This window comes from Ambystoma mexicanum, chromosome 2q, assembly GCF_040938575.1.
Source record: "Ambystoma mexicanum isolate Mex_15411 chromosome 2q, UKY_AmexF1_1, whole genome shotgun sequence".
NCBI lineage: Eukaryota > Metazoa > Chordata > Amphibia > Caudata > Ambystomatidae > Ambystoma > Ambystoma mexicanum.
In genome coordinates, this window is record NC_090924.1 from 1,041,983,704 (window position 1) to 1,042,127,882 (window position 144,179).

Here is a 144,179-nt window from a genome sequence, read left to right on the forward strand (position 1 = left end):
TATTGACAGGATCACACTGGATCAATGACTCGTCCCATTAAAGGGTTTGAAGAGGTTCTCTCCAGGTTCACCTCCATTCTTTCTTCCTCTGCAAGTGGCTCAGAGTTCAGTCTCCTGAGTTCCACAAGTTTCTTCTGGTTATTTTTCTTTTTGTTTTTCTCACAAAACTCCAGTGTTGTAATTGGTTCCAATACATTTCTCAAAGGTTTTTGTGAATCGTTTGATCTTAATTTATAATGGGGTTTCAGTTTTTTTGACTTCGCTGTGTGCTGAGTGCCGCCTGTTCTTTTTCTTCATTTTCTTTCACTGAAAATTGGTTCAGATTTTGATGTTTGAGCCAGGTTCTGATCTGGGAAGGTTCCAATTTCACTCGCAGTCACTGCCCTCACCTCCAGGATGTGAGCCCCCATGACTGAGTGTATCTACCAATGCAGGTGTGTTTGGTTCCACTATTGACATTTCAGAAGAATCTGCAAAGGGAGGTTCTCTCTCGGCTTGGATCTTAGTTACCGTCTTCCATTGGCATGAGACGTCAAAACCAGATGTCCTTGGTTCGTCAAATACCAGAAATGTTGGTCTCCCTGCACCCTTGTCATGGGTTACCAAATTTAAATAAGAGCATTCTCTTATGGTGCCCACCTTTGTTTGGTCTCCCAGCTACATCCTCCTTTGCAGCTCTAATGTGACCCTCAATAAATAGTATTTTAGAATGTAACATCGCCATTAAAGTGGCTTGATCCTTCATGTTATCATTCATGGTTTCATAAAGTTTGCTAAAAAGGGACAAGAGCGATGGACAGGGTGGACATAATACTAAACAAGTCTGTCATAGATGAGGCTCTGGGTGAACATACACCCTCTCTAGCCTTTCTTCCTCTTGTACGTTTCTCTATTGAAAACGAGAAACCTGATGATGTTGAGGAGTTAAAAAATGGTGATTCCCCCGCTCCCTCACCGTTCCTAACAGTGTGGTTTGGAATCGGTATGTCCTTCTCAAGATCTCCCAAATCTTTTTCAAATGCCTTGCAAGAATTTGGCTTTTGCACCCCTCCACCCTTGGTTTTAGCTTTTATGGCCATTCTGGGAAAGTCAAGTCTGTCTGAAGCATCCTGAGTCCTCCAGCTGAATAATGTTTTCTATTCTAGTTATGTCCATCTTTAGCGATGTTTCCACTGCTCTCCCCTCCTCCTTTGTCGATAGGAAATCTAGGTTACCCTGTGGGCTGATATGCACCGGTTTGGGGGCTTCAATACCCCCTCAGGGGAGTGGCTCCTTCCTGATGTCTTTGTAGGTCTTGTGATTCCCTACCACCCTACCAACCTCTATCACACCCTGAAGGTGAGCAGATTTTCCGAGTCCAGGTCAAACTCCAGGGTGCCACAAACGGCCCTCACGTCCAACCCATCCAACCAGGGCACCATCTGTGCCTCCAACACACAGTCTCCCGGGTTGAGCAACTCCTCGACCAGTATTGGAGTATTTATTAATTTCGAAATTGGGAGGCCAGTCCTCTCCCCATGGATTTGGGCCTTTACCATCAGCTGACCCCCATGGGCTTGCTCAGGCTCTGACGCTACCACCTGTGCTTTGTTTGTTGGAACTTCCTGATTGTCTTCCCGACAGTCTTTTGATCACCGGCCCTCCTCCTTGTCAGGTCTTTTACATTTTACATGATTCTCGGGTGATTCAGGAATCCTCAGGGCTATGTTATTAAAACGTTCTTCGAAGGGCAGAACATTTTTATCACTGGTTTGCAAAGTCATGAGGAGGGGTTGAGGTGCAACAAATGGTGCGGTCAAACTTTGGATAATCTTGCCTCCTGTCGCTTTACTGGTAGTCACCAGCAACAGATTTTGTTCCGGGCAGGCACCCACTCCACACTTCATTTGGTTGCTTCTGAGGCTCCAACTTTTCTCCATAGTACCGACACCACCAACAACCTTCAACAACTTCCTACCGGTCTTCTGATGGTTGACTCACGAGTGACTCCTGCAACCATGAAATAGATATATGAGCTACTTAAAGAGAAAGCAGCGCCTCCAACACCCCCATCACTGTTACACCCACCGTTGAAAGGCTGTTAGGGCTGTTGAATTGTTTGTTGTAGTGCTGTATTGCGTTCATACTTCAAATGGGCAGGTGTGCAACCTCACTGCATACTCACAGCCACCAAGAGTCAATAGTCTACCACCAACCTGCCAGTGCTCTCAATACAAAGGAGGAAAAGGAGAGAAAATATGAGGGAACTCTACTCTCCAAACACTGCACCAACCTCCAGAGTTTTGCAGGATTTAGCAAAAAGGCTGGCAAAAAAGATGAAAAAGGCTGGTAGGGAAAGCTCTCTGTGACCTCTCCATGGCAGGGTGCTGAATGTGCTCGCTGCTGCTGTCCTGGGGTCAGGACCGCATGAGGAGCTTACCTTCAGCACAAGGCAGCAGCTCAGCAGAACTGTAGGTTTATCCAATTCACTCAATCCCCCTGCTTTACTGCTTACCGCTACCGCTTGCCTTTTTTGTTTTCTCTGCTGCACCATCTCTAGACCTCGAGCAGGAGCAGGAGAACTTTTTTGCAGCTCCTGCACTTCGTCCGAGCTGTTAGAGGAAAGGACCGAAAGGCGTGTCAAACCGCACCTACAATTATTACAATTGTAACACGGGAAAGTACGCATTTTTTGTACCTGCTCCTTCTTTACTGCATTCATCTTGTGCGTACTAGCATGGCCCGTAAATTACAGCTATGTAGGTAGGCAAAGGGGGGGGGTTTCATTAAAGAGTTCGCCTATTTTCCTGTCATTTCTAAGTATGTCCCAATGTCTTAAAATGTATTTCTTAATCCTGTTGCTTTGAATGTTAAACTTAGAAACATAGATTAAGGATGGTGCTAATTTTGCAGGAGCTGATTCTAGAAATTGTTCCCTCTCTCGTTCAGTGGTATGTGTCAGTGTTTCTTCCAATTCCTCTTGTCCATAACCTCTTTCTGAAAATCCATATAGCATTTGTGACATCTGGATACGACTTTTCTCGGGATAACTTCCTTTTCGTTTCACTCTCAGTAATTGATTAAAACGTAGATGGAGGGTGAAAACTCAATCTTTGTACCAGACTGTTCCTGTCTGTATCTTTCCTAAATTAATTTGTGATAAACTTGTTTCTATTGTATGTAGTGTGAACATTTAAGAAATGTATGGGCCTCATTACGAGTCCGGCGGCAACCAGCCGGTTTTTCCGGCTCGGTAACCACCGGACTTGTATTACCATTCCGCCTCCGTGACTCCCGGAATTACCAGGGCATTACGACCCTGGTGTCCCGGGAATTCCGGAGGCGGAATTCGTTAAATCCCCATTCCCATTGAGTCGCATAGGACTCAATGGGAATGGGGAAGTGGAAACACCGACACCATCTCGTGATGGTGCTGGTGTTTCCACGTCTGCCTGCAGGCAGTCGGTGTTAAACCGAACGCCACCTCCCGCCTGCAGGACTCGAGATCGGGCGGTCCGGAAATAACAGTGGCAGTGGGTTTACCGCCACTGTTATTTCCGGACCGCCCGACCCGTAATGAGGCCCTATGTCATGTTTGTTGATCTCCATTGTTAATTGTATACATTCATCAATCGTTTTATGATATTCAAAGAAACTATTCAGTCACTTTTGTCCCATTGCAAACTCCAAAAATATCATCTATGTACCTACCCCAGAAACTAATATACATATGCCATATCATGTGATGTAAATATTCTCTGTTTCAAGTTTGTACCATTAGCATACGCGAGGGATATTATGGCTCCCATTGAACTTCCTGAAATTGTAAATAGAACTTGTCCTTGTATGTGAAATAGGAGTTTTCAGAGATAAACATTAGAAGTAACATATTGAACTCCTTGGAGGCCCCTATTTCCTCTTGTTGTAGTAGTAACCTCTATATGGCCTTAAGCCCTATTGTGTGCAGTATAGATTATCAAGAGGTTTACATCAATAGTGAAAAGAATATCACTTTCTGTCATTTTGACTTCATTTAATCTTTTTTAAAAATGAGTTGTGTCTTTGATTTATGTGGATGTATTTGGTATGATTGGCTGGAGAAACAGGTCTGTACACTTCCGTAGTGGTTGTAAAACACTGTCTATAGCTGGCACGAAAGGTCTTTCTGAAGGTTTCTAAGGATCCTTGTGAATCTTTGCTAATAGGTAGAAGTGAGGTGTTTTGGGATACCTATTATAAAGAAAACTCATAGTTGTATCAATAATCCATTATTGCCTCTTGTCTAAATCTTCTTTTAATCTCAGAGTGGGGGCTGCAGGTATTTCTAAATACGTATATCAATCACTTAGTTGTCTGTTACATTCAGTCTCATAATCACGTTTATATTGTAGAACCAATGCTTCCCCTTTGTCCACAGGTCGTATAGTGATGGTCTGATCTGCATGAAGGGATTTGATCAAAGACAACTTACCCCTGTTCAAATTCCTATGCTTCTATTTTCTCAATGTAAGAACTGTAAGGTGGGAATCCCCTTCTTCGTGGACATCTGGGGATAATCCTGTCAGAAACAAACCAGAAGTATTGCCTCACGGAACAGCATTATTTTAATTCCATTTTACACAAAAAAGGAAGAGGACCATTGTCCAGGAGGGAGACTGAAAGCAAGGGATCAGTGTTGGCTAATCATATATTGACATTGATTTTTTTTTATCAAATTCTTTATTAAGTTAATGCATACATTCATTAAAATCAGACACACATACATATTACAAAGTTTAAACATTTGATGCTTCTAAATTCAACCTCTTGTTGTCGCTCAATTTCCATTAAAATAAATAGTATATATATCAAGAAACCATCAAATAATCTAGCGCACATAAAGTGGACTCTTAACTAGTGCAAAATGTGCATGTGCAAAAAGCTCAACTGGTGAGAAAGACACAATGAATGTAATCACCTATTGATGATATCAAAAGGTCAAAAGTTTTTTACCACACTTGAGAAAGTTACTCCACTAAAATAGTAATTCAAGTAATAGCCAACTATAGGTGTTTGAGGAGGGCTGTACGTATATTCCTCCTCTTACGATTTACAAACTTCCCTTATCTATAGTTTTGATGATGTATTGTCTAGATGCCCATTGCTGGGCACTGATGCTCGTCTTCTTCAGGACTTGCAAATGGGTAGAAAATATTCTTCCCAGGGTATTGCTTTAAAGTTACCATTTTCAGTTCAACACAATGGCTACATGGATCCTTATTTCTTTAGTCCATTGCCAATGTAGCAGAAACTTCCTAGCGTTTGGTATGATATTTCGGATACTCTTGTAAATTCACATCACTACCGATGCTGTTCCTCAAGGTGAATGTTCAAAACAGTCACTCTTAACACTCAACACTCGATACATTATTTTAGATACTCCTCTAGATTCACTTTGCTCCCATCGCTGTTCCTCAACGGGAATATTTAAACTGTCACTCTGTCCAAAATCCTTAATTCTCTGCTACCTCACCATAGCCGTCACCCTCCAAGCTTGGGGAGCCCTACTATCGCCATGAGGTGCAAAACATACACTCTGCGATCCTGATTGACATCATCCAAAACCCTTTCAGAAAAATCTCTCTGGTGCTATTAGGAACTGGTGGAATAAAGTCACTCTTGGATCTAAACTTCCTGTATGGAGACTCTTCTTCAGAGCCCTCTGATTCATTTATATCTAGTTCTGAAAAAAGGCCTTTAAGCGCAATTTATGAATGACCTTAAACATTTCTACTTTTTGTGTCAAAATTAGTAGCGCCATATGTGGGCACAAAACTTAAACTCTTTTTGCATTGTGTGCAGTTCTTTCATACTTAGAACTCTGTTGGATGTATTCATTACTAACCTCTATGTTGCTGAATCTCATTTGCATTCAGGCGTTTCTGGGATTTCCCCTGCCCCTTCTCATTTTTTTGGTCTTGCACCTTTCTTTATAAAAGCAGTATCTAATGTGCCTGCTTTGGAAATTGACATATATGGTCTTTTGCTTGAACAAATAATCGTGCTAACAGTTCCTGCTGGGTGTGATTCTTGGTGTAGTTCACTATTCTCGAGTTCAGTCGTGGATAAATTCAGATGAACTACTGTCTGTTATGGGTCTATTATTCATGGGCGGCCTATATCTATCTGCCCAAGTATAGATCTCATCATTCAGGTAATCGTATGTGTCCATTGCATCATAACCATCTTGTTCACCCTCCATCACAGCTCTCCAATCCCACTTGACTGGTCAGACCATCTGGCAATCTCCTTTGATACTAGTCACACCAACAAGCAAGTCAAGCAAACCCATCGGAAACCCAGCAAACAAGACTTCAGATGATTCAAGAACTTCCAGTGGAGTCTCTCAAAGAAGACCCCTTCCAAACTCCACTTCACATTGGCTGATCTGCCTTTGATGAACCAGGACTGTGACACACTTCTCTATGAGCTAAACACTACTCTCACAACCAATAACACCCACCATGCCCCATTGAAACAATGCACCCTCAAGCCTAAATTGTCTGCACCCTAGTACACTCAGGAACTCAACTTCAAAAAACAAACTATCAGAAGACAAGAAAAGCCTTGCTGAAAATACTGCAGCGCATCCAGCTTTGCCATTCTCAAGAAACATCGTGCTACATGCAGACACCTGATCACCACTGTCAAGGCCAACTGCTACCAAAACACCATAGCCAAGGCCATTCAAGGAAGCAGAGCCCTCTTCAAAGCCTTCAAGCACTGCATCAACCATCTGCCCATCCTAACCGTACCACACTGCATTGAAAAATGAACCACCAGCATCTCTTTCTACATCAACAAGATCAGCAGAATCTGACAGCACATAATAATTGTTCTTTTATAACACGCCTAATACCACAGATTGGTTTCTAAGTGCAGGATCACGATTCAGACCTGTGTTGCTATGCGTTGTCGTACTCCCAAGACAAACGCATTTCCCCTGAGCTATCCCCATCACATATACACCAACACTACCACTACCAGCACACTACACATGCCATCTCGCAAAAAAAAACTAACTTGATAACTTTCAAGACAATGGGCCTCATTATGAGTTTGGCGGTAGCCGTGCCTGTTTTACAGGCACGGATACCGCCAAACTCGCTACCGGCACCGCTACCCGCGATTGGGCAATAACCGGCCTATTACAAGTCGAATGGGCCGGTAATTGCCCATTCATGGGTGGCGGTATTGCCGGGCTGATAATGTTGATAACGGTGCCGGTACAATTACGAGTTATGCTCGCTGGTGCCGCCCAGCCCGCCAGGTCAGACCTGGTAGGCTGTCAGGCACCCGCGAGCAGAACTTGAAATTCGGCGGCACGGTATGAACTGTGCCAGTGCCTTACCGGCACCGTTCATGCCGTGGCCGCCAACATTATAATGAGGCCCAATGACTATGAAAGACCTCACTGCCACCTCAGCACCCCTAATGGCCACATCGTATGTGGATAACATCCTCCCTCCCTCTATACTCAAGACCCTTCCTACTGAAGCACTCCTACCTTACCTGGAATTCACCAGCTTCCTAACGCAAGGCACCTTTGTCACAACCTTAAAGACTGGTGGTTAAATCCTCTCGCGTCTCAAGAAACCAACACTGAACCCTGAAAACCGCAGCAAGTACTTCCCCATCACCCAACTTCCCTTCCTAGGTAGGATCCTTGAGAAAGCAGTAGCCACACAACTCCTCCAAAACATCAAAGTCAACAACCACCTTCAGTCCTTCCAATCTGGCTTCAGACACAGATGCAGCACCATGCTACCATCAAGGTGATCAATGATGCCCTTGAAGTCCTCGATGATGGCTATCGTTGCCTCTTGGTTCTATTTGACCTTGCAGCTGCATTTGACATATTAGACCACAAGGCACTCACCAACAGTCTTCATCGCAATATGGAGGATCAGCAAGATGGTCCTCAGCTGGTTCAAATTGTACCTTGCTAATCGCCAATAGTTAGTTCAGATGTATTCCTCCAGATCACCAACTTTACCCATCACCTGTGGAGTCCCACAAGGATTAACCCTCTCCCCCGTGATCTTCATTCTGTTCATGGTACCTCTTGTTTCCCTTCTCACTCCACACAAAATCCACATCCCCAATACACAGAAGACCTCCTCAGGCTCAAGGCCTGCCTTTCATTGATCCAGTTGTGAATGTCCAGTGCTTAACTGAAGCTCAGCCCCTCAAAGACTGAATCCCTACTCCTGACCAACAACACAGAACCCCCTTCCATCCAGACCTGCTTCTCTGCTACACAGCTCAAGGGCTTTGCACCACAGCTGGCCACCTATGCCAAATCCCTGGGGTTCGACATCGATATACACCTCTCCTTCAAACAGCACATAGCAATGAAGACACACAAAGCCTGGAACCAACTTTCTCTCCTATAGAAAATCAAGACCTTCATCCCAGGGAAAAACCTCAGATCTGCTGTCCAAGCCTTTGTCCTCTTGTTACACTCACCTGGTATCCACAGGGACGCCACCCAGCTGCGTTACTCGCTGGTATGCGTCTCAGCTTTGCCCTGATGTGGTCTGCGGGGAAGGTTCTGCCTGAAAATACAGGAGGACTGTGTTCAAGACTGACCGACTGGGGTAAGTATCCTCCCTCCACCCCCGTATGCTTTCAGTCCCTCTGGCGCCCTCTCCTCACCTTGTGGTAGAATAAGGCGTGCTCTCTGTCCTGCCTTCTTTGCAGGGGCGCGTTGTCTTTCATGGACGAATGCGGTCCAGTTACTTCACTGACGCCGGCCCGTTTGATATTGTTCAGGTAGGTTTTATTGCTGTTCTTTAGTTTTGTTGCTATCCTGCATGCCTTTCTTTGTTTAAAATGTCTCTTTTTTCTCCCTTAGGTATGCGGAGCTCCAGCACGGCGAACTGGCTTGGTGGAGCCCCGCTGGTAAATGATGGCGCATTAAGAGCGCTATGATGCGGTAAGTACGCGCTATGCGCAGCGCTGCAAAGTCTTGCCTTTGCTAACCTGTGTTTTCCTTCCTTGTAGGTCACGGTGTTCTTCAGCGCGAGTGGAATGTCCCGAGTGGTGCCAGACGAGAGGCGACCAGCCAGGTAAGCCTTTTGAGCAGTTCATAATTTGTAAATGTCTCTACAGCTTTCTTTAATGTTGCCTCTAGCTTCCTCTTTCAGGTCGTTCTGTCAGGGAGGCGTGCAGATTCGAGGAAGCTGTTCTCAGTAGCTGCGAGTGTTTAAAGATGAAGACTGCAGGTAAGATGCTGCTGCTAATGATGTTTCTTTTGTCTCCTTGCAGGTTCTGCTTCTCCGAGGTTCGAGGGAATAGCTGGACATGGTGAGCGTCACGTTGCAAGCTGCAAAGTAACACGAAGCATGTTCTGCAGTCAGGGTGTGGTTTATATAGCCCAGGTAAAGTAGTACCAGGGAAAGTAGTTCCAGGCCTGCCAAACCAAAACACTAGACCAAGCTATGTGGAGGCCTCCGTATTGGCTGACAATACAATAAAGTAGTTCCCAAGCACATTGTTGTTCATGGTGTATGAGCCTGGCGCCATAGGCGCCAGGACTGGCCCCATGAGGGCTTTTGAAGAGGATGCCAGGCTCTAGAGGCCCGAGTCCTGACTCCACCTGGCCAATGGGTTTGCGAGAGGGGCTTTTGGGCGAGGGTCGTGACACCTCTCCCACTTGGATGGTGGCAATGTCCTTTTGTAAGGCCTTCAGGCAACTGTCCTAGTATCCCTGTGATATGTCCTCCATGCTAGAGTATTACTCATCAAAAGGCTCTACAAGTTTGGCCACATCTCATTGACCCTCATCAAACTGCACTCGCTCCAGCTGCAAGCCTGTATCATCTTTAAATCCTGCTGCATCATCTACAAGCCTGTCACCCTAAAGCCCCCAAGCTACCTCACTGCTGAGAAACTTAGCATCTCTGGAGGCCTATGAGCCACCAGAAGTAAGGACATGTGCAGACTTGGTTAACAGTTCACTCAGTTTCTCTCCTTTTGAGTAACCGGCATGTGCCCAACCATGAATGAGATACGTGGCATAGGAGTAACATTATTTGTTTATTTAGGCGCATGTGTGCGAACACACCTTTTGGAGGTATGAATATAAAGGGTGTCCTGGCATTAGAGGGTTGCTCTGGCTTAGGTCTGTAGGTGAAAGGTGCATTCATTTGTTACATACACTGTGAAGGGATGCATGAAAGTTGATCCATTTCCCCGTTCTTCCCTTCCGCAGCCGAGGCGACATGAATAAAAGTAGTACTGCATTGCATAGAGCATTTCGGTGTGAGAAGTGACATTTGATCACACTTAATGGTGCACAAAGCCACGGATTGAGAATGCCAGGCTTTTATGGATATTTACATCCAATTTTTGAAGAAAGTAAGTGCAGACTATTTTTTATACAAGGCCGAACAAGTGTTCTAGATAGAATATTTAGATTTGGTTGTAAACGTAAATGAAATTACTATCATCTAGTGTGTTAGGCTGCACGGGGATAAACACTAGAGAGAGATTTGAGATGCAACATAGTTGATGGAGTGCCCACTGAGTGACACATTCTTTGTATACTGTCAGACTATCTTTATATGCAATTACTGCTAGTGGTGAATGGCGCTGCGTGTTAGAAAAGTGGTGGCTACGGGGACTATAGACTATCCGTGTTGGAAGTGTATAAGTACAGACTGCGTTACTGCTACGTAAGGGCAGTTAACCTTATGTGTTTATGAGAATTGGTTTTCAAGTACGAACAGGAGAGGCAGTTATGTTCATCCTCTGCCTTTGTTTAATAACAGGCTCTTCTGAGGACTGGTCTAATCACTGGAGCACTGAAGATTTATTCCATGGTTTCGTATTTGGAGGTAAGCAAAAACCTGTATATGTACGGAAGAAATATATATGCATAATTAAGATGTTCTGTGATGTATTAATAATGAGGTTGGAGAGACTTGTTCTAATGAGGTTATATTTTTTGTTTTATAGTGCTGTAGATGACATCATCCACTTGATTGAGTTACGGGTGAGGCAGCAGTTGAGCCCCACCTATCATCCCGAAGAAGGTCGGACCAATCGAGGGCAACAACAGAAGCCCATTAAACCGACCGAAACACGTGTAGACAAGTGGACAAGCTTTGTGTGCTGTCCAACATAGAGGCACACTTGTAATCAGGATGGGTGTTTAGAACAGATGAATTAGGTGTACATGATATAGGGTTTTTATAGAGCTAATAACCTTAGTAATTAGGCAACACATGGGTGCTATGTGAGAGTGTAAGTATGAGATTGAATGCTGGATGTAATTAGAGGATGTCAGAATGGGTTTTTTCATCTGGAAATAGATTTTGTTTCAAGTTATTATAGTTTGTTTTGTTTTAATATGCTATTTTTGTAATAAATTCAATTTATTTGTGTAAAATCTGTATTATTAGCTTTTTTCCAACCTCTCTGATACGGTGCATTTTCGTTTTTGGTTCTGATTCTTACCTGGAGGACCGGTAGCGTTACAGGTACCCTTATATTTTGAATATTTACTGTCAGACCTACAAGTTACATAACATAAGACTAGGATGTATAAAAACAATCAGCCCAAATCCAGTAAAGTGTTATCAAAAAGTGAAATTATTATAAATAAAATAAAAAAAGACATATTTGTTTGCAGGCCCGGCTTGTGCGTGCCTCAGGGTGGCCCCACTTCTGCAGTACCCATCTGCACTCTGTAGTGGCTCCGATGGTGTGTTACATTGGGTTGGCATAGGCAGGGAATGCTGATTTTTATTAGTGGTTTACTGTTTTCGCTTGTCCATCTGACTACGGCTGCCATGGGCCCATCTTTGGCTGCAGCAGTTTGATTAGTGGCTGTTATGTTCTCTGCATCTTGTCATATATTGAGCTGTATTTGTCTTTGAGCAATGCGGCGGAGGCCATTGCAAATGTTGTTTGAGTTCAGGCCTCGTCTTCCTTGACTCTTGTATCTTTGTCTACCTGGTAGTTGCTGCCTCTTCTACCAGGGACAGCCTGCTAGCAGTGAGATATTTTGACAACCCAAGGAAACCCTCCCCAACAGAGGAGAGTGTATGGATGTCAGCAGGGTGCAGAAGTTCTGCTGGTGCTGCCTTTTTTCCTCCTATCCTCCTTGGCTTGGGAGGATAGCTCAGGGACAACATGCTCGCCTTGGAAGCAAGATGAAACAGAGCAACACAGGTTCGATCCCCAGGTCCGCGCTTAGAAACCTCTGGGTATTATGCGCATTATAAATACCCAATCATGTCATATCTCTCAGAAGGTGCAAGGGTGTCTGCAGAGCTTATTTTTGTCATCATACCGTGCCACATGTCTGGGTGTCTCAGGATTTGCCTACTATCCTGAACTGTGTGTGCCACAGGGGTCAAGGTATTCAGCATGGGCCAGCTTTGGTAGGGGGCAGGCCCAGTGGCAATCGTGCAGCGCTCCCCTTCTTAACTGGTGGGTGCCCCAAATAGAGGCAGCCCAGGTGGTGATGAGGCTTGGGGGCGCTCCCCCTCCACAGAGGGAGCACCCAAGAAGGAAGTCCGTGCCAGAGGCGGTGAAAGAGGTGCATGGTGATGAGCCAGTCTATGGCATTCATTTAAATATGCAGTCCCGCTCTTGGCAGGATCAATCAGTTAAGGGTTTTATATGGTGCTGAGCGGAGCGCTGGCTCAGCCCCGAGGGTCGAACTAATTTCAAACTGTCCAAAGGGGCCTCACTCGCGCCATTCTTTTAATCAATGTATGTACTGTTTTGAAGGGTCCCTCACATGGCAAATGTGCATGGGGATCCTTCAATCAAAGGTGCAGACTAGAGGAAACACCAGCTCCGCTACTCACTAGATTTGTATTATTATATTATTCAAAGAAGTATGTGACATGCAATGCCCCTTCAATAGACAGGGGGATCCATTGGACCAGCTAAAGTGCCTATGTAAGGTTCAGCTCATGTTGAGGGTTTATCCATGACCAGCTACTGTTCCTGGTTGTCCCTCTGCAGAAGTGGCTCATCTGAATAGCCTTCATGAATGGAGGTTTCCTGGTGAGCGCATCTTTGTGGAAGAGGGAATGATTATTGATATGTGACTGTATAAGTATCCAAAAGACATGATCAGCTACAATACAAAAATCCATACTTGCCAATTCTACAGATTTAGGCAGTAGGCTACTGCTTTTGAAGCAGCCCTACTTCCTACAGATTTCAGTGACAGATCCTACTGCTTTTTACAGTGGCAAGTCATGTATGTGGTTCTAAGGCCAGCTCCAGGACAGAGCATGCAACACATTAATTAGTCTGTCTATACAGTGGACTGGTAGGTGATTACTTTGATTGCACTCAGACCAATCCACTGACCTGACAGCTGCATGCGTCTGTCCTGCACTCTTGCTGGTACAACCCTTAGATGAACCAGAAGTGAAAGCAAGTGGCAGAGTGTAACACCATCACACAGCATCTGCCGACAATTTGGTGTTAGCATTCAGAATTATACCTTTTTTACATTTCAACATCTTTACATGTTGTGTTGTTTGGATGTTTTGTATTTTCCTGTGATGTCATTCTTATGGGAATTATTATTTTTCAAACTTGAAAATCCTACATCTTTTTGGTCACAGAATGTTGGCAAGTATGAAAATCCCCTTCACCTAACATCTAGACATCTCATCACACCCACTAGATTATACCACACATACATCATGAAATCCCCAGACATCAGGATTAACAGCCCTAATGAAATTGATATTCATGTTGTTGGGATGGAAATGAGCCTATCCCACCCCCCTAGGCACTTCCAAATAATGCGAATCCCATAGGAGGCAATGTAACCTACAAGGGGGAACAGCCTGCATCACCTGGTGCCATATAGAGACCTCATAGCGCATAGAAATGGATGTTTAACACTAGAAATGCTCGCACCTTGCAACACCATTTTGTGATAGGCCCCAAACGGGACAGGCAAAAGACCCACGCTGTTCGTGTTCCCTGTTCACAGAGCCCAAATCCTACACAGCATGCTGGCTGCACTTAAGACTTGTTCCCACGGAAGTCCACTTTCCTCTTCTCCCTCCAGTGTTGCGAATACTCAGTATCGCCTTTAGGAATGTGCCCGGCACAGAGCGTGAGACAGTACCAGGTCCCTGGGATGTGTCTATTCATCTCCACTAAACTGCCATCGAGCCTCTGACCCCAACCCAGCCAGTCCAGCGATGGCCTCACCTCACTTACCTGGCCCCCACTCCCTCGGCTCTATGATAAGCCCCTGACCCCCAGGTCCTAACCTCCATAAAGTGCCCACCATAAATCTAATGCCCACATGACTGTATTTCTCCCTAGCAGCAACATACGCCTCTAGTAACACGAGATACTGAAAAGGGTAAATCAAAGATCAATCTCCAGAGGGGAGACATTAGGTGCGGGACTGCAGTATCAAAGGAGCCCTGAAAGTGCGGGTCAGCATGACTGTATTTTATTCTCCCCTCTCCCTGGCACCCCTTTCCTGTGCCTCCCAGGTGCCTTCCATAATGAATGAATAATCTGTCTTAGTTTTTTTAATTTAGCTAAGTAACATTGTGGTTAATGTTCACCCTGACTTTCACCGCTGGGATGAGCCCAGCTGATCCACGTGGAGCCAGATCGACGGAGGAGAACCAGCCAATTACAGCCTGGCATCCCCTGTGGAGCAGGTCCATGTGTAGGGTGCCTCCAATCAGATGCATCAAAATGTCCTATATGTGAATGACGCTTGCTGTGTTTATAACCCGATGTTTGCAAATGTAAGACCAGAGCGTTCTTTGCTGGCATTTGTATTTTGGGATCTATGTGATTATTGCGACGGCCGAAAATGTGACTTTTTTTTAACCCTTTACACCACATATATATGCGAGGGGAGACGCCCCGCAGCCTCCCGATATTATTATTATATTCTATACCCCCCACATATATATATTGGTGTAAAAAAAAAGTCGGCTTTTTCGGCCGTCGCAATTGTCAGGTTCACATTTTGCTAGAATTCCGTATTTTGTACAACTAAAGCTTGTTATCCTTGCAAAGATATTGCTTGACCTATTTCCCTAGTGTGTTGAATTTACTCTGGTGTGTGCGTATCGAGATCAGTGCCTTCATTTGGTGACCCCCAGACGTGATTCCTCATTCCCCGTACTTACAGCGATTTCCAGGTGGCCTCTCCGGAAGGGCCGAGCCCACCAACAGTGACCGGTCCCCCAAAATCCGTACACAGCAGGAGTGGTCCTTGTGGGTGCCATCTTTACAGAAATCCCACCTGCTCGTTGGAGCCGGGTGTGGCCCCAGGGAGAGGGCCAAACCTGTTGTGGATTCCCCAAGAACGGAAGCTGTCCGAAGAAAGTGGACAAGTGAGTATAGATTGCAAGGAATAACAATGTCTGGGGAAGGGTATGGAGCGGTATAGTAGAGAGGAACACGAAATGAGTGAAAGTGGATTGATAGATTGATTTTCTTATTGTTGGAGTTTTTATGGCCATTTTTGTTCTTTTTTTCCTTTTAAAGTTTTAAGTTATGTGGGGAATATGAAAGAGGAAGGAAAGGGAGCCTCTCCGTCTCAGGAGAGAAGGTGGCAGCCACAGTGCACTGCCCCGACCAGTGTAGGAGAAATAAAATAAGGAGAACTTTAGGACCCCTGTTTAAGTAGAGGGCTCGGAAAAAAGTAGTGGTTGTTGTTTTAGCTTGTCATTTTAGTATGTTATTTTCAGTGTACTTATTTCATACTATGGAGGAGGCCCAGGAGGGGCGGGTATGGTGTGAATGCCTGGGACCAATCAACGTCTTTGTTTTACTTTATTGTGAAGCAGGGGCTCTTAAAGGAACTACAGAAGGCTCTGGATAAGATAGCGGGGGTGGAAGCAAAAGGTTGGCCTTAGATTCAAAGCATCATAGTGCACCATTGTAGGAGAATCAAAGAGCGTGACAAAGACGCCAGGCAGAAGAAGTGAAACTAGTTCAAAATAAACTGCTGAAAGTAGCCACAGTGTCAGTAGCACCACACACAGAACAGACGGGAGAAGAGGGGTGTGCCACCATCACCACACAGGTGAGGATGGCAGCAGTATGAGCAGACAAGGGGCGAGGACAGTGGGGAGGAAATCAACAATATGTGGGACCCCAATGTCAAGGAGGGCAATCAAGAGGACAAGGTGGGTTCTGAGGGCAAAGAGGCAGGTGATTCGAGGGCAGCGAAGTGGTGGGCAGGGACAATGCTGGTCATGTGGAAGGTGGGGTCACTTTGCCAGGGAATGCTGCAGTAGGTCGGGAGGGAACTACAGCTATAATCAACTGCCCTATGGAGGCCCGCACCCCAGGAGCCCACAAGGTCCTGTCCACAGGTCAACCATGATTCTATACTAAATACACCAGACATACACTCAGTTACCTCCCCAGATCCCTGACCCATATGGCCTGCCACTGCAACAACAGGCCATGCAACAACATCAGTGCTGTCCCAACGCACAGGCCGAGGGAAGCCGACACCCTTTCACTACTGCACCCAACGGTGCCACGGCACCCTACCAAGGAGCCACTGTTGTAAGAGGGAACCCCTTCTCGTTTCCAGGTACAGACACCTATCTTGACTAGGGCAGCCCACAGGGAGCACATGCGTGTCCAGTACTATCAATGACCTTGCATCCAGAAGAGGAACCACTGGTGGGGGCAGAGATAGGAAATAAGCAATTCATCTTCATGGTGGATTCGGGGGCGGAAAAGTCATGCATAAACTAAGGTGACTTCCCATTATCAAGAAAGACTCTCGACACACAGGGATTCTCTGGGGCTATAGTAACGGTTCCTTATACAAAAGATTTAGATGTTACAATTGGAGTAAAAGTTGTTCATCCTCTACTACGACAGTCAACGCAGAAACAGAACAAAGGCTACCAGATGAGATTTGAGGCGGTCTACGGCCTCCTTAATCAAGGGGCTACCTCCTCACCTTTTCCCATTGAAGGGTTCCAATAATTTGGACTCAACTCTGCTTAACTCTACCTCGAACCATCAGTTGTATTCCAGGCTTGGAAACACTTCGATATCAGAGATGGAAATTGGTTTTCATCTTTTTTCTGGTTGGGCTGCGTTTACAATACAATGGTTTCCTGCGCCACGTGTGGATTAATCTAGAAATGAGACCTACAATCAAGTTTGGAACAATTCAGCGCTTCATCTATGAGATCTACTGGGCTATTTACAAATTATGTATAAATTGTTGTACCAGTATGTCTCCAATGTGATTTGTACTCTACAGTGTGCCCTGATGAAGGCGACCATCAGTTCAATTTAACGAACTAGACAAAATCTTGTCACCAAAACTGTAACGTTTATGATACTTTAACATTCTGTATCTACAGTTGACACTTAGCACTTTGGCACTTAGCACTTTTCTTGCCTTTAGTACTTGTTGCAAAAGCATCTCCATCATTCAATGAAATATATTAACACAGAGATGGGCATGCACAATTCCAATTAGTAATAGATATTTTCTCAACAATTTGGATACAACTATTTTGCATTGCTATTGAATTCAATGATTTTTAAGGTTGTTATTAAATGAGTGTATTATACAATTTTATAATGTTTTTGATGAATATTAAAATATGATGTTGTAACTGGTTACCTGACTGACCCTCACCTTTCTCCACATCTTTCTTAGTTCATGAGTACTTAAACAATCCAAGTGCTTTCCCATGTGACCTCCCCCTTTGGTTCTTTAACTTACTGGGTCAAGACTTGCTCAGCAAATTAAACATGACAATATCATTCACAGATAGAGGAATTGTATGCGCAACTCTGGGCATGTGCTCCCTCCTGGTCAAGCTGGTGATACACACAGTGGCTAATGAGATGGTAGTGAGAGGGTTACCTGTAAAACCAGATGTGTTCATTTACAGCATTTAGTGCTTGCCAGCGCAGTACCCCAGATTACCAGGAAAGAGTGGAGAGTACCTGCTGATCTTGTTTTTTTACCGGTAGCACTCCCTGAGGTGGTTGCTTGTACTATCTTGTCCTTAGACTTGGAGGGATTACCGCTGTCCGCTTAAAGAATTGTGGTACTGGAAACAGATATCCATGGATGCCAATGGTGCACAGTGTTATGTATTGACCCCAATATATCATTGGGAGAACTCACAGATGAGGATCACTTTGAGGACGGGAACAACGATGTCGAGATAATACCGGAGATTTGTATACCATGTGAAATTATGATGCAATATCGGAAGGTACAGAGCCCCCTCATGGCAATTGTTAGTGGTCCTCCCCCTTTCTGTGAAGTTGATCTACAACAGGTTCCACCACACTTATGGACCACCAACCCACATGATGTAGGGATGCTAAAAGAAGTGACCCCAGTAAAAATCGCACTCAAACCAGGCGCAATGTTACCAAGGGTAAAACAGTATCCCCTGTCCAGAGAAGCAGAAAAAGAGATTCAGGAGATGCTACATGCCTTGCTACAGCAAGAGATGATTGGGCCCTCCACGTCCCCATGCAACACCGCTATCTAGCGATCAAGAAAGCCACAGGGAGTAGTTGGAGAATACGCCCCATTAATGATATTGTACAAAAGGATGTTCCTCTTGTTCCTAACCCGGCATCCATCCTGTGTAGCATCCCCAGACAGGCCACCCATTTTACTGTAGTGCAGCTGAAAAATGCATTTTTCTCAGTACCACTTGCCCTAGAAACGCAGTATCCTACAGCATTTGCCCTGGGAGGAAAGGGATAAGAACATCATTGCTTGTCTCAGGTGTACTGTGAAAGCCCAGTATCTTTAATAGAATTCTTCTCAAAGGACCTGGCAACTTTCAAGTGCCCAGCACAGTCATTCAATATGTAGACAACCTACTGGTCTGCAGTGACAGCAATCATAGTTGTTGCAGGGACTCCATTGCCCTACTCAAGTTGCTGGCGTAGAAAGGATACAAGGCAGCACATCTCCAAAGATGGCAAAAGAATAATACCTGATAGAGCTACCACAGTGCGTTCAACCCCTAAACCAACCACGGTAAAAGAAATGCAGAAATACATTCTTAGGGCTCTGCAATTATTGCATGGGTTTTAGACTATGTGGCATGCACCAGGCCACTCCTTCAAGGCATCAAGAAGGCACAAAAAGGAGGAACGATTATCCAATCGACAGCAGAAATGGTGACTGCCTTTAATGACATGAAAGAGGTAATTTCAACAACTTCAGTTCTAGGGACTCCAGATTATACCCAAGAGTTCTACCTGTTTTCGCACTCCAATGGCACCCTCATGACCGCAGTACTGACAAAAATGAGCTCCATGGGACACAAGCCTTTGGCATACTACAGTGGCACACTCGATTCTGTCATACAGGGACAGTTTGCTTGCAAACAGGCACTTGCTGCTGCGGCCTCCGCAATTGAAAAAGTTCCACTATCGCGATGGGATGCTCAATAACATTGTACATTGAGCACTCACTGTTTGCAATACTGGAACACTTCAAATCCACCTTAACTACACAAAGAGCGTCTGCATATGAAATAAACTTGTCTAGCCCAAATATCCATGTGGTGTGATGTAGAACAGTAAACCCAGCCACATTCCTGACAGAACCTTGCACGGCTGAGGACATGCAACAGGATGATTGTGCAACCTCTGAAGAGGAGGGGACGACATTCCCAAAGCAAAAGACAGTGGGCCTCATTACGAGTTGGCCGGTAAAAATTGAAATTACCAGCATGCCAGTGCAACCGTGTCCGTGTAGCACTGCTGCCGGAATCAACGGGTGATTCTGAGTCAGCGTGCACACGCATGCCAGTAAGGTCCTCCAATCCCCCGATAGCGGCATCATCAATGCCGCAGACACGGGCACTGGCATCGTAGATGCCGTAATGAACGGTACCACTGATACCGGAATCGTAAATACCGGTACCGGAAGTGCCGGTACCAGAAGTGCCGGTACCGGAAGCAGCGTCATTGCACCGGAACGGTAAATGCAAAGGCGGCCCTATTTAAAAACACAATCCATTGCAATCCTCTGCCTACAGCACCTGAATTGGCAAACTGTGTACTGTGACAGTAGGGAGATGGCCAAGGCAACCCCGAAAAGGCACATTGCGGCTGCGGAAGCCACGTTTTAGTGACGAGGAACTCAACATGCTCGCTGACACACTGGTCGAGCATGCAGATATCGTGTTCTACGCAGACCTGCGCTGTGCGACACAAATATGAAAAAAACACATCTAGGAGGAGGTGGTGCAGAAGGTCTCTGCGGTGACATAGAGGCCATCGAGGGTGTTGGCCATTTCGAGATGGGAGTCCCATCATCGGACGATGACGGTGAGTGACTCTTAGCGTAATACAAAAGTCACCACGCACCCTCAATACCCCAAGTACAATGGTGGAGTCCAAATGGCAAGTAGATGAGAGCAAGCAAATACATGGCCCTTCACGACCGACCTAAAGTCAGACCCTACAAAAACCCAAAATCCCTACCATGACAACACATAACAAACCCCACTGCCACAAACCAACAGCAGACATATGCACCATCTCCATGCACACACACACACATATACATCACTGTACAGATGCAGGCCTGACCAATGTGCCATCACATAGCATGATGCACACATCACCACTACCGATTGCACACTTGACACACCCACCATGACCATTCACAAAGTGTAAACACCAATAGAACAACGCGCATTGTGCAAGCACGTCTGACCCACATCTAGACACCACATGGCACACAGCCCCTGATGCATGGCCACACCCCGCAAGCCACGATACACCTATTGGACACCCAACAGACACCATGCCCATCATGGCTCCACCAGAAGGATGCTCAAACACTGTACCCTTCCATCCCCAACTCCTGTAAGGCCCATGGCCACCCCTCCAACATGTACACGAGCATGCACAGGACTCAAAATGAAGTAGCATCGATGTATGTAGGATGTACGTTGACCCATGACTGATGCCCTGGCTCTCTCCCCCGCACAGGCACGGGATCAGACAGCGAGGACGAACACACCACAACACCAACAAAGACACCTGCACGCCTGAGCCGGGGCCACGACAACGCCTCCAGGCCCTCCACATCAAGGGCTGGCCATAAGCAAACCGGTGCTCCCAAGCCACAGCCCCGCCCCCCAGCCAACAGGGATAACAGGCTGGAGAACCTTGCGAGCAGCTACCACCAACACCCCGGAAGGAGCACCAGCAAGGACACACTGCTGCCATGAAGGCATCCATGTCAAAAGGCCCACCTGCCACAAATCCCCCCACTGAAAAAACATCAGCCCCACAGGAAACATCTCAGGTGGAAGAGGAGGGATCACCTGCGGCCAGCGACGTGGAGGGGTCACAGTCGACTGCCACCAGTGACCTTGGAGAGGCAGCACAATCTGTGCAACATAGCTCAGAGGAGGTGGAGGAAGAAGACACTGCAGTCTATAGCTTGCCTGAGAACATGCCAGACACCCCAACCATGCTGGACAACCCACAGTTCTCACCCGAGCCTGGCTCCGGTGGACACAACTCTGTGGATGACATGCCCGTACTAGCACGCAGCCCCGCAACCACACACACACCACCACCTCCCATGCAACCACCGGCTGCGCAATCCATCCGGGACTTGGAGGGGCAGCTGACCCGCATGGAGGAGCACCAGCAGGCCATGCATGATATGGTGAAGCAATACGTAGCAGAAGGGGAAGCCACACGCCTGGCCATGCAAGAGAACACCCGGAAAATAAGCTGTGCTGTCTACCGTGTGGCCGAGCGCGTGCGTGAGGGCATGGCAACAATGACACAGGCTGTCACCCAGTTGGTTGCCACTATGGCCCAACATAGTGCTGCAGAGGCCGACCCACAACCCCCACCATTGACCAGTTCAACACCGGCGAGTTCTATCCAGACAAGACCGGTGCGTAGGTCACTGCGCAGTCTGCGCTACCCAGATGAACAACCCCCTCCACCTAAAAGGGGGCGTCAGTAGCCTGACACACATTGGGCCTCATTCCGAGTATGGCGGTAAGGGATAGCGGCCACCGGTAACGAGACCGGTGGCGGTGATCCCTTACCGCCATACTCCGAGTTCCCTTTGCGCCCTGGCCCTTAACGCCTGCTTTGAGCAGGTGTTAAAGTCGAGGGCGCAAAGGAGCCTCCAAGCCAATAACGGTGACCGTAATGAACGGTCACCGTTATTTGCATCTTCCCCATTCCCATTGAGCCCTATGGGGGCTCATTTGGGAATGGGGAAGAGCCTTGGTGAATGGGGAATTACCGCCCCGCCAACCTTGGAATGGGGCGGTAATTCCGCCATCCACCAAGGCGCTGCCGGTCCGGGTACGGCGTCAACCAAGGCGTTAATAGCGCCATTGGTTAGCGCCGTACTCGGAATGAGGCCCATTGACATGTCAGGAGGGGGTTGAGTTGAAATTGAAGTGGGTGCAGGGGGTGTGTGTGGGAGCATTCGGGGCCAGGGGGTACGGGGCATAGGTGTGTGGGGATGTTGGGGGATGGGGGTGTGGGTGTGGGGGGGTAATGGGGGTGGCGTGTGTGGGGGGTGTTGGGGGTTGGGGATGGGGTTACGTGGGTGTGTGGAGAGGTTGGGGTGGTGGTTTGTTGCATATTGAGGGGTAGAGGTCCACGTTGGTTCCAGTTCACTGTACATAGTTCTGAAACATTTAATACACCTGTGTGCATAAGATAAACACATGACTGGACATTTCTTTTTGAGTATTTCTTAACAGTGCCCAGTGCTCAGTGTCCCCCATTCCAAGTGCCTTGTGTTACCCAGTCCATTAAAAGTAATGTGCAATCAACATTTGGCATACTACACGTCCTTCATTCACATTGTGCCGTCGTCGATATGCATCTTCTCCACCATCATCTCGATATGCATCTTCTCCACCATCATCCTCCTCATCTCCTGGTGAAATCTGGTCTGTGTCAGGGGCAGGGGTATGTTGCGCCAGATGCACATGTTGTGCAGCATGGCACATGCCAACACTATCTTGCCCACCTTCTCAGGCCTGTATATGAGTGGCCAACCCAACCTGCTGAGGCAGTGAAAACAGGCCTTCAACAGGCCAAAAGTCTGCTCAATCGTGACACGAGTACGTGTATGTGCACGGTTGTAGTCCTCTTCGTGCCTGTTGACTGGTTGTCTGATAGGGGTCAGGAGCCACGGCTGCAGGGGATACCTGGCATCACCTGCATGGGAGCAATGGAAAGTGTATTTGTGAACATTGTTGTCATTCCTTGTGTGCAATGCCTGTACAGTGTTCATAGTCACATGCCACAGATTTATCATGACTGCACTTGACATTTCCTTATAGTAAGACCCAGGTGACTGTATCTAGGGATGGTCTATGCTTGGAGGGTATGTGTGCCATTCACGTCTTAGGGACCTTTCCATCAGGTACAGCACTCACACAAATGAGTTGATAATGACCATGATCTGCTGACATCTGATGGGTGTGTTTCATTTGAAATTTGTACTATACATGTGGAGTGCATCATGACATATATGCCTGATGTGCTTCATGATACACAGTGGTTTGCTAATCATGTTTACGACTACTTAATGTCACCATGTACTTGTCCATCACTGCCTTCCCCCATGTGACCAAGGCCCAATGGCAATGGTGTTATAGTCTGCCAGTGACAGCAAACATTTCTGTGACGGGGCTGGGTGTGTACTGGCATGATGGAGCAGAGGTACTGTGAATGGGTCCTGCGCCACTCGCTCATATGTTAGTGGTGGTAACTGATCGGTGATTACATTAGTTTCCTTGCTTCCACCATTGCAATTGTAAGTGTGCCTTGAGGTGCCTGGGCTGGTATACTGGTCTGCAGTGTACCTGTGGGGTGGGTGCAGTGACAGGGATTTCCATGTGTGGCAGTTGGATTTGCCCCAGGCATGGCTGCATGTCTCGTGATGGACTTTTCTCCGCTTATGTCTTACAGGCATTGTGCCTGCAGGGTGGTGCATTGTGGTACCCGCGGTTCATGTCCAATGGTGTTCAAGGCGCATGTGCTGGGGTGGGTGCTATGTATGTTGCTTACATTAACGCACAGCTGTGTAGGCATGCCGCATCGGCATCCATTGGCTGTGTCGAACATTCTGTCGAGGTGATTGGGGTCACAGTTTTGCCACCCAGGTCGCTGTGTCCCCTCTCACCCTGAACAACACCCCTCATACCCCAGCCAGCAGACAGGTTGCCTATGCTTGTCTTCCCCCCAGGTAACACCCCTCATATCCCAGCTAGCAGACAGGTTGCCTATGCTTGTGTTCCCCCCACCAGGCAACACCCCTCATTGCCCTTTTGTTGGACTTACCCAGTAACCAGGTACGTTGTGCAGCGCATCGTGCCATGTAGCGGGGAAGCGTGGAGTTGCACAGCACCATGGCATCATGTGTGGATCCCGGGAATCTTGCACAGCAATGCGTAATTATTTGGCTTGCATCGCACACCATCTGGACATTCAGGGAATGGTAGAGCTTCCTGAGATGCTATGTGGCTGCCCCCCTGTGTGCTGGCAGGTGCCTGTGGCAAGGAAGTGCAGCACAGACACTACCTTCAGCAAGGGGGGGATGCCTCTCCGGATGTTGATGAAGCTTACCAAGTCATCGTGGATGAGGTCCACTATTGTGCATATGGTGTCCCTGTCCAGGCGGTAAAGGGTGTGGATCTGTGCAGGGGTTAGGTCAAATGGACTTGCCCTTAGGTGAGGGATTGGTGGCTGTCTATGGGGGTACAACTGCCTGTCATGGTGGTATGTTCCTCCTGTGCCTCCGCTGCATTCCCTGGTTCAATGCCTGCTGGAGTAGTAGCAGTGCAGGCATGTCCTCCAGCCCCAGTATTGCAACTGCTAATGGTAGCATTTTGGTATTGGAAGGGGTGTGATATGTGGGTGTGCTCCTTTCTTTTGTGTTATGCCAGACTCCATTGCCTCCACCTGTGCTGATTGTGTGCACCTGTGGCAGATTTGGACACATCAGATTGCTATTTATGGCTGCCCGGCGATGCCAGTGTTAACGGCATCGTGGTACCAGTTCTTACCGGCATCTGGATGCAGGTAAGTGCATGTCCGTGAACCTCGTAATGTGCACTTCCTTACGGCATGCTGGTCTTACTGGCATGGCTGCCGCGTGCCTGCGCCCATTCCTGGGAAAGTGCTACCCAGTCACAACGGGTCCCTGCAGATGCCGCTAGCACCAGCATCGCAGGTTGTAATGCGCCGGTCCGGTAAATGATGCTGGTATTCCCTTACTGTTATCGTTATTACCGGACTGGCAACCTTGTAATGAGGTCCAGTGACCTAGAAGAAGGAGAAATATTTTTTGTTGACGAGTCTGCGTCAAGTGATCAGGAGACAGGTGAAAAACATGTTCAGGTGGCTGTAGTAAGATTGGAGGAGGAAGAAAACGAAACGCTCATCATGAAAAGATTACCAAGACATTTTTCTGCACAGGCCGCAGAGCTTGTAGCACTGATCGAGGCCCTAAGATCATCAAACGGATGATGCATTACAATTTATTCGGACTCTGCGTACGTCACCACCACGGTGCACACAATCTGTCCCAGTGGAGGAGAGGGTTCATAAGGGCAGATGGGTCCCCAGTGCAACATGCAGAATTGCTGAACACATTGATCACCGCCCTCGCAGAACCCTCAGTAGTAGCAGTGGTTAAATGTTTAGCTCACACTCAAAATACAGACAAAATATCTTTGGGGAACGCTGCAGCAGAAGCGGCAGTGAAAAAAGCATTATAACTTCCAGTACACATGAGTGCAGAATACGTCCTAACAAGTACGGCAACTTCCCCACCACAGATGCATGCACAGCGCTACCCATAGCACAGATCATCGGGTTGCAGCATCGAGCCCCCAAAGAAGAGCAGGAACTCTGGCTCAAACATGGGTGTATTCAATCGCCCATCTTTCTCCTCTGGTGACAACAGGTAACAGGAAAAGTTGTGAGGCCTGTCGAACTACTATACACAGCATTTGAGCAGCTGCACTTCCCATCCCACAGTTCCAAACAACACATTGCTGCCAATCTCCAGGAAGATTGGTTAATTTCAAATTTACAGGAGCACCTGACACAAATGGTGCCCCGTGAGGCCTGTGGACAATTTTGTGCGTTATCAAGAATTAAAATAAACAAAATAAATAAAAAATGTTCCACGTACCAAGTGTTCTGCACAGGGCTGACATTGAGATGTTGTGGGGCACATTGCCCCACCCTGTGGGACCTTTCCGAGAACTACATATTGACTATGCAGGCATGAGAGAAAGGTGCAATGGCGCACGATATTTGACCATGGTGGTTTGCCCTTTTTCTCGATGGGTGGAAGCAGGACCATGTGCCCACCCTGACGCAAAGTGGGCTGCAAAATTCCTTGGTAGGGAAGTTTTCCCCCAACGGGGTGTCTGCGATCTCCTGCGATCAGACAATGGTACTCACTGTTCCAATGAACTGTTCAAAGAGGTGACAACCTTATTGTGAATCAAACACAAAATGTGCTCAATTTACCGCCCACAGGCGAATGGGATGGTGGAGAAAATAAACAGCATCCTCAAAAGTAGACTGTCCAAATTATGCAACACACTCAAGAAAAATTGGGTGTACTGCTTACCCCTGGCGCTATTCCAATTGGGCACACAGCCCAGCAAGGACCAGCACCTGTCTCCTCATGAAATAGTAACTAGTTGAAGCATGCAAACACCACAGTCACCAGTGCAAAGAGCATCAGATGCCCACAGAGCTGCCACTATTTTAGGAGAAGAATTAAAACAATATCTCATACAACTTACACATGCAATAAGATGCAATTCAAAACAAATCACACCCACCTACACAGTAAACAGAGAAACCACAACTACCACTGTGACTGACACTGCCCCGACCCAATCCTTGTTACCGGGAGAGTGGAGAGTGAATCTATGTAAGGAGCTTTGTTCCGAAGTGGAACACACTGAGGTTCCATGGACCCTATGAGGTGGTGTTTTCCACCCCGCTTGCAGTAAAAGTAAAGGGGCTAAGATGTTGGATACACCCCTCAGATGTTCGCAAAGCACCAGGCTGTACCACGCAAAACATAACAACTGAGAACAACCAAGCTACCTCGACATAAGTAGCCCTATGCCAACCTTATATATGCATGTGAAATGTGCTGAAAAACATGCATTGTTGCTAGAGCATGAGCTACAAGAAATTATAATCTCTCTCTCTCTCTCTCTCTCTCTCTCCCCTCTCCCTCTGAAACCCCCCCTGTTCTTTCCCTCTCCGCAGGTGCGACGGTCATGGAGCTGATACCACTGCAGAACACGTTAAATGTAGATAGTAGTAGGAATAGAATGAGTTTTTGAGAACATATAGTTATGACTGTGGGTTGAATTTTGTAGCTATTTTATTTACTGTATTCATTTTGGCACTGGGCATTTACTAGTGGAACGTCTTTTATCTTGGGTGACCATATAAAAGAAGGGTGACGGGGGGGAAAATGGACATGGGATGGACACAAGTGAACCTGGAGTGGAAATGTGTCTATAAACCTCACAAGTCTACATCAAACTATGACAAGAAAGGTCCCAAGTGTTATTATGTCAACCGGAAATGTAACTGATAGGGCATCAGATGCCCCAAAAGCCACATCTATACCCTCTGTAGTATTTAACTCCCAATCATCTACCTCAGTGTTTAACATGTTGTCCACCCCAGCCCCTAATATGGTTACAGATTATTTCCACTTCTCGATCCTGAGTGTCATGATGCCTACCCCCGGAGCACCAGGACAGGCCCAGCACCCCCGGGAGCAGGCATCATGCCCTCGGGTAAAAGCCCAGCGGCCCCTAATAGGGGCTCTTTGGACTTTGTCCTGGCGCCTTTGGCGCCAGGCTCATGTTGGACATCAGTCCTGGCGCCATAGGCACCAGGCTCATAAAATAGGGTGTTTGGTGTACTTACCTGACGCAGACCATGCTGCATGAAGCCTCAAACCAAATGAGGCTTAGGAGGGACTATTTTCTCAAAGGAACTATTTTACTTGGGTGGGGACCGTGGAAGAATACTTACCTGGAACTTCTTCCAAGGCTATTTAAACCACGCCCAGACTGCCACACGTGCTTCGCGTTGCTCTGCATCTAGCAGCTGAACGCTCACCGTGCCTGCTCCTGCATCTTGCCTCCAGCCACGCCTGTCTCGATCTTGGGATACCTGAAAGGAAGGAAGGGAAGAGAAAAGGTGAAAACCAAGAACTTAATCTAATTTCTTACCTGTCTCCGGAATCATCACGCCAGCGATCCTGAAGATAGACATTCTTTAAAAGCATTGCGCTACTTGTAGCATCGCCGCGCATCACTCACCTGCCTCGTGGGCTCTTCACTATCCACCGCGACCTTCTGGGCATTCTGCCACATCTCTGCACCTGCAGGGGTGAAGAAGAGACAAAAGGTGAGCAGGAGGAACAAATGAGGAAAGCCTGATTTTCCGTCACAAGACTTACCTGGCCATATTTGACGGAACCACTCCTCATTTCGGGTCTGCGCCACTTCTTGGCCTGGTACCGCACCCCGGCCCCTAAGGGGAAAGAAGAAAGACATTACTAGAGGGATTCAAAGACATTTAAAGGGATCATTTTATCACAAACTCACCTGAGTTTATCTCCGGCAATATCCCTCGAAGTATCACTTCCACTCTGCACCTGAAAATAAGGACAGATCGCAGGTTAAGAAAAGCAAACAAAGAGAAGACTCTACTCTGGAAGTTTTTAAACTGCTTACTTACGGCATTTCGCCTTCCGAAACCAGTGAAGTAACTGGTCAAATACGCGCCCCTGAACCAGAAGCAGGATGGAGAGCTCATCCAGTCAAACATTAAGGTGAGCCTTGATTGGGGATTTCGGAGGTGGTCAGAGAAGAGCAAAGGGGAGGTGGGAAGCAATCACAATACTCTGCAGTCAGTTAATCCCCTTTCTCCACCTACAGAAAGATTTTTCTACAGGCCAGACAAGCCAGATTTGGGGGTCCAGTTCAGTCGGTGTTTCGAATCCTGCGCATCACGCTTGAAGAGGTCACAGCAATCCAGACCAGGTCAGCGCCTCCGTGGGAGCCAGGTGAGCATTACAGAACGCGAAGCCTTCCTACAAATTCCCACCCAGGCGCTATGGAAACTTCTGAGATTGATATGTTGGCCCAATTACTGGGGGAATTACGGGCCGAAGTACATGCCGCTTGTCAAGAGACTAATGCCCTCAGGAGGGAACTAATCGTATCTAAGGAACAAACTGATGACCTGGCTAGGCAGGTATTGCAAGGTCAAGCTGGGCAAACCCCTCTACCTGGTTCCGGGGGGAATTCTATTTCTGTGGCTTCAAGTAACCCTGTGCAAATCAATCTACCTGGAAATATGCCGGTGGCCCCACCTGAACGCTTTGCTTGGGACCCCAAACGGTTCGCCGTATTCATGAATCAATGTCGTTTGCATTTCCTATGCAGACCTGGGGCCTTCCCTAATGACCAGACCAAGGTAGCTTTTGTGTTGTCATACCTTAGCGGCTGTGCTGCCGATTGGTCAGTACCACTGGTTACTCAAGATGACCCAATCCTCCGGGATTTCCAAGGATTTCAAGCAAGCATGGAGAGATTATTTGCTCGACATTCTCAGGGACAAGCTCTGGATGATGAACTTCTATCCCTGCGACAGGGCAACCAAGACCTCCTCTCCTACATAGCAACATTTAACAGACTAATCGTGGAAACTGGGTGGCCAGAGGATAAAAGAATCACATTATTCTATCGGGGTCTATGCGGAGAACTTAAAGATGTCTTGGCCCAAGTCGTAAATCCGCCCCAAGAATGCACAGAATATATAGACTTAGTGGTCCAATTGGATCACAGGCTGCAAAACCGAAAAGCGGATCGGTCCAAGTTTGAAACCCGGGTGTTGGTCAAGACCCACGTCACTCCCAAGGGTGCCCATGTCTCTGAGTCTATGCAAATTGGAGGGGTTAGAGGACCTTTAACACAAAAGGAACGTGAAAGGAGGCGGCAGTTAAAATTATGTCTTTATTGTGGGAACTCTGGACACTTTCTACGAGATGGCCTGGCAAAACCGCCCAAGAAGGTGGTAGGAGCCGCTGATAAAAACCATGAAGACTCTGTTTCGGGAAATGACTCCGCCCGACAAGCGTAGGTGTCAGCTTGCCGAGCTTGAAAACTAACTCTCAGACCTCGCATTTCATTGTGCCAATGGTTCTCGTAGATCCGGAACAGCCTAAGCGGTTGCATGCAATAAAGGCATACATCGATAGTGGGGCTATAGGAAACTATGTGGATCGTGAATTGGTCTCTAGGATTAACCTCCCTCTGCATCCAAAAACCAGCAAAGATGTCATCACCACAGTCGATGGAACTGAAATTGCCTCAGGACCGGTAACACATTCCACTACTGAGGTGACTCTTATTGGTCCGGACGGCCATCGGGAGGCAGTTGTGTTTGACGTAATCAAGGCCCCACAGTTTCAGGTCATTCTTGGAATTCCTTGGTTAGAGACACATAATCCTAGAATGGATTGGCGAGCAAAGAGAATAACCTTCCCGGATTGTGCACAAACCTGCTACCCAGAAAATCTGAAGATTAGTCTACCATCTGTAACCTCTGTCTCCATGCAACTACCTCTGGAATACCAAGACTTTCAGGACGTCTTCCAAAAGGAACAGGCCAACACGTTACCCCTCCACAGATCGTACGATTGCCAAATCGATCTGGTGCCCGGTGCACAACCCCCTTGTAGCAGGATTTATGCCCTTACTGAACCTGAGAACCGGCATTTGAGACAATATTTAGATCAATACCTAGCCAATGGTTTCATTCGCCCGTCAAAGTCCCCGGCATCCTCGGCTTTGTTCTTCGTGCCCAAAATAGAAGGCGACCTTAGAACTTGTATCGACTACCGCGCATTGAACCAGATAACGGTTAAAAACCGTTACCCTCTGCCTTTGATCCCTGAACTCCTTGACCAGGTGAAGGACGCTTGCGTATACACCAAGTTAGATCTCCGGGGGGCTTATCATCTGGTGCGAGTAAAAGAAGGCGACGAATGGAAAACGGCCTTCCGTACAAAATATGGTTTATTCGAATACCAGGTGATGCCTTTTGGGTTGTGCAACGCGCCTGCTGCCTTCCAATTCTTCATGAACGATGTCCTTCGGGAACTTATCGATGTGTGTGTTGTCGTATATATCGATGACATTCTTGTGTACTCCTCTTCGGAATCTGATCACAGAAAGCATGTCCGGGCCGTCCTTGAGAAATTGCGCCAGCACAAACTGTTTGCTAAGCTGGAAAAGTGTGTTTTCCATACCACCGAGGTGGAGTTTCTTGGATTCATCCTGACACCTAATGGGGTCCGAATGGACTCACGGAAAGTGGAGGCCATCCTCAAATGGCCATCTCCTAGCTCGGTAAAAGGGGTCCAAAACATGCTTGGTTTTGCCAATTTTTATCGCAGATTTATTCCGGAATTTTCACGTGTAGTACAACTCATCACTGCACTTTTGCGGAAAAATAAACGTTTCGAATGGACCAAGGAAGCCGAACAGGCCTTTCAGGAATTGAAAGCTAAATTCACGTCTGCACCTATTTTGAAGCACCCGCGTCCCGATCTCCCATACATAGTCGAAACTGACGCGTCCAGTTTAGCTATGGGAGCTGTCCTGTCTCAGAGAGACCCTGAAACCAACCAACTGCATCCTGTAGCATTTTGGTCCAGAAAGTTCTCACCCCCTGAGGTAAATTATGCAATTACCGATAAGGAATTATTAGCCATTAAGTCCGCCTTTAAGGCTTGGTGGCATTATCTTCTTGGCGCCAGGCACACCATCACCGTGATCACTGATCACCGAAATTTACAATATTTAAAGACTGCCAAGGCTCAATCATCACGTCAGCTCCGATGGGCTTTGTTCTTTGCTGAGTTTGATTTCGTAATCACTTACCGTCCCGGCTGTAAGAATGGCAAAGCAGACGCACTATCTAGAATAGGAATGGGAGAAATAGACACTAATTCAGAACCTGTGCCGATCATTCCCGAACAAAGAATTGTGGGATTAACCTCCTTACAAACCTTTGAAGACATTCAAGCACGAGTAAAACAACTCCTGGACTCTACCGCCTTGCAGGATTGGATACAAAGGGGGTCTTACTTTTCGGTCAACGATGGCCTACCTTACTTCCAAGGACGCTTATTTCTGCCAGAAAAGGAATTACAAGAACTGGTTATTTCCCGTCATCATGATACCCTGATGGAAGGACATCCTGGCATTTCCCAAATTGAGGAAAAAATTAAACGACAATTCTGGTGGCCTTCCTGGCGAAAGGATATTAAATCTTTTGTGATGTCCTGTGGAGATTGCGCCCAAAACAAAGGCCAAAAGACAAAACCCGCCGGTCTTCTTCAGCCTTTAGACATTCCACCAGCGCCTTGGCACACCTTGTCACTAGATTTTATCACGGACCTGCCCCCTTGTAATGGATTCAATACTATTCTGGTTGTGGTGGATCTATTTTCTAAAATGGCTCATTTTATTCCGTTGAAAGGATTACCTTCAGCTTCTGTCCTTGCTAAGGAATTCCTCGAAAATATCATCCGCTTGCATGGATTCCCGTCCATATTAGTCTCCGACCGGGGAAGCCAGTTTATTTCACATTTTTGGAAAAGGTGTTGTCAACTGGCACAAATCGACGTAAGACTGTCAACCAGCCATCACCCACAGACCGATGGTCAGACGGAGAGAACGAACCAGACCCTTGAACAATACCTACGGTGTATGTTGCACCAATCGGAGGGTAATTGGAAAGATTTGTTATGGGTGGCCGAATATGCATACAATAACTCGGTGCACTCTGGAACTGGACAAAGCCCCTTTTACACCCTATATGGACATCACCCTTGTACTTCAGACCTGGACTCTCCTCTGAGCCTTGAAATGCCCGCAGTAGACCATTTGCATTCCACTATAACTCAAGCATTCAAGAATGCAACTGCCCATTTGCAACAAGCGAAAGAAAAATACAAGAAAAATGCAGGTCTGCATCGGAAGGAGGCACCTTCATACCAAATAGGAGACCAAGTATGGTTGGCTACCAAACATTTATTACTCAAGGGACCTCGAACTTTTAATCCAAGGTATTTGGGCCCTTATTCGATCAAAGCTATCATTAATCCAATGGCAGTTAAGCTTGATCTGCCAGCTAACATGCAGATTCATCCCGTTTTTCATGTGTCACTTTTGAAACCAGTGCAACCAGGAACCAGATTAATAAAGCCACCAGAACCAATTCAGATAGATGGGGAGCTTGAATTCGAGGTGAAGAACATTTTGGATTCTAAAATTTCAAAATCAAAACTTTTCTATCTAATTGATTGGAAAGGGTACGGACCTCAGGAAAGGTCTTGGGAACCCAGCGACCACGTACATGCACCTCGGCTGGTAAAAAAGTTCCATCGGGATTTCCCAAACAAACCGAAACCTCCAGAGGGAAGGACCTTGGGAGGGGCCTTGGGGTGGAGTGCTGTCATGATGCCTACCCCCGGAGCACCAGGACAGGCCCAGCACCCCCGGGAGCAGGCATCATGCCCTTGGGTAAAAGCCCAGCGGCCCCTAATAGGGGCTCTTTGGACTTTGTCCTGGCGCCTTTGGCGCCAGGCTCATGTTGGACATCAGTTCTGGCGCCATAGGCGCCAGGCTCATAAAAGAGGGTGTTTGGTGCACTTACCTGACGCAGACCACTCTGCATGAAGCCTCAAGCCAAATGAGGCTTAGGAGGGACTATTTTCTCAAAGGAACTATTTTACTTGGGTGGGGACCGTGGAAGAATACTTACCTGGAACTTCTTCCAAGGCTATTTAAACCACGCCCGGACTGCCACACGTGCTTCGCGTTGCTCTGCATCTAGCAGCTGAACGCTCACCGTGCCTGCTCCTGCATCTTGCCTCCAGCCACGCCCGCCTCGATCTTGGGATACCTGAAAGGAAGGAAGGGAAGAGAAAAGGTGAAAACCAAGAACTTAATCTAATTTCTTACCTTTCTCCGGAATCATCACGCCATCGATCCTGAAGATAGACATTCTTTAAAAGCATTGCGCTACTTGTAGCAGCGCTGCGCATCACTCACCTGCCTTGTGGGCTCTTCACTATCCACCGCGACCGTCTGGGCATTCCGCCACATCTCTGCACCTGCAGGGGAGAAGAAGAGACAAAAGGTGAGCAGGAGGAACAAATGAGGAAAGCCTGATTTTCCGTCACAAGACTTACCTGGCCATATTTGACGGAACCACTCCTCATTTCGGGTCGGCGCCACTTCTTGGCCTGGTACCGCACCCCGGCCCCTAAGGGGAAAAAAGAAAGACATTACTAGAGGGATTCAAAGACATTTAAAGGGATCATTTTATCACAAACTCACCTGAGTTTATCTCCGGCAATATCCCTCGAAGTATCACTTCCACTCTGCACCTGAAAATAAGGACAGATCGCAGGTTAAGAAAAGCAAACAAAGAGAAGACTCTACTCTGGAACTTTTTAAACTGCATACTTACGGCATTTCGCCTTCCGAAACCAGTGAAGTAACTGGTCAAATACGCGCCCCTGCACCAGAAGCAGGATGGAGAGCTCATCCATTCAAACATTAAGGTGAGCCTTGATTGGGGATTTCGGAGGTGGTCAGAGAAGAGCAAAGGGGAGGTGGGAAGCAATCACAATACTCTGCAGTCAGTTTATCCCCTTTCTCCACCTACAGAAAGATTTTTCTACGGGCCAGACAAGCCAGATTTGGGGGTCCAGTTCAGTCGGTGTTTCGAATCCTGTGCATCATGCTTGAAGAGGTCACAGCAATCCAGACCAGGTCAGCGCCTCCGTGGGAGCCAGGTGAGCGTTACAGAACGCGAAGCCTTCCTACAAATTCCCACCCAGGCGCTATGGAAACTTCTGAGATTGATATGTTGGCCCAATTACTGGGGGAATTACGGGCCGAAGTACATGCCGCTTGTCAAGAGACTAATGCCCTCAGGAGGGAACTAATCGTATCTAAGGAATGAACTGATGACCTGGCTAGGCAGGTATTGCAAGGTCAAGTTGGGCAAACCCCTCTACCTGGTTCCGGGGGGAATTCTGTTCCTGTGGCTTCAAGTAACCCTGTGCAAATCAATCTACCTGGAAATATGCCGCTGGCCCCACCTGAACGCTTTGCTGGGGACCCCAAACGGTTCGCCGTATTCATGAATCAATGTTGTTTGCATTTCCTATGCAGACCTGGGGCCTTCCCTAATGACCAGACCAAGGTAGCTTTTGTGTTGTCATACCTTAGCGGCTGTGCTACCGATTGGTCAGTACCACTGGTTACTCAAGATGACCCAATCCTCCGGGATTTCCAAGGATTTCAAGCAACCATGGAGTGATTATTTGCTCGACATTCTCAGGGACAAGCTCTGGATGATGAACTTCTATCCCTGCGACAGGGCAACCAAGACCTCCTCTCCTACATAGCAACCTTTAACAGACTAATCATGGAAACTGGGTGGCCAGAGGATAAAAGAATCACATTATTCTATCAGGGTCTATGCGGAGAACTTAAAGATGTCTTGGCCCAAGTCGTAAATCCGCCCCAAGAATGCACAGAATATATAGACTTAGTGGTCCAATTGGATCACAGGCTCCAAAACCGAAAAGCGGATCGGTCCAGGTTTGAAACCCGGGTGTTGGTCAAGACCCATGTCACTCCCAAGGGTGCCGATGTCTCCGAGCCTATGCAAATTGGAGGGGTTAGAGGACCTTTAACCCAAAAGGAACGTGAAAGGAGGCGGCAGTTAAAATTATGTCTTTATTGTGGGAACTCTGGACACTTTCTACGAGATTGCCTGGCAAAACCGCCCAAGAAGGTGGTAGGAGCCGTTGATAAAAACCATGAAGACTCTGTTTCGGGAAACGACTCCGCCCGACAAGCGTAGGGGTCCGCTTGCCGAGCTTGAAAACTAACCCTCAGACCTCGCATTTCATTGTGCCAATGGTTCTCGTAGATCCGGAACAACCTAAGCGGTTGCATGCAATAAAGGCATACATCGATAGTGGGGCTATAGGAAACTATGTGGATCGTGAATTGGTCTCTAGGGTTAACCTCCCTCTGCATCCAAAAACCAGCAAAGATGTCATCACCACAGTCGATGGAACTGAAATTGCCTCAGGACCGGTAACACATTCCACTACTGAGGTGACTCTTATTGGTCCGGACGGCCATCGGGAGGCAGTTGTGTTTGACGTAATCAAGGCCCCACAGTTTCAGGTTATTCTTGGAATTCCTTGGTTAGAGACACATAATCCTAGAATGTATTGGCGAGCAAAGAGAATAACCATCCGGGATTGTGCACAAACCTGCTACCCAGAAAATCTGAAGATTAGTCTAGCATCTGTAACCTCTGTCTCCATGCAACTACCTCTGGAATACCAAGACTTTCAGGACGTCTTCCATAAGGAACAGGCCAACACGTTACCCCCCCACAGATCGTACGATTGCCAAATCGATCTGGTGCCCGGTGCACAACCCCCTTGTAGCAGGATTTATGCCCTTACTGAACCTGAGAACCGGCATTTGAGACAATATTTAGATCAATACCTAGCCAATGGTTTCATTCGCCCGTCAAAGTCCCCGGCATCCTCGGCTTTGTTCTTCGTGCCCAAAAAAGAAGGCGACCTTAGAACTTGTATCGACTACCGCGCATTGAACCAGATAACGGTTAAAAACCGTTACCCTCTGCCTTTGATCCCTGAACTCCTTGACCAGGTGAAGGACGCTTGCGTATACACCAAGTTAGATCTTCGCGGGGCTTATCATCTGGTGCGAGTAGAAGAAGGCGACGAATGGAAAACGGCCTTCCGTACAAAATATGGTTTATTCGAATACCAGGTGATGCCTTTTGGGTTGTGCCACGCGCCTGCTGCCTTCCAATTCTTCATGAACGATGTCCTTCGGGAACTTATCGATGTCTGTGTTGTCGTATATATCGATGACATTCTTGTGTACTCCTCTTCGGAATCTGATCACAGAAAGCATGTCCGGGCCGTCCTTGAGAAATTGCGCCAGCACAAACTGTTTGCTAAGCTGGAAAGGTGTGTTTTCCATACCACCGAGGTGGAGTTTCTTGGATTCATCCTGACACCTAATGGGGTCCGAATGGACTCACGGAAAGTGGAGGCCATCCTCAAATGGCCATCTCCTAGCTTGGTAAAAGGGAACCAAAACATGCTTGGTTTTGCCATTTTTTATCGCAGATTTATTCCGGAATTTTCACGTGTAGTACAACTCATCACTGCACTTTTGCGGAAAAATAAACGTTTCGAATGGACCAAGGGAGCCGAACAGGCCTTTCAGGAATTGAAAGCTAAATTCACGTCTGCACCTATTTTGAAGCACCCGCGTCCCGATCTCCCATACATAGTCGAAACTGACGCGTCCAGTTTAGCCATGGGAGCTGTCCTGTCTCAGAGAGACCCTGAAACCAACCAACTGCATCCTGTAGCATTTTGGTCCAGAAAGTTCTCAACCCCTGAGGTAAATTATGCAATTACCGATAAGGAATTATTACATTAAGTCCGCCTTTAAGGCTTGGAGGCATTATCTTCTTGGCGCCAGGCACACCATCACCGTGATCACTGATCACCGTAATTTACAATATTTAAAGACTGCCAAGGCTCAATCATCACGTCAGCTCTGATGGGCTTTGTTCTTTGCTGAGTTTGATTTCGTAATCACTTACCGTCCCGGCTGTAAGAATGGCAAAGCAGACGCACTATCTAGAATAGGAATGGGAGAAATAGACACTAATTCAGAACCTGTGCCGATCATTCCCAAACAAAGAATTGTGAGATTAACCTCCTTACAAACCTTTGAAGACATTCAAGCACGAGTAAAACAACTCCTGGACTCTACCGCCTTGCAGGATTGGATCCAAAGGGGGTCTTACTTTTCGGTCAACGATGGCCTACCTTACTTCCAAGGACGCTTATTTCTGCCAGAAAAGGAATTACAAGAACTGGTTATTTCCCGTCATCATGATACCCTGATGGAAGGACATCCTGGCATTTCCCAAATTGAGGAAAAAATTAAACGACAATTCTGGTGGCCTTCCTGGCGAAAGGATATTAAATCTTTTGTGATGTCCTGTGGAGTTTGCGCCCAAAACAAAGGCCAAAAGACAAAACCCGCCGGTCTTCTTCAGCCTTTAGACATTCCACCAGCGCCTTGGCACACCTTGGGCCTCATTACGACCCAGGCGGTAAGTTACCGCCTGGGCCGTGACTTTACCACCATGGCGTAAACAACGTTTACGCCATGGTGGTTGGCGGACTTACCGCCCCATTCCGACCTTGGCGGGGCGGTAAGTCCCCAATCCCCATTTACCCTTCCCCATTCCCATTTTTGCCCCATAGGGCATAATGGGAGTGGGGAAGGCGTTAATTACGCCACCGTAAATTACGGTGGCGTAATTAACTCCATGGTCCCTTAGCGCCATGGATTTTAACACCTGCTAAAAGCAGGTGTTAAAAGCACCATGGCGCTAGGGGACCTCGTAATTGGCGGTAAGGGGTCGGCGCAGCTAACGCTGGCGTTAACCCCTTACCGCCAGGGTCGTAATGAGGCCCCTTGTCACTAGATTTTATCACAGACCTGCCCCCTTGTAATGGATTCAATACTATTCTGGTTGTGGTGGATCTATTTTCTAAAATGGCTCATTTTATTCCATTGAAAGGATTACCTTCAGCTTCTGTCCTTGCTAAGGAATTCCTCGAAAATATCATCTGCTTGCATGGATTCCCGTCCATATTAGTCTCCGACTGGGGAAGCCAGTTTATTTCACATTTTTGGAAAAGGTGTTGTCAACTGGCACAAATCGACGTAAGACTCTCAACCAGCCATCACCCACAGACCGATGGTCAGACGGAGAGAAAGAACCAGACCCTTGAACAATACCTACGGTGTATGTTGCACCAATCGGAGGGTAATTGGAAAGATTTGTTATGGGTGGCCGAATATGCATACAATAACTCGGTGCACTCTGGAACTGGACAAAGCCCCTTTTACACCCTATATGGACATCTCCCTCGTACTTCAGACCTGGACTCTCCTCTGAGCCTTGAAATGCCCGCAGTAGACCATTTGCATTCCACTATAACTCGAGCATTCAAGAATGCAACTGCCCATTTGCAACAAGCGAAAGAAAAATACAAGAAAAATGCAGATCTGCATCGGAAGGAGGCGTCTTCATACCAAATAGGAGACCAAGTATGGTTGGCTACCAAACATTTATTACTCAAGGGACCTCGAACTTTTAATCCAAGGTATTTGGGCCCTTATTCGATCAAAGCTATCATTAATCCAGTGGCAGTTAAGCTCGATCTGCCAGCTAACATGCGGATTCATCCCGTTTTTCATGTGTCACTTTTGAAACCAGTGCAACCAGGAACCAGATTAATAAAGCCACCAGAACCAATTCAGATAGATGGGGAGCCTGAATTCGAGGTGAAGAACATTTTGGATTCTAAAATTTCAAAATCAAAACTTTTCTATCTAATTGATTGGAAAGGGTACGGACCTCAGGAAAGGTCTTGGGAACCCAGCGACCACGTACATGCACCTCGGCTGGTAAAAAAGTTCCATCGGGATTTCCCAAACAAACCGAAACCTCCAGAGGGAAGGACCTTGGGAGGGGCCTTGGGGTGGAGTGCTGTCATGATGCCTACCCCCGAGCACCAGGACAGGCCCAGCACCCCCGGGAGCAGGCATCATGCCCTCGGGTAAAAGCCCAGCGGCCCCTAATAGGGGCTCTTTGGACTTTGTCCTGGCGCCTTTGGCGCCAGGCTCATGTTGGACATCAGTCCTGGCGCCATAGGCGCCAGGCTCATAAAAGAGGGTGTTTGATGCACTTACCGGACGCAGACCATGCTGCATGAAGCCTCAAGCCAAATGAGGCTTAGGAGGGACTATTTTCTCAAAGGAACTATTTTACTTGGGTGGGGACCGTGGAAGAATACTTACCTGGAACCTCTTCCAAGGCTATTTAAACCACGCCCGGACTGCCACACGTGCTTCGCGTTGCTCTGCATCTAGCAGCTGAACGCTCACCGTGCCTGCTCCTGCATCTTGCCTCCAGCCACGCCCGCCTCGATCTTGGGATACCTGAAAGGAAGGAAGGGAAGAGAAAAGATGCAAACCAAGAACTTAATCTAATTTCTTACCTGTCTCCGGAATCATCACGCCAGCGATCCTGAAGATAGACATTCTTTAAAAGCATTGCGCTACTTGTAGCAGCGCTGCGCATCACTCACCTGCCTCGTGGGCTCTTCACTATCCACCGCAACCTTCTGGGCATTCCGCCACATCTCTGCACCTGCAGGGGAGAAGAAGAGACAAAAGGTGAGCAGGAGGAACAAATGAGGAAAGCCTGATTTTCCGTCACAAGACTTACCTGGCCATATTGCACGGAACCACTCCTCATTTCGGGTCGGCGCCACTTCTTGGCCTGGTACCGCACCCCGGCCCCTAAGTGGAAAAAAGAAAGACATTACTAGAGGGATTCAATGACATTTAAAGGGATCATTTTATCACAAACTCACCTGAGTTTATCTCCGGCAATATCCCTCGAAGTATCACTTCCACTCTGCACCTGAAAATAAGGACAGATCGCAGGTTAAGAAAAGCAAACAAAGAGAAGACTCTACTCTGGAACTTTTTAAACTGCATACTTACAGCATTTCGCCTTCCGAAACCAGTGAAATAACTGGTCAAATATGCGCCCCTGCACCAGAAGCAGGATGGAGAGCTCATCCATTCAAACATTAAGGTGAGCCTTGATTGGGGATTTCGGAGGTGGTCAGAGAAGAGCAAAGGGGAGGTGGGAAGCAATCACAATACTCTGCAGTCAGTTAATCCCCTTTCTCCACCTACAGAAAGATTTTTCTACGGGCCAGACAAGCCAGATTTGGGGGTCCAGTTCAGTCGGTGTTTCGAATCCTGTGCATCATGCTTGAAGAGGTCACAGCAATCCAGACCAGGTCAGCGCCTCCGTGGGAGCCAGGTGAGCGTTACAGAACGCGAAGCCTTCCTACAAATTCCCACCCAGGCGCTATGGAAACTTCTGAGATTGATATGTTGGCCCAATTACTGGGGGAATTACGGGCCGAAGTACATGCCGCTTGTCAAGAGACTAATGCCCTCAGGAGGGAACTAATCGTATCTAAGGAATGAACTGATGACCTGGCTAGGCAGGTATTGCAATGTCAAGCTGGGCAAACCCCTCTACCTGGTTCCGGGGGGAATTCTGTTCCTGTGGCTTCATGTAACCCTGTGCAAATCAATCTACCTGGAAATATGCCGCTGGCCCCACCTGAACGCTTTGCTGGGGACCCCAAACGGTTCGCCGTATTCATGAATCAATGTCGTTTGCATTTCCTATGCAGACCTGGAGCCTTCCCTAATGACCAGACCAAGGTAGCTTTTGTGTTGTCATACCTTAGCGGCTGTGCTGCCGATTGGTCAGTACCACTGGTTACTCAAGATGACCCAATCCTCCGGGATTTCCAAGGATTTCAAGCAAGCATGGAGAGATTATTTGCTCGACATTTTCAGGGACAAGCTCTGGATGATGAACTTCTATCCCTGCGACAGGGCAACCAAGACCTCCTCTCCTACATAGCAACCTTTAACAGACTAATCGTGGAAACTGGGTGACCAGAGGATAAAAGAATCACATTATTCTATCGGGGTCTATGCGGAGAACTTAAAGATGTCTTGGCCCAAGTCGTAAATCCGCCCCAAGAATGCACAGAATATATAGACTTAGTGGTCCAATTGGATCACAGGCTGCAAAACCGAAAAGCGGATCGGTCCAAGTTTGAAACCCGGGTGTTGGTCAAGACCCACGTCACTCCCAAGGGTGCCCATGTCTCTGAGTCTATGCAAATTGGAGGGGTTAGAGGACCTTTAACACAAAAGGAACGTGAAAGGAGGCGGCAGTTAAAATTATGTCTTTATTGTGGGAACTCTGGACACTTTCTACGAGATGGCCTGGCAAAACCGCCCAAGAAGGTGGTAGGAGCCGCTGATAAAAACCATGAAGACTCTGTTTCGGGAAACGACTCCGCCCGACAAGCGTAGGGGTCCGCTTGCCGAGCTTGAAAACTAACCCTCAGACCTCGCATTTCATTGTGCCAATGGTTCTCGTAGATCCGGAACAACCTAAGCGGTTGCATGCAATAAAGGCATACATCGATAGTGGGGCTATAGGAAACTATGTGGATCGTGAATTGGTCTCTAGGATTAACCTCCCTCTGCATCCAAAAACCAGCAAAGATGTCATCACCACAGTCGATGGAACTGAAATTGCCTCAGGACCGGTAACACATTCCACTACTGAGGTGACTCTTATTGGTCCGGACGGCCATCGGGAGGCAGTTGTGTTTGACGTAATCAAGGCCCCACAGTTTCAGGTTATTCTTGGAATTCCTTGGTTAGAGACACATAATCCTAGGATGGATTGGCGAGCAAAGAGAATAACCTTCCCGGATTGTGCACAAACCTGCTACCCAGAAAATCTGAAGATTAGTCTAGCATCTGTAACCTCTGTCTCCATGCAACTACCTCTGGAATACCAAGACTTTCAGGACGTCTTCCATAAGGAACAGGCCAACACGTTACCCCCCCACAGATCGTACGATTGCCAAATCGATCTGGTGCCCGGTGCACAACCCCCTTGTAGCAGGATTTATGCCCTTACTGAACCTGAGAACCGGCATTTGAGACAATATTTAGATCAATACCTAGCCAATGGTTTCATTCGCCTGTCAAAGTCCCCGGCATCCTCGGCTTTGTTCTTCGTGCCCAAAAAAGAAGGCGGCCTTAGAACTTGTATCGACTACCGCGCATTGAACCAGATAACGGTTAAAAATTGTTACCCTCTGCTTTTGATCCCTGAACTCCTTGACCAGGTGAAGGACGCTTGCGTATACACCAAGTTAGATCTCCGGGGGGCTTATCATCTGGTGCGAGTAAAAGAAGGCGACGAATGGAAAACGGCCTTCCGTACAAAATATGGTTTATTCGAATACCAGGTGATGCCTTTTGGGTTGTGCAACGCGCCTGCTGCCTTCCAATTCTTCATGAACGATGTCCTTCGGGAACTTATCGATGTCTGTGTTGTCGTATATATCGATGACATTCTTGTGTACTCCTCTTCGGAATCTGATCACAGAAAGCATGTCCGGGCCGTCCTTGAGAAATTGCGCCAGCACAAACTGTTTGCTAAGCTGGAAAGGTGTGTTTTCCATACCACCGAGGTGGAGTTTCTTGGATTCATCCTGACACCTAATGGGGTCCGAATGGACTCACGGAAAGTGGAGGCCATCCTCAAATGGCCATCTCCTAGCTTGGTAAAAGGGGTCCAAAACATGCTTGGTTTTGCCATTTTTTATCGCAGATTTATTCCGGAATTTTCACATGTAGTACAACTCATCACTGCACTTTTGCGGAAAAATAAACGTTTCGAATGGACCAAGGAAGCCGAACAGGCCTTTCAGGAATTGAAAGCTAAATTCACGTCTGCACCTATTTTGAAGCACCAGCGTCCCGATCTCCCATACATAGTCGAAACTGACGCGTCCAGTTTAGCCATGGGAGCTGTCCTGTCTCAGAGAGACCCTGAAACCAACCAACTGCATCCTGTAGCATTTTGGTCCAGAAAGTTCTCACCCCCTGAGGTAAATTATGCAATTACCGATAAGGAATTATTAGCCATTAAGTCCACCTTTAAGGCTTGGTGGCATTATCTTCTTGGCGCCAGGCACACCATCACCGTGATCACTGATCACCGAAATTTACAATATTTAAAGACTGCCAAGGCTCAATCATCACGTCAGCTCCGATGGGCTTTGTTCTTTGCTGAGTTTGATTTCGTCATCACTTACCGTCCCGGCTGTAAGAATGGCAAAGCAGACGCACTATCTAGAATAGGAATGGGAGAAATAGACACTAATTCAGAACCTGTGCCGATCATTCCCGAACAAAGAATTGTGGGATTAACCTCCTTACAAACCTTTGAAGACATTCAAGCACGAGTAAAACAACTCCTGGACTCTACCGCCTTGCAGGATTGGATCCAAAGGGGGTCTTACTTTTCGGTCAACGATGGCCTACCTTACTTCCAAGGACGCTTATTTCTGCCAGAAAAGGAATTACAAGAACTGGTTATTTCCCGTCATCATGATACCCTGATGGAAGGACATCCTGGCATTTCCCAAATTGAGGAAAAAATTAAACGACAATTCTGGTGGCCTTCCTGGCGAAAGGATATTAAATCTTTTGTGATGTCCTGTGGAGTTTGCGCCCAAAACAAAGGCCAAAAGACAAAACCCGCCGGTCTTCTTCAGCCTTTAGACATTCCACCAGCGCCTTGGCACACCTTGTCACTAAATTTTATCACGGACCTGCCCCCTTGTAATGGATTCAATACTATTCTGGTTGTGGTGGATCTATTTTCTAAAATGGCTCATTTTATTCCGTTGAAAGGATTACCTTCAGCTTCTGTCCTTGCTAAGGAATTCCTCGAAAATATCATCTGCTTGCATGGATTCCCGTCCATATTAGTCTCCGACTGGGGAAGCCAGTTTATTTCACATTTTTGGAAAAGGTGTTGTCAACTGGCACAAATCGACGTAAGACTCTCAACCAGCCATCACCCACAGACCGATGGTCAGACGGAGAGAACAAACCAGACCCTTGAACAATACCTACGGTGTATGTTGCACCAATCGGAGGGTAATTGGAAAGATTTGTTATGGGTGGCCGAATATGCATACAATAACTCGGTGCACTCTGGAACTGGACAAAGCCCCTTTTACACCCTATATGGACATCACCCTCGTACTTCAGACCTGGACTCTCCTCTGAGCCTTGAAATGCCCGCAGTAGACCATTTGCATTCCACTATAACTCGAGCATTCAAGAATGCAACTGCCCATTTGCAACAAGCGAAAGAAAAATACAAGAAAAATGCAGATCTGCATCGGAAGGAGGCATCTTCATACCAAATAGGAGACCAAGTATGGTTGGCTACCAAACATTTATTACTCAAGGGACCTCGAACTTTTAATCCAAGGTATTTGGGCCCTTATTCGATCAAAGCTATCATTAATCCAGTGGCAGTTAAGCTCGATCTGCCAGCTAACATGCGGATTCATCCCGTTTTTCATGTGTCACTTTTGAAACCAGTGCAACCAGGAACCAGATTAATAAAGCCACCAGAACCAATTCAGATAGATGGGGAGCCTGAATTCGAGGTGAAGAACATTTTGGATTCTAAAATTTCAAAATCAAAACTTTTCTATCTAATTGATTGGAAAGGGTACGGACCTCAGGAAAGGTCTTGGGAACCCAGCGACCACGTACATGCACCTCGGCTGGTAAAAAAGTTCCATCGGGATTTCCCAAACAAACCGAAACCTCCAGAGGGAAGGACCTTGGGAGGGGCCTTGGGGTAGAGTGCTGTCATGATGCCTACCCCCGAGCACCAGGACAGGCCCAGCACCCCCGGGAGCAGGCATCATGCCCTCGGGTAAAAGCCCAGCGGCCCCTAATAGGGGCTCTTTGGACTTTGTACTGGCGCCTTTGACGCTAGGCTCAAGTTGGACATCAGTCCTGGTGCCATAGGCGCCAGGCTCATAAAAGAGGGTGTTTCATGCTGCATGAAGCCTCAAGCCAAATGAGGCTTAGGAGGGACTATTTTCTCAAAGGAACTATTTTACTTGGGTGGGGACCGTGGAAGAATACTTACCTGGAACCTCTTCCAAGGCTATTTAAACCACGCCCGGACTGCCACACGTGCTTCGCGTTGCTCTGCATCTAGCAGCTGAACGCTCACCGTGCCTGCTCCTGCATCTTGCCTCCAGCCACGCCCGCCTCGATCTTGGGATACCTGAAAGGAAGGAAGGGAAGAGAAAAGATGCAAACCAAGAACTTAATCTAATTTCTTACCTGTCTCCGGAATCATCACGCCAGCGATCCTGAAGATAGACATTCTTTAAAAGCATTGCGCTACTTGTAGCAGCGCTGCGCATCACTCACCTGCCTCGTGGGCTCTTCACTATCCACCGTGACCTTCTGGGCATTCCGCCACATCTGTGCACCTGCAGGGGAGAAGAAGAGACAAAAGGTGAGCAGGAGGAACAAATGAGGAAAGCCTGATTTTCCGTCACAAGACTTACCTGGCCATATTTGACGGAACCACTCCTCATTTCGGGTCGGCGCCACTTCTTGGCCTGGTACCGCACCCCGGCCCCTAAGGGGAAAAAAGAAAGACATTACTAGAGGGATTCAAAGACATTTAAAGGCATCATTTTATAACAAACTCACCTGAGTTTATCTCCGGCAATATCCCTCGAAGTATCACTTCCACTCTGCACCTGAAAATAAGGACAGATCGCAGGTTAAGAAAAGCAAACAAAGAGAAGACTCTACTCTGGAACTTTTTAAACTGCATACTTACGGCATTTCGCCTTCCAAAACCAGTGAAGTAACTGGTCAAATACGCGCCCCTGCACCAGAAGCAGGATGGAGAGCTCATCCATTCAAACATTAAGGTGAGCCTTGATTGGGGATTTCGGAGGTGGTCAGAGAAGAGCAAAGGGGAGGTGGGAAGCAATCACAATACTCTGCAGTCAGTTAATCCCCTTTCTCCACCTACAGAAAGATTTTTCTACGGGCCAGACAAGCCAGATTTGGGGGTCCAGTTCAGTCGGTGTTTCGAATCCTGCGCATCACGCTTGAAGAGGTCACAGCAATCCAGACCAGGTCAGCGCCTTCGTGGGAGCCAGGTGAGCGTTACACTGATCGAAAGAACAAATGAAAGTGCCCATGTAATGAGAATTGAACAAACCATTGGAATAACAAACAACACAACATATAATACCACAAATACCACATGTAACAACTCCCAATCCACACTTTGCAATAGTTTAATGTTCCAGTTACCAAAACCATGTGTACAACATTCTTGGTGTAACACTAGTGTTCCTCACAGAACAGGGCTAGGGGTAGAAGGTTCCATTTGCGCAGTAATGGAAGGAAACGGCAAACACGCCTGCATAAGTATGATACACACCTTGGCTTAGGATTAGATGCAGTGGAAGAGCTTCACCATCCTGAGCATTCAAACCGGTGGTACTCTGATATGAGTGCGATGGGAAGGTGAACGACTAATGGGAGCTGCTACGTTTGTTCTCTAATACCCCATGCATCGGAGGACCCCCAAAGTATTAATTCCACAGGAGGTACCATTAAATGAAACACAATGTCTGATTCATCTTGCACTGTGTAGGGTAAAAGGCACTTTCCAGGCACGTAGTGTTCACCTACAACTCCTCAAGCCAGATACTTGAAAATGCAAAACCAGCTCCACCAACCCCAACTGTTTCAAGGAAGCATTCCTCGATATACAAGGGACAAAGTAAAGGGACAATAAGTGGAAAGAAGCAATGTTCATATGCAAAGCAGAAGGACTTGTTGTTATTCAGAAAAGACACTAGCCCTCGTCGAGCAAGCATGTGCACAAACATGGACAGAACATGTTGCAAAACTGACATGGGTCACAGAAATTGAAAAACCAGTGAAAGTATACCAAGAAGAAAGCTATGAACTTGTACAACGAAGGAATTGTTTTGGTAGGATCAAACAAACGGTGCAATCGAAAATTGCTAATTCCAGATCTCCGAAAAGGAACGGGGGCACTGATGTATGGGTATGTGGCCAGGAAGTGTACTTGCAGCTCCCGTCATCCTGGAGGGTCTACTGTTCGCTTGCTACGCTGCATTCGGCCCTGTTTGTAGTACTTGAACACCTGAAGGGGGACCCTTGCAAGCCAAATAACAAGCCCTGCCTGAAACCGCATTAATAGCAATAGCACCCACCATTTTACCTCCCAACTTCCGTATCCTGACAGAAAAGGAACGCCATGAACGAATGCAAAGGAAGAAGCAATCCTCTAACTACTTGTCCCAGAAATCTTCTGATCTACTCGCACAAATACTTGATGAATACACAGGAAATAGAAATCCAGATAGAACAGAACGATGACACTAAATACCATATGGTTGCCATCTATTAAGGGCACAGGGATGAAGTGGACACTCTATACGACACAACTATTGCACCCCCACCAGACCCAGAAAATTACGAGGAAGTTAGGGTGGATTTAGCAGAGAATGGGGGTTGCATATACATGCCCTGCAGGCCTGAACAATAGGCGCAGAGTGGCGAGAGCTTGAGACATGTTTGTAGAGCATGGATGCCCATAAAAGGGACACCTGCATGGGAAGAAGCAGAAAGACGGGCCAATGAACGGAAATATGGGGGGGGTTCGTTACGAAAGAGGGGAATGTTGGGATGGAAATGTGCCTATCCCATAGCGCATAGAAATTGATGTTTAATACTAGAAATGCCTGTACCCCGCGACACCATATTGTTATAGGCCCCAAAGTGGACAGGCCACAGACCCACGCTGCTGGCGTTCCCTGTTCACAGAGCCCAAATTCTACTTAGCATGCTGGCTCCGCTTAAGCCTTGTTCCCACGGAAGTCCACTTCCCTCTTGTCCCTCCAGTGTTGCGAAAAAAACTCAGAATTGCCTTTAAGAATGTGCCCGGCACAGAGCGTGAGACAGTACCATGCCCCGGGATGTGTCTATTCATCTCCACTAAACTGCCATCGAGCCTCTGACCCCCACCAAGCCAGTCCAGCGATGGCCGCACATCACTAACCCAACCCCCACTCCCTTGGCTCTCTGATAAGCCCCTGACTATCAGGTACGAACCTCCATGAAGTTGCCCGCCATTAATCTAAAGCCCACATGACTGTATTTCTCCATAGCAGCAACATAAGTCTCTAGTAACACGAGATCCCGAGAAGGGTAAATCAAAGATCAATCCCCAGAGGGAAGACATTAGGTCCGGGTACTGTGGTATCAATGGAGCCCTGAATGTGTGGGTCAGCATGACTGTATATTATTCTCCCCTCTCCCTGGCACCCCTTTCCTGTGCTGCCAAGGTACCTGCCATAATGAATGAATAGTCTGTCTTAGTTGTTTAATTTAGGCAAGAAACATTGTGGTTTATGTGCACCCTGACCTTCACCCCGAGGACGAGCACAGCTGCCCCACGTGGAGCCAGATCGATGGAGGAGAACCAACCAATTACAGCCTAGCATCCCCTATAGAGCAGGCCCATGTGTAGGGTGCCTCCAATCAGGAGCACCAAAATGTCCTATATGCGAATGGCGATTGCTGTGTTTATAACCCTGTGTTTGCAAATGTAAGACCAGAGCACTCTCATGCAGCAGAGTTCTTCTGCAGGCATTTGTATTTTGTACAAGTAAACCTTGTTATCCTTGCAAAGCTATCTCTCGACCTATTTCCCTAGCGGGTTTTATTTACCCTGGTGTGTGCGTATCGAGGTCTGTGCCTTCATTGTCTTACAAGGAGGCGTTTATCTTGCCACACCTGACCATGATTATGCTGCATATATAGTTTGTACGTGGGAATCACTGTGTAGAGAAACACCCAGGAAATATGGTTCTGTCATTGTATCGTCATGGTTTTTTGGGGGGTTTTTTGCAGCTGTTTTTTGGTCGAACATACGCATATTTTATTTTATTTTTTATTTGGGGGTTCCCCCCAATCTCCCTTCCCAGTTTTTCTAATACCTATTACCCACACACTCTACCCGTTACATCCCTTCCCCCACCCATATTTTTTGATGAGTTTTTTTCAGCCGAAAAATGGGCAGCAAAAAAACCCTGGCAATGAATGAACGTTGTACTGTAAATACGGCCAGACATGATGCACACACCTCCATGATCTCAGAGTGGTATGAAACCTCACATGTGTGAACAATGTCGGGTTTAAGGACATCATGTACAGTGGCACAAATATGCTCACTTAAAATCATTCTAGTATACCTATTTTGTTGACATATTTTGTGTACACACTGTGGCAGACAGATCCTCTGTATATTGCCCTCCCCCAGCATCTCTCTATGCACACATGCAGGACAATGAGTTTTTGCAAAGACTGTCCTGGCCCTGGAGCTGCTGTGCCTGATCCATCAATGTCTTATCCTGCAACTGTTTGCAGCAGTCCTGCTAGAAACTCCTCCACAAGTGCCATTGCGTTTTCCGCAGGTGGCCCTCTGTTACTTGCGTTGTCTGCAGGTGGCCCTCTGTTGTGTCTTGCCTGCCTGCTCTGTGAACATGTAATGTTAGGAGTGATGGCCGTGGAGTGTTGAGTGAGTGTATGTCCACTCCTGGGTGTTCTGAGAGTGTCAGTTGGAAGATGGGTTAACTGAGAGAGTGTGCCGGTGGATGTTGTCCCATAGATACCTGCCTGTTGTTCCCATTTGTGTCATTGTAACCTGTGCCTGAGATTGGAAGTGAAGTAAAGATGTTTCCTGTTCCTACAGCAGTCTCACTGTCATCTCTGGCCAAGACCTCATTACAATACTGGTGATGAGCTGAAAGAACATGGTGGAGAGACAGCTGAAGACACTCTGCCCCCAAAACCGGAGAAGACACTCTCTGGAATTGGAGAGCATGCTGCTGGAAGCAGTTGGCCTGTGAGGCCCAGCCAGTGCTGTAAGGTGCAGCGTTCAAGGCCAGCGGCCAGCCTGATCTGCTGGGGGCAGACGGGGACATTGCTGCAAGTGGCAGTAAAGATGGGTTAACTGAGAGAGTGTGCCGGTGGATGTTGTCCCATAGATACCTGCCTGTTGTTCCCATTTGTGTCATTGTAACCTGTGCCTGAGATTGGAAGTGAAGTAAAGATGTTTCCTGTTCCTACAGCAGTCTCACTGTCATCTCTGGCCAAGACCTCATTACAATACTGGTGATGAGCTGAAAGAACATGGTGGAGAGACAGCTGAAGACACTCTGCCCCCAAAACCGGAGAAGACACTCTCTGGAATTGGAGAGCATGCTGCTGGAAGCAGTTGGCCTGTGAGGCCCAGCCAGTGCTGTAAGGTGCAGCGTTCAAGGCCAGCGGCCAGCCTGATCTGCTGGGGGCAGACGGGGACATTGCTGCAAGTGGCGGTAAAGACGAGTGCCAGTGTCTGTGAAGGGTACCGGGGCTGCGAGGGGCAGCAAAGTCACTGGTCAAAAACCAGTTTCTAGTGGAGTGAGGTGGCCCGGCCAGAGTGAGGGGTATCACAAATCAACTCCCTTTGGAACAGCCTCCGGGCCACCTTGAAACTTGAGGTAAAACATCTTCGGTTCCGGAAACTTCTCAAGACCTTCCTCTTTGCCTCTGCCTTTGCCCCCCATCTCCACTGTTGATCTGTTTCTTCTCATGGTATTGTGCACCTGGCCACCCTCTGTTCTTTCGGGCCCAGGTATCTGCTCACCCTGCCACCCTCCTGCACTGCCTCGAGGCCACCATCTGCACTAGGGTTCTGTATCTGTACCCATACAGTCCCCCTCCCATGTTTCATCTGCACTTATCAGATATACCTTTCAGACTAACTTTCACCTACTACCATGTTTTAAAGCCCTTATCTATTATTTATTCTATTTAATATTTATTTATGTTTTCTCTCCTCTGCTTCACACTTTCCACTCCCCCCACCTCCCTCCTTGCACTTTTCCCACATTTTTCTTTCCCATGCACTTGCGCTTTCTTAAATGTCACTGGGCCTAGTAAGATCGCTGTTTTTTCTGTTTTTTCTCTCCCTTGTTCCCCTCTCTTTTTGCCTGGTCACGCTCTGAAACCCTTGTGTACGAACGCGATATGAATAAAATATAATTTCATTTCATTTCAACGTCCGGGGAACCATAGGTCCAGGGATGAAAATCGGTTTCTAAACCATCAATCAGCCCCACACCTCTAGTACACCAGAAGAGGTCCGAACAGATTTGAATAAAAGTGAATTATAAACCTTCTTGACCAATTTTTGGTAACGTGGATGGAACGGCAGGCTTATCTCCGCAAGGTCGTGGATCGTTGGTTAGTTGCAACACGGCGAAAATACCATTATTACCCAATGATAAAAGGGACTGTCCAGTCAAGGTTGTATAAATTAATTAAAGCACATAACTCATTTTGTAATTGTATGACATCCTTCCTTCTGCTCTCCCCCGTTTTCTGTTGTATGTCATGTGAGCGCCCTGAAGTATAAAAATATGTACTTTATTATTACTAGAACAGACAGTTCTAACATACTACAATAAGACCCACCCTGGAAAGGAACACAGAGGACAGACAGTTTCACGAAGGAAAGGTATGCACTCTGGATAATATGATATGTTATGTTATTTATAACACACGTAATACCCAGAAGTTTCTGAGCGCGGACCCGGGGACTGAACCTGTGGTGCTCTGGGTCGTTTTGCTTCCAAAGCCAGCCTGTTGCCCCTGAGCTATCCTCTCGAGACAAGCAGAGTAGTTGGTAAAGTAATCAGTCTTACTGTTAAAGGTTATTCAGTTCCAGCACCAAGGGGGCAAAGGGTCGTAACTGTCTCTAGAGGACTTCGGAGAAGGACCAGGGGGGCATAACCACAATGTACCTGGTGCTGAAGAAGTTCTTGGTGCTCGACAGCGTTGAAGCGGTTCTAGGGTGCTTGAGACAGAGTTAGTGGCAGGAGATAGTTGCAGATCGAGAAAGCAGGTAGTTCGGCAAGCGAGGCTGGACGGGCATCTGCAGGCTGTCTGGCACAGTGGCTCGGGTCAAGAATCATTGTCTTGAGCTGGTTGGTAGTTCTGGAATGCTGGTCGAGGCGGCTCGGATGGCTGCGATGTGACAACAGTCAGCTATGCAGCCAGATGCAGTTTGAGGACTCGACTGTCTAGAAAATGTCCTTAAAAGATGGACACTGGATGATGCTTGTGTGGCACTCCTCCTAACTTTTTCACAGGGCTCGTATCCTTTCAAGGCAGATGTCCCAAAGCGCTGGAGAATGATTGCAGGCAACAGCCTTGTCCTTTGTCCAGAGACTGCCCGGCACATCCCACCTAGGACCTAGGAAGCTTGCTGGCAGAACCTAGCAGGGCACGCTGGAGCTGTTGGAGGGGTGCTCTGAGCCCAGTATCTCCCTCTGTTCCCTGGAAGATGTTTAGGGGAGGGATCTTCCATCCCTCTTGGAACACTGGGCCTTCCTTCACTGGTGGAAGATGCAAGGTAGACTGTACCTTCAGCCTGGGTACAAATTAGTCCTTCTTCTTAATATTTTCGAAGTCGTCAGATGATCTGCCAAGTTAGGGGTTTGGCCCTCTCTTAAAGCCAAATGTGCCCCAGTGATTGGTGCTGGCTAAGCCCACTTTAATGAACCAATCCTGGGTCCCCACCAACACCCTTATCTTATGCATGAGGTCAGGACCAGAGTGCTCTGCAACAGGACATACAGGGCTTGACAACACATACCCCACCCATCTTCCTGTCTGTTGTAGATCAAAGTGTTTCTCTGGTTAACTGAGCCCTCTGTGACTCTTGGTTAAAGCGCAAGTCTCCCTTGAAGTTTGTTATGGGAGCAGACTTCCTGTCTCTCCCAAATCACATCCTTCGTCCATCTGAAAGGGGTATGCTCTGCAGGTACACTTGCAGTAACTGCTGGACCCAGACAGGCCATTCACTGTCTTTCATACAGAGGTGAGAACTAGCTTCAAGTTGACAGATTGCATACCAAAGGGGTGTTAGTATGCGCTGCCACCAGCCAGATTAGACCAAAGGAATGCAGATCCATGAAGCCGTTGATATTTAAATTAGGCTGCCTATGGCTGAAGGAAGGTGTGCCTATCTCCCCTTCTTGAGATACTTTGATGAACTCGGAGCTGTCCCATTCCAGCTGAATATGACAGGGGAAGACGGCGCCTGTAGGCTGTCTTCCCAGAGTACAGAAGACTAGGCGTTTTGTGCGGGAAGCAGATGAAATGTGCGCGGAATGGCCTCATACATTTCTTAGAGGCTGATCTCCCATCATTCATTTTCATTATGAAAAAATCAAAAAAGCCCAGGCGAGCGCACTCTCCCCATCGGATGGTCGAATTCCTCACAAGGGGCAGCCTCAGAGTAATTTGGAGTTTGTTGAATGTCCTAGCGGCTCTCGAGAAGGAGTGCCTGTCTCTGTGAAGCATCCAGTGTTGAAGGGGGGCACTACAGCAGGGGTGCTGGGCGAGTTGAGGCTTAAAACAGTCAGAGAGGCTGTAGGTCTGTGTGGCATTACCGTAGAGTGCAGAATACAGAGCCTAGAGCCTGGTGGCACCAGGAGGAATGACCAGTGTGGCCAAGAAGCTGTGTGTGTGTAGAGAGCAGGGTGGCAAAGGAAGGATCTTTGCGAGCCACTGAGGATTGCGCCAAGTTCAGGGCAAACAGGGTTTTCAGAACTCTGTACTGCTCGGGCCCTGCAGCATAATGGTGATGTCAAGGAATGTCAGTTGGCCAAGGATTCGGCTATAACGGGCACAGTGAGAACTATACGTGGACACAACACCTCAGTCTCGCAAGGTTTTTTTTTGTTTTGCTAGCACCCTGGTGGCTGAGGGCAGAACGTCGGTTTACAACGTGCTCTGAAGTGTTGCTGCCTGTCTGTACAGGGAGGTGTGATGTCGGGCTGGAGTGCCAGAAGCAAAGTGGCTGGTTTGTTGTTGAGGGTGGACAGCTTCCAGGAGTCGGGTTGCGCTAGCAGGCCTTTGCTGGGAAGCTTTATTTTCTGCGTGCTTTTTGGACTGCTAATTTGAATATGAAAGTTCGATCATGTAGCACTTTCCTCAGGAGTTTGGCTGGGACCACTGTGATCGAATACAGGTACTCTTGGTGTTACGTGCGAACGGTCCGGAGTGTTATGGTACTGCAGGGGCCAACTTGGGGCATTGTGGTTCTGGTACGGACTTTGTACATCTGTGAAGCAGCTTCCCGTAAAATGATCGTGGTTGTGCTGATGTTCTTGTTTTATTGTTAAATAAAAAGGGAAAATGTGCCCAGAGCATATTTGAGCTTGTAATGTGAGGCTTGTTTAGTGGCTAATACATCTGCGAGTGCATGTTGAGCTTCGGAATGTGTGTGAGCTCTGCAGTTGGTGGAGTTTACTGGAAGTCGTGGCCTTTGCATAGTGAAATGGAAGCGTTAGTGAGTTGTGTTGGAAAATATCACTTTGCTAATGTATATGCTGTCTAACCATTATTTTTATCCACTGCTTGGACTTTACTTGCAACATTAATTAGGGCATGAAATATTGAAGTGCAAAGTTGTTAAAAAAATCAGTGTTTACCATGTTTTAAGTGAACTGCAGTCTCATATGTGCATAGCTTAAGAAAATGTTTGTCAGCAAGTTCACAAATATTCTGTTTCCGATGTTGGTGTGAGTTGTTGTGTTTGCGCACGTGTTGGAGTTCCCTGAGTTGGCGGATTTGTTGGCTGACACAATTGTGTGGTCTGTTGACTTGCTTATTGTGTTCGGCGCTGTTGGTGGTGTGCAATTTGCATTTGCATGTCATGGAAATACGTTTTCTGGAGTTGTGGGATGTTGGTCCACGAGCCCAGGTATTGATGTATTTTCGGGGTTGTTGGACACCCAGCATGCTTTTTGGGTGCGCTATCAATGTTGGTGGAATGCCTGGAGTGAGTTATTAAGTAGGTATTGGACGCCCAGATGTCTTTGGGATGTTGGACACCTGTGATTGTGTGGCCAGTGGGGTGTAGGTACCCTGTTGTCTGCGTAGTGGTGAGCTTTTGCCACATGAAGATGTTTAGTGTGTGTGGAGGGTTGTGTTGGGAGAGTATTCTCTCTGCCCGCTGGGGTGCACATGACATAAGTGTAGGGCATGGTTTGGCCTGAGTGATATGGTTTGGGACTGGAAGCCTGAAGTTGTCTTAGAGTTTTGCTGAGGTATTCTTTCTTAGGTTGTGTGGTTCCTCTCCTCCACTTAGTAGAAAAGGAGAGGGGCATTGATTGAGCAGATTGTCTCACTTTTTTGTAAATTGTAGGGACAGTGTAGGGTTTGTGTTGAGTAGTGTTGGCGGGAGTAATTCGTATTGGAAGTGTGAAGGACATACTTATGTTGGGTTTATTGGCTTGGTATGTATGTCTCTTTCTTACTTGGGGTGTTTGTCTTGTGTTGTTAAAGGGGGAAGATGTGTTATGATTTGCCTTTCCTTGCTACCTGCTCTGTGAACATGGAACGTTAGGAGTGACTGACATGGAGTGTATGTTCCCTCATGTGTGTTCTGAGAGTGTCAGTTGGAAGATGGGTTAAATGAGAGAGGTTGCCGGTGGATGTTGTCCCCTAGATACTCACCTGATGTCCCTATTTGTGTCATTGTAACCTGTACCTGAGACTGGAACTGAAGTATAGATATTTCCTGTTGCTACACCAGTCTCAGTGTCAACTCTAGAGATGCAAACACGTGGAAGCGACCCACTTGGAACTGTTTCAAAATATGGACCTGTATCAGTGGAATCAAACTAATGAACAACAAAAGAAACCACAGGTCTAAAGGTTGTTAGCATTTAATGAAAACACATTTTTATGCATTCAATGAAAAAAGCTTTTTTGAGTGAGAACATGTTTGTAATCACAAAGTAATATTCACATAAAGTTATAAAAACCATAAATACACACATCATTTGATTGTGCATACAATGATAATAACTGGAGTGCGTGATGTATAAAGAAGCAAGAGGGCAAAGTGTTGGGTGGGACTCCCAGGTATGCCAGAACGATGCTGGGGTCTGCGGACTTAGTGGGCCTAACACCCTGCCCAGGAGAAATGGAGGACTCAGTCAACGGCAATTACAAATTGTAGTTTATTGCAAATTAAACCAATAGGGATCAATACAAGAACATCGCAAGATTCTAGTACAGATCGAGGCTACACGGCACGCAGGCTGGTTTTCTATTCCTCTGGCGTCATCACTCAGGCCCTTCCCATAAAGACCTATCGCCATGAGGGATTGGTTACTGAGAATCTCTACTACCTATAGTGGACCTTATACGTGTTCTTCTAGTGGTCCTCGCATTTCAGGTGGCTGGTCTGTCCCATCCCCAAGAAACTTTCTATTACATTGTTGCAGAGTAGTGGGCTTACCATTGGTTCTTGCCCCTTGCCATCCACCCCTAGGATTCTAAGTTGTGATTGGTTAGAGCTGATGCCCCCAGGCCTTGGACTCAAATGAGTTCTCAGCTCGCTGTGCATCTCTTCAAGGTGATGTCAATGATTAAGTGTCTGTATTGTAACTTGTGTCTACCACCTTTGCTATGAGAACATTCTCAGTGCGTTGCAACACTTATTGCAGTTTGTGTCTGGTTTGCTTGGATCAGCTCCCTTTTCTCACCGTAGATGACAGTTCATTGTCTTGCTTGGCTGCATCACGTGTTTATAGAATACAGATCTGAGCTCTGCAGCTCATAATTATGAGGATGTATTCAGTTTCTCTGCAGCTGGTCCCTTTGTCGTCTGGCACTGGAATGTGTCTTAATTTCTCTGACCTTGGGGGGGCCTGTCTCACACGTCTTGCTCTGTGTGCAATCTGAGTCAGCCCGGTCCGTCTCATATTCAGTGGCTTGAGGCCTGCTGTAATTTTTCCAAACCTTATAATGCGGTTTGTATATAGTCCATGTTATACTGCGTTCCCTATCGGTTAGCTACATGTGGTTCGATCAGGTTCCATATGTACTCCTGTATCTCCATGCGAACATTAGCTTTAAGCATCAGAAAGCTTGCTCAAGATCTCTTGTGCCTTGTGGTTCTGCGTTACTGCATTTGGCGCATGGCAAAAATGATAAAAGCATTGACAGTAGGTACATATATCTGTCCTCTAGCTATAGAACTGTGTGCCCATGTTCTTAATCTATATGAGTGTGTGTTTGTGTATGCAGTGCAGACTGCAAGTGTGCTTCATGTCTAACGCTGTTATGTCGTGGTGTCACTAATGACGTCAGTATGTCAGACCATCCCAGTGATATCTGGGAAAAGTGCCTATTGACAGTTGAGCATGTCCTGTAGGAGAAGAATTCTTTCCGACAATATAACTCTCAAGAGTATGAAAGGACAGATTGAGAGATACTATTGACCGAAAGATGGATAACCGCCTGGCACACTGCTAGCTGCAAGAAAACACACAATTAATATCTCAATAGACAAGCTAGCCAATACTAAAGGTTTATGTTCTTAAACTCACTTGTGTGTGTGTACAGGAGTCTTCTTGATTAATCAAAGAAACATGAGGAGCATAATCCTGTAGACAAGTGACAGAGAGAATCATAAACACCTAACCAGTGACTGTACTAGGGTACCTGGCAATAATGAGACGTTACAGAAAAATAAGGAAGCAAGAATGCCTTACCATAAAATTTGTGGAAAAACTGTGGAAGTCCTTATGGATACGAGAAGATATGTAGAGTCCACTATTCCCACAGCCACGAGGACACCTGAAATGAAGTCCAGAGGTTTCCAAGGAGAAACACCTAGCACCAAGGACACAAGGACGCCTAAGCTAGATCCAGTGCTTAATAGGCAGTCTCTAATCCAAGCACTTTGAGACGTCTTGACGTAATAATTGTCCAAAGTTCCACTGACATTGAAGCAACAATACAATCCAGAAAGCCACAGGAGTCCGTAGAGATTTCCGAGGTCACACCGTTTCAAACAGTATCGTAACAAAATCGTGGGCAGAGACAGGTCCGTTAAACATTCCAAGTCGAAAGTACCAAAGATGCATAGACATGGACCAAGATATGAATGAGCAGACAAGGGCCAAGAGATGAGCAATCCAGGAAGCAAAAACGAGGCGAAAAACGTGAAAGCAAGAATTATCAAACAACACGAATGCTGCTGGAAAACAAATTCAGAAGCAGCACTGTGTAGACTGGGTGGTGATTATATCTGGATCATCTGACACGCTGAATGCAGCATTGCCATACGCGAGCGAGTGAAAACCTGTGCATCGGCTGCATTTAGCTCTTGGTTGCATATTTTCATAATTCCTCCCAGGTGTCCGTAATTTCACATGATCATCAAAGCTCAATTTAATGTAACTGCCCACTCCTTCTGGGTTGCACCACACCCATTTTCCTTCATAGTACTTTGCATCGAACGGATTGTCCAATTTCATTGCCCGAAACGGAAATGCTGGACAGCTTGCTATTCTCTCTCTCAGCTTGTTTCTTTCCACCACTATTTTATCCCTTGCTCTTCCGATGTTTCCCGCCCATCAGGACCTTTATTCCAATAGTTTCTGCTGTCTTTCCGCACTGGGTGAGGCAATTCTCTACCACACACATTGTCACCCCTGCCAATATCAGCGCTCCCAATATCACCTTCAGCCTGTCTGATAGCCATGACGGCATCCATGACCATATGTATGCTATCCAGCTCCAGTCCTTTCCCATCCCCTTGGCTTCTTCTTCCATTTTTGCATGTATCTGGGAGGATAGCTGGGTTACTGCTTCTGTCAGTGTACCGTTATCTTTGTCATTGGTAGGTGTGAACATGCAACAGGAACTCCCGATTATTACGCAAACTCCTCCTCCCATTGCTGTGAGCAGATCCAGAACATATCTATTCTGGAGCGCCACCAACCTTAATGCTCGGAGCTCTTCCTTTATTGCGTTGAACCCATTCACTGTGGAGTTTATCGTCACCATCAGCTTCCAATAGGTAATCTGCAGCCATTTCGCATTTGTATATATGTCTGTACAGATGATATTACTGATACAAAAACATTTGCGTCCTGGTGAACAGTCTGTGTTCTGCTGGAACTTCATCCAATGCTGTTTCTGATGCTTCTGAGAAGTAATGGCCCCCTCTCTTTACTGAATTCAGTGTGCTTCTCGCTCTTTCTTATCTGTTCCTCCTTCACAGACCTCTTCTTCCTTTTGTTGTTGTCCAACTTTGGGAATTCATTGAGCTTCACATCTTTTTGTGGCACAACCAATGATGGCATATTGATGTGTACCAACGAGCAAACTCCTCTACAGTTTAGTGGCAGCTTCTTGTATGCCTTGGCTCTGCACGCCCAGTAGTGATCTATTAGTACTGCAGTGCCTATCTTCATCGCTGCATGCTTTTCTATGCATTTGCATCCTACATTTTCGTCAACTTTGATCTCATCATCATTCTGGTAACAGAGTGCTGGCGCCTTCAGGGTTATTATAGGCATCGGTCCAGCTTCATTCTCCTACCATGTGAGAAATACTGCACTCATATCCCACTCCTTCAGGCACTTGTCATTTTCTTCCTGTACCTTGTTCACTGGTGATTGTGCTAGGGTGAGTGCCTTGCTCCCTACGTCTCCATCCTTCCATTAATCCTCAGTGTATACTTGACCATACACGAGTATCTGTGGTCTTTCCCAGCACCCAGGTTCTCCTCCTGTTTCTTTCACTCTTGTCCGTGGACATGGCAATTCTTTCAGTGTTATTGTCTTTGTCTCCCCCTTCTCAGGCCCATCAGTGATATATTGTATTGCTTCCTTCTGAATGCCAATAATTGTTCATCATGTCTAATGTCTTTATGCAATTGTCTTCGTATGGGACCATTGCTCGAGACATCCATATTAATGTTGTTGTCTTCCCTTGAAATCTTCCTCGAGTTGTTACCATCGACAGGTACATCAGGCATTGAGCTCTTGCTGCTGGTATTTCAGTTGCTATGAACGTTCTGGAGGCATAGGCGATTAATGAGCAGACAAAACAGCTCTCCCTGGTGTTTCCTTACCCACTTTGTTCATGTACTTGTACCACATGTTGTTAGACACTCTAGCAGTGTCGGTGAGATACCTCTCCTTACCGTGCTTGCAGTGCTCTCCTGTCCACCTGCTGTCCACCTGCTGAGGTCGGGGCAATGTTAGTAGAGGGTACAGCGGTAGCGCTAGCAACCAGCGAAATTCACCAAAATATAAATGCAAGTACCCCACTTGGAATAAAGAGACACAACAATATAATCACATTTATTATTATTTCACCCATCTTTACCTGCGCTGTTTGATCCTTGTGCAGCCCGAAGATATAATTGCCCGCCTGAAATGAGCGAAAGTGTGTGTTATTTTGTTAGTATTTAGTTAAGTCATTAAGCCTTGCAGACCATATAATCATTCACCGCAAAAATAAAACACCTGCTTCCACACTGCCCTTACTGCTGGGTCATCCAATGTGGCGAGAACAGGAGGGTCCCTTGTTCGAGTTGTGGGTAAGCTCGGGCCAAATATTCCACAAAGGTGAGATAATACACACTGGGTGATCGTGCTCTGAAACTACTGCGTCTTCTCACATTGTGGACAAATTGGTTCGAGAAGGTATCAGGGTGATAGTGGGTAATATGGACAATCATCAATTATTGCAGTTGGATTTCTTGATGAATATATGTAAATAATAAAATAACAGACAGTGTATCCTCACTCCAAGTCTATAAGTAGTACATTCCCTAGCTCTGCTACCCTTGAGCAAGTAACCATTGGGTGTCCTCCACTCTGTAGTGTGAGTCCGGAATCGTTGGGTTGCTCTTCTTGCAGTTGATCATTGGCCCTGTTGACCTTGTTACCAGTTTAGTTTACTTTAGTTTTGTTTATTTATTTGTACCACGCACCGAGCCCAGAGCATCGAGCCAGGTGAGGCTGCTGCTTGGTAGGGCTTGACATCTGAGAGGTGGTTCCACACCATTTTCCCTTCAAGACAGCTCTTTCTTCCATTTTATCCACGGTGTGGTGACCAGTGAACCTCTGTGCTTCCCACCTTCTGATGAAATTGCATAGCAACAACCAAGTCCCCAACGTTAAACTGTCTCTTAATCTCAGAGTCCTTTGGTTCGTTGTCACAGTTGCTCTCTCAGCTGTCTACTGGGCCCCCCAAATGTCGTATCTGGCGAGAGATAAAAGAGATAAAAGAAGCACTAGCAATCAAGGAAGTAATGTAGTTAGACATTTGCTGACCTAACACATCTGCACTACTCTCACAGTCTTTCAGTGTTCTAGAGGGAGGAGCCAATGGGATTTGCATATGTCGTCCTGTCACCACCTCGTGGGGTGTTAAATGGTGGTCGAACCCAGGCCTATTATGCAATGCAAACAATGCAAACAATGCAAGTGGTAGGCAGTGTAACCAATTATTCTTTGTGCTCTGCTTTCTTTTAGCCATTCCCTCCTTCAGGAGGCCGTTCAGCATTCACACACCCAATTTGCCTATGGGTGGTACGCACAGGGTAACTTATGTTGAATGCCCAGCAATGTGGTTATGCGCTTGAACATCTCACTGGCGAAGTGAGGGCCATTGTCAGACTGCAGGACTTCACACACGCACCATCTTGGGAATGCCTCCCGGACCAAAAACATTGCTGCTCTGAGAGTGTCAGGATGCAAACAGGGGCCTGCCTCAATCCACCTTGAGAATGGGCACACAGCCACTATTATGTTGCAGTATTCATGACACACTTGGATCATGTCAACATAATCGCTATGTAAATGTTGGAATGGGCCCACTGGCTGAGGTATGGTTCCTCTCACAACTCTCAATGTACGTCCTGCTGTATATTGCTTCCATGTCAACCAGTTGCTTCCAAATTCAGCCATGAGTTCTGCCAAATTAGGACAGAACCATATTTCTCCAGTATGGGAAGCAATGACCTCTTTTCCCGTGTGTGTTGGCTAGTGCAACTGTGTCAGTGCAGTGTTCAATAATGCCAGTGGCATCACCACTTTCTCTGTATTATTTTGCCACCATAGGGCTTCTGTTGGAGATACTGTACATCCCCTCCTAGTCCACAACTATTTTTCCTCTCTCGGTGCAGCTCCCTGCAACTCCATAATCTGTGTTTCTGGCAATGCATTGTATCCTTCCTTCACTACCATGGTCCTTTCATAATCTCGAGCATTTGATGTTGTCTCTGTTTCTAGTAGCCCCCCAAAATATCCTGCACATTTTACTTCTTCAGTCTGCTGCTTCGTTCCCCCTTGAGATAGTATCTTCCCCTCACGTGTGTGCCTGGCACTTCACTATTTCTATCTGTGCAAGGTAATGGATACCTCAATGAGTTTGCCCAGTAGAACTGTGTGCTGTACTGGTGCCCCATGTGCCCTCCTGAAGCCTGTCCTCATCCATCGTGACAATCCTGAATTTACTGTTGATATCACGTACGCAGAGTCAGAGTACACTGTCACCTCCTTTCCCTTGCTGTGTTCCAATGCTAGTATTAAGGCCATTAACTCTGCTGCTTGTGCTGAATAATGTGATGGCAGGCGTGCACTCACCACTACCTCACTCATTCCATCTTTCTTTAACCTCACCACTGCAGTTTCTGTATGCCTGACCCCATCTGTCTGGTCGATTGTCGAAGACCCGTCAATGTACAGCATGTCTCCCCCCCTCAAGTGCATCCTCGTGTACCTTGCGAGTGTCACTGAATTCCTGTATGTTTTCTGCACAGTCATGTGTATAGTCGCCTTCTTGTAAAATGTCTGCTAGGAAATCGCTGGGTTAACAAGTCAGCACCACACTATCTTTAATGATGCATTTGATAGTAGCACTTCCTATCCTGATGTTCTCTGTGTTGTCAGTGTGCTCTTTGGCTTCTGCAATATCACAAAAAGGTAATGCTCCACGTAAAGAGTGGTAGTGCACCCCATTGTAATTCCTCACGATTTCGCTACTGCAAATACGGCAGCACCCAGAGCCAGTTCGCACTGATAGTGTCCTCTCATTACTGGGTCAAGCTCACCACTGTAGTATGCTATTGGCTTGTGTCCAAAGCTTGTCTTCTGTGTCAGTACTGCCTTCATCACATCTCCGCCAGTGTGTGAGAAGAGGAAGAATTCCTTTTTGTAGTCTGGGATCCCTAACACTGGAGCTGTGCATATGGCTTCCATCAGCTCCTCAAATGCCTCAGTCATTTCTGTTGTCCAGTTTATTGCCTTGTGTCCCTTCTCTGCTTCTTTCAGATCTCCCAGTAAAGGTCTTGTGTACGTACTGTAGTCAAAAACCCATGCTCTGCAGTAATTGCACAATCCCATGAACTGCTGCACGTCTCTCACTGTCGTGGGTCTGGCTGTCTTGCGTATTGTCTCTGCTCTCTCTGGTGTAATCTGTCAGCCATTTCGGGAGATGGTCTGTCCGATGTATAGCACCTCTTTCGGACAGTACTGTAGTTTGGCCTTGTCCACTTTATATCCTTTGTCAGCTAACACTGTCAGCATGCGTACTGAGTCTTTTCTAAACTCATCTTCTGTCTTGTTACAAATCAAAATGTCACCTACGGACTGAAGGACTGTGCTCTGCATATGTACATTACCTAAATCCATCTGGATGACCCTGTTAAAAATAGATGGTGAATCGCAGTACCCCTGAGGAAGTCTTGTATGTTTCCACTTTCGGTTATTATACATAAAGGAAGTCAAGTCTTGTGAGTCTGGGTGCAAAGGTACTGAGAAAAATGCATTTTTCAAGTCTATGATCGTGAAGCATGCTGGTTCCGCCGGAATGTTGCACAAAATCATCGCTGGATTGTAAAACCAAAGGATACTCTACTTCTACAATGTGGTTTAGAGGGTGCAAATCCTGGATAAAACAGCACAACCCCCCTTTTGATTTTTGAATGGGTACACTGCAGTGTTGCATGGGGACTCTGATGGCACTAGAATGCCTCGTTTCACTAGTGCTGGGATTGTCTCATAAATGCCCTCATCTGCTTCTTTTGAGAGTGAATATTGTTTTACTCTGGGTAAAATTGCTCCTGGTTTCAGCTTTATTTTCACTCCCACTATGTCTTCTAGAAGCCCCACATCATAGGGACTTGTGGTCCATAGAATGCTAGGTACCTTAGCCAGATTCTCCACACAGAGGGACGGTGGTGCTTCCAGCGCCATTGCCATACTCTGTGGTACTTCTCTGTAATGTATTTTCTGCCAATACGTTACAGTCATTTCGAACACCATCTCGCTCTCTGACCTCTCGTCCCTGAATAGTTCTTCGTCTGTCACTGTGGTTAGTCTCCACCCTTCTGCCACCGCAATCACATCTCGCCATGGTCGTCCTGGGTCGTCCATCCCATGTACTGCTATTCAATCGTCTCTCACAACCACTGCTTCTATTTCTATTGGCACTATTGTCCCCTCTGCCTCGTCCAATATAATCTGGTCTGAATATATACTCATTTGGAAATGCCACATTTTCCCTGCAATCCCTGGGAGCCATGAAATAGCAATGTCAGCCCCGTACTGGAACATCTCCTCGTGCACTGGCACACACCTCTGTACCTTCCATCCGCAATAGGTCTGAATGATCTCTCTTACATTGAGCATGTGTATTCCAGGTGTGGAGCACACTATCCCCTTGTCTGTGAATGAAATTGTCATGTTTAATCTGCTCATAATGTCTCGCCCTAGTATATTTGCAGGTGCCTGTCGAGAGTAAAGTAAAGGCAGAGATAAATCGTGTTCTCCTACAGAAAGAAGGATATCGTCTGTGAAAGGAACCACTTCCAGAGCCCCAAAGAATGCTTGAGTATTCATGGCATCACCTGACAATCTAAATGTTCCTTCCCGAATATAGGACCTAATCACCCCTGTATCTACAAGAAAAGAAAAAGTCTTGTCACCTATCACCACCCCTGTGCAAGGATCCTCTGCAGGGTTGGTTGTGATCGATAGGATGGAACACATCAAGTCTGTCTGTGGGCTGTCCTATTCAGGGTATAAGGACATCCCATTCCCTGAAAATGGGTTGTTCCCCACCATATTGACCCCCTCCTAGTTTTCTAATGGTGACTACAGTTAGCGAGTCCATGTGTGACACTGTGCCGTCGTTCTGCTGTATGCTGTCTTGCATCTGTGGCAATTGTTGTGTGTTCCCTTGAATCTCTGGTGCTTGTAAATACTGTGGTGTGGGTGTCATAGGCTGAGGTGCCTGCTGGTACACAACCTGTAGCTGTCCTTGCTGTAACTGTGGTTGGTCCTGTGTCTAATAGTCACCCTGGTCACCCAGATATGTGTGCTGATATTGTGTTCCCCAATTCTGTTACATTCCCCTGCTTCTGCAAGCTCTCGAAATGTGTCCTATATGCCCGCACATCCAGCACTGTGGTGGCTCTGTCCTTTCGTAACCCCCTGCAAAATCCCCTGGGCCTTGCTGCCCATATCCCCAAAACCTTCCTGGGAAGCACCCTTGGTTGTGATGTATCTGTCACCCGAACCTGTGTCCTCTCGATGCCCCCTCTTTCTCAAAACCCTTGATGTGTGTTCCCCCACACCATGAACCCTCCCCCCATGGGTGATGATGTGAACTACTGCTACTCTCTCCTCTATGTGTTCGCGCTGGTTAGTACCGCCCCTTCAATTGCGTACTTCGATAGTTTTTTCTGTACTTGTTTCAAGATTGGGGGTGGAAGCCTGTGGCAGAAATGTTTGAGGGAGAAAAGACCAAAAGTTATTTTTCCAAAATTAGCTTTCAGTCTTTTCTCCCCTGAACATTTCAGACTTTGCCCCCGCTCCCACCCACACCCTCACCCCATCTACCTGCTTACCTTGCAGCAGCACACTTCACTGTGTGCCGCTGACTCGCTGTGTCCCTGCAACTCCTGTTCCCCTTTACTTCCGTGATCGGGAACCGGCACCGCAAGGACCTTTCCTTTTTTTAATTTCATTTTTTTACTTTTTACGGGATCGGCTGCGGGGGACACCACTGCAACCATCTCTCACATTATAGTAAACAAGGGTGCAGGGGACTCCTCCACAGCCCCCGCAGCCCTTGCCAGCGAATGGGGGATTTGGTCGAACTTTTCGGCCGTTCTGAATTTTCAAACTGGCAACATTTGGCCAAATGTCCCAATCTGGATTATAAACTCAGTCTTTTTGGACATTTCTCTAGTTTTGCTTCATCTATCTTTCTGTTCTCCACCTTTTTCTTAAGCTTCTCTTGCCATAGCCTACAATGGTGAATGATTGTGAGCTGTATTTCTGGCCAGGCTTTTGCTTCAATGCCTATTAGCTTTCTTTGCTGCTTCTGTACTGGTTCTGGCAATCCCTTTACTAATATGTGGTAAATTACTGCAACTGTTTTATCCCACGACTCTCGAGTTTCAAGGTGCCAAAGCTCTTGAATCGCCTGAATATACTTTTACGGGGTACTCGTCTTCCCCCATTTTCAGGGACATAATTGCCCCAATATCTGATGAGTCTGGGTAATGTGTCCTAAGTGCTCGCAATAAGGCAGCTCTGCAGTTTGCAAACAGCGAAGCATTGTGTGCCGTGTTTTGGGAAGTCACTGCAGGGATCCCCCACCCTCTTCCACTCGTCATCAGCATCGTTCCAGAGGATCGCCTCTAGCAGTCCCTTTATGTCTGCTACTGCTAGTCTTTGTCCCACTGTCATTCTATCCATTTCATAAATCCATTTCCCAGCCCTTGTGCTCAACGATGGTAGCCTATACCTCACATTCTCCTTGTCACTGTGTTTCCATGGTATATATTGAGGTCGCCCCTGCTCCCTTTTCCAGTAAGGGCATCTATGTAAACCCTACCTCCCCATGCACGCTCCAAGTCAGCCTGACCTGTCTGCCTGCATGTTGGGGGAGAGGCGGTCTTTCCCACCCCCCTCACCATTCTTGCACTGACGAAACACAGTATAGGCTAAAGGGGGGGGAGATGCGCCACCCGCATCTATGTTTTCTGTACTACATAATGTTAGTAAAAGAAAATAGCTAACCAAGTCTCTGTCATAACCCAGCAACTCTATTTTGTGCTACACGAAACGCCATCTTTTTCTAGATCCAAGAATGATCTCTCATTAATTAGTCATGGCTCTCCCGTCCCCAGCGCCACACACAGACAGCCCGAGCCCCCTCCGCCTCCTGCCACCTACACATGAGCCTTGTTCTCTCGAATTTCCAGCCATTCATTGTTGCAACATTTAGTATCCCTTCGTTTCGGATGAGCTCATCACCCTGTGTGAGACCAGAACAGGCCACAGGCCATGTACACATCCATCTCTACTAACCTGCCCATGCTCCCTTGACCAGCACCCCGCCAGGCCACGGTTCACCAGTCCCTCACCCCTCTACTCTTAGATAAAGATATGCATCTGGCCCCTTGCAGTGACCATTCCAGGACACCCACCATAGCCCTAATCCTATATCCTCCCCAGAACCATCTCATGTCCCTCTATATCATGAGCCATCAGGTAGATCAAACCCACCGGGGGAGGCACCTGGGAATGGGGCCTGTGTTTTATGGACCACTGAGTGCAAGGGTCGGAATGCCAGTACATCTGTCAATGACCTGAAAGTACTCCCATTTATGCAATGAATTTTCTGTCTGCCATTACTCTTGTACAATCAGTTCCTGTTGTGCTAGCTTAGTTAGATAGCATTGTAGCGCCTGTCTGCCCTGATCTTCAATGCGACGATGAGCCCAGCTGACCACGTGCACTATGACTGACGAATAGACAGCAACCAATGGAATCCAGGCATCTCATATGAATCTGGGATTAGTATTTCTACCTAGCCAATCGATTATGTTAGTTTGTTACTTATATGTCATGTCATACGTGACGCTTGGTGCCTTTTTAAAGTGCTGCCCGTCTATCTGTCAGCAGAGCGTTCTTGGGCAGCAGAGTTCTCTGCATGCATACTTTATCTGTTTTACTTGCAATTAATCTCCTGGTCTCATTCCCTCAGGGGGTGTGTCCATTATTTGGTCTAGTGGATATGACAAGTTGTGAGGACTATACCTTCATTTGGTGAGACCTCTTATGTGATATTCCTCGAGACCCCCCGTACTTGCGGCAAGATCCAGGGTTTCACCAGAAGGGCCGCCTCCACCTACAGCTGACTGGTCCCCAAAAGCAGGTATTCAGAAGAAAACGGTTATCGTGGGTTTTGGCTTTGCGAATACCCCGCTGCTCGCCTGAGCCGGATGTGGTCACGAGGGCGAGGCCCAGGTTTTGTGGATAGACCATGAATGGAGTCTCTTGGAAGAACACAGGCCCAGGAGTATTAATTGTGAGACAAAACAAAAAGGGAGAAGGGGAGGAATTGGAGCAGATTGAGTAAGAGGAACACGCATGATATGGGTATGGATGAAGAAGAATGAGTGTAGGGAATAAAGCGCTTTCTTTTTTCATGGCCATTCATTTTTATATGCATAACGAAGAATAAAGTGGAAAAATAGAGGACGAAACAGGAACCTAGATCCGAGAGGGGGTAGAAAGCAGCGCCGCAGTGCACTGTCCTGACCAGTGCAGGAAATAGGTAAAAGTGTGAAAAGTAGGGGCCTTGTATAATTAGTAGGCTCAGGAACAAGTAGTGGTTATTATTTTCGTTTGTTATTTTAGCTTATTATTTTTGTGTTTTTAAAATGTGGAGGCAGGCCCAGCAGGGGCAAAATGTGATGTGATTATAGCATGAGTGAAAAAGGGTTATTGCTCCATACACGGGAAAAGGTGGGAAGGGATTAAGGTTTATGTTTTTGTTCAATGTTGTTGTTTTTGTTTCTGTTGGTTTGTCTGTGAAAAGCTCAATGGGTCAGGTTTCACTTTTGTGATCCGACCAACATGTTAGTGACGTGTAAGGATTAAAAAAAAGGTAAAGTATTGTTGATCGAACAAGTGGTTAAGATTTGTAGATTGAAATCAAAGGGCAGGTGGAAAAGGGCTCTTTCAGACAATGGGGACAGATACCCCACTGTCACATATTTGTAAACATCTCCCTTTATGCAGCGAGCGAATAAAAAAGTACCATGGTCAGTGGGTAACAGAAATGAAGGGGGGGATCCCCTCATGCATGGACGGAAAGAGGGTCTTTTGATAAGGAAATATTAGATCATGTAGAAACTTACTAGATGGCAAAATACAAGGGGAAACAGCTCCAAAACAGACTAGAGGTGCTAGATTTGTGGAAGACTTTCGAGGAAACACCCACCACAAATAATAAGGGAAAAGAGGGAGGGACCCCTAAAAACATGCAAGAGGGGGAAAGAAAACAGGGAAGGGGGGCAAAGAGCCCAAGAGAATATACCCATTACTCATGACACCCGCAGACTGGTATTCCGACCTGTCCTATGTACCGGGGGAAGCACGTCAGCAACTCCTAGCTCATCTCCCCCACCTTCACCATATGTTCCAAATACAACCGCGCCGGCCCCCATAGGGCCGTCTATACAGGATCTTGAAATAGCGCTAACAGCCACACAAACAGAACTGACCCGATTAAGGGGGTAATTCATAGAATTTGGCGCAACAAGTGGTGCACGCGGCTGTTGGCGCACAGAGTACGTGTGCGGCAGTCTGCACCAGCCGCATGCGCCAAAACCCATTTCAGCGCACAGTGTATTCATGGATTTATACATCCATAAGCAGCCGTGGAGCAGAGTGGCGCAGCGACCTTGCAGCAGCACCAGTTATGCCGCCAACCCCGCCCCATGCGCCAAAAACATTGCACAAATCCAGTACATGGCGCAAAGGCCAGTGGACCAGCATACAGCCCCCCCAACCAGGAAAACGCATGTAAAATTCCCTGCAAACCCCTCGGAATACACGTACCCCATTTGCGCCAGGCCAATCGCGTGTAAAACTCCCCGTGCAGCCCTCAGAATACACGTACCCCGCTCGCGCCAGGCCAATCGCGTGTAAAACTCCCTGCGCACCCCTCAGAATACACGTACCCCGCTCGTGCCAGGTAAATTGCATAGAAAAAGTCCCCCCTGTGGTGTGGGCTGCCTGTGGGGTATGCCCAGGGTGGATGAGCTGCCTGCGTGGCTTGGGGAGGGTGGATGAGCTGCCTGTGCGTATTCTGGGGGTGCATGAGGAGTTTAACACGCGATAGGCCTGGCACGAGCGGGGTACATGTATTTCGGGGGTCCGTTGGGAGTTTTACACGCGATTGGCCTGGCGCGAGCGGGGTACGTGTATTTTGGGGGTGCATGGGGAGTTTTACACGTGATTGGCCTGGCGCGAGCGGGTTCTGTGTATTCCGAGGGGTGCGCGGGGAGTTTTACACACGGTTTGGCATTGAGGGCCCTCCTGGGTGTGCCCTCCCCCCCTTCCAATGCCCTGCAGGCAGCCCACACCACAGGGGACAACCCACACCCCTGACCATGCCCTGTAGGCAGCCAAGCAGGCCCCGACTCATGTCCCCACCCCATCCCCAATGACGGGCACCTGCCAGCAGGCCCTGACTTATGTCCCCACCCCACCCCCATTGACGGGCACCTGCCAGCAGGCCCCGACTTATGTCCCCACCCAACACGTCATGACAATCCAGATCCATGGCCCTTATGGCCACCCAAATCCCACCCCATGCCACCCCAGTCCTAAGAGCCAACCAAGAATTCCATCCACTCCACATTGAAATCCCCATGTCATGATAGATCCCAAATAACCAGTATGCGCATGAGTACAAGTCCGTCAGACCCACACAATGGCGACACATGCATGAGAAAACCCATTTTGTGACATGCACAAAACCAATGAGAGAAGACCACAAAAATGAAGTTAAATACAAAATTGTATTATATACAAAAATGAATGAATGAAACGAAATGACACAAGAAATAAATGATAAATAAAAGGATGTCCGAAATGAAGGAAAAAATATTAATGGTGAAATCAATAAAATGCAAAGAAAAATGCCTCCAAAGTGTCCGTCCATAATACCAAATCCAAAGTCAAAATGAAAAAAAAAACATTCCTCCATGGTAAAAATAAATATGTAAAACCAGGTCCATAACTATATACAATGTGAAAATCAAGGGTCCGTGTGCCCAACAATCCAAAGGAAACCTAAGAAAATACCTACCTAATAAATAACTATTTACAAAAAGGCGGGGCATATTCCATGTGTCCCAAAGGAAAAAATAAATAAAGGAAACCTACAACTACATAACTATTTACAAAGGCGGCGGGCTAGTCCCACGACTCACTGTTTGTTGTTCCAGGCCAGGGCATCATCGAACTCCACGTCGATATGTTCCGGAGGCGGGCCTGTTCCCTGGCCTCGAGGTCTCGTAGGGATGCAGCCATGGAATCCCTCAACTCCCTGCGAGTTTCCTTGAGGCCCTCCGCCCGCATCAAAGCCCGGTGCATGGAGCTCTCCGCCCTGACCATCCCGAGCCATGCCCTCTCTGCCCGCCGCCTCTCCGCATCTATTTGCCGGCCTAACCGCTGCCATAAGGAAGACACTCCCAGTCCGGGGTCCTCCTGCCCCTCGGCCGATGCCTGTCCCCGGGGTGTTGATGGCCCGAGCCATGATTCCTCCCACACTGAGCCTGCTTCTGCCTCCGATGCAACTGCCTCTGCCACCACAACGGCATCTGAGCTGATGGAATCCCCAGGCACCGTTGTGCACGTGCCCAGCCCAATGATGCCCGCATATCCTCCATCCGCTAGGGTCCAGTTGGGGGGGTGGCCACCCCTGCTGGACCTCCGACTCCCGACTCCGGCAGGGATGGGATCTCCACCTGGCTGGCTGCGTTGGTTGGGGCAGATCCACAGGGGGTCCTGGTGGCATCTGGGCCGGAAGATGGCATGGAGAACGACTGGTGTATAGCGTACACAGTGGAGGAAAGGACTGCAAGACTGGCCGACACATGGAGGAAACCCCCGACCATGGACCCTTCCAACTGGGCCACGTTGGCACACAGCTCTTCGTGATGACCTGCGTGCTCCACCCAGGAAGCACTCACGTCATCACAAATGTTACGTGTGCGCAACACGACACCAATCAGGACGGACTCCATGCGGTCACAGGTCCCCTCGTCCGCAGGTAGAGGAGTGCCAGATGATGTGGACCTCCCCCTACCTGCAGACGGGCCTGGAACAGAGCATCCCTGCTGGTGCATGGTGATACAGTCACAGTGTCAGGGACAGAGACATGCACAGGCACCTCTGTGGTGACCTGTGCTGCTTCCTGCCCCTGGACTGCACCACTTGCACCAGTGGTACCACCCCCACCAGGCCCCATGTGTGGCTCTGTAGCAGCCTCCTCCTCCTCTATACACATCACCAACTTGGATGGCTCTGCATCGTCTTCTGTCATTGCAAGCCCCTGTGGGGGCTCATCCGCCCCTTTCGCTGAAGCCGTAGTGGCAGACGCGGCACCAGTCACCTCGCTCCCAGATGATGGAATTACCTGGGAGGGTGACTGGGCCTTGCGTCGCATGCCAGTGGAGGCATCCCTGCCGCTCTCCTCCACAGCGCTGTCTCAGCTCTTTTCTTCACTCGCTGCTGTGTAAAGGGAGACATTGAACATAAACATCAGGGTATTGTACAAAAGTCCCCTAGACAGGAAGCAATAGCACATGAGTGGCACTGTCAAATGTCACTTCCATCATGTCTCCCAACAACATATGGGTCAGTGCAGGCAACACACATGCAGGAACCAGCATGGCACATGCAACAGACATTTTCATCCACGTCCACGGCAGCGTACAAACATCCAATGGTGGGCTGTAACTCACATGCATCATGGGACATGCTGATCACATGCACACGCATCACCTTAGGGTCATGCTTCTGGCCCCGTATACCCACAGACACAGTGGATACAAGCATGACTAGGCTGTATCAGTGAATCAACACATCGTCACAGACATGTGTCATGCGTCTATTGCGCACACACTTCTCAGACATACAGACATGTACATCATGCATGTCCATGACAGCAGCACACATCTCTCCATCTTTCACACCCCAAACATGTCAAAGTACAGACACAGGCATGCATACATGTGTGTGTTCCGCATGCTGCTCCTCATGATGCATTGTAACACATACACCATCCATGTGGGTCATGCCTGACTGGACTCACATGCAGCACCATCATGTCCCTGCACACACACACTGCAAAATGGCCTTTTTTAAACGTGAATGTATGGCCACTTACTGCTCGACTCCAGACGGGCCTGCATCCTGAGGATCTGGTGGTGAAGCACTGGGTGAATGCACTCCAGGACCCTCATCTGCTGGGTGGTAAGCTGGACCCCGGCACCCCACTGCATCCACTTCCTCGAAGAGGTGCCTGACCTTCTTGAGGGTCCTGGACTTGTAGTCCTCTGGACATGTATGATGACGCGGGATGCCACCCCCTCAGCGTTGATGGCACCCACTATGTCCTTCCAGATCCTCTTCCGTCCTTCCTTGTCGGCGCGCAATAGTGTGAAGAGGGCATCATAATGCCCCAGGACTTGCGCCACCAGGATACCAACTTCCTTTTTCACTGAAGCTGGTAGTCCTCTGCCTCTGTGCTGGGGGGTTGCCACTGGTGCCGGATGGTGTTGGTTCGGTCATGGCAACCCCCGAGGCTGGTGTGGGTGGGCAACTGGGTCCTGGGCTGTGGAGCGATGGAACACCAGTCGGGAGTCTTCTGTTCCAGCAGGGGTGGTCACAGCAACTGGACCCCCTGCAGATGGCAGATGTGCAGGCACCAAATGGCAGGGCACGGTGGCAGCAGGCAGGCAGGCAGGCAGCAGCAGATGGCTTGTTGGAGGATGCTCGGGGCTCTGGGGGGCAGTAATTTGGCCTTCTGGGTAGGAGCGTGGTCTTCCGTGTGTTGTCACATGGCCAGCTTGATACGGAGTGGTTTGGCACGTGAAAAAACAGAACGTCAGCGTGTAATTTGAGGAAAGGCCCTTAGCACGTAAGTGCATAAGTGACGTGGCACAGGCGGGCGTTTCCTTCTGCACGTGTTAATGGTCCGCGCAGGTCTGCAGCGCAATGCACATGTTTTCAGTGGAGACCAACGCGTGTGTTTTTCCTACTTTGGGGTTCACACGCGATTATTTCACAGCGGTTGCAGTGCCTACACGTATTTCTTTTACACGCACACGGTGAGTTGCGCACGCTATTGCACACTATTTTCCCCACTGCGGGTGCCCCTGTTTGTTGCATACCCCATTTATTGGGGTCATTGTAGCCCGCGTGTTGATCGCGTATGCATTTTTGTGTTCCTGTGTTCCACAGTTTACTGCATGAGGTTTTTTTACACACACGAGGGAGGGCTACAGGGGTTGCATATACTTTTTTCTTGTATTTTGGGGTGCCTGAGCACTGTGTAACACGTCATTTCTCCTAAGGGGCCACAGAATGGGACATTCATCGTAGCTGTATATACGTGTTTGTTGTTTGTGTGCACTTTTATGCTGTGCCGTAACGCTTCCGCCTGCCTTCGTGTGGCAGATGTGTTTAGGCCTGCGCATGTCATTTGGCATGCACGTGTTTCCCCTATTCGATTCCATGAATGCGTGTAGTTCGCTTGCATGTGGGCGTTCCGTGTATTTCCCAGCAGTACTTCCCCAGTTACGCCCTCATTTTCACGCATTGTTCCCCATTCCACATGTTCCGCCCCGTGTTCCGCCCCCTTTTGGTGTGTGCGCTACACATTGTGCGCTTTAGCTGTGCGCATCCGTGCACAGCGTTCGGGATGTTGCTTTGACGTGTGAGCCCGTGTGCGCCAAGCTCAGATTTGGTGCACATCCCGGAGTAAACACACGCAGGCCCTTCCATGAATCGCACGCATGCGCTTGCTTTTTCACGCTTGTGCCAAGATTTTCAGCGCACATTTGTTCCATGAATCGGCCCCTAAAAGTGATATGTGAGAGAAACCAACCTATGGGGGAAGGGCCAGTGCCACAACCCTTAAAAACCTCCTCTCTCCTTCCAGAAGATGAATGGAAATCTAGACAGTACACCAATAAAGACGGTACGATTCAAAAGGGAGGGAAAGATAGAGAGTGTTGGGTACAATACAGTAGCTTCGGAAAGAGATGAAGAATGTTGGAGCGATTTTGATGAAGGTGAGGAGGGGGCCGTAGGAGGAATACAGCCAACTCTGTGGGTCTGCCCAAGGGTGACTGAGGAAGAAGAAGGATGGGAAAACAGGCTATGGAACAGCGTGGGACGAATGGCATTAGCAAAAAGGAAAGGAACAAAGGCAAATAGCAGGAAGATTAGATCAAAATTACAAATGCCCCTCATTCATAAAGGAGCGGGGTGGCCCCATTACCTGCCTGGGCATTGATGGACAAAAACAACCTCCTCAAATCCCTCCCCCCACTCACAGCGGGTGCAGGAAAAAGGATATATGCATTTGAAAAGAACACAGTGGGGGTGCCCCTAGCCTAGGGGATATGAAAAGCCTTTTGGTTTCGGCAGTATGAGATCAAGCAGACTCAGTGTGGGTGAAAGCAGCATTCCCGGGGGTCACCACAGGGAACGATACACATGACGGGGCATCGTTAAACAATGTTTGTGCACTAGTGTGCGATGCCCTGCAGAGAACCTTCCCAGACACTCCTGATTTACACTCTATAATGCAATGCACTATGGGGGATGAGGAAGATGCTGCACAATTAATTCTTTGGGTGCAGGGGATGTGGCGCACGGAGACGGGCATGGCCTGGGACCAACCCTCTTCCCTATTTTTTTCATCACTAATCGAGGCCTCCCGAAGGAAGTACAGAATGCTCTTGATAAAATAGCTGGGCTAGAAACCAAAGGATGGCCAGAAATTCAGAGCATTATAATACACCATTGCAGGAGGATCAAAGAGAGAGAGAGGAAGAAACAATGCAGAGGAGATTAGCTGAAGAAGCAAAACTTGTATAGAGTAAGTTAGTGAAGGTCGCGGCAGTAACCGCAGTGCTGCCCCCAGAACAGCAGGGAGAAGAAGGAGGAGTGTCAGTAGCAATACAAGCAAGGATGACTGCAGCATGGGCAGACAATGGGCAAGAGCAGTAGGGAGGAGATCAAACATACATGGGACCCCAATGGCAAGGAAGAACAGAAACGGGGTGAGGTGGGTTCTGGGGACAGAGGGGAGGAGGCTATGGGGGGCAAGGGCAGAGAGGAGTAGGGCAAGGGCAGTGTTCGTCTTGTGGGAGATGGGGCCCTTTTTCACACGAATGCTGCAGCAGACAAGGGGAAAACTACCAACAGTCACAATATAATCTACAACAATAAGCCACCCCCACCCAGGTAGCCCATATGGCCTTCCCCAAGGGAGATATGAAGAGGATGAGCAACCAGAAAGCAGATCAATACCGGGATACCATACACTCAGACACCCTCCACATAACATACAGTCATGCCCCACCCACCGCAGTCAAATGACACATTGCCATACCAATCCATTTTTTACCACCGCTAATTGCACGCTGGCCCCGTATCAAGAATCATGTGTGCTAAGTGAAAATATTTTCTCCTGCCCCGGAACAGACACCCACCCCGATTAGGACAGCCCACAGAAAGCACTTGTGTGTCCAGCCCTATCCACTATCTTACGTCCAGACGAGGAACCACTGGTGGGGGCAGAGATAGGGAATACACAGTTAATCTTTATGGTGGACTCAGTGGCAGAAAAAATCATCTCTATGTAAAGGTGATTTTCCGTTATCTGGCAAAAATCTCGACATGCAACGATTCTGTGGGGCTGTGGTCACGGTTCCTTACACAGAAGATTTAGATGTTAAAATACGGGGGAGAACCATAAGAGTACCCCTACTGTACCACGAAGATTCTACTGTAAATTTACTGGGGCAACACTTACTTGGTAAGCTCAACATGACCATAGCCTTCACAGACAGGGGGATAGTCTGTTCTACCACAGGCATCTGCTCACTCCGAGCAATGCTGCTGATACACACAATAGCCAACGAAGTAAAGGTACGGGGGATACCCACAAATGCAGACATTTTTATATATGGAATACAAGTATTAGCAAGAGAATTGCCCGAATTAATACAGAAAGAATGGAGGGTGCCCTCTGATTTTGTGTTTTGGCAAGTGGCAACTCCCGAGATAGTGCCTGGTACCATTGCGTCCCTCAATCTACAGGGTGTCCAAGTGTCAGCAAAACGCATTGTATCAATAGGTCTGGACACCCACTACTGTGAGTGGCATACAGTGCTGTGTAATGACCCAAATGTACCCTTACAATATTTAACAGACAAGGAGCTGTTTACTGACAATGACACTGATGGGGAGATCATACTGGAAATTTGCATGCCCTGTGACATAATGTTACAGTACAGCGAGATAACAAACCCCCTCACGGCCATTGTCAGTGCGCCACCATCTTTCTGTGACGCAGACTTGCAGCAAGTACTGCAATATTTGTGGACCACTAGCCCCCATGATATGGGGTTATTAAGGGAAATTACCCCAGTAAAAATAAAACTCAAACCAGGTGCGGTCATACCGAGAGTGAGACAGTATCCCTTTTCCAGGAAGGCAAAGGAGGGGATCGAAGTAACATTGCATGCACTGTTGTAACAGGGTATCATTGTTCCCTCAAATTCACAATGTAATACCGCAGTGTACCCCATCAAGAAAGCGAAAGGGGTGTCGTGGCGTATGATCCAAGAATTTCGCCCATTAAACGATATTGTCCAAAAGGAGTTTCAGCTTGTCCAAATCCGGCATCCATTTTGTGTAGAGTTCCAAAGAAGGCCACCCATTTCACTGTGGTGGATCTGAAGAATGCATTTTTCTCAATACCACTTGGCCCAGAATCACAGTACTTGACAGCCTCACACTAGGGGGGAGGAGATACAAACATCGACGATTGCCCCAAGGGTATTGTGAGAGCCCAAGCATTTTCGACAGAATATTGCATGAAGATCTCGTCAATATTGATGTTCGGAGCACAATCCTTCAGTATGTAGACGACCTCCTGGTATGTAGTGAAGGGGAAGAGAGTTGTCAGAGGGATTCTGTCATGCTGCTTAGATTACTGGCTCAGAAAGGGTACAAGGTAGACAAAAATAATTGTAGTATTGTCTGATTGAGTTGCTGTACTTGGGCCAGCTGATTTCGAAAGATGGTAAGAGAATAATACCTGACAGAGCGGCAACAGTACGTGCCTCAACCAGACCCCATACTGTGAGGGACATGCAGAAGTTTCCTGGCATCTGTTATTACTGTAGGGCATGGATATTAGACTATGCCGCCTACACTTGACCCCTATTACATGGGCTAAAAGAAGCACAGAAAGACAAGACACCCATCACATGGACACCTGAAATACATACTGCGTTTGAAACACAAGAGCTGATAAGTACAGCCACAGTCCTGGCCACAACTGATTATGAATGGGAATTCTACCTGTTCTCACACTCAAACAGGATACTCATGACAGCCGTATTGACACAAAAAACATCCATGGGCCACAAACCATTAGCATGCTACAGTGGCACACTTGATTCAGTAATGCAAGGACACTACAATGTGACCAGGCTCTTGCCGTAACAGCCTTTGCAATAGAAAAGAGTTCAACAATTGTGACGGGATGCTCCGTCACTTTGTACGTTGAACACTTCCTGTTCAACATACTTGAAAGATCCAAATCCACACTGACTACACAAAGCGCATCAGCATACGAAGTGATAATATCAAGCCCAAACGTACATGTAGTATGCTGTAAAACAGTAAACCCTGCCACTTTTCTCAAAGAGCCATGTACAGTGAAAGATATGCAAGACCATGATCGCGCAACTCCTGAGGGGGAAGAGGTTGATATTCCCAAAGCAAGTGAGAATGCATTGGAGGAGGGTGAGGTATATTTTGCCGATGGATCAGCAACCATCTGTCCAGAAACAGGTGAAAAGCATGTCAGGGCAGCAGTAGTGAGGATGGAAGAAGGGGAATATGCGGTACTGGTTCAAAAATGCTTATCCATGCATTTCTCAGCACAAGCAGCAGCGTTAGTGGCACTGATCGAAGCATTACACACAGCAAAGGGATATGCAGTAACTATTTATTCTGATTCAGCATATGTCACCACTGCAGTACATGCTGGTCTATTACAATGGAGAAGGAGAGGGTTCAGAAGGGCAGATGGGTCCCCGGTGCAACATGCACAACTGCTGAACGAATTAATAGAAGCACTGGCAGAACCCTCAGTAGTCGCCTTGGTAAAATGCCAAGCCCATACCAATAACAATGACGAAATCTCATTAGGGAACGCAGCAGCAGACACTGCTGTGAAAGATGCGGCTTATATCGTAAAACCAATGAATACAGAATGCATGTTAAAAGAAAAACAAGAAGAACCCAAAGAGGAGGGATACAATGCCCTACCTATAGCTCAGATAATAGAACTCCAAAAGAGAGCTCCACCTGTTGAACAAGAACTATGGACAAAAAGAGGATGCACTCCGTCGCCCAATGATCTCTTATGGAGACAGGAGGTTACAGGGAAAGTAGTAATGCCCGTAGAATTATTGCAGGTAGCCTTTCAACAGCTGCATTTCCCAGCCCACGCCTCAAAACAGCACATAGCAGCAGATATCCAAGAAGATTGGTTCATCCGAAACCTCCAGGAATATCTCAATAAACTCACAATACAATGTATAACCTGCCAGACATTTAATTCAGGAATGACTCTTAGAACCCTACGGGGAACATTGTCACGGCCCATGGGGGCTTTCCATGAGCTGCATATTGATTATGCAGACATGGGAGAAAGGTGCAACGGAGTGAGATAGCTGATCGTTGTGGTCTGTCTCTTCTCACGCTGGGTGGAGGCAGGGCCCTGAACCCACCCGGACGCAAAGTGTACAGCAAAATTCATAGTACAGGAAGTGTTCCCGCATTGGGGCATATGCAATGTCATACGCTCCGACAACAGCACACATTTTGTTAAATGACCTGTTTAAAGAAGTAACAGCCTTTTTCGGAATAAAACATAAAATGTGCTCAATTTACCACCAGCAAGCAAACAAAATGGTTGAGAAAATCAACGGCCTTCTTAAAAGCAGACTGTCAAAACTATGCCACTCTCTAAAGAAAAATGGGGTCTATTGCCTGCCTTTGGCCCTGTTCCAATTATGCACACAGCCCAGTAAGGACCACCACCTATTCCCTCATGAAATAGTGACTGGTAGGCGCATGCAAGGGCCACTGTCACCTGTAAGGAGATTGACAGATGCACACAAAACATCAGCTGTGTTAGGTGAGGAATTCAAAGAATACCTCACCCACCTCACCAGAGCAGTAAGAGGTATTGTCAAACAAATTGCCCCACCTTTCACACGAGAGGGTGACACGACAACGGCAGCTGTAGATAGCCCAGCAGAACCACTAATGCCTGGCGAACTGGTGTATGTTCGCAGCTTTGTAAGGAAATGGAACTCACCGAGGTTCCATGGTCCCTATGAGGTAATATACTATACCCCTATAGCAGTGAAGGTAAAGGAACTGAAGTACTCTCTGCATTTGTCAGATATAAGAAAAGCGCATGGTAGTGTGGTGCCAGGAACGCCACAAGAAAATGAAAGAGAGGCAGCTGTACCTTAGAAAGTATACCAAAAAACACAAGAGAAGTAAAACAGACAGAAAACACAAACGTTTGAATGTAAATATACAGAATAAGCTTAAAAGGATGTATAATATAAAGTGTATATATTGTGATGTGAACACTCTTTTTTCTTGTCGTCCAACACTTCCATACTTTCTCTATTTCTCCGCTGACCTTACGTCTTATTCAAAGCTCAATGCCACTTGCAGACCAGCGAAATGAGATGGATAGAGGTAGGAATGAAATAAGTGCCACTAGGGCGTATAGCTATACTTGCGGCTTGCATTTTACAGCCATCGTTTTTTCTGTGATAATGTTGGGACTGGGTATATACATCGTTTATTTGGGGAGAAATAAAGGAAGGGGGGAGGAGAGAACACTGATACGGGAGGTGGGAGACTGATATGGTATTGGGTAAAACTAATATGGGATCATAATTCATCTCCAAACCTTACTACCCTACTCAAGAACTACACGACAGAAACCCCACAGTCTGGGATATTGGTAAATAGTGGGAATGACAGCACAAGTGATATGAAACGTGTCGGGTCGTGAGTGACCATGTTTTCAATGCCACACACTGCCTCACAACCGACTATGAAACCTACCTCAACTGTTAATGAAATGTATACCATGTTTCCCAGTGTTACACCAAGTACCCGCCCAGGTCCTCAATATTGGCAATTCAACAATGACTCTAATGTAAATATTGATACTGGCCTTTTTCCGATTTACCGCCTGAAAACAATGAACGTATACAAACCCTCAGGTACCACAGCTAGGCGGTCCACAAGAATATTAGCTACATGCAGAAATATTATGTTCAGTAGAAGGAAAAGACAAGAGCAACAGTACAAATATGATGCACAACATGGGTTGGGATTGGATAAGGTAGAAGACCTCCGGCATCTGGACCAGTCTAACAAATGGTACCCAGTCATGAGCACCACTGGGAGACGGCCACAAATTGTTGCTGCTATGTGTGTTCACTGATACCTCATGCGTCAGGAACGCCTAAGGTTTTAGCGCCTCAAGAAACCCCTATAGTAGAAGCCCAGTGTCTCATCCACCTCGCACTATGTAGAATCAGGAGCTCCTTCCAGGCACACACAGTGAAACTGCAACTGATCCATCCAGATGAGAAAATATGCAAGAACAAACATGAAGGTGCAACTTGTTTTAAGGAACTGTTTTTCGCAATAAAAGGGACAATGTTTGTAGAAAATAAATGGCAAGATGCAACCGTCATGTGTAAAGCTGAAGCACTGCATGGTTTATTGGACGGGAAACTGCAATGGATGGACGACACATGTGCCCAGACCTGGACCCAACACATCACAAAGCTGACATGGGTCACTTCACTTGAAAAACAGATAAAAATCCAACATGAAGACAAATATGAATTGTGCTTTCACAGGGAAGGAAAAGTAACCATGGTTTCGAACACACATTGCAACAGATCCCTCGTCATCCCTGACATGCGAAAAGAAGCTGCCGCCCTGATGGATCATTACTGGGTGTGCGGCAAATAGGCATACTTGCACCTCCCATCATCATGGAGGGGCTACTGTGCTCTGGCAACACTGCACTCCGCACTGCTGGTGATACCAGAAAAGCATGTCTGGGGAGGAATGGTGCCTGACAGACAGGAACTGGCACTGTGACCAACCAGTGGAGATCCCCCAATATTTGACATACTATCTGAAGACAAGCTGCAAGATCCAGTGTCATGCAAAAAGAGAGCATCCAGACTTTGTAACGCTCACCTGATTCTCGCAGAGGCGCCGGTCTTGACTGGGCGACTACCGTATCTTCAAAGGTGATGTGTAGCACCCGGTTGGCTCTTTGGGCTGGACCTCTGTGCACTGTATGCCTGACGTGTAGAGTAAGATGTCTGCAGATAGAAAATATGGGGTTAATGAACTGGGGTTATTGGGGTGTCCCTATCTCTTTCCTCTTCTCCTCTCCTGTAGACCCCAAAGGTTAACGCTCTCACCTTAGGTAAGTGAATGCCGAGCTCTCCATCTGCCTCGGGGCAGGGTGCTGTAGCCAGTTTCTTCACTGGATAGGTAGCGCAGGCCTCTTGACTTCAGAGGACTGCTGTCCGTCGTTTACTGCACGAACGGTAAGTTTCGAGTCATTCAAATGTCTTTTTAAAGTCTTTAGTAATGATGTCTCTTGTTTTGCAGGGTTCCGGCGATGGCGGATGACGGGCTGAAGTGAGTTGAAGATGGAGCCCGTGTGATGAATAGAAGCGCCTGGAAGCACGTGAGTAAGCGCTTGTTGCCTGCTTCACGATGCGCTCTAACTGTCTTTTTATTTTGCAGGTACGAGTTCGGAGCGGCTGCAGGGTGCCGGAATACCCACTGGATTAGATGTGGAAAGGAGTAATGGCACGTGAGTATTAAAGTTCCCCAATGTCTTTAAACGCACCTTGTTTTGTCTTTCAGATGCGGATGCAGCGCCAAAGGCCTCCGGAGCGTGCGAAGAGTTGGTAAGCTTTTGTCTTTCAGATGCCGGAATGCAGTATGAAGACCTCCGGAGCGCACGAAGAGTAGGTAAGCCTTTGCCTTTCCGATGCCGGAATGCTAACCTGTTCTTTCTTGTCTTTATAGGTGTTGCTGAAGACTGGATTCAGGATGGTAAGCCTTTGCCTTTCAGATGCCGGAATGCTAACCTGTTCTTTCTTGTCTTTATAGGTGTTGCTGAAGACTGGATTCAGGATGGTAAGCCTTTTTCCTTAGGCCCAGGACTGGATGCAGAAGACACGATGAGCGTCCTGCTGCAGAGGGTGCAGAATAACGCAAAGCAAGATTCATCCACCGGGTGTGGTTTAAATAGCCTCCTGTAGTGCTTAGGTGTCTCCTTCCACAGCCACGCCTAAGTAAGAAAAGAGTTCCTGGTAAGAAAAGAGTTCCTGCCTTCCAGAAGAGTTCCAGTGTTCTAAATCTAGGGAGTGGCTCCAGCCCCACCCAACAGGAAAAGTAGTTCCAAACAGAAGAGGATCAGAGGCTCAACTGGCAGGCAAGTAAGCAGCATGGTCTGCTGCAGGTAAGTCCACCCAAGCATTATGAGCCCGGCGCTTCCAGCGCTGGGACTGGGCATATTTATGAGCCTGGTGCCACTGGCGCCAGGACTGGGTCCAAAAGGTCCCAATTGGGACTGGTTGGCACTCGGAACCTGGGTTATGGATCTGCTTCCAAGGGAGTTGGGAAAACCCTGACCTTTTGGAAGCAGAGACCATGACAGTACCCCCCCTCAAGGCCCCTCCCAAACCGGGCTTCTCCGGGGGTTTTGGCTTGTCAGGAAATGTTCGGTGAAATCTTTTGATTAGGTGAGGAGCGTGGACATATTCAGCAGGTTCCCAGGATCTCTCTTGGGGGCCGTAGCCTTTCCAGTCAATTAGGTAGAATAGTTTAGATTTGGAGATCTTGGAGTCCAGAATGCTTTTGACTTCAAACTCGAGTTCTCCATCCACTAGGATAGGTTTTGGAGATTTGGTTAGTCGGGTTTGAGGTTGCACGGGTTTTAATAGAGAGACGTGGAAGACCGGATGTATCTTCATGTGCGGGGGCAAGTCCAACTTGACCGCTACTGGGTTTACTATGGTAGTGATGGAATAGGGACCAAGGTATCTTGGGTTGAATGTGCGTGGCCCTTTTAGAGATAGATATTTGGTGGATAACCAGACTTGATCCCCTGCTTGATAGTGAGGGGCTTCCTTCCGATGTTGATCTGCTCCTTTGTTGTATTGTTCTTTAGCCCTTTGAAGGTGAGAAACAGCTTCCTTAAAGGCTTGGGTGATTGTAGAATGCAGGTAGTCTACTGCTGGTGTTTCAAGATCTTGGAGGGGATCCAACTCCGAGGTTCGAGGGTGACTGCCGTACAAAAGAAAAAACGGGGTTTTCCCAGTTCCCGAGTGGACAGAGTTATTGTAGGCATACTCGGCTATCCAAAGGATATCTTTCCAAGTTTTTTCAGTTTGTTGCAGCATGCAGCGTAAATACTGTTCCAGAGTTTGATTGGTCCTCTCGGTTTGTCCGTCGGTCTGAGGGTGGTGACTGGTCGATAGTCTCACATCAATTTGAGCCGACCGACAGCAACTTCGCCAAAAATGAGAAATAAATTGACTACCTCGATCCGAAATTAGAACCGAAGGAAAACCGTGCAGTCGGACGATGTTTTCAAGAAATTCTCAGGCCAGAGTTGCTGCTGTTGGCAAGCCTTTGAGCGGAATGAAATGCGCCATCTTGGAGAATAAGTCCACGATTACTAGAATCGTATTGTATCCGGAGCATGGAGGTAGATCGGTGATGAAGTCCATAGAAAGCGTATGCCAAGGGCGAGGTGGGATGTCAATAGGGCGTAAGAGGCCTGCTGGTCTTTCCTTTTGACTCTTGTTTTGGGCGCATACTCCACAGGACATTATAAAGTCTCTGATATCTTTTTTCCAAGACGGCCACCAGAAGTAGCGCTTGATCTTTTCTGAGGTCTTGGCTATACCGGGATGACCTTCCATTAAAGAGTCGTGATAACAAGAGATTACTTTTTTCTGTAAATCTGTGCTGGGTAGGTATAATCGTTCTTGGAAATACAATAAGTTGTCCTTTACTGCAAAGTCCTTTCCCTGCAGATGCCAATTCTGTATATCTGCTGGAGTTACAAGTTGCCTGGCTTTATCCTTAGCTTCCTCTATGGATTCTGTGGCGATTACACCCAGAATTCTTTGGTACAGGTTTAGGGTTGATCAAGTGTTCTTCCACTCCCATCCGAGAAAGGGCATCGGCTTTACCGTTCTTTGTACCTGGTCGATAGGTAATTATGAAGTCAAACTCGGCAAAGAATAATGCCCAACGGAGTTGTCTAGAGGATTGGGCTTTTGCGGTTTTCAAATATTGCAGGTTTCGGTGATCCGTAATCACAGTAACGGTGTGTCGGGCCCCCAGCAGATAATGCCGCCAAGCCTTAAAGGCAGACTTGATAGCCAGAAGTTCCTTGTCAGTAATCGTGTAATTGACTTCAGGAGGCGAGAATTTGCGGGACCAAAATGCCACGGGATGCAACTGATTGGTTACCGGGTCCCTTTGTGATAGAACTGCCCCCATGGCAAGGCTTGAAGCATCAGTTTCCACGATGTAGGGGAGTTCGGGGCGAGGGTGTTTTAAGACTGGTGCAGAGATAAATTTAGTCTTCAAATCCTGGAAAGCTTGTTCCGCCTCGGTAGACCATTCAAAACGTTTGTTTTTCTTTAACAAGGCAGTGATGGGCTGGACTATTCGAGAGAACTCGGGGATAAACCTGCGGTAAAAGTTAGCGAAGCCTAACATGCTTTGCACACCTTTTACGGAGGATGGTGATGGCCATTTGAGAACTGCATCGACCTTCTTTGAATCCATACGCACCCCGCCAGGTGATAATATGAATCCCAAGAATTCAACTTCAGTCACGTTGAAAACACATTTTTCCAACTTAGCGAAAAGTTTGTGTTGACGCAATCTTTCGAGGACCATTTTCACGTGTTTCCGATGTTCAGATTCTGATGAAGAATAAACGAGGATGTCGTCAATGTAAACAACAACACATACATCTATGAGCTCTCTGAGGACATCGTTCATAAAATATTGAAAGGCGGCCGGGGCATTGCAAAGTCCGAAGGGCATGACCTGATATTCAAATAGCCCATACTTGGTGCGGAAGGCCGTCTTCCATTCATCGCCCTCTTTTACTCGTACCAAGTGGTAAGCTCCTCTAAGATCCAGCTTTGTATATATGCATGCTTTTCTGACTTGGTCCAGGAGTTCAGGGATCAAAGGTAACGGATATCTATTCTTAACGGTGATCTGGTTCAGGGAGCGATAATCGATACAAGTTCTAAGGTCTCCTTCCTTTTTTGGAACGAAGAACAAAGCTGAAGAAGCAGGGGACTTGGAAGGACGAATAAACCCATTTGCCAGGTATTGATCCAGGTATTGTCGAAGGTGGAGGTTCTCAGGCTCGGTGAGGGCATAAATTCTACTACAAGGAGGAGTAGATCCAGGTATCAGGTCTATCTGGCAGTCATAAGACCTATGAGGAGGTAGAGAGTTAGCCTGATCCTTCTGGAAAACATCTTGGTATTCTAGGTATTCGGGAGGTAACTGGGGAGTCTCTGAAGAAATTGCGGCCAGTGCAACACCAGGTGGAGGGTGACAAGTAGAGACACATTCTGGAAACTGGACCGTTCTTGCTCGCCAATCGATCAGAGGATTGTGTTTCTCTAACCAAGGTATTCCTAGAATAATCTGAAACTGAGGGGCCTTGATCACATCGAACACGATCTTCTCATGGTGTCCATCTTGACTTACTAGCGTCACTTCTTGAGTGGTATGCGTTACTGGCCCGGAGGCTATCTCCGTACCATCCACCGTAGTAATGACGTCCTTTACAGCCTTGGGACAAAGAGTTAGATTCATCCTCAAAACCATTTCATGATCCACATAATTGCCGATGGCACCGCTGTCAACGTAAGCTTCAATTGCATGTAATCGATCCGGATTATCAGGGCTAATGAGGACCATAGGTATCACGAAATGCAAGGTCACGGAACTGGTTTTTACGCTCGGCAAGAGGACCTCTATTCTTGTCGGGCGAGGTCGTTTCCCTGCTCAGAGTTTGTAACTTTGGTAACTGCAGCTCCTACTGCCTTCTTGGCAGGTTTCACTGGACAGTCTCGAAGAAAGTGCCCTGAGTTTCCGCAATATAGGCATAATTGCAACTGTTTCCTCCTTTCCCGCTCCCGTTGTGTTAGAGGACCTTTCAGACCCCCTATTTGCATGGATTCCCCGGAGTCTACTCCTTTGGAAGGAGTTGGCGGTTTGGAAAATACTCGAGCATCAAACTTGGAACGATCGGCCTTCCTGTTCTGCAGCCTGTGATCTATTTGAACGACCAAGTCTATGTAATCCGAACAGTCTTGTGGGGGATTCACTACTTGGGCTAAAACGTCTTTGAGCTCTCCACGTAGACCTCTATAAAACAGCGTAATCCTTTTGTCCTCAGGCCATTGAGTTTCCACTATTATTCTATTGAAAGATGCAATATAAGCCAACAGGTCTTGATTACCTTGTCGCAACGAAAGAAGCTCATTGTCCAAGGCCTGTCCCTGTGAATGTCTTGCGAACAGTTTTTCCATACTAAGCTGAAAGGCTTGAAAATCATGGAGAACCGGATCATCTTGATGAACTAGAGGGATCGACCAGTCTGCCGCATTGCCACTAAGGTACGAAAGTACAAAAGCTACTTTAGCTTGATCAGTTGGAAAGGCTGCTGGCCGGCATAAGAAGTGCAACCGGCACTGATTGATAAATACTGCAAACCTCTTTGGGTCACCAGAAAATCACTCGGGCGGAGCCAGAGGTACATTCCCAGGTAGGTTGATCTGCACTGGATTCATAGAGGATGTTGAAGGAAGATTTGCCCCTGATGCGGGTAACGGGGTCTGTCCGGCTTGTGACTGTAGCACTTGTCTAGCAAGATTGTCTGTTCTCTCCTTGGAAATAATTAGTTCCCTTCTTAGAGCATTCGTTTCCTGACGAGTTGCATGCACTTCTGCCCTTAGTTCCCCAAGTAACCGGGCTAGGGGGTCAGTATCCGAGGTTTCCATAGCGCCTGGGCGAGAGTTTTGCGGTAGGCTTTGCGTTCTGTAACGCTCACCTGATTCTCGCAGAGGCGCCGGTCTTGACTGGGCGACTACCGTATCTTCAAAGGTGATGTGTAGCACCCGGTTGGCTCTTTGGGCTGGACCTCTGTGCACTGTATGCCTGACGTGTAGAGTAAGATGTCTGCAGATAGAAAATATGGGGTTAATGAACTGGGGTTATTGGGGTGTCCCTATCTCTTTCCTCTTCTCCTCTCCTGTAGACCCCAAAGGTTAACGCTCTCACCTTAGGTAAGTGAATGCTGAGCTCTCCATCTGCCTCGGGGCAGGGTGCTGTAGCCAGTTTCTTCACTGGATAGGTAGCGCAGGCCTCTTGACTTCAGAGGACTGCTGTCCGTCGTTTACTGCACGAACGGTAAGTTTCGAGTCATTCAAATGTCTTTTTAAAGTCTTTAGTAATGATGTCTCTTGTTTTGCAGGGTTCCGGCGATGGCGGATGACGGGCTGAAGTGAGTTGAAGATGGAGCCCGTGTGATGAATAGAAGCGCCTGGAAGCACGTGAGTAAGCGCTTGTTGCCTGCTTCACGATGCGCTCTAACTGTCTTTTTATTTTGCAGGTACGAGTTCGGAGCGGCTGCAGGGTGCCGGAATACCCACTGGATTAGATGTGGAAAGGAGTAATGGCACGTGAGTATTAAAGTTCCCCAATGTCTTTAAACGCACCTTGTTTTGTCTTTCAGATGCGGATGCAGCGCCGAAGGCCTCCGGAGCGTGCGAAGAGTTGGTAAGCTTTTGTCTTTCAGATGCCGGAATGCAGTATGAAGACCTCCGGAGCGCACGAAGAGTAGGTAAGCCTTTGCCTTTCCGATGCCGGAATGCTAACCTGTTCTTTCTTGTCTTTATAGGTGTTGCTGAAGACTGGATTCAGGATGGTAAGCCTTTGCCTTTCAGATGCCGGAATGCTAACCTGTTCTTTCTTGTCTTTATAGGTGTTGCTGAAGACTGGATTCAGGATGGTAAGCCTTTTTCCTTAGGCCCAGGACTGGATGCAGAAGACACGATGAGCGTCCTGCTGCAGAGGGTGCAGAATAACGCAAAGCAAGATTCATCCACCGGGTGTGGTTTAAATAGCCTCCTGTAGTGCTTAGGTGTCTCCTTCCACAGCCACGCCTAAGTAAGAAAAGAGTTCCTGGTAAGAAAAGAGTTCCTGCCTTCCAGAAGAGTTCCAGTGTTCTAAATCTAGGGAGTGGCTCCAGCCCCACCCAACAGGAAAAGTAGTTCCAAACAGAAGAGGATCAGAGGCTCAACTGGCAGGCAAGTAAGCAGCATGGTCTGCTGCAGGTAAGTCCACCCAAGCATTATGAGCCCGGCGCTTCCAGCGCTGGGACTGGGCATATTTATGAGCCTGGTGCCACTGGCGCCAGGACTGGGTCCAAAAGGTCCCAATTGGGACTGGTTGGCACTCGGAACCTGGGTTATGGATCTGCTTCCAAGGGAGTTGGGAAAACCCTGACCTTTTGGAAGCAGAGATCATGACAGACTTTCTCTCTAATGACTCTTCCAACCTCCTGGCACACATTCCGGATGAATATAAACTTTTCAACTCAGCAGAGACATTTTTTGCATCACTAGCATTCAAACACGAGCAAACTCAAAATGGCTCCAGATGGTCCGCTGGGAGCTGATCCAACTGGTAAACGACACAGAGGAGGGGGTCAACATCATCAAGGTGGAACTAAGAGCACTGAGACTAATGACAATGCAAAATCGATATGTGCTCAACCTCCTCACAGCCATGGAGGGTGGTGTTTGCTGAGAAATCGGGAGTTCATGTTGCACATTCATACCCTCTTCAGATTCAGAGAACGGGACACTGTCACACGTGATAGCAGTGTATGACCTCAGAGTTAGAATGAGGAAGGAGGGAGGTGTTCAACCAAGTGACTGTCCCAGTGCAGCATTTGACTGGGTACCTTCATGGCTCAGGATTGCAATGAAAATATTGGTCCCCATCATAAAGTGCGATGATAATGGTGACTACTGGCAACAAGAATAGTAATAAGGTGCCTCACGATACTAGAGAAGCCCAAGTACAAACAGGTGAAAGCGATGAGCCCAAATATTGCATTGTGGCAATATACAATACATGGGATGTAGTGTATAATCCCTATCACACTACTATTAAGCAACCCCAAGATCCCGAGAATTATAAGGAGGTATGGGTCGACTTAGAGGAAGATGGGGGTTGTATATACATGACATGCACTCCAGACGAGTATGCACGGTGAGGGGAAAGCTTCAGAAGCATGTGTAGAGCATGGATGTCCATAAAAAGGTACCCCCGCCTTGGATGAAGCAGTAAAAAGGGCAGAGGAATGTGAAAGCACTGGGGGAGGGTATTCGTTACTTTAGGAGTAGCGAAAAGGGGGAATGTTGGGGGAGAGGTGGTCTTTCCCACCCCCCTCACCATTACCGACTGACGAAACACAGTATAGGCTAAAGGGGGGGAGATTCCCCCACCCACATCTAGGTTTTCTGCACATAATGTTAGTAAACAAACAGCTAAGTCTCTGCCTTAACCTAGCAACTAAATGTTGTGCTACACCAAATGCCATCTTTTTCTAGGCCCAAGAATGATCTCTCAGTAGTCACAGCTTTCCCATCCCCAGCAGTGTGCACAGACAGCCCGAGCCACCTCTGCCTCCTGCCACCTCCACACGAGCCTTGTTCTCACGGAAGTCCAGCCATTCATTGTTGCAACATTTAGTATTCCTTCATTTCGGATGAGCTCATCGCCCTGTGTGAGACCAGAACAGGCCACAGGCCATGTGCACATCCATCTCCACTAACCTGCCCATGCTCCCTCGACCCCCAGCCCGCCAGGCCACGGTTCACAAGTCTCTTGCCCCTCGTTTCTTAGATAAAGATATGCATCTGGCCCCTCACAGTGACTATTCCAGGACACCCACCATAGCCCTAATCCTATGCACCAATATATCCACCCCAAAACCAACACATGTCCATCTATATCATGAGGCATCAGGCAGATCAAATCCACTGGGGGAGGCACCTGGGAATGTGGCCCTGTGTTTTATGGACTCCTGAGTGCAGTACATCTGTCAGTGACCTGAAAGTACCCCCATTCATGCAATGATTTTTATGTCTGCCATTAGTCTTATACAATTAGTTCCTGTTGTGCTAGCTTAGTTAGATAGCAGTGTAGCGGCTCTCTGCCGTGAACTTCACTGTGACGATGAGCCCAGCTGGCCATGTGCACTATGACTGATGAAGAGACAGCAACCAATGGAACCCAGGCATCCCATATGGAGCTGGGATTGATATATGTACCTAGCCAATCAATTATGTTAGTTTGTTACTTGTATGTGATGTCATAACTGAGGCTTGGTATCTTTTTAAAGTGCTTCCCGTGTATCTGTCAGCAGAGCGCTCTCAGGCAGCAGAGCTCTCTCCATGCATACTTTATCTTATATACATTTGTTTCACTTGCAATTAATCTCCTGGTCTCATTCCCTCATGGGGTGTGTCCATTATTTGGTCTAGTGGATATGACGTGTTGTGAGGAGTATACCTTCACCTGTCTGTCCGCGTCTCCAATGCCTGTGTATATGTCTATTGTTTCTGGTATGGATATTCCGACGCTGTCATCATGTGCCCTTGTTAACCTCTCTCTTGAGCATACTATAGCTGTCTCCCCTTCCTTTGTCCTGGGAAGTCTCTAAGCCTCTTTACATATGTTGTTATGTCATTGAGGGTACATAAATCGTCCGTCAACCATGGTGCCTGCTCGTCCATGCAGCCTCTTCCTACCCCCCCTGTACCTAACCCACTCTCCCATCTCACCCTCTTATCTGTCACTGTCGATTGGAGCCTATGTAGCACCCCTCTCTTGTCCCCACTGTTCCGTCCTTCATTGTCAAACCCTGAGCCCAAATTACTACAAAATTCGTCTATGAAGCTCAGCCTTCTAGTTGTCGTGTCTGTGTTAGGTTTCTAGTTAATGGCGATATCCTGCAAGTCGTATCTGCTGTCTCCCACCCAGGCTCCTAGGCCTGTTCTGTCCCATTCTGTGGTACTCCTGATCTGTGAGTTCGTGCTGTATGGTTCTGCTTATCTGCCTATCTCAAGTCTGTTGTGTCCCCGAACCGCTGTCCATTGTCTTTACAGCCCTTATTGCCAGCTCGTCGTCCTACTTGCATGCGTGTTCCCTGGCCAGTCTGTCCAGCTGCAACTTTCTTTGTTCCCACTCAATCAACTTGCTTTTTTCCTGCTCTGCTACCTCCCTCTGTGTCTCAATCACTTCTGCTTCTGTTATCCTTCTGTCCCGCTGCTCCCACTCCTCTCTTTCTTTCTCTGCAATCCCTTTCTATCCTCTCTTCTATTTCTCTCTGCACCTGCTCCTTCTCTTCCTCTCTTCTCGTCTCCCTGTCTTCGCTTTCTAATCTCTCTTTCCTTCTCCTTTCTGTCTGTTTCCTCCATTATCTTTGCCCAATCTCTCACTTCTCTTCCTCCCCTCAAGCCTTCCATTGCCTTAGTTGTTCCCTCTTTCACCCCATCTGTCTTCCCTTCCAACTTCTGGAGGATCTGTCCACCTATCCACTCTTTCGTGGCTATGCTCCCTAGCCCATCTTTCGCATGCTGCCGTGCTTCGCCACTTGCTCCTCACCCAGTGGTTAGCTAACCTGCGCCTCTCTGTCCTTCTTCCTGTGTGTATGGTGGTTGTTTATATGTCGGATTTGAATATCCCTCTGCTGCTCTTAATTCTTGTAATGTGTACATCCCTTGCTTGTAATCTGTGTCCTCTGTGACCATGCTCGGAGGGTTATGTGGGGGAGCAGAAGGCAGGGTTGCAGGCCCCTGCACCACCTGCTGGCTCAGCATCCACTGACCTCTCGCTGCATCCTCCTCGCCCTCCTGAAACATCTGCTAGAGTTCAAATATAACCATGCGGCTTGCTAGCTTCTTCCCCTTATAGGCACCATGTATGTGTGTCAGTAGTAATTGCTGCACATTTTTGTAGAAACTTCTGCAAGGTGGCCATGGTTTAGTTAACTTTTCCTCTGTGCCTTTAGACCATTCTATTCTATATTTACAGATGTTGTGCTTATAGGGTGGGAGTGTCTTGCACAGGTGCTGTAGGGGGGTGTCCCCGCGGCACTTCCCTTGGTACATTGCTCTTGCGTTTACCTGCCATCAAATTGAGGGTTTCGACAGTCCGCTGTTAAGGGAGGAATACAATGTAATCACAATGTTACCAATTTGCTACAAACCTCTCTGGCTCAACAACCTGCCAGGCATTCTCCGCATACCGCCCTTTTACAAATTTGCTGCCTCCTAAGGCACACCCACAATCTTGTGCATGCGCCTTCTGTGCACTATCACTGGTTTACCTCGTCTGCCAATCCCAAGTTCCCTATGCCAGCTGCTCACTGTCTCGTGCTCTCTGTGTCCTATGCATAACCCTATGGGTGACGTCACCAATTTTTTAACCATGTAGTGGTAAGAATTAAAATACTGCACACACAATGTCACACCCTATTACTCCCACAGTGTACCAATCCCAATGCAAAACCCCACAGCTGTCTCCCTGCCTCCAGGCAGAGTATACCACTATTTCTCTTGTGTTCGATATGTACCTGCTGTGACGCTTAGCAAATAATACGCCTCCTCTCGAGACTTAACCAGTCGAATCACCTTCTGCAATCTAGGCCAGCTTCCTTTGCTAAACCTTACGGGGATACTGTCATTGATGACCCAAGCTAAAAAGCCCAAACCACAGGAAATCCACTATTTACATACTTATTTCATCCGTGCTCTCGAGTGAATAGGTTATTCACCGGTACCGTTTACCTCTAAACTTGAATATGTGCTGCCCACAAATAATGACATCTACCTCCGCTCCTGTCCCTTCTTAGTTTGACAATGCTAGACAATACTTTGATGATATTTGACAGTGCTAGACACTAATAAACAATACTCCACCATACTCAGTACCCTCCCTCATGCACACAGTTGCTGTGAGACTGGGTCAATACTTACACTCTGTGGTCTGCTGTGTTTCCCAAAACTGCCACTTCCGCGTCCTGATCTGCCTGGACTCCTCGCTAACCTCGGACAGGATATTTTGCAAGCTGGCTCTTCCTGGCCTTTCCACGGGTACGCGTTTCTCGTCTTTCTCTAAATATGCGAGGGCCCTGCAACCTCTCAGGTTCTGCGGCTGAGGAGATGGATTTGTGCCAGGCTGGCACAGCAAACCATCAGCTATGCTACCAACATGTTGGGTGGGACTCCCAGGTATGCCTTAACAATGCTGGGGGTCCTTGGACTCAGAGGGCCCAACACCCTCACCAGGACAAACATAGGACTCAGTCAACAGCAAGTACAAACTGCAAATGATTGCAAATAAAACAAACAGAGATCCATACAAGAACATCAGAAGATTCTAGTACAGCTCGAGGCTCCACAGTGCACAGGCTGGTTTTCTATCCCTCGGGGTTCATCACTCGGGCCCTTCCCATAAAGACCTATTGCTATGAAGGAATGGTTACTGAGCGTCTCTACTGCCTATAGTGGACCCTATAGGTGTTATTCTACTGGTTCTCGCATGTCAGGTGGCTGAACTGTCCCATCCCCAAGAAACTATGTATTACATTGTTGCAGAGTACTGGGATTCCCATTGGTTCTTGCCCCTTGCCATTCACCCCTGGGATTCTAAGCTGTGATTGGTTAGAGCTGATGCTCCCAGGAATGGGACTCGATAGAGTTCTCAGCTTGCTGTGCACCTCTTCAAGGTAATGTGAATGATTATGTGTCTGTATTGTCCATGTTATACTGCATTCCCTATGGGCAAGCTATACGTGGTTCGATCAGGTTCCATATATACTCCTGTATCTCCATGTGAACATTTGCTTTAAGCATCAGCAAGCTTGCTAGGGATTTCTTGTGTCATGCGGTTCTAAGTTACTGCATTTGGTTATTGGCAAAAATAATAAAAGCATTCACAGTATGTACATATATCTGTCCTATAGCTATAGAACTGTGTGCTCATGTTCTTCATGTATACCAGTGTGTGGTTGTGTGATGCAGCGCTTACTGCAATTGTGCTTCATGTCTAACCCTGCTATGTCGTGGTGTCACTAATGACGTCAGTACCATGGCGTCTTGGTGCTCAGTTGAGGCAGTTCATGTGGGTATTTCCATCCATTAGTGCACTCAGGATCTGTCAAAAATAAGATGGGTGGCTGGGAGCGTTTCTGGCCTTTCGTCTCGTCAGGAACTTCAAAGGGCGTAGGGGTGGTCTTGGGACCCCCGGGACTCCCACTTCAAAAGCCACACCGTGTCCAACACAAGAAAAACATGAAGCAAAAAAAATGCTCCCTTTTGGGAGCAAGAGTAACAAAACCTTTAACACAACTGGCATGTGTGATATTAAGGAAAAAAGCCTACAAGGGTTTTACACCTCAAGCCAAACTTGTGTGGTGGCTCCGCAAAGAACTGCTTCACAAAAGCACACGTACATTGCAGGCTTGTGAACCCATAAAGAAGAGATAAAAGAACACAATTGCTGACAAATGCCAACTGGACTTGTGACTAATCAGGGCCAAAAGTACTTTCAGCGCCCAGCCTTTATCCGGGTGAAAGAGGTATCAAAGGGAAGCGGGTAGGCATTTCAAGCACCTATCAAACAAACATACACAAACCGTGATTAAATGTACAGATAAAATAAGTGAAAAAACATAGATAAACCAAGCATAACAGACACATGCTACCTACATACCCAGAGCAAGAGATTTTTCTTAAAGAAATACCAAATTATACATGGTACAATGGACATTGCCCCACCCCATCAGACCATTTCGAGAGCTGCAAACTGGCTATGCAGATGTGGGGGAGAGATGTGATGGGGCTTGATACCTAATTGTGGTGTTGTGCCCATTTTCAAGGTGGATTGATCCCTGTCCCTGCACCCACCCGGATGCCAAGTATGCCACAAAATTCCTTGTACAAGAGGTTTTTTCCCCAATGGGGTTGTGTGACGTTTTAAGGTCAGATAATGGCACACACTTCTTCAATGAGCTCTTCAGAGAGATCACAGCCCTATTAGGCATAAAACACTGTATGTGTTCCATTTACCACCTACAAGCCAATGGCGTGGTGGAATTAATAAATGGCCTACTAAAGAGCACGCTCTCCAAATTGTGCAACACCCTGAAAAAGAACTGGGTGTGTTGCCTACCCCTGGCCCTGTTCCATTTGCTCACACAGCCCAGTAAAGACCACCACCTCTCCCCTCATGAAATAGTGACTGGCAGACACATGCAAACACCCATCCACCCTGTAAGGATAACATACACAGAGGAGACACAGACATCAACAGCTCCACAAACTGACCTAGCACCCGCCCAACCACTTTGCCGGGGGAGCTGGTCTATGTCAGAAGCATTGTGAGGAAGTGGAACAATCCGAGGTTTCACGGAGCTTACAAGGTTGTGTTTTCCACCTCTCTCACAGTAAATGTGAAGGGGCTTTGATATTGGATACAGCTATCAGACATTCGCAGGGCCCCACCCAATTGAGTACCAGATGGCCAAGAGTAAACCAACTAATCTACCTCAGTTTATGTAGCTTCATGCAGACCATATAAGTGCATGTGAAAGAGTTAAACATACGTGCATCTCTCCTAGACACATGAGCTACTACAATTGCATCTCTCTCACTGTCGCTCTGTCTCTATCTCTCTCTTTTCCCTCTTACCACCCCACTAATTACCCCGTCTTTCCTGAAAAAAACCCATACTTTTCAATCTCTTTGCCTTTCCCGTTTTTCCTACTACAGGTACGACAACAATGAAGACATCAACATGAAGCTGTTCTTTGTCTAATGATAGAAATGTAATTAGTCGCACAAGAATATACTCTTATAACTGTAGACTGCACTTTGCAGCCATCTTGTTCACAGTTTTAATGTTTTCATTGGGGATATAGAGTGGTATATATTTTGTCTGGGCTGGCCATCTAAAAGAAGGGGGAAGGGACGACAGGATTCTGGAACAATAGTATACCCTCCAATGTAACTGAAATGACCCCAAGCCCAAGACTGAATGAAAGAATGAATGAAAGTGTGTTATTTAATTTAACAGAACCAAAAAATATTACCAGAACTAGGGATAATGTGACCCCCACCAATAGCAGAAATTCCCATACAACTGTAGGTACAAGTAACATGTTTGAAATCTTACTTCTTAATGTCAAAAAACGTTTGTGTAATGCAAGCAGTAATGTAAATGTTACAAATAGCAGTAGTAGGGTAGCAAAAAGGCACGTAGTGCACCATAAGCAAATTAAAAAGACAAGCACGTAAACTCAAATATGATGCATTGCATGGCTTTGGCCTAGACGCAGTTGAAGATATTCGTTACCCCGAGCACTCCAACAGTTGGTATTATGACATGAGTACAATGGGAAGATGAACAATTAATGGGAGTTGCCTTTCTTCTACTTAATACCACAAGCATCTGGGGCTCCCAAGGTTTTAGTACCACAGGAAGTACCAATGATAGAGGCACAATGCATAATTAATCTTGTGCTATATAGCATCAGAGGCACTTTCCAGGCATGCAACGTTCACTTAGAGCTTGTTGATCAGAACGCCCAGAAATGCAAAATGAGTTTGACCAACCCAACTGTCTGAAACAACCCTACCTGGTAATCGAAGGGGCGAAATACACTAACACCAAATAGCCAGAAACAACCCTCAGATGTAAAGCTGAAGGACTGTTAGGCTTGCCCAAAAGGATTGCAGCACTTGTGGAACAGACTTGCGCACAAGAATGGATAGGGCACGTCACCAAATTGACCTGGATTGTAGCCATAGAGAAGTCAGTAAAAGTGCACCAAGAAAATATTTATGAAATATGTTTCTTCAGTGAAGGAACTATTTCTGTCGGCTCAAACAAATTGTGTAACAGAAGTGTGATAATTCCAGACCTCAAGAAAGGCACTGCAGCGCTGATGGACTATTAGTGGGTGTGTGGCCAACAAGCGTACTTGCACATCCCACCATCCTGCAGGGCTATTGTTTGCTAGCTACGCTGCACTCAGCACTCTTAGTAGTCCCAGAAGAACACCTAAAGGCGGGGCCACTGCCTGCCGAAGCACCCACAGCGCCCCCAGCAGTTGGGGGAGGCCCCAACTCCTCCCACGTCCCAAAGGAGTATGAGACACACACAAGAGCAAAAAGAGTTACTGCTGTTTATTGCACAAAACAAACAGGGACAAGTTCTGGGATCATAGGTAACCCGGGAACATCTAAACCGTGGTGGGCTCGCAGGCCCTTTTTTTAGCTGTATGACGCGGCTACATGCATCACCTGGGAAACTAGCCCCAAAACCTAACGCTGTCTCGGGTTGGCCCCCCGAGTGGTAGGGTCAGTATAGGCCCATATAGAAGAAGATGTTATTGGTAGAGAAAGGGCCAGGTGGTACGCTTGGGTCGTCCCTAATAGTTGCTACATGAAAGTTGTTACAAGGGGAAAATGAGTGATTGGCTAAACTATAGTAGCGTCAGTGGTTAGCCCCTCATATTCTGATTGGTTCACGCATAAGCCCCCAAGCCTGGGACCATCGCTGTTCCCAGCTCGCGGTGTACCTGGTGCTGGCAGCAATGTATGACTATGTGTCAGTGGCGGACAATTGACAGGTCTGACTATGGGCTATTGGGTGTCCCTTTCCCATCGCTGTCGGTTTCCCAGACGTGAGACCCCGGAGCATCCCTGGTCCTTGGGGCTTGGCATCGTATCAGGTCGGCCTGGTCACGTGTGATGAGACCGTGGCTGGAGCAGAATTACGAGTATTTGATTTGTATTTCAGCTCTAAGGAGCGTTTAGCAGTGGCAGGTGTAACATTGGCGCGGGGAGTGCAGCGTGTAGATTGTAAATTCGTGGCCTTGGCTGTGGGCTCTCATCAGGGTTCGTTCTGCATGATCAGCATCTTGTAGCCTCGTCTGAGCTGCTCCGCCCTGGGGACTCTGGTTTGCGGCCTACCTTAGCCTAGCTCATGGGTGGCGGTATACAGTCTGTAATAAGAGGGTCGCGGGGGCGACATTGGTTCTTGTACGTTAGTCCATATATAGGGCTACATCGTCATAGCTTTTAGTAGCGAGGAAGCGTCTGCAAGCACGTACACAAGCTCTTCTGGCATCTTGCATTTCTGCGGTGCTGTAGTTGGCCTATGTGAAAAATAACAACGATGCATATGTGAGTGTGAATGGTCCTCTACGTCATAGTACTGAGTATCTTCTTCGTGTAGGTTGGTGTGTGTGTGTGTGTGTGTGTGTGTGTGTGTGATCCATGTGCTTGGTGGCACGTGTGTTCTTGTCTGCTGGCTATGTTGTCATGGCATCTCTAACGATGGTGATGTTGGTGGATGATGTTTAATCCAGTTGGTCTATATGGTCGGTGTCAGCTCCACCCGAGGTCCCCGCCCGAGGTTGGGATGACGTGCAGCCTGCCTGGGTGTTGTGGCGTGGCCACGGTGGATCTAGATGTCCAGGACGGCAGTAGGCTGGTCCTCACACGGTGGGTGCTTAGGTTGTGTCGTCATAGGTCATGGGCTGGACAAGAATCGGGGGACGGATTGTCCCATTTTCCCTCTTAAGTCCCCCTTCTGGTCAACTTGTCGACCATAAAATGATCTACTCTTTTATCTCGTCGTACTCGCCATACCTTCGTTATTCCTGCCAAGTGTCCGTACCAGTCCACATTGTCTTCAAATGACCAGTACATATATACACATCCACCACCAGGCTTGCAGTAAACCCATTTTCCAACATAGCTTTTCGGGTTTCTTGGATTCTCAACTTTAATGGATGGTGGGTACAAATCTGCTTCTACTATCTGCTGGTGCGATCGTTCACGTTCCTTGATGATGACATCAGTGTGTTTATCGTCTTCAGCTGGCATGAGGACGTGCATGCCGATCATCTCCTCAGCAGTGCGCTTTGATCTTGCCTTCCACAGTCTGATTCCCCTCAGAGAATCCATTCCCAAGATCACACATCCTGCCACAACTGTGAGGCCATCTGAGAGCCATGTTGGCATCTAGGACCGGACGTATGAGAACCAGCTATCGTCCTTCTTCACTCCTTTTGCGTCTTATTCCATCTTGGCGTGCATCTTGGCCAGCTGTGATACCGCTTCAGATAACATACTGTTGTCCTCGTTGTTTGCAGGGGTGAATGTGCAGCATGAACTTCCGATCTTTGCGCAAACACCTCCTTCCATAGCTGTCAAGAGGTCCAGCACATTCCTGTTTTGTAGGGCTCCATTCTAATTGCTCCTAATTCTTCCTTTATCGCGTTGAACCCGTTAACTGTGGAGTTAATCGTCATCATTAGCTCCCATCTTGTGATTTGTAACCATTTCGCATTTGCATATGACTGTACACCTGGATGTATGATGGAGGAAAAGAACATTGCTGCTCAGCTAAATAGTCTGTGTGCTGGTGGAATGTCACTCAGGGCTGTTTCTGACTTTCCCCACATGTAATTTCATGTCAGTGGTTCGCCTTGTCTTTTTACTCTGGATAAATGTGCAGGGTCGCTTTGCGTCTTGCTTCCTATCACCTTCAGTGATCTCTTCTTTCTTTTGTTCCCTTTGTCCATCTTAGGGAAGTTCTCCATGTTGACGTGCTTCTGTGGTACTACTAGTGATGGCACAATGATGTGTACCATAGTGCACACTCCATTCCACAACGGTGGAAGGCTGTTGTATGCCTTTCCTCCGCAAGCCCAATAGTGGTCCATCAATACTGCTGTTCCTGCACCCCCTCAGGAAGCTTGATTGTTCTTTTGCCTCCTTCGTTCATTCCAACATCAATTTCTCCATCATGCTGGTAACATAGTGTGGGTGCTGTAAGGGGAAGTATTGTTATGGGTTCCTCTGCTTTATCTAACCATGTTTACAATGCTGCACTCTTTGTCCATTCCTTGTAGCATTTGTCATTTTCTTCTTATACTGTTACTACTGATTGTGTTGTCAACGTAAAGGGTTTACTTGCCACAACTCCGTCCACCCATCCATTTTTCATGTATACTTTGCCATATATTAATATTAGCAGCCTTTCCCAGCACCCTGGTTCACCCCAATCGCTTTTGCACTCCACTGGCATGGCAGGTAGCCCAGTGTAACCTCTTTTGTTTCTCCCTTGTCCTTCTTCCTGTGTGTATGGTGGTTGTTTATATGTCGGATTTGAATATCCCTCTGCTGCTCTTAATTCTTGTAATGTGTACATCCCTTGCTTGTAATCTGTGTCCTCTGTGACCATGCTCGGAGGGTTATGTGGGGGAGCAGAAGGCAGGGTTGCAGGCCCCTGCACCACCTGCTGGCTCAGCATCCACTGACCTCTCGCTGCATCCTCCTCACCCTCCTGAAACGTCTGCTAGAGTTCAAATATAACCATGCGGCTTGCTAGCTTCTTCCCCTTATAGGCACCATGTATGTGTGTCAGTAGTAATTGCTGCACATTTTTGTAGAAACTTCTGCAAGGTGGCCATGGTTTAGTTAACTTTTCCTCTGTGCCTTTAGACCATTCTATTCTACATTTACAGATGTTGTGCTTATAGGGTGGGAGTGTCTTGCACAGGTGCTGTAGGGGGGTGTCCCCGCGGCACTTCCCTTGGTACATTGCTCTTGCGTTTACCTGCCATCAAATTGAGGGTTTCGACAGTCCGCTGTTAAGGGAGGAATACAATGTAATCACAATGTTACCAATTTGCTACAAACCTCTCTGGCTCAACAACCTGCCAGGCATTCTCCGCATACCGCCCTTTTACAAATTTGCTGCCTCCTAAGGCACACCCACAATCTTGCGCATGCGCCTTCTGTGCACTATCACTTGTTTACCTCGTCTGCCAATCCCAAGTTCCCTATGCCAGCTGCTCACTGTCTCGTGCTCTCTGTGTCCTATGCACAACCCTATGGGTGACGTCACCAATGTATTAACCATGTAGTGGTAAGAATTAAAATACTGCACACACAATGTCACACCCTATTAGTCCCACAGTGTACCAATCCCAATGCAAAACCCCACAGCTGTCTTCCTGCCTCCAGGCAGAGTATACCACTATTTCTCTTGTGTTCGATATGTACCTGCTGTGACACTTAGCAAATAATACACCTCCTCTCGAGACTTAACCAGTCGAATCACCTTCTGCAATCTAGGCCAGCTTCCTTTGCTAAACCTTACGGGGATACTGTCATTGATGACCCAAGCTAAAAAGCCCAAACCACAGGAAATCCACTATTTACATACTTATTTCATCCGTGCTCTCGAGTGAATAGGTTATTCACCAGTACCGTTTACCTCTAAACTTGAATATGTGCTGCCCACAAATAATGACATCTACCTCCGCTCCTGTCCCTTCTTAGTTTGACAATGCTAGACAATACTTTGATGATATTTGACAGTGCTAGACACTAATAAACAATACTCCACCATACTCAGTACCCTCCCTCATGCCCACAGATGCTGTGAGACTGGGTCAATACTTACACTCTGTGGTCTGCTGTGTTTCCCAAAACTGCCACTTCCGCGTCCTGATCTGCCTGGACTCCTCGCTAACCTCGGACAGGATATTTTCCAAGCTGGCTCTTCCCGGCCTTTCCACGGGTACGCGTTTCTCGTCTTTCTCAAAATATGCGAGGGCCCTGCAACCTCTCAGGTTCTGCGGCTGAGGAGATGGATTTGTGCCGGGCTGGCACAGCAAACCATCAGCTATGCTACCAAAATGTTGGGTGGGACTCCCAGGTATGCCTTAACAATGCTGGGGGTCCTTGGACTCAGAGGGCCCAACACCCTCACCAGGACAAACATAGGACTCAGTCAACAGCAAGTACAAACTGCAAATGATTGCAAATAAAACCAACAGAGATCCATACAAGAACATCAGAAGATTCTAGTACAGCTCGAGGCTCCACAGTGCACAGGCTGGTTTTCTATCCCTCGTGGTTCATCACTCGGGCCCTTCCCATAAAGACCTATTGCTATGAAGGAATGGTTACTGAGCGTCTCTACTGCCTATAGTGGACCCTATAGGTGTTATTCTACTGGTTCTCGCATGTCAGGTGGCTGAACTGTCCCATCCCCAAGAAACTATGTATTACATTGTTGTAGAGTACTGGGATTCCCATTGGTTCTTGCCCCTTGCCATTCACCCCTGGGATTCTAAGCTGTGATTGGTTAGAGCTGATGCTCCCAGGAATGGGACTCGATAGAGTTCTCAGCTTGCTGTGCACCTCTTCAAGGTAATGTGAATGATTATGTGTCTGTATTGTCCATGTTATACTGCATTCCCTATGGGCTAGCTATACGTGGTTCGATCAGGTTCCATATATACTCCTGTATCTCCATGTGAACATTTGCTTTAAGCATCAGCAAGCTTGCTAGGGATTTCTTGTGTCATGCGGTTCTACGTTACTGCATTTGGTTATTGGCAAAAATAATAAAAGCATTCACAGTATGTACATATATCTGTCCTATAGCTATAGAACTGTGTGCTCATGTTCTTCATGTATACCAGTGTGTGGTTGTGTGATGCAGCGCTTACTTCAATTGTGCTTCATGTCTAACCCTGCTATGTCGTGGTGTCACTAATGACGTCAGTACCATGGCGTCTTGGTGCTCAGTTGAGGCAGTTCATGTGGGTATTTCCATCCACAATCCCTGTTTCTTCTCCTATACCTGTGAAGATTTGTACAGGATTCGGTCTGTATGGCTGGCTGAGAGGATACCTTTCAGTGTACTTGTCAATCATTGGTGCACTCAGGATCGGTCAAAAATAAGATGGGTGGCTGGGAGCGTTTCTGGCCTTTCGTCTCGTCAGGAACTTCAAAGGGCGTAGGGGTGGTCTTGGGACCCCCGGGACTCCCACTTCAAAAGCCACACCGTGTCCAACACAAGAAAAACATGAAGCAAAAAAAATGCTCCCTTTTGGGAGCAAGAGTAACAAAACCTTTAACACAACTGGCATGTGTCATATTAAGGAAAAAAGCCTACAAGGGTTTTACACCTCAAGCCAAACTTGTGTGGTGGCTGCGCAAAGAACTGCTTCACAAAAGCACACGTACATTGCAGGCTTGTGAACTCATAAAGAAGAGATAAAAGAACACAATTGCTGACAAATGCCAACTGGACTTGTGACTAATCAGGGCCAAAAGTACTTTCAGCGCCCAGCCTTCATCCAGGTGAAAGAGGTATCAAAGGGAAGCGGGTAGGCATTTCAAGCACCTATCAAACAAACATACACAAACCGTGATTAAATGTACAGATAAAATAAGTGAAAAAACATAGATAAACCAAGCATAACAGACACATGCTACCTACATACCCAGAGCAAGAGCTTTTCCTTAAAGAAATACCAAATTATACATGGTACAATGGACATTGCCCCACCCCATCAGACCATTTCGAGAGCTGCAAACTGGCTATGCAGATGTGGGGGAGAGATGTGATGGGGCTTGATACCTAATTGTGGTGTTGTGCCCATTTTCAAGGTGGATTGATCCCAGTCCCTGCACCCACCCGGATGCCAAGTATGCCACAAAATTCCTTGTACAAGAGGTTTTCCCCCAATGGGGTTGTGTGACATTTTAAGGTCAGATAATGGCACACACTTCTTCAATGAGCTCTTCAGAGAGATCACAGCCCTATTAGGCATAAAACACTGTATGTGTTCCATTTACCGCCTACAAGCCAATGGAGTGGTGGAATTAATAAATGGCCTACTAAAGAGCACGCTCTCCAAATTGTGCAACACCCTGAAAAAGAACTGGGTGTGTTGCCTACCTCTGGCCCTGTTCCATTTGCTCATACAGCCCAGTAAAGACCACCACCTCTCCCCTCATGAAATAGTGACTGGCAGACACATGCAAACACCCATCCACCCTGTAAGGATAACATACACAGAGGAGACACAGACATCAACAGCTCCACAAACTGACCTAGCACCCGCCCAACCACTTTGCCGGGGGAGCTGGTCTATGTCAGAAGCATTATGAGGAAGCGGAACAATCCGAGGTTTCACAGAGCTTACAAGGTTGTGTTTTCCACCTCTCTCACAGTAAACGTGAAGGGGCTTTGATATTGGATACAGCTATCAGACATTCGCAGGGCCCCACCCAATTGAGTACCAGATGGCCAAGAGTAAACCAACTAATCTACCTCAGTTTATGTAGCTTCATGCAGACCATATAAGTGCATGTGAAAGAGTTAAACATACGTGCATCTCTCCTAGACACATGAGCTACTACAATTGCATCTCTCTCACTGTCGCTCTGTCTCTATCTCTCTCTTTTCCCTCTTACCACCCCACTAATTACCCCGTCTTTCCTGAAAAAAACCCATACTTTTCAATCTCTTTGCCTTTCCCGTTTTTCCTACTACAGGTACGACAACAATGAAGACATCAACATGAAGCTGTTCTTTGTCTAATGATAGAAATGTAATTAGTCGCACAAGAATATACTCTTATAACTGTAGACTGCACTTTGCAGCCATCTTGTTCACAGTTTTAATGTTTTCATTGGGGATATAGAGTGGTATATATTTTGTCTGGGCTGGCCATCTAAAAGAAGGGGGAAGGGACGACAGGATTCTGGAACAATAGTATACCCTCCAATGTAACTGAAATGACCCCAAGCCCAAGACTGAATGAAAGAATGAATGAAAGTGTGTTATTTAATTTAACAGAACCAAAAAATATGACCAGAACTAGGGATAATGTGACCCCCACCAATAGCAGAAATTCCCATACAACTGTAGGTACAAGTAACATGTTTGAAATCTTACTTCTTAATGTCAAAAAACGTTTGTGTAATGCAAGCAGTAATGTAAATGTTACAAATAGCAGTCGTAGGGTAGCAAAAAGGCACGTAGTGCACCATAAGCAAATTAAAAAGACAAGCACGTAAACTCAAATATGATGCAATGCATGGCTTAGGCCTAGACGCAGTTGAAGATATTCATTACCCCGAGCACTCCAACAGTTGGTATTATTACATGAGTACAGTGGGAAGATGAACAATTAATGGGAGTTGCCTTTCTTCTACTTAATACCACAAACATCTGGGGCTCCCAAGGTTTTAGTAACACAGGAAGTACCAATGATAGAGGCACAATGCATAATTAATCTTGTGCTATATAGCATCAGAGGCACTTTCCAGGCATGCAACGTTCACTTAGAGCTTGTTGATCAGAACGCCCAGAAATGCAAAATGAGTTTGACCAACCCAACTGTCTGAAACAACCGTACCTGGTAATCGAAAGGGGCGAAATACACTAACAACAAATGGCCAGAAACAACCCTCACATGTAAAGCTGAAGGACTGTTAGACTTGCCCAAAAGGATTGCAGCACTTGTGGAACACACTTGCGCACAAGAATGGATAGGGCACGTCACCAAATTGACCTGGATTGTAGCCATAGAGAAGTCAGTAAAAGTGCACCAAGAAAATATTTATGAAATATGTTTCTTCAGTGAAGGAACTATTTCTGTCGGCTCAAACAAATTGTGTAACAGAACTGTGATAATTCCAGACCTCAAGAAAGGCACTGCAGCGCTGATGGACTATTAGTGGGTGTGTGGCCAACAAGCGTACTTGCACATCCCACCATCCTGCAGGGCTATTGTTTGCTAGCTACGCTGCACTCAGCCCTCTTAGTAGGGGAAAATGAGTGATTGGCTAAACTATAGTAGCGTCAGTGGTTAGCCCCTGGTATTCTGATTGGTTCACGCATAAGCCCCCAAGCCTGGGACCATCGCTGTTCCCAGCTCGCGGTGTACCTGGTGCTGGCAGCAATGTATGACTATGTGTCAGTGGCGGACAATTGACAGGTTTGACTATGGACTATTGGGTGTCACTTTCCCATCGCTGTCGGTGTCCCAGACGTGAGACCCCAGAGCATCCCTGGTCCTTGGGGCTTGGCATCGTATCAGGTCGGCCTGGTCACGTGTGATGAGACCGTGGCTGGAGCAGAATTACGAGTATTTGATTTGTATTTCAGCTCTAAGGAGCGTTTAGCAGTGGCAGGTGTAACATTGGCGCGGGGAGTGCAGCGTGTAGATTGCAAATTCGTGGCCTTGGCTGTGGGCTCTCATCAGGGTTCGTTCTGCATGATCAGCATCTTGTAGCCTCGTCTGAGCTGCTCCGCCCTGGGGATTCTGGTTTGCGGCCTACCTTGGCCTAGCTCATGGGTGGCGGTATACAGTCTGTAATAAGAGGGTCGCGGGGGCGACATTGGTTCTTGTACGTTAGTCCATATATAGGGCTACATCGTCATAGCTTTTAGTAGCGAGGAAGCGTCTGCAAGCACGTACACAAGCTCTTCTGGCATCTTGCATTTCTGCGGTGCTGTAGTTGGCCTATGTGAAAAATAACAACAATGCATATGTGAGTGTGAGTGGTCCTCTATGTCATAGTACTGAGTATCTTCTTCGTGTAGGTTGGTGTGTGTGTGTGTGTGATCCATGTGCTTGGTGGCACGTGTGTTCTTGTCTGCTGGCTATGTTGTCATGGCATCTCTAACGATGGTGATGTTGGTGGATGATGTTTAATCCAGTTGGTCTATATGGTCGGTGTCAGCTCCACCCGAGGTCCCAGCCCGAGGTTGGGATGACGTGCAGCCTGCCTGGGTGTTGTGGCATGGCCACGGTGGATCTAGATGTCCGGGACGGCAGTAGGCTGGTCCTCACACGGTGGGTGCTTAGGTTGTGTCGTCATAGGTCATGGGCTGGACAAGAATCGGGGGAGGGATTGTCCCATTTTCTCTCTTAAGTCCCCCTTCTGGTCAACTTGTCGACCATAAAATGATCTACTCTTTTATCTCGTCGTACTCGCCATACCTTCGTTATTCCTGCCAAGTGTCCGTACCAGTCCACATTGTCTTCAAATGACCAGTACATATATACACATCCACCACCAGGCTTGCAGTAAACCATTTTCCAACATAGCTTTTCGGGTTTCTTGGATTCTCAACTTTAATGGATGGTGGGTACAAATCTGCTTCTACTATCTGCTGGTGCGATCGTTCACATTCCTTGATGATGACATCAGTGTGTTTATCGTCTTCAGCTGGCATGAGGACGTGCATGCCGATCATCTCCTCAGCAGTGCGCTTTGATCTTGCCTTCCACAGTCTGATTCCCCTCAGAGAAGCCATTCCCAAGATCACACATCCTGCCACAACTGTGATGCCATCTGAGAGCCATGTTGGCATCTAGGACCGGACGTATGAAAACCAGCTATCGTCCTTCTTCACTCCTTTTGCGTCTTATTCCATCTTGGCATGCATCTTGGCCAGCTGTGATACCGCTTCAGATAACATACTGTTGTCCTCGTTGTTTGCAGGGGTGAATGTGCAGCATGAACTTCCGATCTTTGCGCAAACACCTCCTTCCATAGCTGTCAAGAGGTCCGGCACATTCCTGTTTTGTAGGGCTACCATTCAAATTGCTCTTAATTCTGCCTTTATCGCGTTGAACCCGTTAACTGTGGAGTTAATCGTCATCATTAGCTCCCATCTTGTGATTTGTAACCATTTCGCATTTGCATATGACTGTACACCTCGATGTATGATGGAGGAAAAGAACATTGCTGCTCTGCTAAATAGTCTGTGTGCTGGTGGAATGTCACTCAGGGCTGTTTCTGACTTTCCCCACAGGTAATTTCCTGTCAGTGGTTCGCCTTGTCTTTTTACTCTGGATAAATGTGCAGGGTCGCTTTGTGTCTTGCTTCCTATCACCTTCAGTGATCTCTTCTTTCTTTTGTTCCCTTTGTCCATCTTAGGGAAGTTCTCCATGTTGACGTGCTTCTGTGGTACTACTAGTGATGGCACAATGATGTGTACCGTAGTGCACACTCCATTCCACAACGGTGGCAGGCTGTTTGTGCCTTTGCTCCGCAAGCCCAATAGTGGTCCATCAATACTGCTGTTTCTGCACCCCCTCAGGAAGCTTGATTGTTCTTTTGCCTCCTTCGTTCATTCCAACATCAATTTCTCCATCATGCTGGTAACATAGTGTGGGTGCTGTAAGGGGAAGTATTGTTATGGGTTCCTCTGCTTTATCTAACCATGTTTACAATGCTGCACTCTTTGTCAATTCCTTGTAGCATTTGTCGTTTTCTTCTTGTACTGTTACTACTGATTGTTTTGTCAACGTAAAGGGTTTACTTGCCACAACTCCGTCCACCCATCCATTTTTAATGTATACTTTGCCATATATTAATATTAGCAGCCTTTCCCAGCACCCTGGTTCACCCCCAATCGCTTTTGCACTCCACTGGCATGGCAGGTAGCCCAGTGTAACCTCTTTTGTTTCTCCCTTGTCGGGTCCATCTGTTATGTACTGAAGTCCTTCTGTTAGCTGCCAGTAATTGTCAAACACTGGCAGTGTTTTGATGAAGTTGTCTTCATAAGGGTTTGTCGATCTTGATTTCCATCTTAGTGTTGCTCTCTTCCCCTGAAATCGTCCTCGTGTTTGAAATATTGCTAAATATAATAGGCATTCTGCAGTTGGTGCAGGTACTTAAGTTGCTACAAATGTTCTTGATGCACTCATGGCGTATGGGATCAAGGAGCACACATAGCAGTTGTCCTTTGTCGTGCCTTACCAATTTTGGACACGTGCTTGTACTACATGTTGTTGGAGAAGTGTGCTGATTCAATGAGATATGTGTCCACCCCATGTATATCAATAGAAACACTACGTTTATCCAGCTTTATGTTTTGCCCCATGCTAGTGGTACCACCTGACACCGTGCTCCTTGCAGCCATAGTACGGGAAATGTTAGTAGTGGGAGATGCCGCCACATAAAAAGCATAGTAGGCCTGCCAGACAGCAGCAGTAATCAGACCAGTGGTGAAAAAGACCCCGATCATCTTCATTACAGTTGCTAATACCACTGGCATTTTTACTCTTACATTTGCTGCGGTCCTGCAGCTACTTTACTTTAGATGATATAGGTGCCAACCTGAAAATCTCTCAAAATGTGCGTTATTTCTGTTAGTATTTTTATCCAAGCCCTGCGTATCAAGTGGTCGTTCAATGCCCAGGCGAAAAGCTCTTCCCATGCTCTCCTTACCATCCTATCTCTTAAGGCCGGTAGTGTTGCGTGGAGGTGTGAAAACAATTGTACAATTAGCAGGAGAAATGCATTATAATATATGCATATCCTCCGTTGTCTTAAATATTTTTTCTTTTTGATAATATATACAAATTTGTGTGACAGAGATTCTGGTATATCGTCTATGGGCAGCATTTGCCCCTGGACAATCGTGTATATTCCTTGTTATCCACTAAAATATACAATAACAATGCGCAATACCTGCATGTGCGAGACAAAAGATAAGAGAGCATGCACGTGTTCACACAGCGTGGCGTATATTGCAGATTCCTTTGACAATGTTCTTTATTAACTGGTGGCTGGGGAGTGTTAATTTGAGCTAAGCTTATTTATTTTGTCTGGGATCTCGTGGTCATGGGGTGTCCTATGGGTGGTTGATTGTTTGTGTCTTTTGGGATCTTGCGCTGTGTCGTTGTTGTCAGTTGTCATTGCTGAAGCGTTGGCCCCTTCGTTGAGGTGAGGGCAGGTCTGTGCTTTGTAGGGCTTGATGTCGTGAATGTGTGTCCACACGTCCTTATCCTGCAACTTAACCACTCTAGGGGCTACCTTTTCTATTGTATGAGACCCTGTGAACCCAGGGGCGTTCCACTTTCTGCGATAGTTCTTTAGTAAAACTGCATCTCCTTCGTTCACCGTCCACTGTGCTGTCAGTTCCTGTTCCTCATTAGTTGTTTCTCCCTGTTGGTTGTTCTTCGACCCGCCCTGTGTCCGTTGGATCTGTTGAGAGACAAAAGCAGCCCTAGTAACCAAGGAAGAGACACACTAGTGCATTGCTTCACCAAAAAAAGTGCTTGTATTGTCACAATCAGTTATAGCCCTTGATGGTGGTGTGAGTGGGAGGTGCATCTGACATCCGTTCACCACCTCGTGGGGTGTGAGGTGGTGGTCCGACCCTGGTCTATTCCTCAAGTCAAACAAGGCCAAGGGTAAGCAGTACAGCCAACTTTATTTAGTTGTTTGCTGGATTTTTGCTATCTCCTCTTTTAAGAGACCGTTGAGGTGTTCACATACGCCATTTGCTTGTCGGTGATACGCACATGCAAACTTATGTTTAATTCCCAGAGGGCAGTTACGTGCTGAAACAATTCATTGGCAAAATGGGGGCCATTGTCTGACCACAGCACTTCGCATACCCCCCACTTCGGGAACACTTCCCTCACCAAGAATTTGGCTGCTCTGAATGCATCTGCATGAGAGCATGGGCCGGTCTCGATCCACTTGGAAAATGGGCACACTACTACAATCTTGTATCTGTAACCTTGACATACATTGATCATGTCAACGTAGTCAATGTGTAGGTGCAGAAAGGGTCCTTCAGGCTGGGGTATTGTACCTTTGATCACTTGCAGCATGTGACCGGCCATGTATTGTTGGCATGTGTTGCAGTTGCTGATGAAATTTGTAATGTGTGAGTTTAGTTCAGGGCAGAACCATGATTCTTTTATTCTTGCTGCCATTACTTCTTTCCCTGTGTGCATGGGATGGTGTAGTGGGGTCAGAGCTATTTGCAGTATGGCAAGGGGCATCAGAACCTTCCCTGTGTTGTTCTGTCTCCATAGTGCATCTGTGGGGGACATGGTGCATCCCCTTTTGACCCACACTTCCCTATGGGTGATGTCATGGGCGCTGATGCTTGCAGCTCTATAATCTGTGTCTCTGGGATGTGTGTGTACCCATCCTTCATTAATATCTGCCTCGCCCCCATTTATCTTTTTGTTTTTCTGGGAGGGTCCATATGTCCAATCCCGAAATAAAAAAACATCACCCCCGAAAACCTGATCCCGCTAATCACACCAACCTTGAATGCCATCCCGGCTCATACAGACCCATTCACGATGGTGGACATCTATAATAAAATCATGCTCTCATCCCTTGATGCCATAGCGCCTTTAAAGCTAAAAAAAGAGCAAGCCCCGGAAACACATCAAATCCTGGTTTTCGCCTCATCTTAAAGCCCTCAGGCAGGAAAAGCGACGCTGTGAAAAAATCTGGCGAGCTTACCCCTCAGAAAATAATAAAAAAAACTTGAGCAGTCTAGCTTCCCAATATAAAAAAGAAATCATACTGCCAAACAAACGTCTTATAGTACGCGAATCTCACAAGCTAAATCTAACACTAGAGAGCTTTTCACAATACTTAAAGAGGTTGAATCCCCGATCCAAGTGCCCGACTCATGTATCAAAGATAAAAACTGGTGCACGGGCATACAAAATGCCCTAGCGAACACAATCTCCTCCCTTAAGACTAAAATAAGCATTAAAAAAGAAACTCTGCTCTCCTCTACTAAGCCGAGTACCGCCTCCCATAAAAAGGCTCACCCGACTCAATCATCCCCCCCAGTGCACAACCCCACCTTTAACTTCCATAAAGTATCCACCAAAGAGGTAGAAAATACTATTCTCACCCTCAAACCTTCAAATTGCCACGGAGACCTATGTCCCGCTCAACTGATTAAGGATGCAGCCCATGATCTCGCACCATTTATTACCAAACTAATAAATGCGTCTTTCACATCAGGCACCGTACCTAATAACTTAAAACAGTCCTGGGTCCTCCCTCTGCTTAAAAAAACAAACTTAGACCCATCCACTCCAACCAACTACCGCCCCATCACCACAGTACCGTTCCTTCTTAAAATCATTGACAAATTAGCATACCACCAGGCCACAGCATTGAACCGAAACTGCACTTATAGATCTCAAGGCACAGATAGATGAGCTGAGAGACCAGGGCAAGACAGCACTATTGTTACTCCTCGATCTCTCTGCGGCCTTCGATCTGGTTGACCATGAGATCTTGTGCAACCACCTACAAAAAGCTGCCCCCTTCTCTCAAGAAGCAACCAACTGGATCCAATCCTTCCTCAATAACAGCACGATGAGAGTCTTCTCATTGTCAGCAGCAGCCGACCCTACACCTATCACTTGCGGCGTGCCTCAAGGATCTTGCGTCTCCCCTACACTTTATAACATTTTCACAAAGCCCCTTTTCGATGTTCTAGACGATCTGGGTATCACCTACACTAATTGCGCCGATGATACCCAGATCCTCATCCCGTTGTCGGGGGATTACGACAAGGATTTGGCCTTCGTTAATAAAGTGTACCTCATCATCCAGGCATGGATGGCCTCACACGGTCTATGCCTGAATGATGACAAGACGGAACTCCTTATTCTAGGATCTACATATTACCTCAACAAACTGGGCCACAAATACTCATCGTTCATAATTGACGACAACAAGATCATAGTAGCTAAGGAGGTTAAAACCCTCGGCTTCTATCTAGACTCCACCCTCACCTTCAACAAACAAGTGAATGCAATGGCCTCCGCCACCTCCTACATTTGCAAACTCATTAGGGCAGCCAAACCCTTTCTCTCCCCCACCAACTGTACCACCCTGGCCAGGGCGCTGATCCTGTCAAAGTTGGACTACTGTAACGCTCTATATGTAGGTTGTAACAAATATATCTCAAATAAAATCCAAATCCTCCAAAATAATGCCCTTAGAGCGGCCCTCAGTATCCCGAAGAAAGCCCATATCTCAGTTTCCAGAAGATCTGTCAACTGGCTATCCACCAAGGACAAGATATTCCTTAAATCGGTATCTCTGATTCATAAATGCCTCCACCAAGCAGCCCCTCAATACCTCATCACCAGATTTACTAGACCCACCCTCTCTCGCCCCTCGAGAACGGCCAATTCCAACCTTCTTCTGGTGCCCAGGTTCAAACGTACAATGTCTGGAGGTAATAGCTTCCCAGTAAAAGCAGCGCAATTCTGGAACTCCCTTCCTCCTACCTGCAGGGAGGACCTACCCTACCACCAGTTCAGAGCCAGGACTGTCCACTGGCTCAAATCCCTCGACTCATAACGACTTCCGATGCCCAGATGCGCCACTACCATGTGGCTCCTTACCTCATTGAATGTAAATTTGTATATAGTACAGCCTACATTGTTCATGTCCTACCCTTCCTATTTGGTGTGATACGTCCGGCACTGTAACCACAGCTGGACCTCACCCTACTGTATGTAACTAAGTTTTGCAACCCTCTTGCTGCCTTTGCGCCTGGCTACCCCTGGGTTTGGTGCGCATTATAAATAAATAAATATAAATATAAATATAAATATATGTCGCCAAAGTATGCAGCATATTTTGCATGTGCGTCTGCTGTTTGCGGTACCTCTTGATATGGGGTTGTCACCATTAGTGTGTGCCTGACATTTTACCAGTGCTACTTCTTCTGGGTAAATAACAACCTTTATTAGTTCACCCAGTAGTAGAGCATGTTGTACAGGAGTACCATCTGCTCTTCTGAATCCTCTTCTTTGCCATTTTATTAATCCTGAGTGTACTGTTGACGTAACGTATGCACTGTCATAGTATATTGTTACTCGTTTCCCATTGCGCTCTTCTAAGGCCAAAATAAGGGCTACTAGTTCTGCTGCTTGTGCTGAATAGTGCTGGGGTAATTTGACACAGTTCATTGGAATGTAAGTCCAGTCTACTCTCAATCACACTATTGCTGCTCCTGTCCTTCTTATCCCATCACCTTGATCAATTGTTGATGACCCATCGATGTACATTATCCCCCCCCCCCTTTCTAGGGCATTTTCTATCACTTTTCTGGTACCTGAGTAAATTTCAATCGCGTGTGTACAGTCATGTGCATACTCTCCATTTTCCACTTCCTCTGCTATAAACCGTGCTGGATTGACATTACTACACCATACTATTTTCAGCTCGGGTCTGGATAGTATTATTTCATACTCTGTTGCTCTTTGAGTTGTCATTGTGGTTTGTGGCTTGTTTAATACCGCAAAGAGTGCGTGTTCCACGTACAGTGTAGTGGCGCACCCCATGGTTATTGATGATGATTTTTCTACTGCAAATGCTGCTGCAGCTAGGCTCTGTTCGCATGGGAAATGTCCCATCATTACAGGATCCAAATGCCCACTGTAAAAGGCCACTGGTTTGTGTCCCATGCATGTCTTTTGTGTCAGTACTGCTTTCATTACCGCGCTATCACAATGTGAGAAGATGTAAAATTCCTCTTCGTAATTTGGGGTGGCAAGTACTGGCGCAGTTGAAATGGCGTGTTTTAGTTAATTGAATGCATCGGTCATTTCTCTTATCCATCCCAACTTCTTTGCCCCCCTCTGTGCTTCTCTTCTAGCAGTGGTCCTATGTATGAGCTGTAATCAAAGATCCAAACTCTGCAGTAGTTGCATAGGCCAAGAAATTGCTGCAATTCTCTTACTGTCTGCGGTTGTGGTGTGTTCGTTATTGCTTGGGCCCTCTGTGGTGCGATGTTCCTCCCCTTTTGTGAAATAATCTGCCCTATGTAAAGTACTTGTTCTTGGCAGTATTGCAGTTTCCCCTTGTCCACTTTGTATCCTTTCTCAGCCATGTACTGTGAGCATCTTTACAGAGTCCTTCCTGCACTTCTCCTCAGTGGTGCTGCAGATGATATCATCTACATATTGCAGAACTGTGCTTTCCATCTCTATGTTTCCTAAGTCCATTTGTATCACCCTGTTGAAGATGGATGGTGACTCACAGTTCCCACTTTGTGTTGCGGTATGTGAAGCTTGTTAGATCTTGTGAGTCAGGGTGCAGTGGTATTGAGAAAAATGGTATTCTGCACAGTATGGTGGCTGTGTTTGCGGCTATCGGGTGCTCTGCCTCCACAATATTATTAAGAGGCCTCAAATCTTGTATGAAACGTCAAGACCCTCCCTTTGCCTTGCGCACAGGATACATCGCAGTGTTGCACGGTGACTCTGATGGTACCAATATTCCCCTATATATTAGGGCAGTTATTGTCTCATAGATCCCCTCATCAGCTTCCTTAGATAGTGGGTACTGTTTCACTCTGGGCAGCATTGCACCTTTCTTTAGCTTTATTTGTACTCCTCCAATGCTTTTTATGGAACCCACATCATAGAGACTAGTAGTCCATAGAGAGGCGGGTACAGCTGCTAAGTCTTCCTCGTAGAATGGTACTTGGGTAGTGGTGGGTGCTTCTAGTACCATTGCCATTTTCTGTGCTACTTCCTTGTATGTCACTCTCAACCAAATGTAGACGCTCATCTGGAACACCATCTCACCATCTTCTGCACCATCTGAGATCAGCTCTTCATCTGATACCTGTGTCAGCCTGCATCCTTCTGCTAGTGCTATTACTGCTCTCCATGCTTTCCCTCCTCCATCCTGGGCATGAACTGCAATGCAATCTGCCGTTGCCACAGTACTTTCAATGTACACTGAAATTATTGCCCCTTCCTCCTCACTAGTGGACGTTTCTGGCCTGAAAAGATCACCTCCACACCTTACCCTCAATTCCTGGTAGCCATGCTATTGCCATGTCTGTCCCATATTGGAAAAGATCTCTGTCCACTGGTTCTGTCCTTGCCACTGTTTTACCACAGTAAGCCTGGAGTATGTGTTGTGATGTGAGCATGTGCATGCCTGGTGTGGAACACACTATTCCCTTGTCAGTAAAAGATATGGTCATGTTCAGTCTGCTCATAATGTCTCTCCCAAGTATATTTACTGGCAATTGTTTTGAATACAACAATGGTAGAGATAGATTGTGATCTCCAACAGATAAGGAGATGTTATCAGTGAAAGGAACCAGCCCTCGAGCCCCAGAGAATCCTTTAGTGTGCATGGCCTCGCCTGACAAGTTGAACTTCCCTTCCCTTATACAGGACCTAGTGGCCCCTGTGTCAACTAAGAAAGAGAATGTTTTGTCACCTATCGTCATCTTTATGCATTGTTGCTCCACAGTATTAGGTGTTACCGAAAGGATGGGACACAACAAACGATGTCTGTGGGCTGTCCTATTGGCAGTATAGCGATTGTCCGTTCCCTGTGTATGGGTTGTGACCCAATATCGTCACCTTTCCCAATTGTGTCTGTTGTATTGGTGTGTCTGCGGGTGTTTGTTTGCTGTCCTGTATTTGTGTGAGCTCTTGTACTGTCTGGACGTGTTGTTGTTGTGCCTTTACCATTTTCTCTTGTACTTATTGCTGTGCTGGTTGGTACTGCACTTGTGGTGCAGGGGGCGTCATGTATGTTTGCTGTTGCTGCTGAGGTGGCACTTGTTGTTGTGCTTGTGTTTCTGTCACTTGTTGTGGCTGTTGATAGTACTGTTGTCCCCCGTTGTAACTCTGTTGCCCTTGCTTTCCCCATCCTGCTTGTGCCAGCCTTGCTCTGCATGTGCGTGATACGTGTCCTACTATCCCACATGTCCAACATGTTGGCGGCTCTCGTGCTTGCCATGGATATCCTCCAGTGCTGTGTAAGTACCCTTGATGTCCATATAGGTTGTACCCTCGGAACCCTCCCCCTTGCTGTTGTGCTGCTGGTCCAAATCCTCTCCCTCTTGCTACCCCACCCCTCCCCCTGTAGTTGTTTGTGTAGACATTTCCTATTCGCGTGTATCCACCCCCCACCGGATGAGTTTATGTGTATTGGGCTGTGTATGGAGACGGTGGTGGCATTTGCTATGTTATTATTTGTGCTTGCGGTGGTGGTGCTGCTTGCAGTTGTTGTGTTGTGTCTGGTGTTAGGGTGACCTGGGCAGGGCTCGTTATCAGGGCACCTTCCATGGCGTATTTGGATAATTTCTTCTGGACCAGTTTTGCCTCCTCTGCCTTTCTGTCTTCCTCCTTCTGTTTCATCTTTTCCTGCCATAGCCTACAATGGTGAATGGTCAGTTGTATTTCTGGCCATGCCTTTGCTTCCATTCCTACCAATTTCTTTAACTGTCTTTGTACTAGTTCTGGTAGACCCTGTATCAGTATGTGGTAAAATATTGCTAGTGTTTTGTCCCATGGTTCCCGCGTTTCCAGGCACCACTTCTCCTGAATTTCCTGGATGTAGTCAACAGGGTCCTCGTTCTCACACATTTTGCGTGACGTTATTGGCCCTATGTCTGAAGTGTCTGGATATTGTACCCTCAGAGCCTGCCATAGTGCGTGTCCACAATTTGCAAAGGGTGCCCCATTATGTCACGTGTCACTGATTGTCACCCCAGGGAATCCCGCCCTCTTCCAAATGTCATCTGCTGCATCACCAAATATGGAAATTAACAACCCCTTGACATCACCCACTGCTAGCTTTTGTCCTGCCATTTGCTTTTCCATTTCATATATCCATTTCCCTGCCCCTCCGCTCAATGATGGTAATCTACATTTAATGTTCTCCTTATCTGCATGTTTCCATGGAACATATTGTGGACTTGCTCCCCCTCTCTCTAGTAATGGCATTTGTGTGTTTTCTCTTACCTCCCCTGGCGTGCGTCTGTGTGGTGTTATGTGTGTCTATTCGCTATCTTCTTCCATGTCAGAGAATTCTTCAACAAAGTCAGTAAGGTGTTGTGTAAGCCGAGTATCTCCTATGCCCTTATGTCCTCTCTGCTGACCTATCTGATCCTTGTTGTGTGGTGTTGCTGATCCCTTCATTCTGCGTCCTGGGAGGTTCCTAAGCCTATTAACATATGGCGTGTGTTGTGCTGGTGGTGTCAGTGGTCGTGCTGGCCCTCCTCGTTGTTGTCTTTTGCCCTCCCTTCCTGTCTTTCCTTCTTCTTGTGTCTTACACTTCCATGACGACTCGCAGTCTGTGCGTGTTATGTATAGTTTTCTTAGCCCCTCCCCACTTCCATCACTCCGTCCTCCGCAAGATCCTTCTTCCTCCTCACTGCAAAACCCATCCGAGAATGTCAATTTTGTGCTTATATTTTTTCCCTCCACTGTTACTGTTTCTAAGTCTATGTTGGTGTACTCACCTGCCTTCTCCGTGTCTCCCTGTATGTGTGTCACTGGTGCCGTCTTATTGTCAGAGGCAGGTGTCTTAACCCCATGTGCTTTACTTGTTCCCTTTAGCCCTGTATTGCTTCGTCTGTTCCCTTCATCCTCTAACTCCGTTCTTGCCCTACAAAGTTCGTTCATTATTGCGTCACTCACCTGTTCTAGTACCCTTGCATCTCTATCCTTGTCGTTCCATATCCCGCCCTCCTTTGCCAATATACTTTGCCAATATACTCTTTACCAGTCTCCCTTCATCGTACTTTCGTGCGCTTTCTGATATAATCTTCCTCTTCTATAGCGTCATCTCCCTGTCATTCTCTTCTCGTTCCTCTTCTTTCCTCCTATATGGGAGGATAGGTCCAAGAGACCCCCCTTCCCTGCAGCCCCCCCCTTATGGGGTCCATGGCTCTTCGGGGGTCCCCCCTGCCACCAGGGCCCAGGTGGCGGGTGGGCCACTGGCTGACACATTGACCAAACGTGCTGTATTAAGCTAGGCCCTGGAAACCATTTTGTGAAACCAGAATGACATGAGCCCCTGTGCGCCGCAGCACGGCCCCCACCCTTGGAGAGTTCTCACTTGTCCCTGCGGCCGCAGCTCCCTGGCAGATCCGCTGAGAGCCCGTTCCCACGAACAGACGGACATGAGCTAGTGTTAGAAACAAACACTGTAACATTCACCTTCCGCAGTGTATCACTGTCCTCAGTATGACCCGGCCAGCAGGGCCGGGGTGGAAAAGAACTGTAAAATGGTCCCCCGACAAAAGTAGAGACCCCAAATACTAATATGCAAACTGCCTGTGATGAAACTCTTCTATCCATGACCTTTTTGATAAAATATGCAAACTCCATGAAGATGGCAGAATGTGTGTTCATGTGGCATTCTGGTTAAAATACCCATATCCCCGTAGCTATGCGCAAATGGTAGAAGTGTCCCGGGTTTTATGTTATATGTTTCTCCCAGAAGAATGTACCCCAAGGGCCTATGAGAAAACAAGTGAGAATCAGATCGACTACCCCTCTCTTTTAGTCTTGTATGGAACTTAGGAGAGAGTATCAGGAAACCTAACTGTATCAATGATTAGGAAATCGCCAGCGGAGAAAAAATTGCACTGAACAATTCAAATTGTAACAAGGGTTCTGTCTCTTTAATAGTCATAAAACGTTTTTAAAAAACCAACATTTGTGAAATAACACTCAATCATACCACTCATTCTACATACATCTCATCTAACAGGGGAATTCTAAAGTGAATCTAAATCTTTATAGACATAACATTGCTGTTTGAAATGTGCATTTGTGACAGAGGAAAAAACCATTTGTTTTTCCTAGAACAGTCGACATATGTTTCGGCCCGTTGTGATGTACCACTTTTGTCAACGGTGGTCATCCAAATAAATGTAAGGCCATCTTCAGGACGCCAATTGCTTTGTAGTTGATCAATCTTGATCCCCATTTAGTACATACACACATATGTACACGTTCTATGTGACTGGAATTCTTCGTTTGTCTCGCTTGTCTGAGCTTGTTGTATTTGAATCTTCAAGCGCAGGTGTGTTTGGATTGCGCTCTATGATGCTGGTACAAATTAGCATCCGCTGTTGATAGTTGTTAATGCCTTAGTGGAAAGTTGCCGGATGTCTTCTAGTAGTTTAAGGTGGACTGAAGGGCTGTGAGTAGATTAGTTACCTCTATTAGCTCTTAGGACTAAAGAGCTAATAGAGGTAACTAATCTACTCACAGAAGAAATTTTACGGGGATGAGCCTGATGCAGTAAAATGACTATTTTATGAATAAGTGTGCTGAAGATATTGGTAGTGTACAAAAAGTGGTTTGCTCTTGTATGTACCCCCTAAACTATACAGAGTATAAGCTGTGCACACCCACTCCCATATTGCCCAGGTGGTGAAAACACACAGGTTCTTGCACGCAGAGATATACATATACATACAGATATATCTAGTGATACATAGGGCAAACTACACACCATGGGGCAGAAACACCTCTGGCCCATATTTGTAAGAATCTACCTGGGTATGCTGAACGCATTAAGAAATATCACGATCAGTGGATTACAGAACTGAAGGGGGAAGGGTTGCCCCAAATATGGCCAGAAGGAGGATCATTTGATAAGAGTGTCCTGGATATGGTTGCAACATGCATTTGTTTAAAATACAAGGGGAAGCAGTTACACAATAGGAGAGAAATACTAGATCTATGGAGATTGTTTGAAGAAGTACCCCCTCCCAAAAAAAGAGAGCTCAGTACTGATTTGCCATCCACCACTGATAATCCATTGTTGATACCTGAAGACGACAAGGTGTCGCAAGAAGGGGGACCACCAGTAGAGGTAACTAAATTGTACCCAATACTAAATAAGCCAGTGCCCGCAGAAGGATACAGTGACCCGACATATGTGCCCCCAACAACAGTCACTACGACTCGAGGGCCGACGGCACCCCCACCGTATGAAAGCCATAGACAGCGCGACCAGGTATGTACACCCACAGTAAATATAGAGAAATTAACAGAAGACTTAGAGTCTAGGCTCTCCGTAGCAAAAGATGAGCTCTTGAGAATAAAAAGCATATGTGAACAGAGTTGGGTTAACACTGCTTGGTCAGAGTTCACAACAAGAACACAGGGTCATGATAAAACAATAGAGGAAGGGCGGAAGAAGGGAGAGATACTGTTCAGAATACAAGAGGAGCCAACTCGAATAATTGAAGTAGAGGAAAGGGAGGAACATACTGACGATGAGATTATGGCCACAGGAGGTAGAGAGGAATTATTGTGCGATATAGAAGAGGACTCAGAGGAAGGTGAAAGATTAAGTATGGCGATGGGAGGAGGAAATGAGGGGTTGGATGGTGCATGTTCGGGAAGAACAATGGAAGAACAATGGTCAGGGTGACTAAGGAATAGGCTGGGGAAAATGGCGCCACTAGGAAAGAAAGGAATAAAGGCGAGTACAGGCAAGGCAACAAAGGGGAAGTTACAACTCCCACTAATACACAGGGGAGGAGGGAGGCCGAATTACATACCCTGGGCTCAGATGGACAAGACCAGTTTGTTAAAGCTATTACCACCGCTATCAGGAGGGGCAAGTAAGTGGATATACGCATTTGAGAAACAGACAGCCGGGGTACCGCTAGCAATAGGTGATGTGAAGAGTTTGCTAGTATCGGCAGTTGGGGATCAAGCTGATAGAGTATGGGTAAAGGCTGGCTTCCCGGGAGTAACGTTAGACTGCGATCGCCATGATGGCGCCTCTTTTAACACAGTACGTGCAAGGGTGTGGAACGCGTTAAGAGAAACATTTCCAGACACCCCGGATTTGCAGTCAGTAATGCAATGTACGATGAATGATGGAGAAGATGCTATGGATTACATTTTTCGGGTCCAGGAGATGTGGAGAGCGGAAACGGGCACGCCCTGGTATCAGTCAACCTCATTATTTTACTTTATAATAAAGAGAGGGCTCCCTAAAGAGGTACAAAAAGCACTCGATAAAATTGCAGGTATCGAAGCAAAAGGGTGGCCCGAAATACAGAGCATAATAGTTCACCACTGTAAAAGGATAAAGGAGAGGGAAAAGGAAATAGCGCAAAAAAGATTGGCAGAAGAGGCAAAGTTAGTACAGACAAAACTGGTGAAGGTCGCTGCAGCAGTAGCCGCGCTCCCACACAGCAGGGATGGAGAGGAAGAGGAGGAGGGGCTGGTAGCAATACAGGGGAGGAGGGAAACGAATTGGGCAGGAGCAAGACAACCACAGTGGAACGAGCAGGAGCAGAACGGAGGTCCGCAGTGGCAAGATTGGGCCCCTCGAGGGGGACGAGGTGGGTACAGGGGTCGCAGAGGGGGTGGACAAGGGTACGGGGGAAATGGAGGAAATGGATGGCAAGGTCCCAGAGGTGCGCAGGGAAGTTGTTGGAATTGCGGTAGGTGGGGACACTTTTCCCGAGAATGCAGGAACAGGCCAAACAATGGATTTCAAGAGATGGAACAATATGGTAACCGCCACCCAGGAAGCCCGTACGGTCTTCCAATGGGACGACAACAGAGGGAACAAGAACAGGGGTATGCAGAACAAAGACAAGCACATAATTATAGGACACAGAATCACCCACAAAACAATGACAATATGCAATACACCCCAGGCAACCCGTTCGCAACGAGTGCCAAAGGAGCATCAGCCCCGGCCCCCTATAGTGGTGTGTCAGTAGTTTCAGGGAATGTCTTCAGCCAGGGGGGGACAATGAGACAACCAGCATAGGACAGCCCACAGAGAACACTTGTGTGTCTAGTTATATCTACCACCTATGATGCAGCGGAGGAACCATTGGTAGGGGCGCAGATAGGAGACAAGCAGTTCATATTTATGGTGGATTCGGGAGCTGAGAAATCATGTATCCGTGAAGGCCGGTTTCCACTATCTAACCGGAAGTTAGAGATGCAGGGGTTCTCTGGGGCTGTAATTGAAGTTCCTTACACAGAAGATTTGGATGTGACAGTGGGGGGTAAAACGGTAAAGACACCCTTACTTTATTATGAACAATCACCAATAAACCTGCTTGGAAGGGACCTTCTTAGCAAGCTCAATATGACAATATCGTTCACAGAGAGAGGGATAGTGTGCTCAACCACAGGAATATGCCCATTACGCGTGATGCTAGTGGTACACGCCCGAGCAACGGCACCTGAAATACGCGGCATGCCAGTGGACGAGAGAATGTTTATTGAAGGATTAAAAACACTAGCCCAAGTAGTGCCCGAGCTATAAAGGTTAGAGTGGAGGATACCAGCAGAATTCATCTTCCGTCCAATAGTACACCCAGACATAGCACCAGGTTCAGTGGTATCCTTAGACCTGCATGCTGTGCAAGTATCAGCCAAAAGGATTGCAGTAATTGGGATGGATATAGACGGGTGTGAATGGCGCACTGTGCTTTACATCAATGCTGATATCGCCCTATGTGACTTGTCTGATGAGGATCTCTTTTCTGATTCAGAGAGTGATGGCGAAATGATAATGGAAATAGCAATACCCTGTGACATTTTAATTCAAACAAGACAAGTGCCCGTACAGTTGATGGCAGTGGTGGGAGCACCGCCGCCATTTTTTGATGATGACATGCGACTGGTGCCAAACAATTTGTGGACAACAGGCCCCCATGATGTAGGCTTGTTGCATGGAGTGACACCAGTTGTGATAAAGCTCAAACCGGGGGCAATTGTGCCCCAAGTGAAGCAATACCCATTGTCCCGTGAAGCTGAGGAAGGGATAAAAGAGACAGTAAGTGCATTGCTAGCACAGGGAATAATAGTGCCCTCGAACTCCCCATGTAACACTTGTATCTATCCGATCAAAAAAGCAAAAGGAGGGGCATGGAGGATGATCCAAGATTTACGCCCCCTAAATGACATCGTACAAAAAGAATTTCCTTTGGTCCCGAATCCTGCATCCATACTGTGCAGTATCCCGAAAACGGCATCACATTTCACAGTGGTGGATTTTAAAAATGCATTTTTCTCCATCCCCATGGCAGAAGAGAGCAGATACTTGACAGCATTCACACTAGGGGGGAAGAGATACGAGCATTGCAGGCTACCTCAGGGGTATTGTGAGAGTCCAAGCATATTCAACCGCATACTACACGAAGACCTGGGTAATCGAACAGCTGAAAGCACGATCATTCAGTACGTAGACGATTTGCTCGTCTGCGCACAGAGTGAAGAGATGTGCAGAAGAGACTCGGTTACCCTCTTGACACTGCTGGCCCATAAAGGGTACAGAGTGGACAAAGGGAAACTACAATACTGTCAGTCAGAAGTGCTGTACCTGGGGCAGCTAATATCAAAGGACGGGAAAAGGATAATGCCTGACAGAGTGGAAGCAATAAGGTCAGTGAGAGAACCAACCATAGTGAAGGAGATGCAAAAATTCTTAGGAATGAGTAACTATTGCAGAGCATGGATACTAGATTATGCAGCATACACCAGACCTTTCCTGCAAGCACTCAAAGAGGCCCAGCAAGAGAACAGGAAAGTAGAGTGGTCAAAAGAAATGAGTGACTCGTTTGGGTCATGAAAAGAGCTGATTTCAAGTGCCCCAGTACTCGCCAATCCTGATTATGAGCGCAAATTTTACCTGTTCTCACATTGCAAGGGGACTCATATGACGGCTGTGCTGACACAAAAGACTTCCCTAGGACACAAACTATTGGCCTACTACAGCGGCACATTGGATGCAGTAATGCAAGGCCACTTCGCGTGCGAGCAGTCTCTCGCTGCCGCCGCATTCGCCATTGAGAAAAGTGCCACAATAGTAATGGGGTGCTCTGTCACGCTGTTCGTGGAACACTCATTGTTTGCGATACTGGAAAGATCAAAAAGCACACTAACTACACAGCGAGCAACTGCCTATGAAATAATATTGTCCAGTGCCAATATTCACGTAGTGAGGTGCAAGACATGCAGGAACACAATTGTGCAACATACACAGGAGAAACGGGGGAGGGCACGGTGGTGTGTGAAAATGCCCTGAGCGAGGGAGAGGTGTACTTTGTAGATGGGTCAGCATCAATTGACATGGATACAGGAGAGAAACATGTGGGACTAGCAGTAGTGAGGCTAGAAGAAGGTGAGTATGAAGTGTTAGTACAATACCGCCTACCATCCCATTTCTCAGCCCAGGCAGCAGAACTTATCGCCATAATAGAAGCATTACATGCAGCAAAGGGATGTGCAGTGACAATATACCCAGATTCAGCTTACATGACGACCACCGTACACGGAGGTCTAGCCCGGTGGGGGCGGAGAGGGTTTCGAAGGGCGGATGGGACCCCAGTGCAACTTGCCAAACTGTTGAAGGAATTGATTGAGGCCCTAAAAGGCCCAACAATGGTTGCAATAGTGAAATGCCAAGCACATACGTCTAACACCGACGTTGTGTCTTTGGGGAACGCGGCAGCAGACGCTGCTGCCAAGGAGACTTCGTATTTTGAAAGACATAGAGGAGGTGAGTACCTATTGCAGCACCAGACAAGCAAAGACCTTCCAGAAGGATACAATGCCATACCCATATCGCAAATACTAGAGCTGCAGGAAAGTGCAAGTAATGAAGAAAAAGCGTTGTGGGAAAAGAGGGGTTGCAGCCAATCGGCAACAGATTTATTGTGGCACCAAAATAACTCAGGAAAAGTAGTGAATCACCATCCAACTGTTAGAAATAGCATTCCAGCAGTTACACTTTCCAGCGCACAATACTAAACAACACATTGCGGCAGAGATACAGGAAGATTGGTTCGTGCCATGTCTCCAGGAACACATATCCAGGTTGACAATGGAGTGCACGACTTGCCAAATATATAACTCTGGGATGACCCTACGGACACTCAGGGGGACAATTCCAAAACTATCAGGACCCTTCAGAGAACTGCACATTGATTATGCGGACATGGGGGAGAGGTATAATGGGGCACGCTACATGATAGTGGTTGTATGTCCATTCTCCAGGTGGGTGGAAGCGGGTCCATGTGCACGCCCTGAGCGCTGCAAAGTTCCTAGTGAGGGAAGTGTTCCCACACTGGGGATTTTGTGACGTGATTCGCTCAGACAATGGCACTCATTTTGTAAACAAACTCTTCAAGGAAGTGACTACATTATTAGGAATAAAACATAAACTCTGCTCGATTTATCATCCTCAAAGTAACGGCACTGTCGAGAAGATGAACGGCCTGTTAAAAGGAAGATTGTCCAAATTGTGTTTTTCGTTAAAGAAAAACTGGATCTACTGCCTACCCCTTGCACTGTTTGAGCTGAGGAATCAGCCAAGCAAGGATCACAATCTGTCCCCGCACGAAATCGTGACAGGGAGACGGATGCACACAGCACATTCACCACTGCGCCAACACTCAGATGCACCCCTCCCCCCGACCATCTCCCTCTTTATAACTTCCTAGTACATACAGTGCCAACAAAAATATTCACATGCACGTACTTAATGCACTCTTATATTTCAAACATGAACTACCATGGCAACAAACGGGCAGCCTGCAACGAATAGATTGATTAAATGTAGAGATGTTTTAGCTGAAAAGTGTAGATATTCGTATGAATGTGGATTGTCTGTATGCATTACATTGTTTTATACAATACTGTTCGGCTTGGTTACCTATTGGTTTATAGCGTTCATCTCCTTCGAGATGAATGAGGGGGGAGGGAATAACAGGAATAATGTAACAAATCAAACTACAACTGCGAACACTAAAGAAGGTGATTTTCTGGTGTGGGGCGGATCTAAACTTGTATGGGGATATAACACGAAACCGCCCAATGCAGCTACCTAGCCAACTGAAAGAATGCAGGATAAAATACAGAATAGCACAACTTCCCCGCCAAATGTCTCCGATTACAATGCCCACAGGTTAAATGATCGTAACCCTTCTGTTATATCATGGCTGTACAACACCCCCACCAGCGTGCCCACACATGTGAACACCCCCACAACAGAGAATACACTACCTGATAGAATTAAGAAAGAGAATGAAGAGATGGCAGTGAGATACACAGCATTATATGATGAATGGGAAAAGGGGGGCGGAGGGAAGAAAGGGGGGTCTAGACTGTTTCTCACACGTGAAGCCGGGAGATATCTTAGAAATAATAGGAGGAAAAGAGAGGTGGGGAGGAGAAAATACGACAAGTATTATGGGTTGGGACTGGACAAGATGGAAGACCCACGACACCCCCACCAGACAAATAAATGGTATGCAGACATGAGGCAACTGCAAAACAAACCACAAATGAGAGTTGCTATGTCTGCTCCCTCATTCCCCATGCTTCAGGTACACCCAAAGTATTGCTACCAAAAGAGTTGCCTATTGTGGATGCCCAGTGTCTCCTTCATCTCACTTTGTGCAGAATTAAAAACACCTTCCAGGCACACGAGGTAACTTTTAAAATGCTGCAGAACGAGAAGACCTGTTACCCGAAAGCGGAAGGAGTGATATGTTTGGAAGAACCATTTTTTATAATAAAAGGGACATTATTTTCAGAAAATAAGTGGAAAGATGAATAAATAATGTGCAAAGCTGAGGCGCTGCGAGGTGTGACACCAGAAAAACTGCAGTGGATAGAAAGAACATGTACACCAGTATGGAGAGAGCACATCTCAAAATGAACCTGGGTGACTGCCATTGAAAAGCCATTCAAGCTACAGAAAGAAATAGACTATGAACTGTGTTTCAAGGGAGACGGAAAAACGATCATGGGGTTAAACAAAAACTGCAACAAGACCCTCACAATCCCGGACATGAGAAAAGGGACAGCGGCCCTCATGGACACTTATTGGGTATGTGGCAACCAGGCATACCTGCACCTCCCACAATCCTGGAGCAGCAGCTGCTCATTGGCCACCCTACATTCTGTGCTAATGGTGATACCGGAGAGCCACATTGATGGGAGTAAGAAAATGCGAGAGACTCCTCGGTAGAATGAGCCCCAACCAACTGCAGAATCACAATTATATGTCCTGTCTTCCGGCAATAAGGGTGAGATGCTGTCTCGGAGCAGACGATCGTCAAACTACATATCAAAAGCATCCTCAGAACTACTGGCACAGATCCCAGACAGGTATCGATTATTCAGCTCTGCAGAGACTTTCTTCGCCTCACTCATCCCTCGCATCCAGGCACCGGCAAATGCAAAATGGCTCCAAATCACACGCTGGGAGCTGATCCAGCTGGCAAATGACACTGAAGAAGGATTCAACGTAATAAAAGTGGAGCTGAGAGCACTGCAGCTAATGACCATGCAAAATAGGTAAGACCTATTAACAGCAATGGACGGAGGTGTTTGCCAAAAAATTGGAAGTGCCTGCTGCACTTTCGTACCTTCTGAAGATGCAGAAAATGGTACCTTATGCCACGTCATCGAAGCAGTACATAACCTAGGAGAGAGGATGAAAACGGAAGGTGGAGCAGAAGCAAGTACATGGTTCAACAACCTCTTCTCCTGGGCCCCGTCATGGCTGGGAATGACTGTTAAATTGCTGATGCCGGCAGTGGTGTTCCTCCTTTTTATTTTTTGTATGTGCCAGGTGGGTCTTCGATGTTGTGCAAATGCAGTGCCAAATGGTGCGATGATGATGGTGACAATGGGCAACACTCACGGTGCAATACAAAATATGCAGGAGGTGGAGGTGCAAACAGGAGAAGAAAACACACCAAAATTCCAAATGGTGCCCATATACCACAGTGGGGATGTAGTAGACAGACTATGGCACACTACAATTAAAGAGCCCCGTGAACTTGAGTGGTATACGGAGGTGTGGGTGGATCTGGAAGGGAACAGGGATTGTATATATATGACCTGTACACCAGACGAGTATGCTAGAAGGGGGGAAAGCCTGCGAGGGGTATGTAGGGCATGGATGCCCATAAAAGGCACCCCGGCATGGGATGAGGCTGTAGCTGAAGAAGAGGAACGCAAGAGGTTGAGGCAGTTACAGAAGTAATGAAAGGGGAGAAATGTATGGGAGGATAGGTCCAAGAGACCCCCCTCCCCTACAGCCCCCCCCTTGTGGGGTCCATGGCTCGTCAGGGGTCCCCCCTGCCACCAGGGCCCAGGTGGCGGGTGGGCCACTGGCTGACACATTGACCAAACGTGCTGTATTAAGCTAGGCCCTAGAAACCATTTTGTGAAACCAGAATGACATGAGCCCCTGTGCGCCGCAGCAGGGCCCCCACCCTTGGAGAGTTCTCACTTGTCCCTGTGGCCGCAGCTCCCTGGCAGATCCGCTGAGAGCCCGTTCCCACAAACAGACGGACATGAGCTAGTGTTAGAAACAAACACTGTAACATTCACCTTCCGCAGTGTATCACTGTACTCAGTATGACCCGGCCAGCAGGGCTGGGGTGGAAAAGAACTTTAAAATGGTCCCCCGACAAAAGTAGAGACCCCAAATGCTAATATGCAAACTGCCTGTGATGAAACTCTTCTATCCATGACCTTTTTGATAAAATATGTAAACTCCATGAACATGGCAGAATGTGTGTTCATGTGGCATTCTGGTTGAAATACCCATATCCCCGTAGCTATGCGCAAATGGTAGAAGTGGCCCGGGTTTTATGTTATATGTTTCTCCCCGAAGAATGTACTCCAAGGGCCTATGCCATAAATGAACTAAAGCTGCTAGAGCGCGACGGAAAACAAGTGCAACCGCATTGGGAGCTCATGTAAGGTGTGTATGAAAAAGCATAGAATGCATTCGAATGTTCAAGCTCACCATGTGTCACTACCATCAGTCTCATTGGCCAGTTGTTCCCGCGTGCTCCGTCAACCTTAATACTACCTCGCTTATCGTGCATACATAGAATGTAACTGTCGGGGGAAATTCTGCCGGGGTCGGCCGGGCCGTCCGCAGACCTCCGGGCAGGGAGGCCCCAACTCCTCCCGTGTATCCCAAAAGAGATAGAGTATGAGACACACACAAGAAGCAAGGTAATTCTGCTGTTTATTAGACAAAACGGCAGGGATGGGTCAAGGATCGTACGCGTCCGTCCTGACACACACACAATCGTGGGGCTCGCAGGCCCTTTTTACCTTAGTATGACGCGCTACTTGCGTCACTTTAGAAAGTTTAGCAGAAAACCTATTTCCACTCTGGATTGGTTACCCGAGTGGTAGGGTTAGTATAGCATACATATAGAGAACGGTGTTAGTGGTTGAGGGCCAGTCAGGTGATATACTGGGGCTATCCCTTCAATTTGATACATGAAAATTGTTACATGAAGACCTCCGAGGATTGGTCAATGTTAATGGCGTCAGTGATAAGAGCCCCATGTTCTAATTGGTCCGCTCGCGAGCCTCCCAGTCTGGGACTATCGCTGTTCCCAGCTCGCGGTGCACCTGTCATTTGCAACAATGTTTTACTATGGGTAGGTGTAAACAATGTGAGGATTTATTCATATGCTGGAAGGTCGACTACTCCCACTGCTGCAGATGTTCATTGAGTCTTTTAATTGTATCTGCCTGTGTCTTCAAACGTGGGATTCAGGCGTCTCCTTCCTCCTGGGCTTGGCATCCTGTCAGGTTTGGCTTTGTCACGTGAGGTGGGACCGTGTTTGAGGCAGAATTCAGCACAATTAATATTGTTTTTCCCACTGTGTGCCTGGTTTATCTTGCAGGTGCGACCTTGGCGTCGGCCTGCGGCGTGCAAGATTGCAACATCGTGCCCTTGGCTGTGTGCTTTCGCCGGGCTCATTCTGCAGGGTCAGCAACCGAGCTCCTGCTAATTTAATGTTCATGAAAGCTTTTGCTTGCGGCCTACTTGGGCCTGGTGCATAGGTGGAATCGTTTGATGCAGAGCGCTTTAGGTTATGGTATCATATTGCTCTATCCCCAGTATCGTGTCTCCGTTATATTCTTCATTATGGTACATGATTTTCAGAAGAAGCGTGAGCAAGCCTTTTTAGATAAGTTCATTATGCGTCTTGCGTTTCTGCATTTTGAGAGCCTATGTGGAAAATAATAAAGATGCACGTCCGTGGGTATGTCTGTCGCCTACGTCATAGCACTGAGTATGTTCTTCGTGTGGATTGGTGTGGGAGTGTCCGGTGTGCATGTTTGTACAGGTGTGCTGACCGTTGGCTAGGTTGTCATGGCATCTCTAACGACGTGTAGGTTAAGGCGAGTTGATCCATGCCGCAGGTGTCGGCCTGGGCAGGGCGGGCTGCTGGGCAGGTAGGTGGACACATCCGTATGTTCCTGTACCAGGGTGTTTGGTCATCTGGTAAATAGGCAAACTCCTCTCGTGGCGGGTGTCTAGGCCGCGATCCTCTAGGCCAAGCGCGAGAGGGGAAGGGCGGGAGCCTGTTCTTCCATTCTCCCACTTCAGTCCCCCCTCTGGTCAACTTGTCGACCACAAACATATCCTTTTCATTATCTCCTCTCACTCTCCATATTTTAGTTATTCCTCCCAAATGTCCATAGTGGTTAACATGGTCTTCAAATGACCAATACATATATGCACAGGTTCCTCCAGGAGTGCAGTATACCCATTTCCCTACGTAGCTCCTTGGATTTCTTGGGTTTTCGAGCTTCACAGATGGTGGATCCAAGTGCTTGGTGATGATCTGGTTGCGCAACTTCTCTCTCTCTTTTATGATTGTGCCTGTATGTTGACCGTCATCTGATGGCATCAAGGGGTGCATACCAACCATTTCGATCATCTCGTCTGTGGTGCGTGCCTTCCGGGCCTTCCACAATCTTATTATGATCAGTGTAGCTCCAGCCAAAATAGTACATCCAACTATAATCTTCAGTCCATCTGACAGCCAAGATGGCATCCATGACCATAATATTGAAAACCAGCTCTCATCCCTTTTCACACCTTTACTTTCATCCATCATTTTGGAGTGCATCTGGACCAATTGTGAAACTGCTTCTGTCAGTGTACCATTGTCAGCATCGTTGGCAGGGATGAATGTGCAGCATGATTGTCCTATCTTAGCGCAAACTCCTCCTTCCATTGCTGTGAGGAGGTCCAGTACATATCTGTTCTGAAGTGCTACCATCCTCACAGCTCGCAGTTCCTCTTTTATTGCGTTGAATCCATTTACTGTAGAATTAATAGTCATCATTAGTTCCCATCGAGTTATCTGGAGCCATTTTGCGTTTGCGTAAGCCTGTAGTCCTGGATGTATTATTGAGGAGAAGAACATTGCTGCTCTGCTAAATAGTCTGTGTTCTGTTGGAATTGAAGTTAGTGCTGTCTCCGACCTTCCCCATAGGTAATTTCCTGTCAGAGGTTCTCCTTGTCTTTTCTTTCTATTCAGGACAGTATTATTGCCGTTGGATTTGTTCTCTGGCCCCTTCTGAGGGTGTACAGATCTCTTCTTCCTCTTGTTCCCTTCATCCATTTTAGGGAAGTTCGCCACATTGACATGTTTCTGGGGTACCACTAGTGATGGTACATTAACGTGCACCATTGTGCATATACCATTCCACAGAGGGGGCAGCGTGTGGTATGCCTTTTCTCCACAGGCCCAGTAATGGTCCATTACTACTGCTGTTCCTGCTCCCCCCTCAGGTAACTCCATCACGCTTGCACAGTTGGTGTTGTATCCTACGTCCACCTCCCCTTTATGTTGGTAGCATACCTTAGGCGCAGTTAGCGGCAGTATTGTTATTGGGTCTTCATCCTTCTCCATCCACGTGAGCATGGGTACGTACTTTACCCAAGTCTTCCAACATCTATGGTTGTGTCCATCAATAGTTGAAATATTTTCTCTTGTTACCATGTTGCTGCCAACCACTCCTATGTCCCATTTGTTGTTCATGTACACCTTCCCTGTTATTATCACCAGTGGTCGTTCCCAACATCCTTTTCTACCAGGGACTTCAGTGGCGTACCAATCACATGGTAAGTACTGTAGTGTTACTTTCTTTGTTTCTCCTTTTTCAGGACCAGTATGTAAACTGCTCTTGTGGTAACTCAAATAAGTCTTGAGGAAGTTGTTTTCATATGGATATGTATCTCGTGTTTTCCACACCAGTTGCACCACTGTCCCTTGAAATCTTCCTTTCGTCTGTAACAGTGCCAGGTATATTATACATCGTGCTATTTTTTCATTGATCTCCGTGGCAACGAATGTTCGAGAAGCGCTCATGGCGTATGGTATTAATGAGCAAACGTAGCAGCTGTCTACTGTTGTCTGCTTACCTATGTGGGTCATGTGTTGGTACCATATGTTGTTTGAGATGTGTGCTGAATCTTGTATGTAGTTGTCAATACCTTTATTATCTGAGTATGTGTTGCGTTTAACTCTATTTTCCTTGTGTGGAAATTTACTAGTACCCCCTGACGTAACACCTGTTGCAGCTGGGGGTGGGGGTGTATTAGGTTTGGGTACAGCATTAATATTGATAGCATAGCTGTACTGCCATACAGAGGCAGCCAAGAACCTGGTGATCATCAAAATCCCTATCATCTTTATTACAGAGGCTAATCTCACCGGCATATTGCTCTTACCTTGCTGCAGTCCGGCAGCTTATTATTGCGACGTTAAAGTTGCCCGCCTGAAAATTCTTAATATGCTTGTTATTAGTGTTAGTTGTCGTTTTTTAAGCTCTCCCTATCAAATAGTCATTCAGTGCCCAGGCGAATAGCTGTTCCCACGCCAATCTAAGCGATCTATCTCTTAGGGCAGGCAAGTATGGTTGGAGGTGGGGCATTGAATGTTCTATGGCCAAGAGGAATGCTCTGTAGTAGACACGTACCCTCCTTCTTTTCAGGTACGTTGGCCTTTTTATTTCATATACAAATTGGTGTGACAATTCTTCCGGGTAATTATCGTCTGAGGGTACCATCTACTCCTGGGCAGTGAATTTGTTAGTTATCTACTTTCTTAGCAATACAATAATACGCTGTACCTGCATGTGCGAGAGGAAAGAAAGAGAACATTCAGGTGTTTACATGTGTATATGTGCAAGACAATGTCCTTCAGTTCAGTTATTACTGCAGTGGGTGGGGGGTCGATGGGCAGAGGGTTTGGGGCTCAACTGGCGGAAGTCTCTTTACTCTTTGATCGTGTGACCATGGGGTGGGCGGTATGGGGATCACCCCTTTCTTTTTCAGTAGTTGTCTCTGGGGAGTCTGGCGGGTGACAGGGTATGGGGACACTTAGGCCGTTAGTTGTGATAGATGTCTCTTCCTCCGTTGTTGACGCTGTTGTTGTTCTTTCAGTGACCCTGTCGGTGGCGCTGGGGCGGGTCTGGGGCTTGTAGATCTTTACGTCGTGTAGGTGATTCCAGGCACGTTTGTCCTGTAGCTTTACTGCTCTCGTTGATACCTCCTCTACCAGATGGGGGCCAGTGAAGCGTGGGCTGTTCCACTTTCTGTTGAAATTGCGAAGTAGTACATGGTCACCTTTAGCAACTTTGCACAGCCTTTCCTTTTCCAATTCTTTATCCGCGTCTTCTTTTTGATCACTCTTAGACCCGCCCCGCGTGCGCTCGAGCTGTTGAGACACAAACACTACACTAGTAATCAAAGAAGACACATATTGGTACATTTCATCACCAAGAACAGTTGCAGTATTTTCGTGATCAGTGAATGCTCTTGATGTTGGCGTTAGGGGAAGGCGCATTTGACATCCGGTAACCACCTCGTGAGGAGTGAGGTGGTGGTCGGAACCTGGTCTATTCCTTAGCTCAAATAGGGCTAGTGGAAGGCAATACAACCAACTCTTCTTTGTTGTTTGCTGTATTTTTGCAATTGCCTCCTTTAATAGGCCATTCAGGCGTTTGCATATACCGTTGGCCTGTGGGTGGTATGCACATGCAAATTTATGCTTGATGTTCAGTAAGGATGTGATGTGCTGGAACATTTCGTTTGCGAAATGTGGGCCATTATCTGACCGCAGTACCTCGCACACTCCGCACCTGGGGAAGACCTCCCTCACTAGGAATTTAGCTGCTCTGAATGCATCTGGGTGTGAACAACAGGGCCCTGCTTCAATCCACCTCGAGAATGGGCATACTACTACAATCATATACCTATTTCCTTGACATACGTTGATCATGTCAACATAGTCAATATGGAGATGTCGGAAGGGTCCCTCTGGCCGGGGTATAGTACCTCTTATCACCTTCAGAGTGTGACCGGCCGTAAACTGTTGACACGTGAGACAATTGCTGATAAAATTCGACACATGAGAATTTAACTCGGGGCAGAACCAGTCTTCCCTAATTCGTGCTGCAATTACTTCCTTGCCTGTGTGGGCTGGGTGGTGTAGTTGGCTCAGGGCGGTGTTCAATAGTGCCAGTGGTATTACAATCTTTCCAGTGTCACCCTGGCGCCATAGTGCGTCAGTTGGTGACGTTGTGCATCCTCTTTTTACCCATATTTCTTTTTCTGCCATTGGTGCAGCCGCTTGTAGCTCCATTATCTGTGTGGCTGGGAGATGGGTGTACCCTTCTCTTATCAACATCTCCTTAGCCATTCCCCTCCCTCTCCCTCTTGTTGACTCTGGGGGGTTCCATATCTCACCAAAATATGCAGCATACTTTGCATGTGCGTCTGCTGCTGCATTCCCTTTTGAAATGTGGTCATCACCATTAGTGTGTGCGGTGCATTTGACCAAGGCTAATTCTTGGGGGTCATTTATTACTTCAATTAGTTCAGCCAATAAGAGAGCATGTTGCACTGGAGTGCCGTCGGCTCTCCTAAACCCTCTTCTTCTCCATTTCGACAGCCCTGAGTGGACAGTGGACGTAACATATGCGCTGTCAGAATATATGGTCACTCGTTTGTCAAAGCTTTCCTTCAACGCCAAGATCAGTGCGACCAGCTCTGCTGCTTGAGCAGAATAATGCTGTGGTAGTTGTACACATTTCATCGCCACACACACCGGTACTTCCATCATTTTTACCACCGCTGCCCCCGTCCTCCTTATACCATCCCTTTGGTCGATAGTTGATGACCCATCAATGAACAGGAGCTCACCTCCCTCTAGTGCGTTCTCTTCAATCTTTCTAGTACATGAGTACATTTGAATGATTTGCGTACAATCGTGTGCATAATCTCCTTCCTCAATTACTTCTGCTATGAACCTTGCAGGGTTGACCGTGCTACATCTAACAATTGATAGTTCAGCTCTGGATAAGATGATCTCATAACCTGATGCCCTTTGCGTGGTTAGGGTGGACTTAGGTTTATTCAATATTGCAAATAGTGCATGTTCCACAAACAGTGTGGTTGGGCACCCCATGGTGATTGCTGATGCTTTCTCTACCGCAAAAGCAGCTGCGGCGAGACCTTGTTCGCAAGGGAAATGACCTAACATCACAGGATCTAAGTGGCCGCTGTAAAATGCTACTGGTTTGTAGCCCATGCTTGTTTTTTGAGCCAACACTGCTTTCATTACTGCTGAGTCGCAATGTGAAAATATAAAGAATTGTCGCTCATAGTCTGGGGTTGCCAGTACCGGAGCAGTTGATATCGCATCTTTCAGTTCATCAAAAGCCTCCTTCATTTCCATTGTCCACCCCAACTTTTTCTCCCCTTTGTTAGCTTCCTTTAACGCCTCAAGCAGGGGTCCTATGTATGAGCTGTAATCAAATACCCATGCTCTACAGTAGTTGCACAGACCCAGGAACTGCTGCAGTTCCCTCACTGTTTGTGGCACTGGCGTTTTTGAGATGGCCTGTGCTCTTTGTGGTGCAATCTTTCTTCCATGTTGGGATATGAGCTGACCAATGTAAAGTACCTGTTCTTGACAGTACTGTAACTTTTCCATGTCTACCTTGTAACCTTTTTCAGCCAATATTGTCAGCATCTTTAATGAGTCCTCTCTGCATGTTTTTTCGGTTGTGCTGCAAATTATTATGTCGTCGACATACTGCAACACTGTGCTTCCCACTTCAATGTTACCCAAATCCATCTGTATTACTCTGTTGAAAATTGAGGGTGATTCGCAGTACCCTTGTGGCAATCTGGTGTGTTTCCACTTTGTGTTTCTGTAAGTAAAGCTTGTCAGATCTTGTGAGTCTGGGTGCAATGGTATTGAGAAAAAAGCATTTTTAAGGTCGATCACTGTAAATCGTGATGCTTCTGCTGGAATGCCACACAATATTGTGGCCGGGTTTGCTGCTATGGGGTATTCTGCTTCTACTATGTTGTTCAAGGGCCTGAGATCCTGTATGAAGCGCCAAGACCCCCCTTTAGCCTTGCGCACTGGTTATACAGCCGTGTTACATGGTGATTCTGAGGGGACTAATATGCCATTATTTATAAGGACCGTTATGGTTTCATATATGCCCTCATCTGCCTCTTTTGATAGTGGGTACTGTTTCACTCTGGGGAGTATTGCACCTTTTTTCAATTTTATCCTTACACCCCCTATGCTTTTTATGCACCCCACGTCATAGGGGCTAGTAGTCCATAATGATGTGGGTACTTTTGTCATATCCTCCTCAAAGAAGGGAACTGGGGTGGATGTGGGTGCCTCAAGTGCCATTGCAATTTTCTGTGCCACTTGTTTGTACGCCACTCTTAGCCATATTTCCACACTCATCATAAACACCATTTCACCTTCCTCCTTTTCTTCTGAAAACAGCTCCTCATCTGACACCTGGGTGAGTCTACATCCTTCTGCTAGTGCTATCACTGCCCTCCATGCTCTTCCTTCTCTGTCTTGGGCATGTACCGCAATGTAATCAGCTGTTGCTATAATGCTCTCAATGTCCACTGAAACCACCTTTCCTTCTGGTTCATTGGCTGGTGTTTCTGGTCTGAACAAATAGGCGGCTGGCCTCCTCCAGATCTTTCCCTCTATCCCTGGCATCCATGCAAATGCCATGTCTGTCCCGTACTGGAATAGTTCGCCATCTACTGGCTCAGCCCTAATCGCTGTCTGTCCGCAGTATGCTTGCATAATCTGTCGTGCTGTGAGCATGTTAATTCCTGGAGTAGAGCAAATTATGCCGTCCTCCGTAAAGGAGATCGTCATATTCAGCCTGTTCATGATGTCTCTCCCCAGTATGTTTACTGGTGAGGCACTATAATATAAAAGTGGGACTGATATGTCATAATCCCCTATTGATAAGGGAATGGTATCAGTAAAGGGAACCAACCCTCTAGCCCCAGAGAATCCTTGGGCGTTCATAGCTTCGCCTGACATCTTAAATTTACCTTCCCTTATGCAAGACCGGGTCGCCCCGGTGTCAACAAGGAATGATAATTTTTTGTCACCTATCGTTACCTCTATGCGTGGTTCCTCCGCACTATTAGGTGTTACTGACAGGATGGGACACACCAAGGCCGTCTGTGGGCTGTCCTATTGAGGGTACAATGATTGACCATTTCCTGTGTAAGGGTTGTGTCCCAGGACCGTCACCCTACCCAGTTGTGTTTGTTGTGCTTGGGGTTGTTGTGTTATCGCTACCTGTTGTTGTGGCAGTGAATATGTCTGTGGCTGTTGTTGTGTTATTAGTTGTTGCTGTTCATTTCCCTGTTGCAACGTCTGCTGTTGCTGTATGCCCTGCTGTTCCTGTGTGGGCCTTGGTTGTCCCTGTTCGCTCCATGATGGTGTTCCTGGTCTTACTCTACACGTGCGTGACATGTGCCCTACTAATCCACAACTCCAACACAGCGGTGGTTCCCTACTCTGCCATGGAAAGCCTCCTGTGTTGTCCTGGTATACTGGTTGCCCGGTGGGGTAGGACTTTCGAAGTCCTCCCACCTGCTGTTGTGTGTTATATCCGTATCCTCTCCCTCTCATAATTCCTCCTCTTCCCCTGTTGTAATTATAATACCCAGCTCCTGGCATGGAGTATCCTCCTCCCATGTTGGTCGTGTATGGTTGGAGTGGTGGCACTTGTTGTGTTATAATCTGTGAGGGTGGTATTTGGGAGGGATCTTGTGCAGCCACTACTTGTGTGGGGCTTTGGGTCATTGTTGTAGGTGTAGTTATTAATGCCCCTTCCATGGTGTATTTAGTAAGTTTTTTCTGTACTAGTTTAGCCTCTTCCGTTTTCCTGTCCTCTTCCTTTTGTTTCATTTTTCCTTGCCATGTCCTGCAATGATGTACTATTGTCAGTTGTATTTCTGGCCATGCTTTTGCTTCCATTCCCACTACTTTCTTCAGTTGTTTCTGAACTCCTTCTGGGAGCCCTTGTACTAGTATATGATAGAATATTGCTGGTGTTTTGTCCCATTGTTCTCTAGTTTCCATGCGCCACTTCTCTTGTATTTCCTGGATATAATCAACAGGATCTTCGTTTTCACGCATCTTGTGTGAGGTAATTGCTCCTATGTCTGATGTGTCTGGGTATTGTACCCTCAGTGCCTGTCATAGTGCATGTCTGCAGTTTGCGAATGGTGCCCCATCGTGCGATGTATTTGTTATTGTTACCCCAGTGAATCCCGCTCTCTTCCAAATGTCATCCGCTGCATCCCCTAATATGGATATTAGAAGGCCCTTTACATCTCCCACTGCCAGTTTCTGTCCTGCGGTGTGTTTTTCCATTTCATATATCCATTTACCCGCACCTCCACTTAATGATGGGAGCCTGCACTTTATATTTTCTTTGTCTGTATGCTTCCAAGGGACGTATTGTGGTCTAACCCCTCCCCTCTCCAGGAGTGGCATTAAGTTGTGTCCCGTTTTACCCCTTGGGTTCCATAAAATCGAGTCCGCACACCCCTCCTCTTCTTCCCTCTCTCCTACATCGTCAATTTCGTCCGTATTTCCCCTGCTCGTAACTCTTTCTTCTCCATCTTTTCCCCTTCTTCCGTCATGTCCTGTATTTAATGTGGGCGTGTGTATTCGTCCTTCCTGCCTGCGTCTAGGGAGGTCTCTAAGCCTACCTGCATAGTGTGTCAGTTCGTTTGCGAAGGGCGCGAGTTTGGGTGTACGTAATGAGCGCGAAGTTGTTGAGCATGTAGGGTGGGATGAGAGAGGGTGTGATGGTGACGGTGTGGCTTCATGTGTCTGTCTTTCCGCTATTCCTTGCTCTTCCTCCTCACTTCTCTCCAGTTCATCCTTTCGCCTACAGATCCATGGTGAGTCTATGTTGGTCCGGGTGGTGTATAGTTTATCTAGGCTTTCCCTTTCACTGTTTCTTCCTTCCTTCTCCATTCCTTCTTCTTCCTCACTACAAAAGTAATTTGTAAATGGCAGCCCCCACTCTGTCTTTTTCCCCTTGATTGTTACTGTTTTTAAGTCTATTCGGTCCAGTTCTCCCTTTTCTCCTTTATCAACCGCTCCCCCTTGCGCCGATGTTGTTGCTACTTCTGTGTCTCTATATACATACCTCCCTACTTCACTCTCCCCTCTCCTATCTTCTCTTTCTCCTTCATTTCTCTCCTCCATATCTCTACCAATTTCCTCCCTTTTCCTTTTTAATTCCTCCATTACTTCACTACTCATCCTTTCCAACATCCTTTCATCCTCTTTCTTCCTTTCCCATCTCACCCTCTCCCGTTCTAATATACTCTCTATCACCCTCCCTTCTTCGTATTTCTTAATCGTTTCTGATAGTAATCTCATCTTCCACATTGCCAATTCTTTTTCTTTCTCTTCTTCTTCCTTTTTCCTCTCTCGTAGTACTGCTCTTGATACCCTTTCTGCTGCTGCTTTTACCCGTTCGGCTTCTCTCTTTTGCTCCTCAGTTCGTACCCTTATTTTTTCCAATTCGTTCTTACCTTCTTTCCTTTCCCTCGCTCTCTCTCTTTCCTCCCTCTCGAGCTGTTTGATCAGTTCATTCTGCTCATCCCTTAACTCTGCTAGTCGTTCCTCCAAAATCTCTTCCTTTTGTCGCAACAACTCTTCCCCTTTCATTTCACTCTCCCTGGTATTATCCTCGTCTAGTTTCCTTACTACTTCCTTCTCTTCTCCTGTTAGTGAACCTCGTAATTTTAATAGTATCTGCGCAGCTACCCACTCATCATGTCCTATTTCCGCAGTTGGTTCTTCTCCAGTCCTCCCCTCCCCTGCTGGCATCTTCCTATGAGCTACATATGGTGGCGGGCTGTATGCTGGGTTCGAGTACCCCTCAGCTGCCCTTAACTGTCCTCTTTCTATTTCTCCTAATTCTCTTAAAGGGTACAACCCCCCTCCCTCTGTTTTCACTACCTTTGCTAGGGGTATATCGTTGCTCTGTTCCTTTTTTATTTCATTTTCTTTTGAGTTATTATTCTTTTCTCCTCCCTCTTGTCCGTTCCCCGTGTTCTTTGGGCCATCACTCCCCTTTTTCCCATTCTCTCCTTCCTCCTTAATCTCCTTTTCTTCCGGTATTTCCCCCACAATGAACATTCCATTTGGTCCTGGTCGGGACCCTTGGAACATCCTCCATAAGGTAAACACCTCCACGTGGTGTGTCAACTTCTTACCTTTGTATGTATTATGCAGATGGTTTAAGAGTGAATGTTGGGTATATGGATTGAAGCTACCATTAGGCGGCCATGGTGTTGTCATTTTGTTGTCCGTCCCCTGTGTCCATTCTATGCTGTACTTGATCAGTTTCTCCCTATGGGGTGACAGTGTTGTACATATGTGTTGTAGTGGGGTAGTGAGGCTGTTCCCCCACCCTCCCGATCCTGTCCCGTATGACATAGTAGCGCTCCACTTGTTATCCTTCCCCTATTTGGTAGCTATTATCTTACTAACACTTACAATACACAGCCTTATGCCTTTACCTGGCCCCGTGGGTTTGGGGACTTGCGATAGTCCGCTAAGAAGAATTATCAAAATATAGTATTTACATTTGTATATTCTCTTCTTTCTTTTCTTCCTTTACAGAACACCCTTACGGCCCCCTGTGGCCGAGGCGCACGTAGCCCCCTGTGGCTGCGTACCCCTTGTGACATTCTTATACAGTCGTCCTATTTTCATTTGCTCCTCCTCCTTCTTCTATATTTGCCGTGGCCGGCGTTCTCCGTGCGCGGCCACGTCCCTCGTTTCGCCTTTCCCCGATCAACTCATTACCGTTTATCTCCGTTTCCACTCCCTTACCACAATTCTCTTTCCCCACCACTCTCACAAAAAAAAACGATGCCTTATGCTCGGGATATCCTATGAAACCCCTACTGGTGACGTCACCGATCTCTTCGAGCTACTGGTAAGTTCTTCATATATTCTTTAACTCCAAAATACACTTGCAATCTACCCCCGTTAACCTCACAGCTGTCTTCCTGTCACTCCTGGAACAAGGTAATCAACACCATAATCGGACTGCGCACGCTGCGTCGCCTCGCGTGTGATACGCCCCTCGACAGGAGGGCTTAACCAGCCAATTATCTTCCGTATTGGGCAACTAACTAGCTACCGTCTACAGGGAAACGTCATCTACCTATCGAGTTTCTTGCTCGAACAATAGGGATCCTCATCTACTCATTGATCAATAAATGCCAAATCGTAGGAAACCACACACACACCCTTACACGTAGTCGCGATCTAGGCCAATCAGTGTCTACGAGCAGCCGCACGTGATGTTTTCGTGCTCCACCCCCTTCTCTCACGTAACGTAGCTGACTGCTCTCGCACTCGTTCGGCTACCATTCATTTCATTGCCAACACTAAATTGTCAAACCTTCGCCGCGCACCTGTGCAACACCTCCCACCTCCCGTATTTAATTCCTCCCCCCTCCCTCACAATTTCACATTGCTTGTTGTG